Genomic DNA, 144179 nt, shown 5'->3' on the forward strand with positions numbered 1-144179 from the left:
GAGGAGATATAAAGGCAAAGAATTGAACCAAAATTAGAGATGGACGATTCAGAGTGGAATGAAATGGAAAACAATAACTCAGGTGAAGTAAAACAAGCAGGAGAACAGGGTTAGAGTAAAGCAAAATCAAGAAAAAGTATTCAAACGGAAGAAAATATGGGGAAAAAAGGAGACGTTTGTGTCTGAGCTTTTTTTAATAAAGCAATAACAGGCCGATGTGTCTGGACCATTGATCGCTGTTAAAAGCCCAGAACAGAACATAACAGGGCTGTTAACATTTGGTCTGCTGCAATATGGACCATACAAACAGCAGGTTAACTGTTTATTTGATATACAGCTCTTTATTATCAGCACTTTATCTTCCAAACATCACAACCTGACCTGAACATCAACAGTTTCAGACAGTTTTAGAGATTTATACAGCTTCACTCTGCTTCTCTGAAGCAAATCACATCTCAGGACACAGAAACATCTTTGGCTGACATATTATTGTTTGAACAATTCAGAAATGCAAAACAGACAAAAATGAACAGAAATCTAAAACAAAAAGGTTCCTCTACAGCAGATTGTTTTCCAGGTTCTGGGGGTTCAGTTTAGACAACAGGGACTAACTGACGAGGTCTACACTGCAGCCAAGCTCAGTTAGAAACCAGAGAGTAAAGCTAATGGGTTCAAGGAGCAGACGACAACAGATAGACTGCTGAAGAAATTCAAAGTTTAAACCAAATCAACAAAAAGTTTTGGCTAATTCTCCACCCTGTTTGCACAGGTCAGACCTCTTTTACAGTTTTTCCAACCAAGCAGAGTGTCTTCAACCGCTATCTGCTATTAAAGGGCGAAACAACACGGAATAAGCCAGATCCGACCAGTTCATCGGACTAACGGCATTAACATAAAACAGGCAGCGCCTCGCTACTGCAGCGCAGCACAGACTGCTGTCAGTCCTCTTTAGATTTGCTTCTCAAAGAAATGAACTATTGTTACTTTTTGGTCTAAGAGTGAATCCACAACAAGCAACAAACAGAGGGCGACATTAACCTGCAGCTCTACAGAAAGACCTACTGAAAAGATCAGATGAATCATAAAGCAAAACAATCCAAAGAGGTCATATAAGAAATAAAGCCATGACTGAATGTTTACCAGCATAAAGTAAAGGAAACTAACCCGACCCCCAGTTCAGCAAAATGCTGAGAAAACCTGTTTGGTTCCTTCTTTACCTGAGCATGTTTAGAAAGCAGCTATGCAGATAATTTAAAGGCAAAGACATTGGTTTGATTTGGCAGGACAGCAGATAAAGGCAGCATACAGATGAACTAGTCCTCATTTCTTCCTTCAGATTAAGCACTGCTTCCTTCTGTGGCAGAAGTTTTTTCATGGAAGTAGTTAAAGGCACATGGACACACTGACTGATCCGCCTGCTGTGAGAATTAGAGACGAAACCATAAGCTGCAGTTAAATCAAGATCTACAACTTTTTGGTCGATATGAAGAAACTACTTACAGCTACAGGCCTAAAGAAAATGAAAAATACCATCGGCCTTTCAAATGGGGGCAGAAGGCTGCTTCATAAAAACCTCTATTAATTCACACCATTAAAATAAATCGAATAAAAATGGAGGAAGAATCTGCCATAAATCCACAATAAAATGACTAATTCTTGTTCTGAAAGCAGCTGTTAAAAAACGCCTAGAAACCAACAAACAGGTGAAGTTTAGCATAAACTAACTGAATGTGTAAAATATCGGTCCGGTCTGTGTGTTTCTAAACAGCAGGAGGTTCCTTCAGCCTCTGGGGAAAACTGATGAGTGAAAAAACGTAGGAAAGGCACAGTGTCTGAAAGTAGCTCTGCTGGGTCCAAAAAAATTATCTTTAGAGCAGTTTTCCCTCCACAATCCAAGGAGGAGGATGGCATCATCTCCTGCGAGCGGCGGGGCTACTCGCTGAAGCTGAAGTTCAGGCCGATCCCGGAGCTGTCTGTGGTTGGTGACGAAGGGCCCGCGCTGGAAACGGCGCTGGAAGGGATGCTGCCATCTTCTCCGAAAAGACAAAGCAAAAACAAAGAGGTTTTTTTTTTTATCAACAGAGATGTACTCTTAAAAATAAAAAACACAGATGGCTAATGAGGAAGGATGACGGTAAAAGTAAGCCCCTATCAATCCTCACAACACTCTAAAATAGTTTAAGGATCAAATGTATGAAAAAATGTCTGTAAACGAGCTGCTTCCATGGAACTGATTTTACCTGTTTCAACAAACCCAGACGCTCACAGGCGTTGTACAGTAGCAGCCATTCAAAATGACCCTTCCCTGTCCAACGGCAGCCGAATGGCAGCCAACTCACAGCCACTGGAGTCACCCCCTGCTCTTCCTGGGCATGCATGGTTTTTTTACTCTGACTCCACCCTTTCACTGTATTACAGGGTCTGACCAGGAGAAGATGCTTCTCTTTAGAGCTTAACGTCCACAAATCATGACAGAAAGAATGTTTTAGTACAAAGATTCATGTTCAAAAGAAGAAATCTTAGGGGACCAGCCAAAAACCCATCAAGGAAAGACCCGCCCTCTCCACTTAAAAAAATAAAGTACATGCACAACCCTGTACCCGCTTCCAGGAGGGAACGCCTATTAAACATGTGCGAGGGCGTGGAGCCCATTTCTCCTCATGCACGAGCCCATTTCTCCTCAACCACGCTCTGTTTAAAAGTTGCTGTTTGCATCACTCATACAAGCTTACTTTCCAAAATAAGATTAGAATTTTTTCCACCATTACTTTTTCCACCTTACTAGAAGACTCACTTCTAGTAAGTGAAAATGTGGACGAGCACATTGGACGGCCTTACATAAACATATCACCAGAACGATTGACAATTAGGAGGACCACTTATTTAGATGATCCACCCGGTAAAGAACATCCTGGACTATACCTTTAATAGCCTCCTGCTTTTGTGAGGTGACATCAGTGAAAATGACTGGGATAAAAGTGTGATAGCCTAACATGTTTTTTTTTTTTTATGCCAAATTAGATCCAAATGCTCCTGAACAGGCAGAAACTTCCTGATCTAGATTCATATCTCCATTGTTATTTCACAGCATTCAGAAATTTAGCATGTTTTTCCAGGCATGTCATTATGCAACGACTGAATGTTGATTCATACACACACAGGCAAATATCCCCCACCTAAAAACATTTAATGGCCTAAGGGTAAAAAAAAAAAAGAAATTAGCTCCATCATTCAAGTCCATCACTAAGGAACATGTTTCAACCACTGTACTCTCAAAAGAAGAAACCAAATTAAACAGGTTTTTATTTTTTCCAGAATGATGGAAATGTTTGAGCGAGACATTGGCCGTGTCGCCCAGCCCCACATGAAGGCTGGAGGGCAGCTGGGTGAGGACAGCTACCACAATCGCATCTCATTATCAACACGCTCAGACCCAAAACTGATGGAGATACAGAGGAGGAACCACGTCATTATAGAAACTAAAACACCTCCTCCTCCATCCAGCCATCTTTGTTCTACTGTTTTAATGTCTGCTTTGCTTTTTCTACATGCATCATTTCTACTTTTTAATGTGGTGAAAATCACATCCGTGTTGTATTTGTTCATGATACCTAAAGTGAACATTTTATGCTTTACATCGGGGGTCTTCAACGTTTTCCAGGACAAGGACCCTAAAACTGATGAAGCGGGGACCCCCTCATTTGAAATATATATTATGAAATAGTGTTCTATCAAACTGGTCCTATTGTCACTCTATTACAGATGGAGTAATGTAACTAAAGTAATTTCTCCCTAGGATTATTCAAGTATTTCTGATTCCTGGTTGATGGGACAGGTGTTGTGAATGAAACGGTGCCCAGCTTGAAAGAGCTCCTGTGTGTCGCATTTATGACTGAAAGACATCTTCTGCTCCATTTATCTGTTTATTACAGTCTGTTGGATTGATGTTAATGTGGATTTAAAGACATTTCAATTAGTGGAAAAAACTGCAGGGGGGGGGGAATATAAAAAAAAGTCTAATCAACCAAAACTTTCGTGACCCCCATGCAGTACCTCTGTGGAACCCCTACGGGTCGCTGACCCCCTGTTGAAGACTTTAGCTTTACATCATTCCCTGTTACTAAAACACACTATACCATGACTTACACTGGTCCTTTAATGCAACATTAACCGTGACAGGAACTCCAGTCATATTCCTTTATAACTGCTCGATTAGATGCACAGAAATGAAAGCAGAGTAAAAACCTTTCTCAGAGATTGAAAGATGAACATGTCCCTTAAACTAAGCAGGAGGAAAAAGTGAGTCAGACGTAAAAGGGATGGACTCCTTGAATCTTTTTGTTTCTGATGAAACTGAGCTCAGATTGTTGGGCTGCAGACTGAGCGCTCCAGCAGCAGAGTTTGGTTTTCTTTTCTTACATAAAAGAATCAAAGTTTCCATAAACGGGATCTAACTGCAGTAAATGTAAATCTAAATAAGTCATTTTTTTCTTTAAATACGTTTATTTTTTTCTTGAATTAAGCAGGTAAGTGAAACTATTTGATTAAGAATAAGACAATATACATTTGAAATAAGAAAAACAACTGCTTTGCTCTTAAGTCCATAATATCTAATAATTTTAATGTGTGAAAATACTCATTCCATTGATCGTCTTATTTTCCTACTAAAATTAAAGGTGAATACACCTATTTAACTTATGTTTAGATTGTTTTTGCAGAGGGCATTTCTGAAACTGTAGGTCTGGGCTTTGACTAGGCCGTTCTGAAGCCTCCTGTTAGCTCACAACCTGTTAGCTTTGAAGACTTCTGCAGCTTCTAATAGCCTTGCTTCTCTCTTCTCAGCTCCATCCATCCGTCCCTCATATTAACAAATCTGAGCCGCTTTGCCGTCTAATCTGAACCACAGGGTCCCCACAGGATGATGCAGCCACCACCGTGTTTCAAAGGGAAGGTTCAGAAAGGATGAAGGGTTTTCTATGAGGCCAAGAGGGTTCTCCAAAGGGCTTTAAACTTGCTTCTTAAAGCTTTTATCCAACAGTGGTTTTGTTCTTCAAATGTCCCATAAGGTGGAGCAAAAAAACAGAACCTTTCCGTCGAAAGATTCTCCCACGTTTATCAGTTCAGACGACCAAATCTTTGCAGAGGCAGCAAAACTCCTTCAATCTCCAGAAGGACTAAAGTCTTTGAGTTGCTTGGCGCTTAGGAGAAGCTTTAATAACCAACCCTGCTTGCTGTCCTCCATTGATTGTTTATAATGAATAATTAAAGGTCTTAACAGAACCTCTCAGTTTATGCAGAAGGAGCCATTAGGACGCAGCTTCCAGCAGTGGATTTTATTTGGAAGCATCAGAGTTAATGTGGCCAAATACATTTTTAGACTTAATTTGTGAAGAAAAAGTTAAAAACATAACCACTCTGTTACTGCCTCATACTCTGCATTTATTCCACATAGAAGCTTCTCTAACCTCCTAAACACTCTGCTGTTTGGATATCTATTGAACTTCTGGTGCAATATTAAAAAAATGATGATATTTCTAAGACTTACGCCACAGAGGCTGGCCGGGGGGCTGGAGAGAGGCCTCTGATCCAGAGGAGGACAGAGGCGGCTGAGGGCTGCAGAGACACGTCTGACTCTGAGAGTCGAACAAACCAGAAAGTGCTGGAGAGGAAACAGAAAATCAGGCTGAAGTTGCTTTTTATGTTTCTGGATCTTGTGTTTAGGCCATTTGGTTTCACCTGTTGAGAACAACTGCAGATACATTTAAAGAGTGACTAAATGCCAAATCAACTTTGTCTTTTCTTTTGAGATAAACTATAGAATTTATGTATGATCAGGCAGGAATGTAGGGAATTTGGTTTTATAATCTTTGCAATCAAAGAACCTGCTTTGTGAAAGGAAATTAGAAACACATGCAATCCAGAAGTTAAGGGTTTTAATAAAAATGTGTTTTTCCTCCTCACTCCAGAGGAAAACCCGCCCCCAGAAGTGAGGAGAATCTGATCTGGAAGATCTTTTTAATTTCTGGGATATATTTTTTCAATTATTATTTACAAAATATGTTCTTTGCTTGCAGCAATAAAGGAAGACTGAGTTGATTTTAACATCATGATGTTAACTTGTTTAATTCAACATTATTTGACCAGAAGCCATCTTAGTGCTGTTCTCTGTGAGGTAAAACATGGCCGCTGACTTTTCCTGTTGGCTAAACAAAAGATGCGTAACAGCATGTAAACGCAGCATGGAAACATGCGTGCTACACATAGGGTCACATTACTGCTGCCGCGATTACTCGACGTCTGCATGTTTTTTCTAACTGTTAGTTAAATAAGGAATAGGGGCCTATTGATGCGTATATATTTTTATATTAACACGATTATATGAGAATTTATTAGTTTTACAGTACTTTTACGTAAATGGTTTTGTATTATTTTTGTAAAATGAACGACATTCTCAAATGTTATTGCACTTTAACCTTTTCTTTTATTGTTATTTTCTCTAGATGTGAATGCAGGCCGTATACAATGGCCATATTATGAGCGACAAGTTTCGCCCAGTTCATACTAAGGTTCTAATTTCAGATGCATATAAGCTTCTGCTTGGCAAGGCGTGCAGGTGGCGCAGCGGTTGGCGCGCACGACCCATGTACGGAGGCCTTAGTTTATTCCTCTCTCATACCTACTTTCCTGTCAGGCTACTGTCGAAAAAAACGAGCCACTAGTGCCGCAAAAATTCAACAAAAAAAGCTTCTGCTTGGTAAGGAAGAAATTGGAAAACAACATCCATCTCAAAGTTCCCAAATAGCTGGCAGAGGGGAGGCCTCTAAACAAAACCATAAGTTATTTATTTCTGTATGAGATTTGGTCAAGACACTGACTTTTAGGCGATGAAAACATGGGAGATATGCCTGGTAATTTCATAGCTAATGAGAAAGACCAGATGTCCTAATTTGTGCGTCCCTCATTTCTTCTTTTCAGTCCCGTCGTCCCACAAACCAGTTTCCTGCATCTGACCGGGTCAAGCAGGTTTCTACAGCATAAGGTAAGTTAAATTCAAGACTTTTTAATGCCTTGTGAAATAAAAAGTAAAGACCAACTTCACAATAAACAAGAAAAACTGTGTTGCGACATATTTACCCGAATGTTTATTTTAACTTTAGCCATTACTTTCTGGCCCAGTAGAAACGTTTGATATTTAATTTATTTATTTATTTATTTTTTTTAATTTTATTTATTTATCTACTTATTTATTTATTTATTTTTTTTATTATTATTATTTTTTTGGATGGACAGGACGGGGGGGGGGGGTGGTGGAGTCGGCTCCGTGCCCGGCTGGCTGGTGGGTCCTGCTGCCGGTCCCGTGCCCCCGGGCTATGGTGGTGAAACTGGTGGGGCCCCCTTCTCTGGGGGGGCTCTCGGGGAACGGGGGTGCCTATTGGAGTCAGCGGGGGAGCTGGCTCCCTGGGAGTGCAGCAGGCACCCCAGTCCTTTGCTCCCCATCCCCGAAATCCTCCCTCTGCCTGCTCCATCACTCGGCCACACATGTAGGTTTTTGGGGAGGGGGTCGTTACTGGAGGGCCACACCTTCTGATGACGTCCCCCACCCCAATTTTATTTTGCATTTTAGACACTTCCATCTACATCATTTTCACAACACACATCTATGTAGGGCATTTTCGGGGGGTGGGGGTCAGGGCCACCGGGGGGGGGGCTTATTTTATGGGCCTCACCACGGTCGGCCTCCTCCATCCCCTCTCGCATCTAGACATTGAGGGTTGAGGGTTGTCGAAGGGGGAGGGTGTGCTGGCACCGTCTATCTCCTGGAGGGGGGGTGGAGTGTGCCGGACACCCCCTCTTGGTACTCCCAGTTTTAATTGCATCTGAGAGCAACACGCAACAACACCACATTCGAGCGGGCGCAGTGAGGATCGGGGTCTTCTCACACCCCTGTTCTCCGGCTGCCGCCTGGAGTCTGGGGCCTGGAGGAAGAGCGGGCCACCTGGTCCGTGGTTTTGGCTGGGGCTGGCTGCGGGGCCTAGGTGGCCTGCTGGTGGCGGGGCTGTCACCTCTGCTCTCCCCAAAGAAGGTTGGATGGAGGGGCATGAAGTGCCTGGTTGAAGGTTTTTTTTTTTTTTTTTTTTTTTTTTTTCTTTTCGGGGGGGGGGGGGGGCGGTTCTGGTTGGGTGGCCGGCGCGGGATGGGTGGGCCCCGGTCCCGGGGGGGGCTCTTGCGGGGGGTGGTCCGGTCCGTGTGCGGGGTGGGGGGCCGGGCTTGAAGCAGGAAAGAGATGGGTTGGTGTGGCGGTGTCGCCGCTCCCCTCCCCTCACATCCGGATTTTAGGTTCACTTATGGGGTCATCCGATAGTCCCGGGACCGACCACCGGTGTCACCGGGTTTTTGGTCCTGGTATTATTGGATGTGAGTGTTATGTGTGAATGTGTGTCTGCGTTGTTATTTTCTTTATTTATTATTATTATTATTTTATTCAATTTTTTTTTTTTTTTTTTTTTTTTTTTTTTTTTCCTGTGGTACGAGTGGGGGCACTAGGGAGGGAAGGCATGATTGAGATGGTGTGTTTTTTTTTTTTTTTTTTTTTTTTCTTTCCCAGGTTGGGGTCTCAACCGCACCCTCTCCCAAATACATCTCAAGTCTCCGCTAAGTGCGGAGCCCATTCCCCCCGTCCTGCTCTCCCTCCGCTGGCTGGCGTCGGGGCTCACCGGTGCACTGGTGGAGCTGGGGGTGGATGCCCGGGGGACTGCTGGCTCATTCCTGGCGGCCTCTCCGCTGGCCCCGGCCGGCCGGGGCTTTGCTGGGGCTCCTGTCTGGGGGTGGGGTGCCCTTGGGGCCTCGGATCCCTGGGGCCTGGGACTGGATCCGCTTCGGGGTGGGGCTGGGTGTTGTTCGGGGATTTTCGGGGTCGGTGCCGGTGCCTTCGCTACGATGCCGGTTCCTGGGCGGTGTTTCTTTCCTGTGCCGGTTCTGTGGTATCGGTTCGGGGAGGGGGGGAGCTGCGCGGCATGGTGGGGTGCGGGTCTTGGGTCCTGTTTTGGGCTCCGGTTTTTCCGCTCGCACTTCTCCTCTTGCCTATTTATTTTAATTGTAATTATTAATTAATTTATTTATTTACCTATTTATTTGTTATTTTTTATTTTATTTTTATTTATTTTATTTTTTTCTCTTCCTCGGTGGGGGGGAGCGTTTGCGGGCGGGTCGGTGTCTGGTGTCCGCTGTCGCATTGTGGGGGCCCCTTTTTTTTTTTTTTTTTTTTTTCTCTTTTTTTCTTTGGGGGGTTTGGCATGTCTGTTTTCTCGGGGGGCAGGCGGGCCTGCTGGGTGGGGGTCCTGCTGGCGGCGCGCCGCTGGTGTGTGGGGGTCCGGGCGGCTCCGGCGGGGGTAGTGTTGGGGGGCCGGTCTGGGCGGGCTGGCTGCGCTGGCTGGGTATTCGGGTGGGTTTTCCCTCCTGGAGGCATGGCGGGGCTGCTCTGTTCCCACTGATCGCGGCGGGTGGGGCTGCGGGGCGGGTGTGGGCCTGGGGTGGCTATGACCGGCGCGTGGTGGGGGGCCGGGGCGGCGGAGCTGCTCTGGCCGCGTGTCGGGGCCTGGTGCGGGCTGCGGGGGGGGGTGGCGGACGTGGCTGGGCTGCTTTGGCATCGTCCGGTGGGGGGGCGGCGCGGTTCGCTCCGCTCTGGCTTTGTGCTGCCCCTCGGGCTGCTGGGGGGGGGGTGGTTGCGCCGGCTCTGCTCCTCTTGCGGTTTTGCGCCGGGCGGCTTTTCTGCTCTCGGGCTGATTCTGTGCGCGATGTGTTTCGTTGCGCGCTGTTGGCATCGGTCTTGGTGGGGTGGGGCTGCGCTTTTGGCCGGGGGGGCGTTTTGGGGGGGGTCCCGCGGCGCTCGTGGCCGGTTCGCGGCGGATGCGCATGGGCCCCGGCCGGGGGCGGGGCCGTCTTAGTGTTTTCCTGGGTGGTGCGGTCGCGGTGGGTGTTGCGGCCGGTCGCCGGGGCTTGGTGCGGGGGGGCGGGGCGTGTTTCGGTGCTCTGTGGGGCTGGGGCGTTTCAGTCGGCGCCGTGGGGGGGCTGGTGTTCGGCGCCCGGCCCTACTTCGGGGTGGCCGGCTGCCGGCGGGGCCCGCGGACTCGTCCCCGCGGCTCCCCGGGGCGCCGGCATGGCGGTGGCTGGGGGGCTTCCTCGTGGCTGTCTCTCCTCCTGCCTTGGTGGGGTCTGATTTCCGGGGCTGGCCCCGCCTTGGTGCCTTCGCTTCTTGGGTCCCCTTGGGCGCTTAGGGCTTTGGGTCTCCCGGCGCTGGACTCAGTGCTCTGGGGGGTGTGCCTCTCCGGCTCTCCACAACCACTATTGAGCATTTTTTTCTATGGTTAAAACTTTACATGCACAAGTTCACCCTCACAAACAACTACAGGTGCTAGGCTTCAGGTACTTAGAGATTCACTTCCAAACAGAAACCCCACATTCATATCTTCAGGTAACACAGAGTACATGTCAGACTTAATAATATTACTTTAGTGATAGTTTCAAGGTGTTTGCTTTATTGTATATCTCGTACCATGTTTTTTGGTTGTGCTGTTCTTTTTTCTTTTTTTTTTTTTTTTTCTCCATCTCATTACAGGTGTTGAAGCAGACTGAAAATGTTTTGTCATTGTCTCCTTCCTATCTCCTCTTTCTTTCATCTTTTGTCCTGTTTTTTTCTTTTTCTTTTTCCTTCTTCTTCTGTTTTTCTGCTCTACTTACATTGCAGTGTCCATATGAACTGTAAAACTCCCTGCATAATTATAATAAAGCAATTTATATACATGAAACAAGTGGAGCGGTATGGCAATTGCGATACCGCTACACTTGTGAAAGTAAAATCTGTTGGGCTCCTTTTGGCATCAAGACAATTATTCTTATTGCCACCTTGCCAGACAGGACACTGTAAAAAAAAAAAAAAAAGTTTGATATCTTTAAAAACATTCCATATAGGAAGAAAGCTAAAAACACCATAACAGATTTATTTTTTTAACAACTAGTGAACTAGTCCAGAAGCAAAGGTGGAACAGATTGAGGAAACACCTGCTGCTTCTCTGTAACCTGATTTTGACGCTTCGCATGTGTGACTCCACTGCCTTCATTGCCATCATGTCTCAAACTTTCCCTGGTTCTGTTTTTAGCCATGCAGAAAACTGTTGGCCAGATAGACTGTTTTCATTGAGTTTCCATTCTCCCATGTACAAAACAGACATCGCTCTGCAACCACAGCAAGGCAGACAGTGCTACAACCGTAGTTTCCTCAAAACGAGTCTTGTATCGCGCTGGGAGAATTACATTGGAGCCTATGGGGAGCTCACTGCTCCAAAAATGCACAGGAAGAGCGAGCTCTGCAAGTTGCAAAATAATCAGAGAGAAATATTTAAAAGCGTCACCAAGGAGAGGTCGATTATTATCACATGTATTGGATTTGAAAATAATACTTTCCTGAGGAATTTCCAAAAGCCTAAACGACAAATGGCACCTCTATTTTATGATTAGAATACTTATAAAATGAGCAATGATTACACTATAGATCATTGTACTGCCTCCAAACTTGTAGGGTACACAGATAATCTCATCTGGATCATACTACAACTCTTACTTTGGGGAAATGTGCTAAACTCAATTTTTTTTTTTTTTTTTTTTTTTTTTAGATTTTTCATTGTTATTATAAGCACATAAAAGCCAATAATTACTTATGACTTAGACAGATTTATTTTGTCATTTTGTATACACAAGTGTAAACAAAAAGAAATTTCGTTTAGAACAGCTCTAGACAATTTCATATTTTAAAGTTCAGCCTTGAAAACAGTAATAAATACATAAAAAAAATAGTTATATAAACATATGACTGTATATTTACAGTTCTTACATTCTTTTTTTTTCTTACTTTGGGAAGATATGCCAAACTGTATTTTTGGAGATTTATTCATTGTTATTATAGGCATATAATAGCCAATAATTACACTATAGATCATTGTAGTGCCACAAAACTTGTAGCACACATAGATAACCTCATCTAGTTCATACTGCAACTCTTACTTTCGGAATATGTGCTAAACTCTTTTTTTGTTGTTGATTTTTTTAATTGTTATTATAAGCAGGCCAGATGTGCAATCTCTGCAACAGGAACCACAGCACTGAGCGTTGTGAGAAATCTTCAATAATTGTTGTTGATAGCAGATGTGTCTAGTAGTTCCCATTGATTTTGCTTGTAAAGCGGGGAGAATGGCGCTAGGCTTACCGCACCGTGATGTCACTGCTGGAAGATGGCAGGGGTTACTATATTTGGGCAAAAATGGCCGCTCACAGACTCAAGAGATCGCAACTAAAATTATTGTTTTTATTTTATTACTGATTAACACTAAATTTATTAAATCACTGCAAATGTATTTGTTTTAGGTATCCATTGATTATTCCTTGCTGAACGGATTTTTGGCTGATGCTCATTTTTGTGAGTCTAACCGATCCTTTAAATGCGCAGAAGATATTTTTGGGATGATTCGAAACATCTTCTCACAGCAATGAGAGAAGAGGTTTCTTCCCATGACTGCTATGCACCTTGCTAATGCAAAGTCTTGGCAGTGTAGCGGAATGTCAGACTGATCGCTGATTCTCTGGGATTGAATGACAGGTGGCGTCACGTTGGCTGTGAGCATAGTGAGTATAATCAACAGTTTTTATTACCCTTTAGTCAGCTTGGCTTTCTTAGTCATACATTCATCTTTACTTTGCCTCATCCTGAGCACACCTCAGCTTAACCCCAGTCAGTTATCCCTACTTTTAGACCCGTCCTTTGTGTGTCCTGCCCACTTTTATCGATTTAGTTCCACTTCACAAGCAACTCTTTTAGGGCAAACAGATTTGTATCATAGAGGAAACAGAAACTCATCTGAAAAGCATCAGATTCTGAGTTTAACAGACAGCAAGATATAGACCCATCAATTCAAGGTCAGTCATCAAATTGATCCAGAGACCAGCGGGCCTCGCTAAACTGTTCTCACCTTAATACCTCCATTGTGCACACCTACCTTTCATTGTTTTGGCCTGGGCCTCTGCACTGCTCTCACACACCTTGCTGAGAAACTCCTCCACCTGCTTCAGGGAGAGAGAGTTGTGCAGAGTCTCCAGTGGGTAGATAGAGGGCACCATTGAGCAGCCTTCAAATCCTGCAGGTCAGACAAGAGAGAAAAAAAGAAAACTTTCACTGTACCGGTTCACTGGCTGTTGGTGGGGACAACGGCCTTCATGGTGGAAGTTGGTTCCATGCAAAACCACAACAGAAGAGTTAAAAGAACTACGGCAAGAAAAGGCAGCCTTTTAGGTTTGTTAAACACACACGGTTACAGGTTAACGATTGGTGGCGGTTAATTAGAGCCACTCTCTCATTGGTTAAAAGGTAAACAACACCATCAAGGGCGGATTTCTCTTTATGTATGTAGGAAAGTGTAAAAAACAAACGATTATAGTACATAGTGGTAACTGAAGGAATGTTAAAGGTCCCAAAATATTCAGAAAAGGAAGGCAGTCCACTGTCAGTGTCAAAGCCTTGAACCTGTGCTCTGGTTTCCAAACAGCAAACCTTTCTAGTTTGCCAAAAAGGAAAATAAATAGACAAGACTTTGAAAAAATTTGATTCATTCAAGATCTAAAAGAAGAGTGCACAAAAAGTAATCACGCAGAGTAAAATATTTTTAGTTTCAGTCATGTACCTCTCCTGTTTGACTGAGTTACAGAAAAAATAAAGCCATACTTGGAGTAGATTACATTAGTGCTGTATTGAACACTGAACTCTGGATGTGATTTAGTACCAGACAGCAGGAACCGTCTGTTTACAGCCATCTTTCAATCAGCACAAACTAGAGCAAAATGCCAATAAGTCTGACAGAGCTGCAACACGACGTCCGGATGCCCGGGCAATCCCTTCACACCTTCAATGCTTGGCACCAACCTTTACAGCGACAGGAAAAGGGTTCGAATACCTTTTATTCAGCAAAGTGAAACTAATCAAATCAAAAGCTTTCCCCAACAGGTTTTTATGTACAACTAAGAGCAATTAAAAAGAAAAAAAAAATATTTCAAATGTTTATTCATATCACCAGAATGAAGTGGCATTAGCTCTGCCTTAATCTACCTGGTAAAAAACAAATCAGCCCCCAAAATAATGAAGTTAATCCATCCTGATTCACTCATTGTATATCTAATTATTTCCATAAATTACACAGATAAAATGTAAGTAAAAAAAAAAAAATTTAATTTCAAATTTAGACTTTTTTTTTATTTTTAAGGCTTATCTGGGCGAGCTCACCTAGATGTAATCAAATCCTTGATCAAAACCCCAATATATTGGAAAATATAACTGGGGGGGGTAGCAGGGGTTAGGGCTGAAACAATTAATCGGACTATTAGATTACTGAAAAATTCTTCAACTAATTTAATAATCCATTAATGCTTAACTTGAGTATGGAGACTGTAAAACATGCCTTTAACTGACAGAGCAAACCAGTTGGAGCAGTAATTATATCAAAATACTAAAATAAACATTTTGTATTAAGTTTTTAAAAAACTTTTCTTCTGTTAATATTCTCTATCCAGAACTCCTCAAGAGGAAAAGTTTTAATTTCACCTGGTTTAAAAATCTTCATTATCTATCCCATAATTAATTGATTAATCAAAGAAAAAGAATCAACAAATTAATTGATTGGAAAAATAATGCTTAGTTGCAGCCCTATATTAGATGTGCAGCCATAAAGCATTTATATGAGTAGAGTAGGCTATGGGTGAGCTTTAAATAAAACTGCTCATTTGTGTATTTATTATACATGTTAACTGTTGGTAGAATTCTGGTTTCATCATCCATGCACCGTCTAAATGTAGCTCTGGAGCTCAGCAGAAACTATTTCCTCTGCAAAGAAAGTGAGTGATGTAGAACAGGTTCACTGAAGCAGCAAAGGGAGCCCATGAAAGAAAAGATCCCCATGTTTACCACCCTGACAGCTGGCCAGCAAATCCAGGTGGACCTGAGGGTGGTGGCCTCAGTCTTACAGGCCTAACTGGTACCGTTATGCTGAAAGATCTCAGTGCCAACATACAAACAAGCCTGAAACTAAAGAAGCTGGAAGTAAGTCAAGGAAGGGGTGGATTCTCAAACAGCGGGTGCATGAAGGTAGTATTAGTCCTCCGTTTATGGATCCACTTCATCTCTTATGTTAGGCAGTCAAATTTACTTTAGAGATTAAAACAGCAGCAGAGGCCCAATAAAGAACAAGATTAAAGAGCTTAAAGACAATGAAATGACATTTATTTCCTTCTCCATCATTACCCACATGTAGAGAAAAAACACTTAGTGGAAAAGGTGAAGACCCTTCTTTGTGGATAGCATTTAAATTTGTATGTTTGAGTTTAGCTGAAGGAAAATTTATTCGACTGAAGCTCTTTTTTAAAAATTGAATTCCTGTCTTTCTTGCGATGGTTTATCTATGACAACCATCAAATTTCAATTCATACCTCCAAGATAACATATGTGGAGATTGTCAATACTGTCCGCTGATTGTTTATTAGAGTACAGACATTCAGGTCTGTCTAATTTAACTAAAACTGAACAAAACCCCATAATTCAGCTGTTTGTTGGTGCTTATTTTCCAAACCACACCACAATTTAGAACTACTGTTGGGATGCTATGATCAGCATATCTTGTTATTTGATTAGCAGATGATTATTGCATACTATAAAATTAATACTGTCTCACATCTGCTGTTGTTTGGGATTAATAAATGCCCTTTTTGTTTTAAATAAAAATAAGTGCCCTTGACTACTATTGGATGTTTGTAATTACCATTGATACAGATAGACGATACAGAATGATAAAAAAAAAAAAAAAGACAGGAAACCAAGCCATGAAAATGAAAGTAGGAAACTACAGCTGATGCAAAGCTTGGAGTGCATGGACAGCAAATATCCTGCTCCTGTACCAGTTCAAAGGCACAAGACGTGGAAAACGTGCGCAGAGGCTACAGGGGCTAACCGTGGAGGCACTCTGAGAGCTCCTGACCACACAACAGTTGGGTCCTGAGGAGGCGGAGGTGGTGGGGGCAGTGGTGCAGGTGATAGGAGAAGGACCTATCCAGGGCAACAGGGTCAAACCCTTGTAGCGCCAACTCAGCGAGTTCATCTGAGGGAGGAGAGGCAGAGGACAGAGAGGAGGAAGATGACAGCACAGTGGAGCTGGAGGAGGAAGAGGAGGAGTGATAGGAGCTGGAACACAAACAACTGAAAGCACTGAAATGTTATAAAGAAACCAAGATAAACATGAAAAACCATTTAGCTGCAGTCTTTGAGTTTGTTCTATAACATGTCTTTAATATGTTGACTTGCACAAACGCAGGATTCAGGGAATGTTGATGTAGACTGCAGTACATAAGGATTCTGTTTTGTTTTAATGTCACATTTTAATATTTACATATATATAATGTGTGTGTGTTGTGAATATAGAAATCAGTTAGTAAATCTAAACATTGTGGTCTTCATTATTCCATAAAACCAAGTCACATGTAAACCTTTTAAGATCCGGTATACACAGACTAGGAACCAACTTTCTGGGGAAGTATTAGATAGTTCCAACTACTAAAATTAAGGGGAAAAAAGCCATTGGTCAATGAAGAAAAAAAGAGAAAATGTCATATTATAAAAATTAAGGAGAAAGAGTCAACATGGCCTGGGGGGTGATAAAATTATGATGAAAGCATATAGGTCACAGATAGAACGGAAAGCTGTCTCTAATGTACAGGATTTTGCAGAACTTGAAAACGGACAACACAGTATATGCAAAAGAAAAATGGGAGAGGGAGGCGAACATAGTGATGACAGGGGAGGATTGGGAGGCAATCGATAAATATTAGTGAAAATGTTGGAGGGAATATTGATGGAAGATTACACTAAGGTATTTAGCGAGCCCTGTACAGAGAAAGCATGGAGATAATAAAAGTTGGAAATCTTGTGGGTAAACGAAAGTGAATCACTTCCACGTTTCCTGAATGCTCCCGTATAACCCAGTACTGGGCAGAATTAAAAATGATAATTGATAGAAACTAAAATACCAACCAGTTTTGAAATTATGTATCTCGGGAGAATTGAGACTCTCAATTTAATAAGAAGAGACAATTATGAATAACTTTAAATTATGTTGTTGGCTAGTAAGAAAGGAATAACCAGAAGATGTCAAAATTATTTGGTGCTAAAAGTGGATGGATGGATTGATGTAATGCTAGCCATTTAAGACATGGAAAAGATATAATAAACGGCATCTATTAGACAGGAAATTGATAAATTCAACAATATCTGGAAAAAATGGTTTGAGTATATAAAGCAAAATAAAACTGATTTTGTTTAGGGGCTTGTTGTGAAGGCTGAATGTTTATTTAATGTAGAAGGCACAAGAATGAGGAAAGGACATTTACAATATAAGGAATGTCGCTAAGAGTTATACCACATCCCCGTTACAATTTTACTTAAATTATTTTATATTCTGTTTGTTGCAATTTTTTAAAGTTCAAAACTAATATCTTATTAGTAGCAACCTAGTGGTTAGGGCACAGAACCTGGAAACCTGAGGTTGTGAGTTTGAGCGCCGCTACCACAGACTGCCACTCTGGGTTTTTGAGCAAAGACCCTTAACCCCACACTGCTCCTCGGGTGCCCCACAATGGCAGCCCACTGCTCCCCAAGGGGATGGGTTAAATGCAGAGGGGCAGTAAAGGAGAACCTGTTGTGACAATCATAAAGTATTGGCTTTGCATTACCTCGTTACTCTGTAAAATTTGTGAAATACACAATAAAATAGAAAAAAAAAAAAAAGAAATGATAGTTTGACATTGTCCAACAGGCACTACTTTACTAAATTATTTATAAATTAAATCTGAAATCAACACATATAGAATATAAGGTTCTGGAAGCAGAACACAAATCAAAGCGTATGCAGACGATAGTTCCATGTTATGTAAGGACTTTATGTGCTGAACTAGAAGTCAAATGAAAATGACCTGGAGAGGAATCAAAACTCCTTGAAATTACAGCTTTATTATAGCTTCTCATATTTAATATATTTCATTGGGATTTATTGTGATGGACTAACAGAAAGTTAATGTTTAACTTAAGTTTATGTTAAATATTAGCTTTTTAAAAGCTGCTTAAATAAAAATTTGTTAAAGTGTGGCGACACATTTACTAAGGTATTTACCTATAATATCTTTCACTGAAATCCGGAGGGGTTCATTGAAAGTTTATAACATAACTGACAACATACGAATACTTAGCAAACTGACTGATGAGACTAAAAAACAGAGAAACAGCAATGAGGCCTGTAGTAACACTGGAGGAGCTGCAGAGATTTGTTTTGACTTTCACATAAAGAGGGAATAGTGATAAACTGTCCTCTCCTGTACTGTCCCTCATTGTTTTCTGAGGGTCAAAGCGTATAATAAAAGATAACTCCCCCAAACTCACCAAAATGACTGAAATTTGATAACGATAATGAATAAAATTGTACAAAAATGGACAAATGAAAGTCAGACTTTACTTTTTAACCAAGCTTCAACAGAATGATTGAAATAATTAACTCATTAAACAGCCCTGGACAAATATCATGGTCCCCCTAGAATAGTCTAAAAATGTGTCGACTTACTAACATCACAAGTTTATGTAATCTTGAAATCAGTCTGGGGGCCTACATAAAGGGCTACAGGTAGTCACTGAGCTGTTTGGTGACATGGCGTGTACCACACTCAACATGGACCAGAAGACGTGAAGGAAAGAGTTGTCTCAGGAGATTGTAAAAACAATTATAGACCAGCATGTTGAAGGTTAAGACTATCAGACCATCTCCAAGCAGCATGATGTTAGTGTGACTACAGCTGCACATATTCAGAAATTTAAGATCCATGGGGCTGTATGATGATGTGACTATTGAGCTTTTTTGAAAGAAGCTGAAACAGGAAAACTTAGCCTCTAAACCTAAGACTACTGGGGCAGTTTGCTAATGATGAGTGAACCAGAATACCTGCTTAGAAGAGCAGAGGTCTGATTGACAGTTAGAGGAATTGATTGGTTGCTGCTTCAAGAGGTTGTGCAATAAAATATTAAGTTAAGGGAACCATTATTTTAGCCCAGGCCGATTTCATTAGTTTATTTTCTAAAAAATTCTGTTGAAGCCTGGTGGAAAAGCAATGTTGGAGTTTTATTTGTTGTTTTATTCTAAATTAATTTTTTATTTTGTTGTCCGAATTAAGTTATTTAATGTCTATTGTGGTTAGTAATGCATTGGTCAGGATTTTTGGAGCCTATCAATGATCACAGCATCAAATCTATGAATTCTTCAACTGCTGTCTCGTGTTCATTAACATTGTATATTAAGATATCCAAATTATAGGAGATGAAAAAGTATCATGATTTGAGACAAAATTCAATCAAAATGGAAAAAAGAGGAAATATTGTTAAAGGATGAAGAGGGAATGCAAAAGAGGTTTTTAGGTGGCTTTAAAAAAAAGCCATTTAAATTTAGCCCTAGAGGGACTGTTTTGTGATCCTACCTCCACACCAACAAGCAGTTGCCTTCTCTCCCAGCTCTGCCACACTGTCTTCCCCTGTCATTCTTCCACCCCCAGCAATTATCCTCTATAGGAAGCATTGTTTAGCCATAGCCTCTCCTGGCTAATTCTCCCTCGCGGGCTTCTCAAAAGTACTGCTGTCCTACCCCCCCTGGACCCCTCATCTCAGTTATGGTGCACTCTCTCCCGGTGTTCTCACACCGATTCCCAACTGTTTCTGTCTGAGCTCAGAATGCTGCCTCTCCTCCCTTCTTTTTTGGGATGATTCATCCCCCTGTTTTGGGCACTCTGACAAAAACAAACATGGAAAAAGCGTAGGACAAAGATGCGTGTAGATTAGAAAAAAATTCATTAACAACACAACAAACTACTCTTAAAATCGGTGGCCGGTCACCAGTGGTGGTTGATCACATGGAAATTTGACAATTACCGAGCTGGGGCGATTGACCGGTGCAAGTCTAGCTGTGGGTTTTTTTCTATTAAAGGAGGGGTAATCACAATTTGTCCATGTGTTTATGACTCATTCGAATCCAAGAATCCAGGGTAAATTCAAGTCAAAAAACCAATACCTTTAAACCATTCAGATCCATTTTTAACACAATAAATACCCACTAACACCAATCCAATGCTGCAAAAGGCACACAACACCTTAAATGAGAAGAGAATGGGAAGTACATGTTACTAAACAGAAACCAGTGTAACAAGTGGCAGGATAATTCACCAGAGAAAGGGCCCAGTCAATCAGCAGTTAGGGTACATCATTTTCCAACAACTAATTAAATGAGCTTTTATTTTAATTAAACTTCTTCAAGAGAAAAGCCAAAGCCTTTTAGATAATGGCAGAATAAAACCGAGTGAGTCAAACAAGCCTGCTGGGTAGGGAGTGGCGTGAAAATAGGATTCCCGAATAATCTGCGATTTAAAGTGATTAAAATCGAAGGTACAGTATACAGCTACAATATGCCAAAGCTTTACTCACCTCTACATGTAGAATGGTAGAAAAGCAGAATTCTGATTAATGTGAATGATAATTGAATGTCCAGTAGTATTAAAATCTAATGTTTATAATATGCCCATTAATCTTAAAATCTGTCAAATAAAAAATAATAAAATAAAAAACACAAGACAGATATATCGGGGTAAAAGTAAGCAATCATGTCCTGTTCCAGCAGAATACACATGCTTGATCCCAATAGACATGCCCTATTCAGAACTCAAATGAAAAGCATGCTAGATTTTCCCAAAAATCTCATCTACTTCTATACAACACAAATGTTTTGTACACATAGATGAATATGAAACACCAGCTTTTCAATGGTACAAACCAAATTTAAACATCAAAGTTTAAGTCAGTACAAGTTATGATGTGCACACTGATTATCTACATATGGAAATATATCCAAGGAAGGAGATATATTCTAGAAAAAAAAAAAAAAAAATTGTGAGGAAACGGCAGAATCAGGGAGGTAAATTAACCTTTCACAGGCAGAGCAGGTGGTGTTAGCGATGCAGGCTGAAAACAACACAAGACTCATCAAACACCGAGGCTGTGCGGTGAAAGAGAAACTCGGATGGAAATTCTTTCATTTGATGTCATTAACGCAGTCAAATCTCCACATCCCAAAAAGGTGTTTTCTTCCCCACAAAAGGGTCATGCAAGATGAACTAGAGGATTTTCGAAAAGTATACTTGAATAAAAGCGGACATACCATTGGTCGGATGCCTGGCAAACGACACAGAAAATCTCTTTACTGCCGGCATAGAGAGCAGTTCTGAGGAGATAAGAAAGGTAACTGGGATTACTGGAGCTCTGGGTATCTGCCTGTCTGCTTTTGTGGATTTTAAAGAAATCAAAATTGAAAAGAGAGGGGGAGAGGAACACAGTTTTCAACTTACACACATTTCCAACCACTGAGTAAAATGTGGCTAACCACTGAAAGGATGAAGAGATGAATAAACCAGATCTTTTAATAGATTTTGATGTCTTTTCTTTGGATGAGCTAACACAGTCATCAAACTTTGTGGCAGTACCATCATCGCAGATATCAGATTTATAGTCCCCATACTGCAGATATATTAGAATCTGAGCTTAAATGTCACTCAAACCCGTTTGCACCGGGACAAATTACACCTTTCAAAAGACCAAATATTACCCGTCACATATCGGACTCAATAACGATTTAAAAGAACTATTTTCATTCATTTTTAAAAGAACTATTCACATAATTCTATTACATTAAATTGCATTTACAACATTCACCACTGTTCAGCGCCATTTCCCTTTTTCTTCTCAGCACGGAGCAGCCGGCTTACTTGGACTCGCAATGAATCATGGGATACCCAATGCTACGTAGGATACAGCGGACCTGTCCTTCAAAACGGGGGAAAAATTGACTGCGGTCTGCACGGCCTACCACGCTACAACGTAATCGGCTGATGAATCTGGCCTTCAGAGCGTGCAGCCGCTGAATTTGACCTCAAGCAATAGTGTGGGTTTAGTTTGTTGGTTTCAGAGAATGGTTGGTTTACATTCTCTTAAGAGGTGTTCTGTGGGGTTATTGTCAGTACTAGTTCCTTTACCAGTAGCAGAAGGAGATCAAATCAGCATGAGCTAAATCTGTTACTAGAGAAGTGGGAGGCTAATGGCTAATTAGCATCAGCTAACTTTAGCTATCAAAGTCAATACAAAATGAGAAGTTCCCTCTGATGTTATTTACCAGGGTGTCTGAGTCCTATTACTTTAATATGCATGGTTGAATGGTTGCTGTGACTAGAACAGCGCTTTATAAAGTCAGTCTACTTATATTTAACTATGCAAAATTAGTGAATATCACTAATTATCATTTCACTGGAGACAATTTCTACATTTCATGCAGTTTTTTCAAATAGGGCAACATCCTTCATCTTAAATGGATTCATTATTAGGTGTAGCAATTAGGCTATTAGAACAAATTGTATTTTCAATGTAAACACACACTGTAAGCTGTTTAGGGGCAAGTTTAAACGCTGTGCACTGGGTCTGACTGCGGGCTCAGGTCGCTGGCAAAAAATGCCATAGAAATCAAAAAAGTCTCCATCAGGATTCTGAATATGAGAAGAATGCAACAGGGAAAAGGAAACGGACACAGAACACGCCCACTGCGTCTGTGGAGGACACGTTTGAATACATTAGAACATTTCCCAGTCATTCTGCAAAGGTAAAAGGCATCAGAAAAAAATGTCAGAGGTAAATATTTTTATTTTTAAATATTTTTTATACTTTTATGATTGCATAGTGTGAGTTTCAAAAACAGAGTTTTTGAATAGGGTCAGTTCACATTGCAGCCATAAAAAATAGGATTATTTTAATATTTGACAAAATAACTTATTTTTGTTTTCAACCTTTATTAACTTTTCGGATTTGGTTTCATCCATGAATTTTTATTTCATTGCATCCCTAGTATGGATTAAAGATGGGAGACTTAACAGCAAACGAAAGTTACTACCGTAACTACGGTTCTATGAATCCCAGATGACCGCCAGAGGCGGTGCTTGAAGCACCGCCTCTGGCGGTCAGTAGGGATGAAATAGAACAAGCAATATTTTGACAACAAAAGAAAGAGATTATGTTAGACAGGCCTCACTGTCACACATAAGGTTTGTCCCGACTGCTGCAGCTCCTTTAAAAAAAAGCATGAAATCATCCCGTCTCCTTAAGGGGCGACGTCTTTCAGACCATTCCATCTTCTTCGTTTAATATAACCTGCACTGAGTCGGTCCACATACTCACCCGTCTCTCAGCCAACAGCATCTTATTCTGACTGGCAGTGCCGAGAAGTTTTGCTAAAAGAGCGACACCTAGTGGACATAATGAGCAGTTCAGTTTTGTTGTGTTTAGTTCCCTGCATTTGGACAAGAAGCCTGCTCTGCTGCAGAGCCCTCCTCTGTGTTTACAAACCAACCCAAGGTCGTTGGGTCTTTTATAAAACCTTATGTCATATCTATATATACATACTGTATATAAAACTTACCATATAATAGTTAACCTGTGAGGGGTTAAAATTAGGTGATTAATAAATCTTGGTGAGTCAGAGCCTTTACCAGTGGCAGTATAGGGGAAGAGGGAAAAAATCATGCTGGATTATTTCTCAGTTAAATTATCGTCTCTTCTAGTATGGATTACTATGAAATGTGCAGCAAAGCAGCAAATAATGAAAACACCACCCAGAGTTTGAGCTTTCAGCTTTCAGTAGGGATTATCAAATTCCACCAAAAGGAAGGCAGCATGCACACATAGAGAAACATTTGGATGGCAAGCAGACAGAGGCGTGATCATAATGATTAAGGTAAAGTTTCAACATTTACCACACAGCTGATCATTCTGCTGTTGCACCAGTGCCACCATTCTGGACACAAGTTACTTTAATAAGGAGATTAAATATTTTAAAATGGATATTCTGGGAAAGAATGGAGAAGAGGTTTTGGGTTTGAGAAAATGAAAGAATTGCCAATAGGTCCAAGAGAACAGCGTAAGCAAAAAAAAAAAAGATTTTTGAAGACGGGTGGGGATGAACACCTGTCCCGTGGAAGAGAACAGAGAGCGCTGTGAACATACCAAACATGCCAATCTTGCACGGCAGACTGCCGGGGGACAGAGGTGGTTTTCGGTGGTGGTGATGGTGGTGGGTGCGGACGTAATCCCGCAAGTTGGGGGCGCTAGAGGACACCCCAAGCGCTGAGGCACTGAAGAGGCCAGAGCAGAGCGAGCCTGTGTGAGGACGAGTCGGGGGATGAAGGGAGGAGGGATGGGTGGGAGTGGAAGTATGACGGATGAGTCATTTTATTTTGCACACCATGCAGTTATTCTTCCAAATGTTTTGCCCTTTTGTGGAGAGTTTGTTTACACTGTAAACATGCCTTAAAAAAACTATTCACAGCCGCTAAGGTTACAACCACAAACATTGATGCATTTCAGGGATTTTATGTTACAGACCAACAGGCTGTTTGTGAAATGCAAGAAAAAGGATATCCAATATGCCTTTTAAACACCCAAAATCTCAAAAGTGTGGTGTAAGCCTCAGCCTGTATGCAAGCTAAACCTGGGTTTATCTTTAGAAGCCTCTTTAGGTCAGCTAGCCTCATTCAACTTGCTCTCTGCTTAAACCACCTCCTGTTCTCGCTGCAGGAAAACAAAAACCCCTCAGCATTATGCTGCCATCACCGCATCACACCAAAGGGATGGTGTTTTGAAGGTCATAACATGTGTTATATGTTGCACCATCACCTGACCATAGCGCCATCTTCTACAGGTTTCCTCAAGAAAATCTAAGGTGCTTGAGCAGAAATAAGCTTATCTACTTTGCTGGTTTATTGAGGACATTTCACCTGTCAACCAAAAGACTCCCTCGGTTCTTATGGAGTCAGAATTTTGCCAAAAGTGCACTTGCATAAAAAATACTCCAATTTAAAACACACGCAGGTAGACTACTGACTATGTGGATTTTGAATATCTTTTTGCTAGAATGAGTCCATGCTCCTCTGTGCTTGTTTCTTAGCCACCTGTAGTTTCTCCTCTCCTCTCCTGTGGACTTTGAGGGAGGAACCAACCTGAGACACTAAACTGCCTGTGATTGGTTACTTTCAGAAAAATCTCACCTCATGAGACTTTGTTCCGTCAGATGATCAACCCATAGTCAATACCTGTTTATCCCTTAAGATTATCCCTTTACTTTTGTATGAAAAATCTATTTAATTAATTTGTGGTGTTTTTTTTTTTTTTTTTAACTCTTTAAAGCCCGATCCAAGAATAAAGCAAAAAAAGAAAAGTACTTTTTTTTTTGGTTTGAAGTCCTTATTTGGCCTTTTAACAAAATATGTAAAAAGAAAAAACAGAAATACATTTTTGATATTAATAATTTATTACTATGCGATAAGTCAAGGTTATTTTTTGTGTAGTCTTCTGCCCTCTGTTATCAGGTATATCTGATTGTGTACAATAGGATTTTGAGCAAAGTTTTTACCATTAAATTATGCAAAAGGTGTCAGACGCAAAACATTTCAGAAACCGTATGTATCAAATATGATACATTTGGCATTACAGGGTTAAGCGTGTGGCGATCTGACCTTACATTTTTCTTTTGTACATGACTAAAGGGATGCACGGCCATCGAGGTAATTTAGAGTCTATCTTTTTTACAAACCTAAAGGTATAGATGCAAATCTGATGTCTTGTGCATGCGTATTGGTATGCTGGCCTGACAGAACACCGGCACTGATTTCTCCTGCATCGCAGGAAGTGACGTTAGCAAAGCATCTTCAGTCTAATAGCTGTTCTCTTAGAGTTAAAATGTGATTAAATGAGGTCATCATTGAATAACTTAGTTCAACGCTATCATGGAGGTGTGTGACAGCAGCAGCAATAAGCTCTAAAATAATTTATGTTAAATTTGGAACTTGGTACGAGCTAAGTTAACGTTAGCTCCACTTTTTTATTGAGGAAAGTGAGGCTTAAATTGACTTATATTTATATAGAATTTATTTATATTAATATATTTGAACACAGACATTTTCCATTTCTAATCAGCTTACAGATACTGTTGTGTTTATAAGCTGTCAGTGGATGACAGAGACGTCATAATTCAATCAGCTATCAGCCTGAAAATGCTTCGCTAACATTTCTAATTTCCTAAGAAGGAAAAATGGTCAGAGGTTTTAAGTAACAAAGAACAAACACTTTCTTTCCATACTTATGTAGAAATATCTGCTGCAGTAAAAGTTGTCTAAAAAAGTTGTTTTTTAGACAACTCTTTACGTCTACTCCTTACATTTTTTAGCAATTATGTCTACTTTCTACTGCCTACATTAAAAAAAAAGATTAATTAGTTTTGTTTCAATTAGGCTCGTTTTCATTATGGCCTCTTAAAAAAGAAAAAAACAAAACACCTTTAATCCAAATAGTTAATTTATTTGTGGTTGGACTCTGTGTTGCCCCAACCTCTTGTTCACCACATACCAAATTTTTTTCAAGATGATGCAAATTTAAATTTGACCCTGTACTGTTACCATTAGTTATAAAACTAAGAAAATTAAGTCTAATGAAGTTATCATCCAGAATTGTAGAACAATTTTCCTTTAATAGGGTAGAGCAGTAAAGCTTCAGGATTAATTTTACCTTTATATATCAAGTAGTTATAAAAATGCTACTTTTACACTATTACTTGTGTAAAAAGCTTAATTCAATTCAGTTTATTTCTGTAGCACCAATTCATAACACATCATCTCAAGGCTCTTTCCAGTTCATCAGATCATCCAGTCAGATTGATTCAAAGTTTTCTATCTAAGAAAAACCAGTTGATTGCATCGACTCATTGACTCTTCAGCAATCCCTCACACTAAGCATGCTTGTAGCGACAGTGGAGAGGAAAAACTCCCTTTTAACAGGAAGAAACCTCCAGCAGAACCAGGCTCAGTGTGAGCGGCCATCTGCTGAGGCCGACTGGGGTTCAAGGAGACAGAAGCAGACATAGAAAAGGCAACCAAGTTGATGCTCTGACTTCTAAAAATGTATTTTTAAACAGTAGGATTTATACTTCGACTTAAGTAATAAACATTAATACTTTTGACACCTCTGGAAACCATAGAGGTGGGATTTCCTGAACAGCAGGCCAATCACAGGCAATGTACTTTCTCAGGTTGGTTTCTCCTTCAAAGTGACAAAAGTCGACATGATCCACAGAAACAGGACCAAAGGGGAGGAAAGAAACTACAGGAAGATTACAAAACATGATAACGCAGTGCATAGGACTGAGCAAAGGCCTCATGCTGTTCAATCTGTATGCAGAGAAGTTCATGGCTATGTTTACACTGCAGGTCTTGATGTACCATTACAACTTTTTGTTAGATCTGATTTTTTGTGTGGGTGTTAACATGGGAAACTGTTCCCCTGAAGTGATCCACATGAGAAGAAAAACAACAATCCACATCAAACAACTCTAAGTAGAAGTGACCTGAATGTGCAGAAGATCAATAACAAGATGTGCTAGAAGTCAGGGACTATGGATGGATGTAAAGCTGTTGAGCAGTGGGAGTAGCTGGATGATACAGCAGACATAAAAAGGTTTCTTATGGATCGCCGCTGAATCCTCCACATTGAGAGGAGCCAGTTGAGGTGGATCTCATGCATCTGGTTAGGATGCCTCCTGGACGTCTCCCTGGTGAGGTGTTCCAGGCACGTCTCACCGGGAGGAGGTCCAGGGGGAGACCCAGGACACACTGGAGGGACTATGTGTCTCGGCTGGTAAGGGAGTGCCATGGGATTCCCCCGGAGGAGCTGGCCCAAGTGGCTGTGGAGAGGGACGTCTGGGCCTCCCTTCTGAAGCTGCTACCCCTGCGACCCGACCCCGGATAAGCTGAAGAAGATGGATAGCCGCCCAAATACTTACTAACCCCAAAATTTCGTTGTCCATCCACTGTAAACCTACATCTACGCTGTCCTGCATGTTTGCTGTAATTATTTTTGTCCCCTGCTCTGTGAGAACAGAGTGACATCATCGTCATAGTAATTCAGATAAGGCTCACTAGGCCGTGCAGACCGCAGTCAGATTCTAAAAGATCCAACCTGTATTGGATTTAAAACCACATACAAATATAGCCCAGATCGGATTGGGAAAAAGTCTGATTCTTTATGATAACAAAAAGTGGATTTGGGCCTCATTGATCTGCAGTGTGATTTTTAAATAAAACTGCTGGTATAAGTGTGTATTACAAATTACTCTTTGGCAGAATTCTTACTTCATATGGTTGAAAGTATCTATCTTGTCATTAAAGACACTAATGGCCGATTAGCAGCAGTGAGTCATAAGCAGTGAGATTTAAATATAACTGGAATAGCAATCACTGCTGCGGACTAGAAGCAGAGAGACTAATTCTGCCGTCTCAAACCACCCATCTTCCCTGGCAAAAATGTACTTTGTCATGCATCACTCATGTTTTATGAAGTTTTGGGCAAGACTTTTGTTCTGTTAATGCCTTTCAAGTGTATTTTCTTCTGCAAAAGCAGCAAGTAACATCCACCTATAATTTTTGCTTTGTGTACATTAATGTTATGTCTATTTTTTATTATTTGTGTTAATAACAATACATAACATGGAGATGAAAGCAACCTGGGATGTTTTCCTTCAGCAGGGAGAGGAATGCTAAGGGGACGACTGACTGAGCTAAAGGCAGGTGAAAATATTTGTTCTAGCAATGTGTGCCACACTTTTCAGATTCTTTGTAAATCATGAATGCATAGATCCATTCATATCTTAGGGACATTAATACCTCATTTACACTACCCTTGAAAAACCGATCCATGCCGAGACCGGTCCGAGCTCGGATCAGTTAACCAGGTCTAGCTCGGTTCTGACGACCGTTTACACATCACGCTATCTCGGTTCCTCGACTCCTCGCCTCCTAGTGACGATCTGCGGTATTACGGCCAGTATTGAAGGAGGAAATCAAGCAGTTGGTGGCGGTAATGCACCAAAAGTTGTTTGCCAACCGCCATAAAACACAAGAAGAAGAAGACAAAGAAGGAGGGAATCAAGCAAATCAAAATGTTGCGTGGAGAAGATTTTGATTGTTGTTTATGGTTGTTCTTCTTCTTCTGTTTTGTGTTGGTTGGCAAGCAACTTCCAGAGGGGCATTACCGCCAACTACTGGAATGGAGTGCGAATCAGGATGTGCAGCCAGACGGAGATGACGCGTTCTGCTCATGCGCTCTTGTTATCAGAGAACCGAGCCAGGGAAAAACTGAGCCGAGCCCACCTCTGGAACTGGTCTGCAGTTAGCTCGATTCGGTTGTGTCTAGCTAGGTTCAGTTCAGTTTGCTTTCCATTTACACACGATAAGTTATCTCAGTTACTGAGCTCGGACCGGTCTCGGCACAGTTTTTCAAGGGTAGTGTAAATGGGGTAAGAGTCTTAACTGAAGGGACTCACACATGCAAGGGTGTGGGGAGGGGGGTAAGCTCCATGCAGAAAACCAGTTCTCACCACGTCCCCACCAAGCTGGACTGTTACAGAAAGTCCCTCAAAACGATGTGCTTAAATGAGGATACATGGTCAAAAAAATTATTTAAAACTTAATTTGAAAAACAAAACATCTACATCTTTATTGAGCATTGCTAGAACGTTTCATCTGGTTGTCTGAAGGTTCACAGAACAATGATGGATTCAATAAGAGCAGACATTGCTCTAACTTCAATGGTTTTACTGTGTTGTGCTCATGATCAGAGATCTTCTTCATTCTACTTTATTGAGACGTCTCGTTTTTATCTAATGTGTTCAAAAGAGAACAAATGAGCAGATTTAGGCTAAAAGCAACAGTAGGATACAAGAAACCAAACCGCCTCTTTACTGCAAAAAAGAAATTACTGTATTTCATTTTGGTTTTTTATTTATTACAGCGTGCAAGTAAAAAACATGCTGATAGAATATGATTGTTTAGATTTAAAATAGGAAAAAATAATAACTCCTTTACCATATTCAAAGTGCATAATTATTTTATTTTAAGGTAATATAAACCGATTCCATCTTATCTAAATCATTTTATTTATTTGCTCAAATTAAGGGCAAATTTAAGATTTCCAAGAAATGTTTACTTTAGATCAGTTTTTGCAGTGTTTTTTTGTTGTTGTTCATCTTTATACAGACCAAAGAAGATTTTTTTTTAATGATAGAAAGCCATTAATAACACTTGTTAGAGTTAAAGGGGACGCCAGCTTATGCTCATCTTTCTGAAAGTATTCATACCCCTTTCTGTTTTCCACATTATCTTGTTACTACAAACCTAATTTTATTGGGATCTTATGTGAAAACTGTGATGTCTGAATGTCTAAGGTAAGCAGCAGAGCATGAAAGGATAAACAATTAATGTGTTTAAAAAAAATAAGCAGTTTTCAGGACAACTTTTCTAAATACTAATATGAAATATGTATCATTAAAAACTCTTGGAACAACATTTTTCTTCCCTACTTTAGGTTAGTCTAAAGAAACCAAAAAAGTGCATTAAAGTTTTTTTGGGGGGGTAAATACTTTTGGCAGACCTTATGAAAGAACATGTGAACCTCCTGATAGAAGTGTGAACACTAGTGGAAGCTCTGGGTCACTTCTGTCTGGGTTTCATTATTTTAGCATAAAAACTGATCCAAAAATAAGGGAAATTGATTTAAGCCGTTCATCCTTAGAATAAGATAATTAGACATGATGCACTTTAATATAAGATAAATGAGTTGTTTATTTTTTAATCAAATCCTTTCAGTTCACTGTCTAAGTGTCAAATCATGGGAAAATTCACTTATTTCAAGAAAAATCTACTTTAAATGTCTGTGCTGTTCCTAATTTGTTTAAGTGATCCATCTAACATCTCTTACCATGTTCAGATGCTGTTGATTTTGTTGCTGGTGAAGATTCTCACTCGTCCAGGTCATAGTCCTTCCAAAATAAATAAAAATCCACTGGACTTCCAGGATGGGAAGCGGAACGTCATCAAACTTTGAAACAAAGTCCAGTGGATTGTTTTTTTGTTTTTGTTTAACATTCTTTGAATGACTATGACATGGATGACTGAGAATCTTTACCAGTAAATCTCAAAGCAAGGTAAAAAGCAAACCTTGGGCTAAAGTTAAAGCTGTAAGACTTGAGTAAAAGAACAATTTTTGCAGATTAAATATCTAAACTGTCAATAAAATACTTGTTGGCATAATGTTTCCTTACACTAGCAAATATTAAAGATTATGTTACAGATTTCAAATATGTGTTTGTGTTGAGCCTCATTGCTGTTAGAGACTGAGTGGGATTATTCTGTCCTGGTGACATTGAGCAGCCAGGCTGTTAAGGAGGGTAAAATTCCTATTGAGGCACACATGACAGAAATCGTTTCTGTGCTTCTGATGTCACATTCCTGCCTTTATGGTTTTCTCCATGCTGCTGGTTTTGGACTACAGACTCATGCAAATGAGTGTCGGCCTTTTTTATCCCATTACAAGTTAATTTCCTGTGGGAAAAGTGACTGCGGAAAATAAAGCGTTCTTTGATTGTGGAGTTGATCCAGACAGAGCCGTGTTAGGTCTACTGCTCACTGACGGCTAACTGTTGGCGGAGAAAGAGGATGGCCAAGTCCTCTGATGCAGATTATTTAGTAAAATATGTTTATAAGGTGATGGGGGGATTATTTAATCTATTTTAAAATTACAGTTTGTTAAATCACCCTATCATTCATTCTCAGCATTTAGACCCTTTCAGTTCACACCTGCCATTGGCTTCTGCTGCTCTACCTGATCTTTAAAACATTTCTGCTATTCTGTTGTATTTGGATTTTAAAGATAAAACACCAAAGGCTCAAATTCTCTTATTTTGTTAAGGTGATAGTCAGGAAGACCCACAAAAAATGGTGAAATCAGAAAAAAAAGACATCTTAACTGGAGAATCTGAGGACATCAGACATTTCTCCAAATCATTAGAGACCAGATGAAAAGTGGGAAGCTGTGAGGAGGCCAGTCAGCAACACTGAATGACCTTTAAAGGTTCCCAATAAGCAGCTGGTCTGTTGCGTCACAATCATCTCCTTTATTTTGTATTAATCCCGGTTAAACAGTAGGGTGGAGACTATACATTTTAAGACGATTTTAGCAACAATTCAAATAGAAATGCTTGGAAAAACAATGATTTTAGGAAGTTTTGGCCTGAGATCATGATCAGAAACATGAGCTGGAGGCTCACCTGAACAGAACTGAACTGGGTTTGGAGAACTTTGATGAGGTAGATGCTGTTGCAGCCGAATCAACAGACCATCTTTTTCATTTAAGTATGCACAGGCAGTTGGGGTCTTTCCTGAGGTTTTCATGTAGTTTATATTAATAAATCTATTAATTAAACCACTGGTAAAGCGCTGCCTTCAGAGCCAAGAAAGGTTTATCCAAAGTCTGATGTTTCCGAGCTGATAGCGGACTTTAGGTTTGCCTTTTCAGAGCTGGTTGTTTTGCCAATTTATTATAGGAATTATGAAAACAGAATTTTAGGCTTAAGAGTCTTTTTCTTTTCAAACATAGGAAAGTTAATCATAAAATAATAAAGGAGGAAATAACAGAGAAACGGTAAAAGAGGATGGATTTGCCAGGTTACATGTTCATTTATCCTGCTAAGCTTTTAGCTCAAACTAAAAATAGTGAGACTTTTTTTTACAATTATTTCTAAAATGTTATATCAGAAGAGCTTTATGATGTGGAAGGATACATTTCCTAAGTTTTTACAGGCGGTTGGGGTCTTTCCTGGCAGCATTTCTGAGGTTTTCATGTAGTTTATATCGATAAATCTATTAATTGAAACTGAGAAAGTCTCAGTGAAATAGATTTTGGCATATCATCCATCTGTAACACGCTGGTATTCACCACTGAACCTTCTGTGAAGCAGGGAAACACCTTAATTTAAACCTTTGATCAGAATCTGCAGCAGCCAGAGAGAGTTAAAGCTATGAGTGAAACAATGATAGATAAAACCTCCATCTGTTTCGCCGCTGTGTGAAAACCAAATCCTGCTTCTGGCTGTGAACGCGACGCAAATTCCCAGCTGACCTCTTGCCTGAATAGTTTGGAGTCTGATCCTGCTTGGCTGCTGCTAAGCTGAGCCGAGCTGGAAGCTATGCAGCCGTCGGAAACAGGAGGGGTGGTGATGGAAAGAGGAGGGGAGGGATCGGCCCTCAAGAGAGACATGAGGGAGGGACTGAAAGGGGATACAGTGCAAGGGTGAAATAAATAATTATTAAAAAAAACAAGCTTGTGATGAAGAGCGGTGCGGTGATGACAGCCTGAAATAGATGTGCTCTGAGGACGGGGTGGCATGATGACAAACACACACGCACACCCACACCAGTGAGGGACGCAAACGGCCCACGACAAAAAAAAGAACAGTTAGAAGCTGACCTAGGCCTCCAGCTGGTTTGATCTCAGGAGACTGGCGCGAACATGACTGGAAGAGTCGATGGGATGTGGGGCCTTTGGAGGAAGCGTTGGGGAAGGACTCAGAGAGGACCTAAGAGAGGCGGTTAAAAAGGAGGCGATTAGATCAACACATCAGGTGAACAACATGGCTGCTGCTAAGAGTCCCACTACAGCGCAGTACCTCCATGGAGCCTGCCTTGCGGTTACGGATCATAGGGGACTTTCTCTGCAAGTTGATGAGTTCTGTGACAGGAAGCGCATCGTCCGTCTGATCCTGGGAGAGATCCTCCAAGCTGCCCTGGTTGGGCTTTTTGTCTTCATTCTGATCGTTCAAAGAACAGGAAGCAATTTTCACCGACCCCCAACGACCCACTAAGGAAACTTTAACCGGATCAGAACCGTCACACACCTCTGATGATGCAGGCCGGAAACCGAAACCAAGGGGCACATTCTCCTCGTCTTCACACCCTTTCACTCCTGGGCTGAAGTGAAGTTCCACGTGGAAACGCTCCTCAGAGGAGGGGTCCTTATCACCGCAGGCGCATGAAAGACAGAAGGCATGCCGTTAGGGATGCAGAAAGCCGCTAACCGGGACATGAAGAAGACGCCTGCAGACCAACCTTGTTGTTGTCTTCGTACAGCATGATGACGATCTGCGTCATGTAGTTGAGTTCAGTCACAGCGCTCAGGTAGTCCATGGCCTGCTTCCACTGCTGGTCCTTCACCTCCTGGTTTTGGTTTTTAATTAGAGAAATGATATCTAAACGGTTCTAAGCTCACTGTATAGAATTCTGATTTCAATTCAGTTTTCTTTCACAAATAATTATAAAAACAAAGGCATTTTTTTAACAAACAAGCAGAGAAAAACATAAGAAACAGCAAAAAAAAAAAAAAAAAAAAACCTGCTATACAAAACAGCCTGACTATGCTCAGCCCTAATTATAATCACCAGTAATAGATTAATAGAAACAAAAACAAAAAATCCATGTTTGGTCTGGAGATAATCTTTAATACCCCCGCCCGTCTGCCATTTCCTCTTTCTTTAAAGCCGTAGGGAAATGGCCATCGCAACGGTTCATTTACAAATTCTCCCAGGTGGTGCCTAACTTTACACGAGTTAATAAAGTGAATCTGATTGGTCGTTTATCATGACGGCGGGATTGTTGTGGCGGAAGGTTCACAAGCAAGTTTGGTTGTGGCCCGTGTCTCAGAAGCATCTTGCTAACCAGTTAGCAACTTAGTGCTAGTAGGTTCCCAATGGGAAATTCCATTGGGACCAAGTAGCACTAAATTGGTGACTTAGAAACGACACTGTCAAGGAACGCTATGGACAGAGGAAACATGCAAGAGGAGGAGAGTTTAGTGTCGGAGCTCGTGGATGAGTCTCCTCCGTCATCCATTTTTTATTGAGAGGAGGAAAGAGGGGATGAAGATGTTGTGGAAGAGGACGCCAGGGCGGCAGAACCTTGGTTTGGTGTAGAAGGCTTCCAGCCGTACATGTTTGAGGAAATGATTCTTATTTCTTATTTCAGCCGTTGCGTATATTAGCAGCGACATATGAATCAAGATAGTATGACCAAAAACATTTGATTGACAGATGACTGTTGATATATGATTGGCTGAATTTAGGTGTTTAGGCTGACCTAAGATAACGAAAAAAAACCCCACAGATTTTAAGACAGGATTATTTTTAAAATAGAAATTTTCAAAATTTTGGGACAATATAGTCTGATAAAAAGTACATTTATATCCATGTTTAAGCCAGAATGATTTCATATTTAAACATGACTTCCCAATGACTTTAAATAACGGCTTTCCTTCCCAATCTTTACTAAAAAGGAGGCAAACAGAAACTAAGCAGCAAATCTCTGCAGCTCCTCCAGAGTCACAGACCTCAGGAAGCATCTGTTAAATACTCAAAAGCTCAATACACATTTTAGAATTTTGACTCATCCTTCATTTTCTATCCCACTCTAAAATGTTAGTTTATCACAGGGCATTTTAGAACTAATACACTGAATCTGTGGCTGTGTCAAGATAAAAAGAGGCAAAGCTCTAATTCCACACAGACTGATGTTTCATTTTTCTTTTTCTTGAACAATCAATACTAAGTCATAGTAAAAGGTCCTGACCTCCCTAATCTAGAATAAAATAAAACTACAAGTAACCCACAAATTCCCAGTTTATTCTTAGAAAACCGATGTGTCTTCTCTGTATTCTCAACCCATCGAGGATTCATGGAAATCACGTTGGCTCTGTGCTGAAACAATCAATCGGATTAATCGATTCATCGATTAATAAAATCGTCAACTAATTTAGTAATTGATTAATCGTTAACTGGACTATAGAGACTCTGAAATATGCCTTCAGTTGACAGAGCGACCCACTTACAGTAGCAGTTATACCACAATTGTGAGAAAATATAGATAAAAATATAAAAAATAAAAAGATAAAAATGTATTTCGTCTGTCGATATTTTCTATCCAGAAGTCCTCAAATGGAAAAGCTTTATTTTCACTTGGTTTAATTTCACAAAAAGTCTTCTTTAAGGAAACTTTTGCTATCTGATTATTAATCAATTAATAAAAAAAATAATCAACAGATGAATCGATTTGCAAAACAATCATTAGTTGCAGCTCTAGTTGGCTCATTCTTATCTTCCACCTTTATGGAGTGAATTTTTTTCCATAATTTTTGTAAAGAACATGTTTTATAAATGGAAATGGACAATTCAGAAAGGAAATTATAAAAAATATCTTATTTAAAAAATGGAAAGACTTTGAGATTAACTTTGTTGTTATATTGACATCTATAAAATGTTAAAAAAAAATAGCATTAACTTTTGAAATAAGATGATTTAACATCTTATATGAATCGCAGTGAAAAATCCCTGTGATTCATATTATTTTCAAAAGAAGCTGCACACAGACGTATTTAGATCAAAATAAACCATGACTAAAAAACGGTGCAGCAGTTTTCACCAGAATCTCATTCAGCCTACTGTCCGTTAGGGACTCGAGCTTAAGGCGGTAATTATTGTTCAGGCCCAGACAGTTCAACATTTGCAAAAACAAACCAAAACAACAAAGTGAAGAGTTTAAAAACAATAAACTAATGGGTTCTGCACTCACGTCCAGGAGTCCTCCATAGCGGAACATGCTGAGCAGAGAGTGGACGTGGCTCTCGCTTGTAAAGTAGAGACGGGTGCGAACGTGACGACCAGGAGACATCACCCCCCGGGAGTACCTGAACACCGGGGAGGAAACCGAAGGAGAGGAAGAGCTGATTAGTTACTGTGGTTTAGAGGAAAAGTCTGCTCATATTCAGAATTCAAACTTCTGAAAGTACTTTAAGTATGAAATTATTACAAACTGTTCAATAAATGATTAGTGTTTTTAATTCAGAGTAATTTTCATGTGAATGTGCTTTACTCGAGGCATCCATGTTTGTCAAAGAACACTACTGCCACCTACTGGTTTGTGACGTCACGGTGCGGTATCGGCTGTTGATCAAGTCCCAGTGCTGTATCTGGTGTTTGTCACAACGCGCTATTATCCAAGTCATCTTGAAAACATTCTTCTTCCAAATGTTGGCTACATATTACGTGTTTTTTCTCTGGCCAGAAGTTTGATGGCAAATCCTCCCTCTTCAAGTTGGCAATCCAACGATAAACCCGTCCGTGGAGGATCAGGAATCAGAAAGGGGAAATAACTCTTTTTCCACTTTTACCCGATGTATTCCAACATCCAGCTGCCATGCATGTGGGCATTGTCAGTTTCACTATAGCTCTGGTGAATTTCAATGGTGAAGTCCTCTGGAAATCTTCAATAATTGTTGTTGATTGCAGATGTGTCTAGTAGTTACCATTGATTTTGCTAGTAAAGCGGGGAGAATGGCGCTAGGCTTACCGCACCGTGACGTCACTGCTGGAAGATGGCAGCAGGGAGGGGCTACTATATTTGGGTATATTTTTATATTTTTTGGGTATATTTTTAGGTATACGTCATGATCCATTAATTATTCCTAGCTGAGCCGACTTTTACTATATTTATGTATAAATAACACGCCAAAACCCTTCCTCATCTTTACCGTTTACAGGCTGCATGCATGTCTTGAATTTCTTGTTTTCAAGCCACTTTTGTTGAAATTTGCATTTTCCCCATTCTCTAACTTTTTATCCGCCTCAAGCTTCTTTTCCGAACATACGGCTTTACGATCAATCGGAAGCAGTTCGGTGCAAATTATATCTGATAAAATATATCTGACAAAATTGTTTTTATAAATGTTTTTTCTTTTTATAAAGCATTTTAAATGCCACGATAATCACATTTAATGAATTTTAATACCAATTAAGACTTAATTACAAAAATTATAATTGAATGAGTATTAATGACCCATGGAAACCCTGTGAAGTGATGATGGGGACTGTTCGTTGCCAGCAGCCTCTGACAAATACAGTCATAGGATTTATTTCCCATGTCATAGAAACTCTTTTTACCTTCACAAAAAGTATGAAAGAAATATGAAACGGTTTACAAGTATAATAACCCCATAATGTAACGTGAGGCTATATTGAGCACAGTTTCCTCGGGGTGATATTCTCACAGAGGGTGCAGCTTGTTCACAGCCTCGTCTTCATGGGTTCTCTGCAGGTCCAGGTAGATTTTCTTCATCAGAGGAACACAGTACGCCTGGGCAATGTCCAGCTTCTCTGCTTTACTGATGCCGTACTCCTGAGAGGGAAAGTCACAAACGACCACAAAGATGCAAATATACATATTCTGTTGTGTTGGTTGTTTTTTATCTAATAGAAGAAAAAAAAAAACGTTTTGGACAAAACCCAACAGGAAATTGACGTACCTGTGGGATGACTATGTCGGCCAGGGCGCGGGAGAGTCTGAAGAGCTCCAGCGTGTCCTCCAGCCCGACGGAGGCGTTGTGTTGGGAGTCGTACTTGATGCAGTCGTAGATGTCAGGGATCTTACTGATGTCGTAGCGTCCATTCTTCATGCGGAAGTCCCTCTCCAGTTTGGACCAGCGCTGCAACATCAACTCCAACGTCTCGCTGTGGTATAGCTGTAAATCTGAAGGAAAAGGTTCTTTACTGTAACGCAGAATAGTTTCTTACAGAAAAAAAAGTATTCATTTTTTAAGGACACTCTTAAAACAAGATGGTTTCATGTCTTATCCTTTCAAATGTCAATAAAAAATGACAAAGATCACATTTTAAACTCTGCTCCCGGTGTTTGATTTGTGTAATTTATCATCATCAGGAAAAGTGTAAAACTTAGTGAACACTCAAAGTTAGCAATTTCTAGGTTGCAAAACACTAGTGTCTAGAAGGTGTAAAATCATCTAATGCGAAAATTTAGTCAAAATAAGTTAAATTAGCTGTTAATTTCACTGACACTATTTCTTAAATTTAGCTTCTAGTGTAAAGTTGGACAGTTAGATATGAACAGGCTTTGCTTATTATTAATCTGCTGTAGTTGGAACAAAAGAAAACTTTTACAAAACTTCAAGTCTAGTTGCCTAAACTGAACCTTTAAGCTCAACTATGAGCTGGATGACTGAGAATCTTCACAGTTTTGTGTTCATTGTTTGTTTCCTGCTTCTCTCTTCCTTCTACTACGTTTTTTACCCACATGACAGCGCTACCAAGCACAGCACAAGTATTACAGCGCTTATTAAAGCTTTGTTGGCTTCGGGCGGTTTCATCTTTCCAATTAAGCTTGTGTGGAGACTTTATTAGACTTGGTGTGAATGTAGCATAAGGGCAGCCTTCTGATGTGCTTACCTGCAGATTTGGGGTCCTCCAGTCTCTTCCGAATCTGCGAAGTGAGGCTCTGAATGAGCGCATAGACCTTGTCGCAGGTTTTGACTGGATTCTCTATCACCTTCATGGAATTCACCAGTGAGGGACTGCCAGTTGGGGCCAACTGGACCACAACAGAAACATAGAATCATTAAAAAAAATGGGGCTATCTCAATTTTCTCAACCATTATTGGACAAATACCTTCTGATAGTCCTCTTGTGTAAACTCATGGTCACTCTGCATGATCTCATGCAGCCTGGCCTTCACCTTCTGCTGGCAGTCGGTCAGCGAGTCGCTGTCACTGTCCAGGAGTCCATTCATATTGGCACTCTTCACCATCTGCACCAGGATTGGTGTCAGTTCCCCCTCCAGAGCCAGCAGGCCCTGGACCAAAAACAAAGACGAATAAAGAGCAGAGGGTTAGGTTTGCATAGACAAATTATTTACCATTAACTCTCTGAACAGCTGAGGCTGAAGAGTCTGGCTTTAGAGCTCATCATAGCACTGAAACAGCTCTGGTGAAAGTCACTAATGATATTCTCATGGCCTCAGATAATGGACTTTTATCTGTGCTCATCCTGTTGGATCTCAGTGCTGCATTCGATACAGCTGACCATAGTATTATTTTAGAAAGACTTGAATACTTTGTAGGAATTAAAGGAACAGCACTAGACTGGTTTAGATCTGATCTATCTGATCGAATTCAGTTTGTTCACGTTAAAAAACAATTCTTCCTCATGCTCAAAGGTTACCTGGAGCATCAGGAAGGTTTACAAGCTCCTGAAAGCAAACAAAACAGAAGTTATAGTCTTTGGACCAGAGTCTTTGAAAAAGAAGCTGATTAGCCAGTCACTTCATTTGGATGGGATTAAACTGTTTTCAGATAATAAAGTAAAAGATCTTGGTGTTGTTTTTGATCAGGACCTGTCATTTAAATCCCATATCATAGAGGTTTCTAGAATTTCCTTCCTTCATCTGAGGAATATTGCAAAAATGAGAAATCTCCTGTCCAGGGGTGATGCTGAGAAACTAGTCCATGCATTTGTTACTTCAAGGCTGGACTATTGTAATTCTTTACTATCAGGAAGTCCACAAACTGTAGTTAAAAGCCTTCAGCTGATCCAAAATGCTGCAGCCAGAGTTCTGATGAAAATGAAAAAGAGAGATCATATCTCTCCTATCCTGGCTTCTCTTCATTGGCTTCCTGTTAAATCAAGAATAGAATTTAAAATCCTCCTTCTCACATATAAAGCCTTAAATGGCCAAGCTCCATCTGATATTAGAGATCTGATTGTTCCTTATGTTCCTAACAGAGCACTTCACTCTCAATCTGCAGGTTTACTAGTGGTTCCTAGAATTTCTAAAGTAGAATGTGAGGCAGATATTTTAGTTATCAGGCTCCTCTCCTGTGGAACCAACTACCAGTTTTAGTCCGTGAGGCAGACATCCTGTCTACTTTTAAGGCTAGGCTTAAAACTTTCCTTTTTGATAAAGCTTATAGTTAGGGTGGCTCAGGTTATCCTGAGCTATCTCTATAGTTATGCTGCTATAGGCTTAGACTGCTGGAGGACATAGGGACCCCTTTTTCATCATTCTGCTTCATTCTCCCTCTATTCTACCACTCTACAGAATCTGTTACTTCAATCTCTAACGTTCTGCTCTCTCTGCTTTTTCTCATAGTAGCTTTGCTTCGTCTGTTCCTGTTTGGCTGTGTCTCCACCCTTTGAGTCAATGAGTCAATGCAATCAACTGGTTTTTCTTAGATAGAAAACTTTGAATCAATCTGACTGGATGATCTGGTTGAATTGTAAAGTGCCTTGAGATGACGTGTTGTGAATTGGTGCTATATGAATAAACTGAATTGAATTGAGTAGAAAATGTTGGCTTTAAATGGCTTAATTCAGCCTCCAAGAAACAGAGTTAAATCAATTTTTAGAAATGGCTAATTTAGAATTAAGGAAAGCGGAAAAACTATTGGATGGAAATAAAAGTGTGGAAGAACAGACGGGTCACTATTGAGGCTGAAGTCTTTCTGACCGATAGCAGGTGAAACTGAGCAGAACCAAACCGTTTGCCACTACTCTGTTTTTGTACATTTCAGTTTTTAGCAGATCTGCTGATAGCCATCAGGTCCACGAGGCCCTTTAGTGGCTTCCAGTGTTATTCTCTCAGAAATTTGATTTAAAGTAGAAAAATTGCTTAAATATTTAACCATTTTAGCATATGTTGCATTTCTTGACTCTCTGTTTTGTTAGTTATAGAAGATGGAGGATAATCTTAGACAAGAGTATAAGAGTGTTACCAAGAGGCTTAGACATGTCTGTGCATTCCTTCAACATCTTGTCTGTAATTTCTTAAAGATTTGTAATGAAAATGTCTTCATCTTTGTAGCAATCAGAGATTGTGGCCTAATTATGCTCAGATATTTGACCACTCATCTATGCAGAAATAAACATTATTGAAAGTAATTGGTTTACAAGCCTTTGCTTTTCCATTACATTCTAGAAGCTTAATGTAGAACCTTTGGTTAGTGAACATAATGTATTTTCCTTCATAACCATCTACCTTTGCAAAAGCCGCAGCAGTCATCTGGACCCTGCCTTCGTCTGAGGCATAAATCTTTAGATCATGGCGGTAGGTGCTGTGCAGCCTCAGCAAGCCACAGCCAGGAAACCCTGCAAAGTCACCTGAAAGAATGTGCACAAATTAGACCACTACCTGTCTTGTTCGCAGCATTCAGACGTAAAGTAAGACATTTTTCAAAAGGGAGGGCTTAATCAGGAAAGAAATTTTGGAAGGCGAGAAAAAACGATGAAGTGTTGATTTCACCGTAAAATACCAAAGATTTCCCCAATAATATTAAACATTCGACAACTGAGCGGGTAGAGCATCACTTTCAGTTCAAATACAAAATTCTTTAACTAATTCCAATATTTCTAACAAAGCTTATTTTATCTAAAGAGAAATTGTGAGGTTTGAACCCCACACAAAAATGAAATGAAAGTGACTAAACACTGAGTACTCGCTCTCATCTGCACATTACATCAATAGTTTTACATTCATTCTTGTGCTAAGAAAACTTATCATGCATAACGTAAATCAATTTACTACAGTGCTTTGCCAAAATCTCATCATCTCTGACTTTATTTCATTTTGTTAGATAGTCCAATATAGCTTCATAACTGTAACATGGAAGGAAAATGACACCTTTACTTTGAAGAGCTTGATAGAATAGTTAAAACCAGTGCTATCAAATGCCTTTAGAAGTCACCATAAGGCCTGTGAGGTAAGATAGGACCAAATTGTATTTTGGGCTTAAGATGTCAAAGGACTGCATGAATAAGTCTAAGCCACTGGTGTGTTGGGCCCAAAACAGAGCAGATTAAACACACACTAGCCTGTCAATGTAATGGGGTATAGCAAAGCCAGGCCTTATAGTTTCTTTGTGGTTGGGTTAATCTTGCCAGTTCTTGGTCAGGCCAAATCCAAATGAGTGATGCAAGCCCTCTGCCAGCAGAGGGATCCATAAGGGACTGGTGCTAAGAGAATCATTCAGCATTCATTGGAAGCCTCACAAACATGATTACCAGAGACATAACCTGGCTATGGGGAGAAGGATTGTCACCTCAATGCACGGTCTGGGCTCTGGAACCCAGATCCTTCAGGGAGGCTAGACTCTCTTTTACCCTGGAGTTGCTTGTAAGTTGAGGTGGCAAGGGTTGGTCAGCTTGTGTATAATCTTTAGGATGGGTGCTTCAGAAGTACTGTCACTGACCCATTATAGGAGCTACAGTTTTTTTTTTCTCAGTAAATATATTTGTAGAGATGCTACTGACATGAAATTTTCATCAGATTTCAGTAACAACCCATGCAATCCATACATACAAAAAACTCAAATCATAGATGTCCAGGAATTAAGTTATGTGCAATAAAGTGGAAAAGCACAGGGCAAGAGTATTGAACATGTGAAGAAAGGGAGGTGCAAACAGGTATGGAAAGCCAAAAAACCTGCCGATGTTACCGACACCTGGTAGAAATTTCATGTGAAAAGCACCTCTACCAATATATTTACTGAGAAAAATAACCTGTAGCTCCTATAACGGGTCAGAGACAGTAATTCTGAGGCACCCTCCTAGAAAAATATATTTCCTGAGAAAAATGGTGGTGTGTTCAATAGTTGTGTCACTCGCTGTATCTAGCCTCTGTATAAGGAAAGCAAAAGTCTGCTCTGCATTGTAAGCGCCAAGTCAGACCTGTTTCCAGTCCGTGCTGGACCCTGGCAGGGTTCCTCTCTGCCACCGGTCATGCAAATAACTTTCATGGATGGTATTTCTAGATGCAGCCAAAGGGTCGACGGGTGTTTGGTTTGAGGACAAACAGATTTGGCTGGGCACTCCCTTTGTGTCAGCTCAGGTGACTCTGGCATCTGTTTCAGATTACACCTGGTCATCTCCTTTTGTAGATGTTTCAGGCACGTCCCACCAGAAGGAGGCCAAGGGGACAGCCTAGGACAAGCTGGAGGGACTTTTTCCTCTAGACTGGACATGAAATACCTCAGGCTTTTGTCATGGGGGGTAGATAGAGGTGGTGTTTGGGGAGAGGGATACTGGACATCTCCCCGGACAGATGCCTGCCCTCCTGTCCCATACAAGCAGAAGAAGAAGAGCACCGATACAAATCATCTTGTTCACTCAGACGTGACCTACTACTGTAAAGACAATAGTTATTATGGCGTATATGGTACACTCCATAAAACTGGTTTTTATACTAGTCTTCATACAACTTTGTAGAAAAGAAGGCCAAAGCAGTCCCCTTTTTCAATTTGCCACAAGACATTTGGGGGAAAAGATGCAAAAGAAGAGGTTCTCATTAGTAGAGACTAAAATTTTAACTGGTGGCTGAATTTATCTTCATCACAATAAGACTGTAGGCAATATTGTTCGAAAAACTTGCCTGGACTGCAGTTATTATTTAACTTCAGGCTCTTTATGGCTCTAGTAGATTTGGCAACTCTCGTTTGCAGCAGCATAAACAATAGAAACCATGTTACACAAGGCAGTAAATGTTTAACTACAATAAAGTACTTTCAAATCCAAAAAAACAGATGTCAGGGCACAGGCACGTTTTCAACAATAGCTGTAATGGAAATTACTATTATCTGTGGACATTGGACCAAAGCAGAAAGGGCATTTACACATCCCTTGTACTACTTTAAATGTGTTATCGGTGTTTGAGATAAAATATTTCACCCTCTCTCTCAGTCACCTTGGACAGCAATTCCCTTCATTCTATCTTCACTGCCTTATGTATCGCCAAAAAAATATATCCTCATGAACTGTGAAAATAAAAACAGTGCAAATATTAACCAGTACAGAGAAATTCGGTAAAATTATATTAATCTAGAGATAGCTGTTGCATCATTACTAAATCAATCTCTCTGGACACCTTTGATTGGCCACATTTCCTACTAGGAGTTTTCTGGCCTGTGGCTCGACCCCGTGTGGCACTGGGGCTGATTGGACGCATGTCTGGACTGTCTAGGTCTGGGGCTTCCCAAAGAGGGTCGCTTGTGTTAGATGTGGGCCGGGTCGCTCCTGCTAGAGGGGCCATTGGGAGGCCCAGGTTAGGACTTCTGGAGGCTGGGTGAATGGTTTTCTGGGATCTGCATCGGCGCACATGGGTTACTGGCCTGGCGGTTGTGTCATGTCGGGGTTGATCTGGGGTGGACCTGGGGTCCATGAGGTGGCCTGCCCTAGGTTGGGATCCCTGCTTTGGGTTGGGGGTTAGGTTCAAGACCAATGTGCCACCTGTTTTTTGTGGACTGGCGCCTGCTATAGTGCCTAGCCTGCTCTGGGGTCCTTCGGAGCCCCAGCTGACATTGATGTTCCTTTCTACATCCTTTCTACATCATCCTGGTGCTTTCCCCTAGAGGGTACACACTGTCAGTAAGGGGGTGGAGGGACACTGGAGAAGGGTGCTGTGCTAGACTAGTACACACTAGACATAGGCTCTTAGGGAAGAGATCATCACCAGGGTGGGTCCTCCCATGCTGGTGGTGGCCTATTCCCCAATTTTAATGAATATCCTAGTCAGCATCATTTATAACAGTTGCGAGACATGCATAGGTAGGGCATAAGGTTGGGCATACTTTGGGTAGGGGAGGTGGGTCAGCCTTTCTTGCTTTGCTTTCAAAGCTCACCTGTGGTTGCTGGAATACATTTAGACACTAAAGGCTGATTTATATTCAGAAACCAGAGCGTCTGCGTGTGTGTCCAAGTGAACGCAAATGTGCCCCCTGCCCCTTACGCAGACACTCTGGTGAACCTTTCCAAAATTGTAGGTGACCGAAGACAGTGCCGCAGACAGGAGGCATCCGAGTGGTCAAATCTACATCCGCTCTACACTATGCGCATTTCCTGTATGGTACTTCACTGGCTTGTTTTGATTGTATAACCGCCATTGTGGAAAACGACTCTTAAAGATGGACCATCTAGAAGAGCGAGGTGCGCAATAAGGCTGGGACCATTTCCAACTGGATCCTCGCTCTTTTTCATCCTCATGTCCCTCCGACCCCTTGACTCCTAGGCTCTCATCCCGGTGCACCAATGGTGTGACCGGCCGCCAGCGTAGCCCATTGGCTCGCTACCATGGTCCCTTGGCCTACTGGTTAGGGCCCCTCAAGGACTGGGCCCCATTGGGATTTGGTCCCTCAGGGGTTGAGCTCCGCATGCTCTCCTCTGCCCTTCCCTGGTGTATGCGGTCATTCCTATGTCTTCCCTCCTTGTGTGCCAGTGATCTAGGGTTCCTCTGAACATCTGGAGCCAGGATCACCTCTTTAAAGGTCCTCGGCCCTGTAGGGTGAGTCCGGCGCCACCCGCACCAGCTATTAAGCATATTTTCCCTCAGAATAAGCTTTGTAAATCCTTCATACAGGAGCATACCTACGCATACATGTCTGTTGTTTCCTTTTGCGGTTATGTTTTTATGTTTTCTTTCCCTTTTCATCTCATAGGTATGGAAGCAGACTTCTACTACTTTAGTAGTTACTTTATACCTTCTGTGTTCTCTATTTTTTTTGATTGGTTTTATTTTCTCCCTTTTTAGGCATTTTTTTACTGTCTCCCTTTAGTTCTTATACCCTTCGTCTTCATCGACAAAACACTTTGACTGGCAAAAAATAAAAAACAAAACAGGAACCCTACCCACCAATCCTCAAATTTGGGTGATGGCATCATGCATTGGGTGTGTCCTTCTTTGGACGGAACAGAAAAGCTGGTCAAAGTTTATGGGAAAATGGAGTTAAATTCCTAGAAGCCCTGGAGAAGAAAACTGCTTCAGTCCTCAAGAGACCTGATACTGGGCTTCACATCCAGGGGAATGACAGCCATAACAAGAAGAGCTCATTTCAGATGTTATGGAGCAATGCACAGCTAGGTGTTGGAATAATGTAGTCAGAGTCCCGACTTGAATGAAGAACAGAATCTGAAGCTATCAAGAAAATTTTTAAAGCAGTGCATCATTTTCCTTTCACTTTACACTTATGTACTATCTGGTTTACTATACAGAATACTTACTAATGGCATTAAAGTGAATGCAACACAAAATATGGAAGGGTTTAAGGGGAACAAGCACTGTTGTAAGGCACTGGACCTCTAAAACCACATTTATGCTTCATATATTTTACTGTCTTTTAGAGCTAGTGGCTTAGATTACTCCATGAAGATCGTTTTTAAATTCCCTATTGGATTTCGAACATGTTAGTGACTTGTCCTATCCTTGAATGCAGGGCTGAATGTAGACAAGCCCTCAGAAAAGCTAAACTGGGAAAAAACTGTAGGTAGAAGGCCTTAAGAGCACATTCACAATGGCACAAACAATCCACAGCAACCTTGATATTAAACAAACAGGAGTCGTCAAGTTGCCAAGTAAGATTAAACAAAAAAAAAAAAAATCACAATGAGGTAAGAAGGAATCAGAGCATGTTAGAGGACGGAGGGACGGACGCTCTTAGTGTGACAGCCAGGAAACCCTGGTCTTACCAAATTCAACAGGGGACTCGCAGCCACGGGATCGGTGATTACTGGCTAATAGTGTAAACATAGCAACAACAGGTAAGAAGAGAAGGGCAGAGTTAATGGACAGGACGTTATGGTGAACAGAAAAAGTATGAGAACAGTAGCTGGGATAAAGTGTTTCCTTTCTTTTCAGGGGAAAAAGGAAGCAACAAAAGAAGAGTTTGCATCTACATTTTGCCTACTTTTAGGTTGTCTTAGTAGCACTGGCAGTGTTCTGCATGCACTGTCAAAAAGCATTAGTAGCCTGAGCAAAAAATGAGCTAGACTGTCCAGTTAAAGGTTCCTGAAGTAATAAGAGCCAAAATAAAACCTTCATTCAAAGGAACGCCTCTTCAAACCGTCATAAGCTGTAGGTAACATGAAGAGGCTGGCGACAAGCGGCTCAGATCTCCTGGTAATTAAGAACAACTCTCATGTTTGCATCAGAACGTAAACATGCTCATCCACAAAATTTCTGTCTGTCTGTCTATCAAGCTACTCATCTATAAATAAATCTAAACTGAAAATGAAGTATAGCTACACAGAATAGTCCTTTATTTAATTTTTCCCAGGATTGTGTTTCTACCTCAAAGCTGCAATAAAGAGATTTTTTGTTATATAAATTGGCAAAAAAAAACTTTCATAAACTTAGTTTAGAAAGCATAATAAATAATAAATGCAAAATAAACTTGTGCGCACACTCACACACACAACTTGCTGCTGTCAATGAGGAGTAGGATGCAAAAAAAGCTGAATGAATTGTATGTATAGATTATACAACATTGTTTATCCACTGTTAAACATGCAATGTTAAAGAACAATGTTGCTGCTGTTTAGAGATTCTGACAAAATCCGTTGCAAATATTGAAGAATGAAACATGTTAAAAATAATTTTGCTTTTTTTTAATGTTAAGACAACCAAGTGTGTAATGCATGTGTTCGGAGAAATAACACTTCCGGTAAAACGTGATATTTAGAGGCACATGTAGCACACAGACCTAAACTTCTTAAGAAGAGAGACATTCTGGGGCAACAGCTCAATCTTTGTGCTACCTTGTCCTCCGGGGTACATGCAGCGAAAGGCCCTGCCCAGCTCCTCAGCCTGGACCCGGCCAGCAGGTGTCAGTTCCCCGCCCCACTTCAGCACCAGCTGCAGAGATGGACCGTCCTTCTTACAGTCTGAAAAGAACAGCATTAAGCTTCATTTTAAAAACTGATCCATGTAACCAATGAGCATTAAATGACACTTCTTAACAGCCTAAGACAAGTTATGTACACACAGAGTGTATACAAAATGACATTTTGTTTATACAGCGGTCTGACAATGAATTAGCAGCAGTGATCAAATGTACACAGTGTGGGAGAAACATGGTGCAAAAAGGCATTGATGTGGAAGGTTCAGAGCACTGCAAAAATAAATAGATGTGGTGCAGAATGCAGTAAAATAAATTAAAGTTGAGTTCTATTTTGAAGATTCACCATGTAGTACAAGTAGGATGTTATCAGTGTGACGCAGAGTCTGGATTTATGAAATGATTTAGAGTTTTTCAACAGTCTGATAGCAGTGGGGAAAAGCTGTTACATAACCTGCTGGACCTGCATCGGACGCTGTGAAGCCTCTTCACAGAGGGCAGCAGGGAGAACAGTCCATGGTGGGGGGGTGAGGGGTCATTGATGATGTTACGGGCTCGGGACTCGCAGCGCTGAGATGAAATGTCTTTAATGGAGGGAAGAGGAGCCCCCATGATCCTCTCTGCTGTTCTCACCTTCTTCCAGTCTGAGGCGCTGCAGCCTCCACACCACACAGTGAGACAGCTGGTCAGAACGCTCTCTGTGGTGCTTCTGGAGAAGGTGGGGAACGGGTGGGCCCGCTTCTGGGCCCTTTTGACCAGTGAGGTGGTGTTTCCAGTCCAGGTGAGAGTGTCTGTGATGTGAACCCACAGGAATTTGGTGCTGTTGACCACCTCTACAGCTGAGTTGTTGATCAGCAGTGGAGGCCGGTTCTTACTGAAATTGACGATGATCTCCTTCATCTTCTCCATGTTCAGGATCAGGCTGTTATCTCTGCTCCACCAGCTGCTCCACCTCCTCTCTGTAGTTCTGGTCGTTGTCATCACTAATGAGGCCCACCACCGTGGTGTCGTCTGCAAACTTCACCATGTGATTGGTGGTGAACCTGGGGACGTAGTCATGTGTCATCAGGATGAACAGCAGGGGGCTCAGGAAGCAGCCCTGAGGGGAGCCTGTGCTTAGACTGATGACATCAGAGGTGTTCTGTCCGACCCGGACTGACTGAGGTCTGTTAGTGAGGAAGTCTAGCAGCCAATAGCAGAGGGGTGTATTGAATCCCAGCTGTCCCAGTTTGCCCATCAGATGCTGTGGGATGATGGTGTTGAAAGCTGAACTGAAGTCCAGGAACAGCATCCTCAAGGGGGTGTTCTTCTCCTCCAGGTGTGCCAGGCTCAGGTGGAGAGCTGCAGAGATGGCGTCCTCAGTGGTCGGTTCATAAAACTGCCTTGATGAAGTGATATTGTTTCTGAGTGAATCATATTTCAACAGGCTGGGAGAGATCAAAGCTGGACTACTTTAAATAAGCCAAAAGTCTTTCTTTGTCAAGTAATGATCTATTTTGCCATTAATTTACAGTTTGGTGTTAACTTTAATGACGACCTTAACCTCTTAACATCAACCTCATTTTGGGTAATCCTCACCTATTTTGCTCACCCAAATGGAAAAGCCAATAACTTAGGAACTGTAAGCCCAAATTACATGTGCAATACATTATTTGTATTGCACACCCTCTAGTTTCCTAATATATTAATTAAAATCAGGTGACTAGAACACAGACCAACCTGCATCAGTTCAAACATGACTCAAAGTTGTTTGTTTTTTATTCTCGGAAATGATAGGTCTTTTTTGAACAGCAGTTCTAAAGACATTCTTGAGAAAAGGTAGGTTTTATTGTATTATATTTGTACTACATCATGTCAACCACAAATGCAGGAAATGTCAGACCTCTAGCTATAGCAGTTCCAGAGCTGTGGGGTTTGGAACATTTGGTGTCAGCTTGGAGCTGCGTGCAATGGCTCCATCTGCTGGTAAAAATTATACCGGTGGAATTTTATGCATTCTGAGATATTACCCCCACTTAAACTCCACCAGGTCGCCGGTTTTAAGAGGTTAATGGCCATAGAAGAGGCTATTTGGTAGGAGTGGATCTAGAGGTAGTGGAATATGTAGAGGTTCTGCAGGAACATATCCCATGCCTGGTTCACATGGAAAGCAAGCAGGCTGATTTTCACCCAATTTAGGTGGTGTTGGGTTTCCTGTTTGACATCTCAATGTTCGTGCATGGCAACTGTTTGTGCGTGAAGTGTTGTTGTCCAGGTGGAAGGTCCAGGACACGTTGGAGGAACCATGTCTCTGAGCTGGCCTGATGTCTCCTCTGGGTTCCCCCAGAGCAGATGGAGGAAGTGTGTGTGGATCGGGAAGTCTGGGCCTCTTTGCTTAGACTGCTGCCTCTGCGACCCAGCGCCGGATAAGCGGAAGAAAATTAATGAATGAATTAATCTGCTTAGGCAGACCTTCTTTCAGTGTTGTAATGCAAATGTCATCCAGAAGAGGGAGCTGTTCTTCCTACACAATGATTGTAGTTGAAAAAGAAGTGGAGGCTAACCACAACAGACACAAATGATTCAGACAATCCTATTTTTGACTTTATTGGGCTTAAACCCTTCACTTTTGATCAAGCTTATAGAGTGGCACAGCTATCTCTAGCGAACACCACAATGCAAGTCAAAGACTCCCCGTAATCAGCTGGGTTTCCTTTAATATAAAACTTCCAACCAATCTTATTTGATGATCTGATTAATTCGTCTCAGTATGTGAAATGATGTGTGCTTTAAATGAACTGAAGTAGAATTAAATTGGACAGCCAACAGAAACCCAACAGTAAATGTAGCTTTTGCTAATTTCTACCTTCTTCCTCGCTGGAGGCTTTCGGCTGGCCGTTCCGGAGGTAGGTCAGCTGGACCTTCCTGTTGATACCAGAGAAATGGCCATACCTGAAAAAAAACAGCAAACAGCCAAAAAGGTTTGAACAAAGACTTGGCAAAGATCTGAATCTGTCTCATCTGTTTTCATGTACCACACTAAACACACATCTAGGCTCCAATCCAAGGTTCTTACAACACAAGCTTAAAACCATCAAAAGAACAAAGCAACAGCCTTCAGATGTGACGTACAGATAATCCACATCATGGCTAATACCAGTATTAAAGCTAAACTCCAGACATGACCTTAGTGGGAAAAATCAATGTAAGCTGGTATTAATGAACGCTGCATTCTGCAGGGCTGACTAAGGACGACTTGCTGTTCGCTAAGAGGTCAGGTAAGTGAGCAGGGATCTGAGAAAGCCATTTTATTTTCTAAGCCATAGAGATAAATGCGTTTTAAATGCGAGCCACTACATCAACTAAGTATTTAATCTGCACCACCTTTGCTCAGAATTTTGCTTTGAAATTTCTTTGCAGTTCAGCTTCAGATTTTGTGAAGAGGGTGTTTGAGAAAATAGTGAAAAAAGGAAATGACGCTAATGATGTGCTGGTAGAAGTGTGTCAAACGAGGTCAGCCAGCGTGAACCTGCCTTCTTTATGCATCAGTTCACTTGTCTCCACTCATTCTGATAAAGACCTTCAGTCACCAACACAACTGGAACAAAGGTGACTGACAAGAGGTTTATATTTCTTAGTGAAACAGTCCAGTGATCTGGATTAAGATATTTCACAAGCATCCTCTTTTTTTTCTCTATTCAAATGAAATTCTGTTTAGGTATGGTTTGCACTGCAAAGTCTGCTAAAGCTCTTTAAAAGACTCAACAACTTATTACCGTAATTAACTCCTGAAGCCACCTTTGGGAATGAGATAATTCCATGAAAGGTCCATAAATCTGATAGATCACCACAGAGGTGGGTGTTATACCCAACAATTGTACTAACAAAAACGTAACTATTTCAGCACATTTTTACGTATTTGGTAAAAAAAAAAAAAAAAGTTTACTTAAATACTGAGACGCTCATAACATCTGATACTCAAAATGAATTCATAAAAACAAAACAAAATGTAAAATGATGGGTGAATTCTGGTCATTTTAAGACTATAATGAAATGATTACAATTGCAGACAGAGGAAACACTTTTCCAAACTAATTTTTAAACATAAAACTTATAACCCCAGTTCTTCCAGAATCAATATTTACTTTTTAGTGTATATTAGCTTGACCACCAATAAGCTCGTGTACGAAAACGTAATGTAAATTACATTAAATGTTTGTCTTTTTCTGGAGCCCTTTTTATACAACATTTTTTCTTATTTAGTGAAGTTATTCATGATGGCTGGAGTAGCAAAACATTTTACTCAAGTAAAGGTAAAGATATTTTATATAGATATTACAGAAGTAAAAGTAAAAAGTATTGTGCAATAAAACTACTCCTAACAGTATATTTTTATCAAAAGTTACTCAAGTAAAAGTAGCTGAGTAAACACTACTAGTTACTACCTACCTCTGCCTTGGATGTCCTTTAATCCAACCCGTCCATCCAGAATACTTCCGGCTCGCCTCCACTGTGGCTACCAATCCTATTCATTCAACTTTCTGCCTCACTCACCAACACATCTATTTCTGCCTCAGTTATGCTGCACTTTTTGGCATCGTCTTTGCTACCGTTGTCATTGGTAACCAATAAATTAAATGGAACAGTTCGCTCATTTAAATAGACATTGGCCATTTCTCAGTATGCGTACTGGTGCGTTCTCATGGGCTAGTGTACTCGAAAAACATCATCAGCCTCAGTCCTAGTACTGTTCCAATTCACAAGAACAGGAAGACAGAGAGCGAAAAAAGTCCACGGATGCTGTTCTTGCCCCTCCCTCTTTACGATTGACAGCTGTCCCAGCATGCACTGCAGCAGCAGCTTCAATTGGAGCGCTCACAGAGCTCAGAGTTTCAAGTTAAAAGTTCTCTTTTCTGTCGCTGTTGTTCTATATAAATATGTTTTAAGATCATTTTAGGCCAGAACATTATACTTTTAAGCGTCACTATACGGCCTATTTACTGATTTAGTGTGTAATTTTAAAGAAAAGTTTCTGAGAGGACCACAGCAACCAGTGGAGCTCCGAGGCTAACAGCAGCCAGGTGAACGTTAGCCCATCTGCAGCAGCCCTGTCTCTGGATATCCGTCTGTGAGTACCACTGGCTCTGATGGCGATTTTAATTGTCTTATTTGGCAAACTGTTAAATTGATTGGTGTTTATCTGACTGTGTTCATTAATATTCCCCCACTAGATGAAAAAAGTAAGATTTTTTTTTACATCTAGAGACCATTAATAACACTAGGAATACTCTAATCTTTATATTGGAGAAACCAAACAACCTCTCCACAGACTCATGGCCAAGAAGCCAACACAAGAAGAGCCTCCATGGGAGAAGACTCTGCGGTACATCTACACCTTATGGACAAAGGACATTCTTTAGAGGACCAGAATGTTCACATTTTGGACAAAGAAAATAGGTGGTATACGAGGGGCGTGTTGGAAGCAATTTATATTAAGAAAGAAATAATAACTTTAAGCAGAGGGGAGGTTGACAAAAACTACAATGCAGCGATAGAGTTGATTCCTTTCCACCATCATCGCACCCAACCCCTGTACAGGAGAGCGAAGACCTTGCCTATTCAGCCAGGCCAACTATTCCCTTTAACGACCTCCTTTCAGAGACAAAGACAGGTATGGGGCATTGCAGGCTAACAAAAGAAGCCAAACGACCCCCATTCCAAAAGGGTGGACCTGTTCGTCTGTTTCAATTTGCATGTTTTCAAAACAAAAACAAGGCTTTGTTGGGCTACTGTATAAAACCTCGAACTAAACGCTATTCCTGACATTTTGAACTGAGAAAGCTTCCTGAACGGGAAGCGAAACATCTTCAAACTTGGAAACTAAGTCCAGTGGATTGTTTTTCATTTTCTTTTTTTGGAATAGGAGGTGAAATGCAGCTCCAGACGAGCTGAGCTTGTGGTGACGTCACAAGTATGCTTCTGTTCCAACAGACCCATATTTATGCTGCATCTTCCCGTTCACACTTTCCTGTGTTATTTTCAAGAACATACTTGGCCAGGACATGAGTCCGTACTCGCGTTCTTGTGAATTGAGAAACAGCCGATGACAGTGATGCTGCGTTTTGCATGCAGCATTCATGGCTAACAGTTGGGTTTGTGCGTAACCAAGGTTCTATTAATCAGGATCCTAAATAATGTTTTATAAATGAAGCTACAGGACCTTTAAGGAAAAGTGTGGCATTAAGGAAATCATAATGTATTACTGTGAACTGTTGGAGGGCTTAAAAATTTATAGAAGATGGTCGTAATCTAAAACAACTCACTGAAGAAACTCCTTTAATGTGACTCACAGCAACATCTTATTTCTTTGGCATTAATGTTGAACTGAAAGTCCCTGCAATGGAAAAGAGACTAATGGGACAATAAAAGCGGAATGGGGGCCGATGATAGACAGGGGGAAGACAACTTTAGGAGATTTAGAGTCCGGCTGATGTGTGATGAGGGCAGCATGCACATTAAGGAGTGAACCACACTGATCTGCACACGCAGAAACACAGTGAAACCATCGTTTGACTGTGTATGAGTCAATCATTAAAAGACTAAAATAAATGGGAGTTTAGAGAAAATTATACATGAAGTGTACAAAACATTAGCAATGCTCGCTACTTTCATCATAATATTCTATGAATAAGCTTTAAAAAATGTGAAAAATCCTTTTTATGGGTGGAATCTGAACATTTACAGCTTTTTGGCCAAACTTGTCTCTGGTAAAGGAACTTTAAAATGTTCCTAATGCTTTGTACACTCAGATTATATTAACTAAAAGGAGAGGAGGGAGGCAAAACCTCATCCTTAAAGAAGGGAGAGGGTGCGTACTGATTCTCATTCAAGCTGGATTCCCTTGTGGAGAAAGAGAAGGACGGATGGGAAGGCCGGAGGAGAAAGGGACAAAGGGGGAGGAGAAGAAAAACAAAACAGACAGTTAAAGTCAAGATGACAGGATGGGGTTTCCATGGTGTTTGGTGGTGAGAGTGAAAAGGATGAAGAGTTGAAAGGTGATCCACAGATGAGCAATCTGCCAACCAACAAAGTTCCCAGAAGCGTGATAAAGGTATGGTGTGTGTTTGGCTCACATTTCCAGCACCGTCTTGAGTTGCTCCAGCTTGGATTTCTTCTCCTCGATCTCACAGTCGTTGTGCTGGCCCAGTTCAACCAGCAGCAGGCGGGCGATATCCAGCACTTCCTGGAATCACAGTGGCTCTTATCCGTAACTAAAGACTTATCTTTGACTTCTCTGTCCAGAACAAACAATCCCTCTGCGCAGGATTAGATAGTGTAGTCTCATGTGGAAACACAGAGAAACATTTACTCTGAAAATAAACATCAGAAACTCTGAGGAAAAGGATATTAAGAATGTTATAAACCTGAACGACTGGATTCATTTTAACTGTCGTCTCTCCTGAGTGGAACAATAAGACATTTTATAAAGTTAAAATAAAACTGGGGGAAAATTATACCTTCCAATATATGCAGTAGCTCTAAAAATGTACTTTGGTAAATGTTTCTATAATAAGAAAAAACTGATTTTTATTAATCATTTACTGAAGAAAAAGGCTGTTAATTAAAATGAAATCAATTAGCCAGAATAAGGCTGTACCAAGAGTTTTGTAATTTGCATTTTTTGGCTGAAGGCATTATTCAGTGAGAGGAAAAAATGTATTGAATTAATCGTGACTAATTTAGTAATTGGCAGGAGAGACTGAGAAGGTGAAGATACGTGTCAATAGGAAAAGAAAAAGTGAGCTGAAGATTTTTGGTATGATTTTAAATGCGAGCGAATACATCAACTAATACATCCTAATTAAAGGTGTTGTAGAAGATCTTGGAAAATTTGTTCCAGCAAGCTATATTTTTGGACATAAACAACATTGCCTTCAGTCCACCCTTCGCAACCACGCCTTCAAAACACATGAACGCGCACACTGTCTGCAGCGTGTCTAGAGCAGCAGGAGCAGCCAGTCACTGATCTCAGAGCTGGCAGGGAGACAAGCAGCACTGATGATGCAGAGCGCTGTGATCACTACTCTGAAACAGTTAATTAACGTCTTCATTAACTTAAAATGCTGAAATCTGCCAGCAAAACATGTTCGCTTTTATTATCCTGGTGCCTGCAGCTTGGATTATGTACATGAAAACCGCCTTCCAGCCGCTGCGGCAAACCGCGAGGAGGCGACGGGGCCATAGGCTGCTGTTGAATGGGATTCCCAGTGACAGCGCACGGCCGGTATGTGGGGGTCTTAGCGGCTCCCACAGAGATAATCTTTGAAGGCACGATGGTAACCTGGATGAACTGACTGCACTGACAATGTTTTCAGGTGGACTTTCTCACTTCAAAATAAATTCAAACTACTTTTTACCCACTGCTCCCAGCAAATATAGCGGCCATTGTTACAAGCAAAGAAAGGATAGGGTAGCTCCGCCCAACGCGCATCAGACCCACTATTCCACCACGCAACTAGAGCAGCTAATATACTCCAGCCACGCATCAGAACTAAAGCATCAAAAATAAAGCAGCATCTTTTTTGTTGCTTTAGGTGTGAACGTAGCATAACAGTGGCTAGCTTCCAGCCATGGCGTCCTGCACGAGCATTGGGGTCGATTTGTTCATGTGTCAGGGTACGCCCACAGGTGGGACAAGCTGACAACCACGAATGATGTGTCAGGAACCAATAGTGTACAGCGGACTGTCTTTTGTGATTGGTCGGAGTTATTCATTGATTTTTCACTGTAGCAGGGACCATTTATTTTAGTTTCACTTCCAGACCTTCTGTTTCACTGCTTCCTAAGTGGCTGCGGAGAGATTTTCAAGCCACATGGTAAAAATGCGTCAGAAAAGATCTCCTACTGCGCCTTTAAGGAATATTATTTCATCCGCATCACCATTGCTCACAGTGTGAACCTGCCTTCTTCATGCATCAGTTTACATGTCCTCACTTTCTTCATTTACTGAAGAAACAGGCTGTTAATCAAAATGAAATCAATTAGCCTGAATAAGTCTGTCCTCGGAGTTTAAGATTTTGTATTAAGGCATAATTTAGTGAGAGGAAATAATTCATTGGATTAATCGTGATTAATTGATTATTGAAATAATCGTCAATTAATTTAGTAACTGATTAATTGTTAAGTGGAGTATAGAGGCTGTAAAACGTGTCTGAAGCTCACAGAGCGATACACCTTGAGGAGCAGTTATACTAACATTGTGAAAAAGAAATATACAATATTTTGCATTTAAGATAAAAAAAAAAAAATCTTTTCCATCCAGAAATTCTCTTGTGGAAAAGTTTTAGTTTTACACGATTTGTTTAATAAATTATTATTATTTTAAATAAAGGCAAACTTCTGCTATTCAATTAAAAAAATAATTGAAAGATTAATTGTTTTGCTAATTAATGAGCAAAATGAGACTGAGGCCCAATACCAAACCGCCCCTAAACGTTAACCCTCCGTATACGCATTCCTGCGGAGGGTACACCTCCTTAAGTGCCTTCACTAACCACATAGTGGGTAGGGGGAGTGGACCGTTAAGCCTTTAATAGCAAGTCTGCATCAGTTGAGTTTAAATGTTTGATTTTATGTTAGCTTGCGCCGCAGAGCTAAAGGCAAGCACACGCAGCAACACTGTGTTGCCATAGAAACGACTGCTCTCCTTTTCTGTTGAAGGGAAAAAAGTCGTCCCATTCTTGTTTATACTCCCCCCACCTTCAACCAAGGCATTTTCCACAGCTGTGAGTGAGACTTCAATAGGAGTGATACCTGATAGTGAAGTGTTAGTGCTTAGGGGGCAGTTTGGGATTCAGCCTGAAACAGATCTGGTAGTTGCAAGAAGTCAGTTAGCAATTTCCACCAGTATGCTCCACATGCATCAGCAATCTCCTACATTCTTCACTTCTAAACTAAGATCTGGGGCAACCCAAAACACCCAGGACCGGTGTAGGTACAAGATCGGCTCGGGGCCCTGCCCCTTCTCATGACGTCAATATATGGCAAATCCACCCGGTACAAACTGTATTAAACCCTTTTCTTAAGGATCGAACCTCTTTTGGAGTCTCAACATATTATTACTTATATTGGCTATTATTTTATATTTCATTGGCGATCTAAAGTAGGCAAAAGTAGAAAACAATCACTGACAGTCTTAAAGGAAAGTACTGCGTTCTAAGACAGACGGAGCTCTGCCATTTAATAAGGTGACAAAAAAAGTCTCTGCTTTTTTATTATTTTTTATTAAGATCTGAGGGCAGAGGAGGACAAATGGAGCATCTTAAAAAATAAGTTTTGCAGAGATTATAGACAAACCAGTTATTTTAATTGTAGAAAACGAATGGTCGTTCTTGAAACGAATGTAAAAGTAGTGTAGTTGAATATGGCTAACTGTCTGATAGGGATGGGAATCGAAAACCGGTTCCTGTTCAGAACCAGTTCTGTGTGTTCCAATTCCATGGCACCATTTGGCAGCTTGCTTAACGGTTCTCTTAACGGTTCCAGGCAGCACCAGAGCCTAGCGCTGGGCAGCATGACCTACATCACATTTTCTACGTAAGTTACGTCACGTTTTTTTATGCAAGTTACACACAAGGTATTCAGTAAGCAAGTACGACGTGACCAGGCATAAGTCTAGAAAAGCAATACAAAAAAAATGGCGCCCCATCGGGTAAAGCGATCGAAGGTTTGGATATAAAGTGGCAATAACATCCGCGGGAGGAAATGCATCCAACATGCAGAAACACCTGCGCACACAACATGGCATACATTTCAACTAATGCTATGTTTCTGATGCTTCCAGACAGAAGCTAAAGTTACGACCAGCATTGAAGGCAACTCTGGTGGTTAGTAGCTAGTTTTATATCACTGGCTGTGCTTAATGTGGTTCCTAGTAAATCAGATGCCATTTCTGGAAATAAACCAGTTTCCTACCTCTCTTTGGAGTTATTAAACATGCTACGAAGTTACTCCGCAGTTCAGGGAGCGAGAAAAAGATGACGCTTGTTTATTTAAATCAGGGGGAGACCCCCTTGTATCTGAAGTATTTTCGCTTCAAGACCCAGAAATACAGACAAATCATTGGTTACAAGTCAAACGGTTTTTCGGTTGGCTCTCTTTACACACGTGATTTTTGCTACTCTTCTGCCGCGTGAGATGCAAGGCTCGCAGGCTCACATGCTGCCCTGAACGCAGGCTCGCAGGCTCACAGACAGCCTCTCTCTGCTGCGACAGTTCAGCACAACTTGCTTCACATACAGCCACATACATTACCGCCATCTACTTCAGTGGAGTGTGGATCGGGATGCTACGTATGTATTTTCCCACTGAAAAATAAAAATAAATATTAACAATATTTACATAAATAAACTTATATCCTTTCTATCAATTTCGTTTTTTTTCAAGATTGTTTATCAAATTACAAAAATAATCAGGAGTAGATTTTTTCCCCAAAATTACTTGTATATTTAACTGTAATTTATGTTCTTGCAACCAACTTAATAATTCCCTTCTCTCCATAAAATATTTATAACAAAACATGCTCCACCATCTCCCCTTGATAACAAAAACCACAACCTCCTGTTCCCATTCTAAATAAGTTTCCATTTAACCCCGTGTTTTCGAAACTTAATCTAGATATAAACCTCTTTTCTATTCCTTTCCGTTCTCCTCATTGCACCAATTTTCCTTTGAATACTATAAAGCCACCTTCCAGTTCTATGCTCTTCCCACAGCTTCTGCCCTCTTTCCGTAACCTTTTGTTTGATAATAGATTAAATTTTTTCTGACTGAATGGTATCAATATATCATCATTGTCACGTCAACTCCTGCAGCGGAGGAAAACAAAGGTAGAGGCTGTCTGTGAGCCTGCGAGCCTGCGGTCAGGGCAGCATGTGAGCCTGCGAGCCTGCGCAAGGGGTTACAAATTACAAAAATACACATACAAATCCTTCTACGCATTTGTGCATCTCACCCGGCAGAAGAGTAGCAAAAATCACGTGTGTAAAGAGAGCCAACCGAAAAACCGCTTGACTTGTAACCAATGATTTGTCTGTATTTCTGGGTCTTGAAGCGAAAATACTTCAGACACAAGTGTCTCTGTGTGTGCTTACAGATTGATCTACACATTTGCAAGTCTCAGTACACATTTGTGGATCTGAATACAGATTTGTGGATTTTTTACACATTTGCAAATCCCAGTACACATTTGCAGATCTGAATACAGATTTGTGGATTTTTTACACATTTGCAAATCTCAGTACACATTTGCAGATCTGAATACAGATTTGTGGATTTTTTACACATTTCCAAAACGGATTACACACAAGTAGTTTTACACATTTGCAGATTGTTGTACAGACACACAAATCTCCTCACACATTTACAGATTTATTTACACATTTTCAAATCCCACTGCACACACACAAATCGAGATACAGACACACAACTCTCCACACACATTTGCAAATATTAAAGCTACCATTTTGGCCCCATACCACGTATCACTTTACTTGGATTTATCACTTTACTTGGTTTGAGTTTTACATATACATACATATATATATATATATATATATATATATATATATATATATATATATATATATATATATATATATATTTATATATAAATATAAAAATATAAAAAAATGTAACTAGAGCGTGTAACAAAAGTAATTTCCCTCTGGGATTAGTAATTGATGCTGGAGATCGGCCTGTTTTCCAGTGTAGTCCTGTTTCTCTGACTGTGACTAACTGGATGTGCTCTCATCATTCTCTGGCATGGGAGCTGGCTTGGAGCTCGTCTGCCTGGCTGTGTGTTTCCTGGACGGGGCTGCCTTTTACAGCTGCTTTTTGTGTCTCTGCTTCTGTCTCCTTGAACCCCAGTCGGCCTCAGCAGATGGCCGCTCACACTGAGCCTGGTTCTGCTGGAGGTTTCTTCCTGTTCAAAGGGAGTTTTTCCTCTCCACTGTCGCTACAAGCATGTTTAGTGTGAGGGACTGTATTAGAGTCAATGAGTCAATGCAATCAACTGGTTTTTCTTAGATAGAAAACTTTGAATCAATTTGACTGTATGCTCTGGTTGAACTGTAAAGTGCCTTGAGATGACATGTGATGTGAATTTGGCGCTATATAAATAAACTGAATTGAATTGAATTAAATTATTTCTTATTCTGATTCTGATGAGTTTATTTCCCCAAATTGTACAGTAATGCTTTTTCATTAAACGGATGCCTTCTCCATTGGATTTAGATGACTGTGAGCAGACGGGTAGTCTGGCTGGATCAGAGGCTGGCAGCTCCCGTTCACTGCCTTCTGTTTTCACCGCGGCAGGTCATTAGACAAGCCAACACTAAAGATGCTCCGAACTCGACACACGCATGCTGCGTGATGTTATTATTGTTGTCTGGGCAACCACAATGTTTTTCATCATGTGGAAACATTCAGCCAATCAAGTAGCGTAACGTCACTGGCATGATGCAGGACCCGAGCAGATCTGGTACCTACATCGCTGTAGGTACCAGATCTGCTCAGGGTCCTTGGGAAAAGGGGCCCTGAGCAGGCACCACTTGGGAAAAACTCTACTGCACCCAAAAGAAAGAGAAAACATTCCAGAAAAGCTTTGCTCACCTGCAGCTGTTTGGGCTTTTTTAGCTTTAGCTTGCCCTTCTTGTATCCTCCGTACTTCTTGAACAGCTCAAAGAAACTGTTAGAGGCAGACCAAAGAAAAATAATGGGATCAAGGATTAAAGACTGATATCGATCCATAGCTTCTACATGAGCAGCATAGAAAACTATCATCTGGACAATTTTGTATTTACTAAAATCCTTTAAATGCTAGTTAGCAACAGAAAATGAAAGCAGATCATCACTTTTCTGTGGGCAAACCGACTACATCCGGCCTTTAATCTATATCTGCGTTTTGTGTCATTAGCTAAATTACAGAGCAGATTCTGACCAGACATCCATCAACTAACTGAAAACAGCTGAACTAAGGTGGAAAGAAGCAAACTTACAGCGGGTGGCGGACCTCCATTTTCATCTTTTGCTTTGGTGTCCGATCTCCATGACGAATAATGGCAATAACGCAGCGCAGCTCCATCCTTCACACGACGCAGAAAGAAAACGTCAGTCTCCATACACATAACAACAGCACCAGTGAAAATATAGTAGTTATTCCACCAAGGAATAGCTGGCAGTATGTTATCTGCTACTCAACATGCGCCAATACTGTAGAAATCTTTGTTGCAAAGCTGCCTTTAGATTCAAAGGAGCCAGCACCATCAGTAAATACTCAATAATCTGTCACTATTGTTCATATCTGGAGCCGTTCACCAAACGAACGTCCAATCAGCGTTGGCTTTGAGGCGGGTTGAGCAACGAGATGCGCGACAGTTCAGTCTAAAGAACATGGCGGCTTCAGCCGATGAAACTAGCGTTAGCGTGGCTATCGAGCAAGTTTTATCGGAATTACAGAGTATTTCTTCACTGAAAGAAGAGCAAATCACTGCTCTGGAGGCTTTTCTCAGAGGAAAAGATGTTTTTGCTCTTCTCCCGACTGGTTTCGGCAAGAGTAGCCTGGCTTGTGTTTGTGTTTTCGTCGTCGCTCTGTTAGTACGTCATATGCTTCGTTGATCTGATTGGTTTATTTGGCCCGTCTATCACCAACATAGGCCAATCAACTAACCAGTATTTTCGCCCCTTCCCAAATTACTTCAACGGAAGGTTTCCAGATGGATATGCGGAGCAAATCCATCTGTCGGAGTCAGGTTAGCTCATGCTAGGTTCAGGCCACAATTAGCAGAGGCAGCAAGTTTACATGCAAAGTCAATGGTTGACGTGCAACAAGGCGCAGCAAGAGGTCCTGAAGCACGTTTTGAGAAGAAGGAGCAGAGCCTCCTGAGCTACTGGGCATCTGAGGCTCATGACACGCTTCAGAAGCAGCAGCTGCTGGAGATAGAAAAATTGAACTTTTGCTGCTGGATGCACCACATCAACAAATCAGAGAAGCTGATCTGGGAGCTGGCAGGGAGTCAGACGCAGCACTGCTGATGCAGAGCGGTATGATCACTCCTCTGAAACAGTTCATTAACGCCTAAATTAACTTAAAATGTAGAAACCTGCCGGCAGAATAGTTTTGCTTTTATTATTCTTGTGCCTGCAGTTTGGATTAGGTGCATGAAAACCACCTTCCAGCTGCCGCGAACAGTAGTGGAAAACCACAATGAGGTGATCGGGCCAGAGGCTGCTGTTGAACAGGATTCCCAGATGAAGTTTTCAGGTGGACTTTCTCACTTTAAAACATATTAAAACTGCAGACAAGGAAAGGATAGGGTGGCGCCGTCCAACGCGCATCAAACCTACTTTACGTCCGCGCAGCTAGAGCAGCAAAGATGCTTCAGCCGCGCATCAGAACTAAACTTATACAAGCATAAAAAATGAAGCGTGTTTTTGCTACCTCTGCTGCATGCAGTCCGAATGTAGCATAATTTTTTCCTTGCTGCAGTCGTATTAAAAACCATCAGAAAAGTTTTAATTTTCACCGTAAAAACAGTTCTTTAAGTGAAACAGTTTTTTTTTTTGGGCCAATTGGCCATTGTATTCCAATTACTCAGGTCCATAAAACATTTTACGATCTGGTTCTATCTTTGATAGAAATAAATAAATCTGAAGGTTCCAGGTTCTGCATGTAAACATAGTTAGAAAATCCAGCTTCAGAGGTTTGTTGGAGGACAATTATGAACATAGAACAAGTTCAATACAGTTAGGTCATAAAATTCTTTCCTTTTGAAAATCTTAAGCAATGCTCTAAGAATACGGGGTAATAGCCAACTGATAAGGCTGAGTGTGTTTCAGGGTGCTGAAGTTTTCAGAAATGATCCCCTTGACCAGCTGGTGGGACATGTCGGGCCTTTTATACATACATGGTTCCTGAGGTGGTTGGGACGATGGGGATGTCTTCAGCCTCCATGGGGATGGACCAGGGGATGTGCAGTTGAGGGGCTAGCTCTCTCATCACCATGTTCCTGTTGGATGTCAAATTTATTCACACAGCAAATCTTAACAATCGACATCCAGAATCAAAACATCACAAACAAAATACTGTGGTAAAAACAAATAAAAGCACAACGGAGACAAGATTTCTAAGAACTATCAAGCGATGCAACTTTCTGCTTCCTCTTATTATGCAGCGTTATGTTTTAAGTTCCCAACTACTATGAGTCATAAATGAGTTGGACATCACCCACCCCAGGACTTTGGCACAGTCATCGTAGTACTTCATGGAGTTCTTCACGAAACTGAAGCCGTTAACGTCGCAGACGTAGGAATGGCCGTTGGCTCGCAGCAGATCGAATCCGCACACGGTTTGCTTTAAAACAGGATGACATCAACTGTTCATTTCTCACACATCTTTATAGTGTGAACGAGTAAATGCTCAACAAAAAGCACGACGGCGGGATCATTTGAAACAAAGACGGGGTAGAAAACCCCCCGGAAGGATCTAGAGCAGAGGTCTGCTAAACTTATTCTGCACCGCCACCATAACATTCAATTTGGAAAGAGCCATAATAAAAATTCAATAAAAAGCAAAAAAAAAATCGATCTAAGATTTGATATTTTTAGAATCTAATATTTAACCTTTTACAACAGAAGAAGCTGAAAGATGAAGAACGACAACAGATCACCTAAAAATACAACACATGTTAAAGTAAAATAAGAAGAAATAAAATAAGTCTTAAAACTCTGGTAATATGCTGTTAAAGATAATGCATGATATCCAAGATGCCTCAATAGGTAAATTATTGGGTTTGGTCAGAGCCACAGTGAAGGGAGCAAAGAGCCACAGGTCTAGACAGAGGAAGAAAAAAAACCAGCTGGTAAGGGTGCTATGTGAATGTGAGACCTGGTTCTCTTGTAGAAATCTTATCCTATCCTATAATTAAGATCTGAGTAACCAAATTGTTTCAGAGCTTTCAACAAAACTGCTGCATCAACACAGAATGATAAAGCACCACAGGTGGAACATTAGAGGGTTCCTTAGGTTCCAAAGCCTGTTCCTCAGGGACCCCTGTACTTCATGTTTTAGGTGTTTACTAGTTTTATTACACCAGAAAAGAAGAAATTATCAACAGTTTTCTGCCGCAATTACAGTAGTAGCCATTCAAAATGTCCCCACTATCCTTGGTTTGCCCTTGGCTGCTCCCCTACAATTCCTTTTTAAACATCTATCTTTGTACTAAAATATTCTTTCTGTCATGATTTGTGGACATTAAGATCTAAAGAGAAGCTTCATCTCCTGGTCAGACCCCGTAATTCACTTAAAGGGTGGAGTAAAAAAATTTGCAAGAGGGTGTCACTCTATTGTAGGGCCCTATAAAATCAGTTTTATTTTTTCCCAAATTCCGTTTTTTTCTGTTTTAATTTTTGAAAATTCAGTTTTTTTACCCTTTACTGTTATTTCAGTCGTAAAAAGAATGTGATTTTAATGTTAATGATTAAAATGTACACAAATAAAATAGGAATGACCTTAAATTTATTGAGGTAAAAAAAAACACATTTACTCAGTACTTTTACTGCATGATGCAACATAACACAGCACTCTAAGTACTAACAAAATATTAATGGTTATGAACCAATGGTTATAAATAAAAGTGCTCCATTAGCTTTTTCAAGTAAAAAAATAAAATAGGACCTCTCTACTTCTCCTTGTTCTTCACACAGATTTTGGATGACCAGTGGTCAGTGCATGCTTCCAATCAATGGAATGTTGACAAAACAATAGTTCACCTGACACGTAAAAGTCACGAGGGAACTGCTCGGCTCTGTACTCAGGGCTTAGCCTCGTGTTTCTCAACTTTTTCGCCGAAAGCGGAGCTGTGGAGAGCCGCTTCGCCATTTTTTCAATGTTTTGATGGGGGAGGGGGAGCGGAAATGACGGAGCGGGAGGGGTTGTGTTGCCCAGATTTGCGTCCCCTGGTGTGCATTTCCCCCCGACATACGTTCTTCTCCCACACAAAAACAGAATTTCATTTCAAATGTAGAAATTCCACATTTACACTAGATTCTGCGTTAATTTGCCAATTCCGCGATTCCGTCCGCGATTCCGTGATCACGGAAATTATAGGGCCCTACTATTGGCTGGAAGTTGGAGGGGATATTGCTGGGAGTTGCAGGGAAGCGGGCTGTCATTCGGCTGAGAAGGGCCATTTTGAGTGGTTGCTACTGTAATAACAGAAGAGGCCTAACTTGGCTCAGGTGTGTTGGAACAGAGATGTATCTAAAACATGCAGGGTAGGGGTCCCTGAGGACCAGGGGGGAAACATCTTTCTTAAGATGTAAAAAAAAAAAGAAAAAATCAAAGGCTCGCAGGCCGAAAACGGACCGTCATAATAAACCATCCAAAGTAGAGGCGCATGTTCTTTGAAAGTAAACAAAGTGGCTAAAAGAGTAAAATAAATGGGAGCAAAATTAGCTCAGGATCATTTAATCCCATTATTCTAGTTACTTCATATAGATTTTATATGAAAGGAAACCGAGCTGAGGGCAGACAGGAAGTCCTGAAACAAAGGGTAATATCCAGGTACCTTGAAGGCGAGGCAGACCTTGCGGGCCACCAGCTTCTCCATGGCGGTCAGCATGACGGGGTAACGGATCTCCTTCCCCTCGCTGTCTCTCTCCACCTTACCATCCAAAGCTGGAGACTTCCTGGCCTCAGCGTGGGCGTAGTCTGGGCCCACTGTGTAAACCTGAGATCAACGGGTAAGCCATGCAGGTAGAGAACCATTTTAACCAGCTTACAAATGGGTATTTATACACAGATCCACTGTCATCTGATATTGTAAAATAAAGAAAAGGGAAGGGTAACGTCCTCAGCACCTTAACGTCGGTGCCATCTGTCGGCATGAACTCCTCATAAATATAGGATCCGGTTTTTCGCACACTGCTTTCTGGAGAGTAGACACTGCTGCGACTCCCGATCTACAACCAAAACATGGCTTTAAACACAGAGAAAATCACAGGGAGTTTCCTACAAGTTACATGACTGAACAAAACAAAACACCAAGGCCTCATTAAAAAAAAATCCACGATGGTTCTGGTTAAAGGGAAGTCTGTTTTAGGCGGAACTATCAACTAGCTTTCAAGGTGGGATTTTATCCAGAGAAGCAAAGCTGTTTATTCCAGTCCAGTTTATTAGAAGTAATTGGGCATAAAAATAAAGATAAAAACTAAAAAAAAATTGATTTCAGGATTTAATCACAGAACTATTCTCATATAATTATGACTACTTGTAATATTCCTATATCATTAAGGTGATAATCCTGGGTTTTGTCAATAAAGTGCTACGTAATTTGACTTTAAATCATGAAATTAAAAGCTGTGATTAAAAGAGTCAGAATGCTGAGATTAAAAGTCATGAGATTAAGTCAGAACTAGATAGCTTTTTTTTGCTTTTTTTTCCCCTCAAAGAAGTTGCCTAAATCTTGTAATCAAGGTTAAATAGTTTGGAAGTGTTCATTGGTTTTCATTTTATTTAAAATAATAACGTAAAAATAATCCCAGATAAGTATTACATTATGTTGCACGTAATGTGGGAATTTTCAGAACAGCGAAAAAAGCACCAAAAGTAACCTGGACCTCATATTAATGCACTATAATAAAGACAGTAACAAAAGCTGAGAATCACTTTCTCTTAGAAACCCAGTTATTTTAAATTAGTTTTGTAAACTCATTAGTTTCAGTTAGCTTTTTATCTTTAGTTGTATTTTTGTTTCGTTTAAGAAAATGATTTTTTTATTCTACTTTTCGGCAGGTTTTAGGTGACCATAATAATCTTGCTCATAATCTAGTAAACTGGTGCTTATCTTAAGGATGATAATCCACCAGATGTAAACGTAGTGTTTAGTATATCATTGCTGTTCTAGACAAAAATGCGTTTCATTATAGTTTGCCCAGCTCTAAATAAAGAAGGTGCCTTCAGACGGAGCGTGGTGGCGTTAGTGAGGGTGGTGGATTCACATAGTAACTGTCTGCAAACTGTGCAAGGAAGCAGCGAGCGGCGAATCCCACACAGTGACGGCGGTCCCTGCTCCGCCCCCACCTCGTGATACTAGCCAGCGGCGCCACTAAAGAGAGAGCAACTGTGATCTCTGAGGTTGAAAAAGCTTATCTTTTCTATGAAATAGTATCGCTGCATCTAATCTGGGACAGGTTTTTGTAGATTAAAGAAGTGCACCAGAGGCAAAGCTTATTTCAGTTTAAATATAGAGAAAATGATGTTAAAAGGTAGAAATAAGGAAGAATCTGTAGAGCGGATTTAAAAAAAGGCCATTTTAATTGGCACTGCTCCTGCTTCTTCCTTACTTCCAGCAGACACCCCGGTCTGTGGCTGCGTATCCCCAGCATCGCGGCTTTCTGCACGGCCAGATTTACAAGGAGGCACCACTGAATCCGACCGTCATCCTCTGTGAGCTCTTTTTTTTTTTTTTTTTTTTTTATGCGCTTCAGGGCTTTAACAAAAATTAATGTTAGCCCCGGTAACAAAAGTTGATCATAGAGAAAAATTTGACATTATTCCAGGATGTTAGGTTTCAACTGTGCTTTCATTGTGAAATGCTGACAGACAGCAAGATCTTGACAGAAAATGCGATGGGGTTGCCAGGGTAACGGCAGGTCCAACGCAGACGGTCTGGGAGGCTGTCGATTAACTAGATATTAAACAATCATTCCAGACACTAAATAAGATCAACATGCCAACGGTTATATTCAATACCAGCAAACCAATGACATGTGATGGTTTGCAGTAACTTTATATCAGGAAAAAAGCACAGCACTAACATCTGCAAGGACTGCAACGTCATTAACTGTGATAAAATATGATCTTAAATCATTTTTTATTAAATCAATCTTAAAATACAAATCAGCAAAAATGACAGTTTTACCTAAGCAGCTGAAACAGTAGATAATTTTTATTAAATTTGACTATTATTATAAATATTCCGTATATTCGCTCTAGTTTTTTCACGTGGGCGGAGCGTCAGCTGAAATTCCAACTATTTGATGACGCGGTCCAGGTTGTAAACGCATCTGAAGTGCAGAGCGGTGAACTCCCTGCGGGGCTTGTGCAAATCACCACGACCACTGCGGTCAGTCTGTACGCAGCATAACAGCGATGCTGTCGCCTGGTTCCCCTGAAAGCAGCTACCTTTCTGAACAGCCTCTGGCTGCCTCCACCAGCAGACGTTGGGTAGTAGATGTAGACGTTGTGGTCTTCCGCGCACACAGGTTTCTCCACAAAGGGTTTAGGAAACACCTCTCCGTTCACCTCCACGTGGTCCTCCCCCTCCACCAGGCTGCACTCTGCAAACGGCAGGTTGAAGAGTTAAAAGTCACGCCGTCAGGAAATCTTTCCAAATGCCCTCACCTCCAAACAGGAAGGAAATCCAGAAGATTTTTTTCAAATATTGTAACAAACTGATTATAAACGGCTGCAATGCAAGCATTTCTGAAAATACCAAATTAGTTAAAGATTTTTTTTAAATGTATTTTGAGTGTTCTACTTTCTTAAGGATAACTGGGATAATTGTCACCTGCAGGATTGTCAGGGTCCCGGTTTAAAACGGCGTAACGAGGCAGGTCGATGCCTTCCTCCTGAAGGATCCGATACACTTCCCTCCTGTCATCAAATGACAGCGCCAGGGCGTTACAAGACAAGAAAGTTCATCATTTTCCAGATAAAAAATATAAAAAGACATTAAAACCTTTACAGGTAAGAATCTGGTAAAAGAATAAAAAGAAAAAAATATGCATGAATGAGTATGGAACAATTAAAGTCTTTTTTTTTTTAGACATTAATTTTAACCCTTTATAGGGCATGATCACCTGCATACCCCTTAAAAAAATGGAGTCCCCCCCCCGTCCCTCAGTGAGGTCTAGAAGCACAAGATCTATATCCAACCATTTAGCAAAGATCCTGCTACATGCCTGCACAGCTTATTTTGGCATTTGACCAATTAGATGAGCCCTTGAATGATATATTACCTACTGGAAATTAAGTTGGAAAAAAAAGTTAACAAGTCAAGAAGAAGAAGAAGTCAAAAAAAGCTAATTAAAAAGTTAAAAAGTAAATTAAAAAAGTTAATAAGCCTCGTTAACAATTATAAAAATGTAAGTGGCAGTTTTAGCAGGAATGCCTCTAAGATTATGTTGGAACAAAAAAATTGTGTTTTTCATGAATTTCTTATAGAAGCACTTTGGTTCTTTTTCTTAATATATTCGGGCAAGTTGGCGTTTCTTGTTATTACATTGACATTCATTTTTGGAATCAAAACATCCATATTTTTGAATGTTACAAAGGTTACAAAGGTCTTGTCCTGAATTCCAATAACACTTTTGGCTTGAAATTTTGATTTTCAAAGTATTTGACTGAGGGCCCTATAATGGAATGAAACAATACATTTTATAAAGACAATTCAACCTAAAAAAAATTCAGTTTCAAATGCGTTGCCCTGGTGGCGTCTCGTTCCAAAACAATCGGCACTAGATGGATTCTAGCTGCTTCCATCAGATTACGCTCATTTGATCACCTGAGCCAGCAGTGCTTTGGGCAAAGGTGACCATTACAAAACAGCTACTAATAGACGACCATTACAGTGTTATCATCTCTTTTATCCAATCTAACTAAAGACATAAACTTCACTACCAGCTATCTGTTAATAAACTCATCATCCGATTGGTTCAAAGCTACCTACTCCATCTGTAGCAACGCCTCAGTTCAGCCTCACACAGCTCCATCCTGCTCTTCCTGTTGGTCCAGAATCCATTCATCTCCATGTTTGGATCTTAGCCAGAAGTAAACATTTTGAGCTGATCCAAATTTATCTTCTATATATGTTTATTAGCTATTTTAATCTGTGCCCCTCTAGAGGTTCTGTCGAAGTATTATTTTTGAAAATTACTAGTTTTGCCTGAAAAAGTTTGAAAAAGACCAAATTTCTTCCATAAAGAGATATATTCCTGTATTTCAGTTACTAATGCAAATAAGAAGATGAATCTTATGGTAAAATGTAATTCTTTCCTTGAAATAATTTCTTATTGAGCTTTACTAATGTCAAAAAAAAACGGGGCATTGGGTAAAAGAGTAAATAACTGGATTATTTCAAACAATTGTTTTGTCCAATCATAGTCCGGCATGGTACAGACTTGGGTCTTTAAAAAAAAAAAGGTCAATATATCTCCTGTAATCTGGAGAGATCACTTTCCTAAAAACAAAAACAAAAAAAATTCATTGGATCAAAAGGATTTTTTGTTTTTGGCTTACCGGTCTTGAATGAAATATTGCATGTTGAGGTCATTGATGAGCATTGGATTCCTTAGCTTCACATATTCCACAGCTTTGTCAAGAGGAAAACCTGAAAACCCCAAAATATTTGGATTTTACTTCAACTTGAATTAGAACACTAAATTTTACCTGAAAAACAGAGATTTAAGATTTTAGCTACTGACTGCATAGAATCTACCATGCCATGTTTTTACAGCTTAATGAGAACCAGTAACCAGTAATAGTGCTGCATAAAGACAAACACTTATTTGCTTGTTTATGTGGTTTTATGAGTTAAAGTTTGTGTTGGACAAAACCTTAGCTTCCCTCTTTCCTGGAAAAAATAAATCCTAACAGTGAAGTTCCCTTATCTCTCTAAAAAAAACAACACCCAATGTTTAAAATAGGGTGGAAAACACTGCATGTGACAAACTGCAACGTGAGTTATTGTTTATTACCGCAGCCTGGTTGGGTGTTATGCCCCAAGCTAAGCTAATAAACGTGTTTATCTTAGATAAACACATTTATTAGAGCAATCAGGTCAAGGCAACAGTTGTGTAAAATAAAAATAGGATAAAACTGGAAACTGGGTTAGCTGTTTTCCGAGCACAAAAGCTGAAGACCTGCTTTTAGTCAGGATGCTACTCTGAATAGGAGAGTGAGACTTTGGGCAGATAACAGTAAGGCTGAGTTACAGCAAAGTTGCTAGTAGTAGAAGCAGCTGTAGGAGGAGTTGATATTATTGGAATGCCACGCAACGGCTCAGTTGTTAAATGAAGCTATTACACATTTTTTCATATCAATGTGGCCTTATGTGGCGGTTAGCCCCTGGTTCTGCAGGGATGTAATGGAAGCTCAAGTTGTTTTAATAATTTCAATTCAATTCATTCTATTTCTTTAGCGCCAATTCACAACACGTCATCTGAAGGCACTTTCCAGTTCACCAGATCATCCAGTCAGATTGACTCAAAGTTTTCTATCTAAGTAAAACCAGCTGATGCATCGATCCATTAACTGGAAGGATATCCCTCACACTAAGCATGCTTGTAGCGACAGTGGAGAGGAAAATCTCCCTTTGAACAGGAAGAAACCTCCAGCAGTACCAGGCTCAGTGTGAGCAGTCAACTGCTGATGATGACTGGGGTTCAAGGAGACAGAAGCAGAGATACAGAAAGAATCAGAGATACAAAAGCCAACTTTAAAAATGGCTTTCAGGTCGTCTGCATGGTTGGATCTGATTTCTCACAGTTTCTTTTTTCTCCATGCCTCACAGATTCACTAACAGGTTCAGGTCAGGCCATTTAGTTGGCAGACTGACAAAGCCACAGCTCGGTCATTAACCAAGCTAATGACATCTTTAGCACCGTGGGCAGGTGCCAAGTCCTACTGGAAAAAGAACTGCCCGTAAAACATTTTTATTTCCATCCACTCCACTTTATAAAGATGTATCTGGACACAACCAGCCTCCATAGCAATGAGCTCAGTGGAGCGAGTCCTTTTTCTGGGCATCTGTCCTTCATTTTGAGGCTTACAAACTTAGCGTTTTAGGGTAACATGAGGGTCTAATTTGAGTTTGCAATATTATGTTATTTCAATAATTTTTTTGCAGGCAAAGAATTTGGGTTTAAATTAAAAATTGATCTGAATTACTTAAAAAAAAAAGCCTTGAAATATTTCACTCTATATGTAATGAATCTTTAAGAGTTTAACTTTTCTGAAATAAGTGAAAGAAAACAGATTATTCTCACCCAGAAATTATAAATTTTCAGATGTTGCTGTACCATCTCAACATTCAAGGGATACCATTCCTCCTGTAGAAAAGATCCCATAAAAAAAACCCTGACAATTCGCCGTATTTCTTAAGTTTGACCTGCATAACGTGGATATTTCAGGGTCAAGGGACGAAAGGAAACGCTGATGCAAAATTCTCCATATATCTATTCTCCCAGGAATACACAGAGTCCACTGTTTACATTTAGTCCACATAATCCTAACATAAGAGGCTGAGGACGCTAAAACTGTCAGCTCCTAATAAATGTGTCCTTGTATTCAAATAATAGTAAACTCCTGTTTCTTAGCGACTGCTCTCTCTCTCGAATGAGGTGGGAAATCACGTCCGAAAATAAGGAATATAGAGAAAACAGACTTTTATTGCTTTTTTTATTAGGATCGTGAATCGCTCCATTACATACTGACATCTGGAAACAGGTTTCTAGGTTGAGTTGCCCTGAATATTATGCTGCAGGATGTAAACCACTTTACTGGAAACCAGAAGGGAAACGGGGAGATCTAACACCAACTTTACCTTTGGAATGGAAGGAGATGAGGCAGTCACAGAGGGGCCATTTCTCCACAGGTTCCTCCAGAACCACCTCCTCAGGAAAGATGACGACATCGATGTAGTCAAACTTACACAGTCTCTCCAGGATCTGAGTCATGGGCTTTGATTTGGACTTTCTCATCATTGCACATATGCCCACCACGATCTGTCGCTCTGATGGCTGGCAGACGACATGAGAGAAGGAAAGGAGGACAAACCCGACCAGCTTTGTTACAAAGTTCAATCAGAAAGTGTTCATTATTTATGGCTTTCAGAGGCAATCAAAAACGGATAAATAAGACTTAGATAAATTTTGTTTTGTACAGCTTTTCAGAAATTAAATGATAAATTCCTTTCCTTAAAGTGCAGCAGTGATCCTATGTAAAAAGTGTAGGAAAAAAAATGGTTGATAACCATTTATTCAAGGCATTGTGTGTGATGGTAAAAAATAGAAAAAATAAAACATATTTGTTTTAAAACTATCTTTAAGTTGTTTAATTCATTTTTGAAATGTATTTATGAGTATTAACCTAACATAACTGTAATGGTCGATGACTGTTAAAGTGAAACGGTCGCTATATCAAGGCTGACCACTAGATGGCAGTGACTGGAACACAAATATTTAACAATGTAAACGAAAAAAACTTTGGCTCTACTTTATATGTGAACTTTTGAAAGAATTACAGCACAAAAAATGTTTTCATTCTAGAGGACAATGTAATTCTAATCCCACCCAGATTACACATTTCATTTAATCCGACTATGTCGCTTCAACTGCTGTTGTAATTCCCCCGCTTTGGGAAAATAAAGGATTGCGTTGAGTTCCAAGCTTTATAGAGCCGCTCAATAAACCCTGACCAGGCTGGTCAGCCAGGCAGACAATGACCCCAATGGCTGCCTTTTCTAAGGCATAGGCCAGTATCGGGTGTTGCAGGCTACAAAAGACCCCAACTCTCCCCATTCCTGTGGGGCGGACCTGTTCTTCTGCTTCTATTTACATGTTTTCTAAGCCATTACAAGGCTTAGTGGGGCTACTCTATAAAGCTTGAATCTCAACGTTAATCCAGACATTTTGAATTGATAAAGCTTCCTGAATGGGATGCAAAATGTTTTCAAACTTGGAAAACAAAGTCCAGTGGATCGTTTTTTCAACTTTTTTGGAATGATTATTCTGCATTGATCTAAATATAGAGAGAGGTTGGCTGGGGTGGAAAATCCTATGCAGAAAATGTGACACTGATTTAGTTTCTTCTCATCCGGGAGGGAGGTTTTAATCTATTCTGCGACTTTCTTTTAAGATTAGCAAACTCCTCTGTCTCACCACTCCTGCAGCATGGAGATTAGTCCATTATCAGATCATTAAATATGCCATTTTTCTTCTGATAGGCCTGAAAATGTGACCATCTAAGCCTAACTGAGTAAAAGATCCACATGTTCACTGATCCAGCCTCTTTGATTATGATGGGATTCTTCTCCTCTCATTTCAAACTATCCAAGTGATTAAACAGAAAGACAATTGATGTTTATGAGTGATCTAAAGGATAAACAGGTATGCATCACTGCTCTGCACCAAACGCAGCTTTTAAATCTAGCTTCCATTACTTTATTCTCCTGTTACAATTCCTCTCCGTTTGGTTTTAGATAAATCTTGACCCATTATGTTTAATGACATTTCATTGCCAACTATGTGCTGTTCTTTTCAGCATGTTTAAAGCACAACATGAAAAAATAACTAAATAACAGCCTTAAATCCCATTTTTTTCCTATTACGTCCACATTTTACTTACCGACTCGATTTCATCGTCCTCCATGTCCTCCTGTCGAAACATCTCGTTCTTCATACCAGCCTCCATTTGGCCCATGTTTTTCTCATCCTCTTTACAGCCAATCACAAAGCGGGGCACGCTTCTCCCACCGACCCCGGTGCCTTACAGGGCTTGGACATCGTAAACCAGCTGAAACATGGCATGCTCAAAACATAAACTGGAGCTGTGAGAGAAAAAAAGACAAGAACAGAAACTTGTTAGGCAACCAGTTCAGCTGATCAGACATCTTAGACACCACTGGGTTGCTACACTTTTTATTTGTGAATTTTGATTGATTACTCAGGGAACAGAATTGTGGATTTAAAAAAAAAAATTACATTAGTCAACAGTAAGAAGTGTAGTCAAAAATATCAATACAGAGACGCACTGAATGATACTGAAATGCTCAATCCAACTACAATATTAACTTGGCATGGTGCCCAGCCCAAGGACAAGTGTGTTTTGCATATTCTTTACAATCCTAAATTTTGAGATTTCTGGATTATATACATTAAAAAGCCTTGGTTATTTTGCACACGTATATAATAGGGATGGAACGGTTTATGAAAACCATCCAAACCGTTCGGTTCGGTTCGCGTGTGTTGCGTTCGGTTCATGCACTGCTCCTTTTTCTCATAGGCGAAGCGTTTACACCCCAGAGCAGAAGGTGGCGCTACTGCGACCAAAGCCAACCACCAGTAGTAAACAAGAAGAAGAAGAAGCGAAGCAGCGTAGCCGGGTGTAGCAGAAAAAAATCAGTTGTGGAGAATTGTGTGGGTATGGCGAGTGGGAAAGAACAGGAGTTGGAAGACGCGCCAGCAGCACTTTATAGGTCTGCTGTATGGGACCACTTTGCATTTAGAGTGACCTACGATGACGGCGGAAAGAAAGTTGTAGATAAAAGTGCAACAGAGTGCAAGCATTGTGCAACACGTTGTTTATTCAATTCAATTCAATTCAGTTTATTTATATAGCGCCAAATTCACAACACATGTCATCTCAAGGCACTTTACAGTTCACCAGATCATACAGTCAAATTGATACAAAGTTTTCTATCTAAGGAAAACCAGTTGATTGCATTGACTCAAATACAATCCCTCACACTAAGCATGCTTGTAGCGACAGTGGAGAGGAAAAACTCCCTTTTAACAGGAAGAAACCTCCAGCAGAACCAGGCTCAGTGTGAGCGGCCATCTGCCGAGGCCGACTGGGGTTCAAGGAGACAGAAGCAGAGATACAAAAAGCAGCTGAAAAGGCGGCCCCGTCCAGGAAACACACAGCCAGGCAGACAAGCTCCAAGGCAGCTCCCATGCCAGAGGACGAAGAGAGCACATCCACTCAGTCACGGTCAGAGAAACAGGACTACACTGGAAAACAGGCCGATCTCCAACATCGTTTATGCTAACAGCAACATGACCAACATGTCATGCTAACCCCAAAAATCCCTCATACTCCATCGCGCTCCGCCCCGCTGCGCTCCAGACCGCCTGGGCAAAGCAAAGCCTACAGCCTCCACTGTGAGTCCCTTTGAGATCGTAGAGAGCATGCGCCAGATGATTAAATTCAAAGCAGCAAAACATCCAGAAATGATCCAGGGTTTCTGCGAATCATTAAAAAATAATAACAATTCATTAATTTTTTGGGATTTTAATCAATTTCATAAATTTTTATTTTTTCATTTATTTTTATAAAAAAAAATTTTCTGTGTAACAATAAACATATACCGAACCGAACCGAAAACCGTGACCACGAAACCGTGAACCAAACCGTGGATTTTGTGAATCATTCCACCCCTTATATATAACTAGCAACTGTTAATCCATGTTGAGAGCAAAGGTAGTTTTTAAACTTTTAATTCTTCATTTTTTGATCCCCATGGTATCAATAATTATATAGAGTATTTAATATTTTCTGGGTATCAAAATTGAGTTTGAAATTTTAGTATAGCGACAACCCTTATCAACACCTTTGTTGATATATGTTGGAGCTCGGCCTGTTTTAAAATGTAGTCCTGTTTCTCTGACTGTGACTGGCTGGATGTGCTCTCTTCGTCCTCTGGCATGGGAGCTGGCTCGGTGCTCGTCTGCCTGGCTGTGTGTTTCCTGGATGGTTAGTGTGAGGGATTGCTGAAGAGTCAACGACTGGATGATCTGGTGAACTGTAAACCGCCTTGAGATGAAATGTGTTGTAAATTGGCGCTATAGAAATAAACTGAATTGAACCATAACAGCTAACATATTTAACACAAACGAAAAAGTGTAAAATAATTCAGAAGAAAAGACATGTAGACCCATAAACATAGGAACACACAGAAATAGGAAGTGATCCAAAAGAGCAACTAAAAAAAGAAACTGAAACACTTCACGGACAATATTGACTGGATTACACAAACTGATGTGCAACAGATTTTAAAATATGTCTCAGTCCAACATTATTTATCAAAAGTTTAAATGGAGGATTATTAACCCTAAACAAGGAGGAACATTTCCCAGGATGTGGAGGGTATACGTGGTGACTGCTTACCTGCTATTCAGCACAAACCAATTCTAACCTTCATCTCGTCACCGAGAGCAAGCCAAAGTGACATAAAGAAACTTCAGAACACAAGCGTCCACTGAAACGGCCGACAGTCAGAGGAACTTGGCTAAAATCCTTTCCACTGACAAACAGTGAGTGGAGGGGCCACTTTACAGGAGCCGTTACAGATCCTGGCAGCTAAAGAAACAGACACAATCACTCCATGTTCTGAACTTTCTGCCAGGACATACCTCATCTGGGGCTCACATGCCACTCCGCCTAACCTTGATACCCAGAAATAACTGTCCTCTGTAGAGCAGGAACTAGGAGGCGGAGCCTCATCTGGGGGTGTGTCGGGTCCCCGAACGTAACTCATCACTGCTGAGCCGCCAGGCGATGACAGGTGGCACTAAAGTACAGCTCCTCGGGTCACCAAACACTAACAGATAAACTCCTAAACTGCATACCTCAGCTTGATGTGAACATGGAGGGCTGTGCAAACTCTGGCTTAGCTAAACCAAGCAGGGGAGAGAGTTCAGACATGAAACAAACCGCACACCTTCACCAGCATATTCTCTACATAGAAGAAAGAGCAACACAAGCAACAAATAGAGCAGCTGCTGTTTAAAACAGTCTCAGCTTTCATTCACTGGCTCCTCATCACCACTCTTTGCAAACAGTTAGGTATACCTTACACATGTAACGAGTAGTTCTACTAATGTGATATGAAAAGCCTTTGCTGTCACTCCAGAGAAAGAGACACTGACAAACCGATGCTTGATGGAAAACCCTTCGAGATACAAACCTCATTTGTAGGACTTTCTACACCAGTTAAGAACATTGAACACCACAGACGTTACCACCATCCAGATACTGAGACATTTTGGCTAATGAGTCTGCAGACTACAAGGTCCTTAAGTTTAATAATAAAAACGACAAATGCTGGTGAAGATTCTCAGTCATCCAGGTCTTAGACATTCCAAAAAAGGTAAACAAAAAAAACAATCCACTGAGACGTTTAGCATCCATCCAGCAAGCTTTTTTAATTCAAAATGCCTGAATTAAGGCTGAGGTCAAAGTTTTATAGAGTGGACCAAAAAATCAAAGCCTTATTTTTTTGGTCCACTCTATAAAACTTCAACAGCTTCGCCAGCTGGTTATGTCATAGCGCCCATTGGCTGACGAATCTGGCATTCAGAGGACGCCACCGCTGAATTAGCCTGAGAAATCTTTTTTAGCAGAGGGACTTTAGTTCCATTGTTGTTGCACACTGCAAAAATGATCTCAAAATTAGCAAAAATATCTTAAATTAAGGGTATTTACCCTTAATTTGAGCAGGTAAATGAGATGATTTGCCAATGGAATAAATACTTTTACTCTTAAAATAAGGTATCTAGATAGTATGCACTTGAAATAAGACAATGCAATTGTTTTTTCTCATTTAAGTGTAAATTGTCTTGTTCCATTGGCAAAGTGTTTCACTTAAATCCTTAATTCAAGAAAAAATGCACTTATTTTAAGAAAAAAATACTTATTTAGATTTCATTTTTTTGCAGAGCAGAAAAAGAAGTTTCAAATAGTTTCTTTTAAACTTGTTTTTCCATTTTTTGGCAGATTTTTCTCATTTTAAAATGCTATTTTTTTATTATTCTTTTTGTGATAGTTTTATGAATTTCCAATTGTGTTTTATAGATTGCGTTCTTTTCCCTCCAAATCCAAACGATGTTGCTAACATTCATGCAGAAAATTAGAAATGCTTTGCTCTTTACTCCAGAGGAAAGCCCCGCCCTTAAAAGGAAAGAGAATATATAAAACACAATTTGAAAAGAGTGAAATACGTAAAACTGAAAAAATATAAAAAAAAAAAGAAAAAAAGGATAAAATCTGAAAAAATAGCTAATTTATTTAAAACCTTATTAAATCGTTTTTCAAAGTATGATTTCCGGATTGCATTTTTTTTTTAATTCCTACTAACAGAACATATTATTTGTTGCAAGAATTGACTTTTTTAGACCTCTTTTTCTTTTACAAACCAAGATTGACGTGACATTCACTAAGAGACTGCGCCACCCACACAAGTTTAGCACACCCCACTTTTGACAGAAAAATATTCCACTTAATGTCTCACTGCACGAAAAATAAGAGCAAGCATGGTAAAAAAAAAAACAAACACACAAAAAAAAGAAAAATTGGAGGCAGCCAAAATGTTTTATGAACTTTTCACTCATCAAAGTAACAAACTTTGGTAAATTTCTTAAATGGGAATCAAATATTCTTCAAAAATGTCTAAATAAGTTTATTTCTGGACGCTCTGCTCGCCAATTCATGTTCTCAAGCTTATTTTTTCCTCCTGATGAAATGTTGGTCTTATGATCTGTGGTATTGTACTGCTGCAAAATGAACGCCTGATCAACCAGGCGCATACCAGAGGGTATTAGACATGGCTGCAGCCATTTACGTTCAGGGTCAGGGAAACAGCCCCAGACCAACACACTTCCTCCTAAAGGTTTAGTAAGAAAAAACTAAACATTTCAAATTTGATTCAGTCCATCATAATCTATCCAGTCATTTGATTGAGCAAAGTTTGTTTCCTGGCCCAGGCGAGACTCTGTCTTATTCTGGCCACTTAGTTACGGCTTTCTTGCTGCAGCTCATCTTCTCACACCTGCAGCCGAAAGTCAAAATGAAGAACCTTGCTTGCCTGTGAGAATGAAACACTTTTCCTCCGATACATTTGTGGCTTTGGGTCTGCCAGACCTCTTCCTGTCACAGTTTCCAACAGCTCCTGAGGGCCTTTTGTCAGCAATCACTGGAACCGTGACTCTCTTTGCAAGGAAAGACCTGCATGTTTGAGTGTTACGGTGATCCGCCTCTCTTCTATTGTGACTATTTTCACCATATCTGCAGTTCTTTCTACACTACACAATAAACATGGCATTCACAAGGGTATGCTGCAACAATGATTCCAACACTTCTTATATGCAGAAAGAGGTGTAAGAAATCAAAAGAACTTGGAACAACTGGAGGAATTCATAACTGTGGAGATACAGGTCCGATCTGTTCATGGCAATCGGCAAAAACCATATCTCTCTTTCAGGATGACATTTCTTTCTGATCGGACCGAATTAGATTACAATCTTCAGTCTGAAAATTTTACCTGAAACATTTTAGAGCTGATAAGGTCCTTAATCTGATTATTTGTGTCCTTCTAAATGTAGCTAATTAGGCCTAAAACCATTTGCAGTTATTTTCCTGAAGGCAGAGACAATGAGATCAAAGATGGCCGACTAAACAGCATGTTGTGGACTTCTGCAATGGCATAAATATCTGTAAGCAGAGAGTTGCTTACGGGCCCAAAACCTCCTAGTGGCCCCATCACTGGCCATCTACACAATAGTAGACTAGGACGTCTCTTTGCAGATCTAATGGTGCGGAAAATTCTTCTTTAACCCACTTGATAGTGAAATGACTGACCGCACTGGACCTTATTTATTCAGCACACACGGCAGATTTCAACATGATGGTGAGCCATTTAAACACGACACCAATAGCAAAGCAGACAGTGGTACTTTTAATTACTATGCTAATAACTGTTCATTAGACAGTGGGTAAAAAATACACTCATATATGTTTCAACTGCAATAAAGATCTTAAAACAACGATGTATTTGAGTATTTTATTTTTTACACTACGACTTGGAATTATGGGTAACCCAGAGTGCAGATTAAAAACATAACCATTACGTACAATGTGTTAGCAACGATGGATACACAAAAGAGGATTCCAGAAAAGAAAAAGGTAAGAAGAGCTGCTGGAAGAATGGAAAAATCTTCCCAAAATAAACACGTTTGTTCAAAGAATAACGAATAGGGAGAGATGGACGTTGCTGCTACAGTGAGTCAAGATTGCGACCAGGAGATGAATGGAGATGATGTGATGTGTGATCGTATACTACTGAGAACTGCATATTTGTACTTTCTTGGCCGATTTATGGAACTGTCGCCGTATCCTGAACCTTTATCATGTGTTGTACTTCATATGGGGCCCACCCACATAATATTGCTTACGGGCCGAATGTTCTGTCATTAAGCCATTGGACTTTTAGGTGAGTTTACCTAAAGAATCAGAGTTAACAGTTCCCCAAAGTTCAGCGTTATCTTTATTCCCTCAAAACAGAAACAAGTAGCTTCCTTACACAGGTTCACTGTTTAAGCATCAAGTCCCCTATGAAAACTAAATATCAGAAAAACTAGTGCTGCCACAATTAGTTGACATAATAGATGATTAAAATTCGTTTTCAGATTATTTTTTTTTGTCAGCCTGTTATCGCATTTTTATTTTGGTCTGAGCAAACGACTCATCTGAGTTCATGTAACTCCGCTCCACAGCACTAGTTTTGCTGTTCGCAGATCGCTGTGGCGTCACCATCAGGCGGCCACTCCGCCAACCCCTAGTGTCGAGATATTTTTGGAAGTTAAGACTAGTTTACTAATCAAAAAAATTGGTTGAAAGATTAGTCATTAGAAAGTTTGTCATTTGTGGCAGCTCTCATAAACACAAATTAAACTGATATTACATTGCAAAATTTTTTTTTTAAAAAGGTCAATATTATAAAAACCAAAAAAAAAAAAAAAACGAATGAAATGCCTCGAAGGCTGCATGCTTTGAAGAATCAGAAGCCGTAGATCTCTAAATCTTTGCTTTTCATTTATCACCAGCTTGTCTCCAAACAATCCTCTAAGGCAATGCTAACTGTTCTTAAAGGAGAATTCCGGTTTTTAACACTTTTAGCCCATTTTCTGTGGTGTCCAGGATGAAATCGAATGATCGACACCAAAATTTTGACAATTGGTCCTGTCTCTGCTTTTTGGCTCATGCAGAATCCCCCCGCTGGCTGCTTCAGAATGGCTTCCATAGTGCATGTCCGATAATGTCCTTAAAACAACCTTAAACGTTCTTTTTTTAAAATATGCTACTCACCGGGTCGTCAGCGCTGTTCAATGACGTTCCAAAAGAAGTTTCGTGAAGAAAAACCGTTCCTGTCTTGTTTTATTTAGCATTTTGTAAATCCCAGAACTATTTTTTCCGATACATCACAACCGCTTATAAACTTCCGCTTCCCGTTCGAATCTGAAGCGTTGCACACTCCAGACCACTAGTTGGCGACAATGTCTCTATATACTCCTCCTCAGTATATTCCGGTTCAAAACGGTATCCTCTACCGTCAAACTCAAAGTCCAATATGTCCTCATCAAGAATCCACCTTTCGTATTCCATTTTCAGAGTTTTTTAAAGTGTTTAACAGAGACGTTAGCACCTCGACGTCGGAGTACACAGAGTGAAGCATAAACACTTGGGCCTTGCGAAAAGACTACAGCTAAGTGTAAACAGGCCCCATTTCCGTTTCCGGTGGCGGAGGGATATTGACTATTCCAACAGAACTCAATGTGATTTACAAAATGCAAAATAAAACACTACAGGAATGTTTTTTCTTCACGAAACTTTTTTTGGAACGTCATTGAACAGCGCTGACGAACCAGTAGCATATTTTAAAAAAAGAACGTTTAAGGTTGTTTTAAGGACATTATCGGACATGCACTATGGAAGCCATTCTGAAGCAGCCAGGGGGGGATTCTGCATGAGACAAAAAGCAAAGACAGGACCAATTGTCAAAATTTTGGTGTCGATCATTCGATTTCATCCTGGACACTACAGAAAATGGGCTAAAAGTGTTAAAAACCGGAATTCTCCTTTAATACTTCCTGGATTCCAGTTTGCAAAAATGCAATACTATTAAAACTTTTAAAGACAAAATGAATTCACAAAATAAATACAAATAATAGAAAACCTGACATGGCCCTGATTATTTCCGGCAGTAAGTTATAAAGCTAACTATACCTTTTACTAGTAGTGGGGTGCGTACCTTATAACCTTTAATTAAAACATCATGCAAAACATAAAGCTGTCCTTTACTAAGATTATGAAACATATTTTTTTTCTGTGTATCATTTCCCTTTAAAGTCGTAGAGAACCGAATGTTCCAAACGTTGCATTTCCGAATTCTCCCGAGTGGGGCACGACTTTACAAGAGTGAATAAAGTGAATCTGATTGGTCGTTTATCAAGGGGGCGGGATTGTTGTGGCAGAAGGTTCACAAGCAAGTTTGATTGTGGCCGGTTTGTGGGAAGCATCTTGCTAACCAGTTAGCAACTTAGTGCTAGTAGGTTCCCAATAGGAAATTCCATTGGGACCAAGTAGCACTAAATTGGTGACTTAGAAACAACACTGTCAAGGAATGCTATGGACAGAGGAAACATGCAAGAGGAGGAGAGTTTAGTGTCGGAGGTCGTGGATGAGTCTCCTCCGTCATCCATTTTTTATTTAGAGGAGGAAAGCGGGGACGAAGATGTTGTGGAAGAGGACGCCAGGGCGGCAGAAGCTTGGTTTGGTGTAGAAGGCTTACAGCCGTACATGTTTGAGCCCTTGCCTCGCAACGCTGCCAGTTCTGTTAGCTCTACGCCTGCTGAAGACACAGACGTCCATCCACGTGAACACTGGGACGGAACTCTATGGGAAAGGAAAGGATTCTGATTTCAACCGTTGTGCATATTAGAATCAAAATGCTATGACCAAAAATATTGATTGACAGATGACCTTTGATATATGATTGGTCGAATTTAGGTGTTCAGGCTGACGTATAACTAACTGGCCTGCAGAAGATAAAAAAAAAAAAAACAGATTTTAGGACAGGATTCTTTTTTAAATAGAACTTTTCTAAATTTTGTGACAATATAGTCTGATGAATAGGACATTTCCCTAAGACTTTAACAGAAGGAAACACTTCTTAACAGTAGCAGTGGATCAGTTCAGGACTGCCTGTTCTGCATTTTCTAGATAAGATCAGCTGTGTGAGCACAGCTTTGTTAAACAGAGCCCTCATAGCCATTACCAAAACAAACCAGAGACGCTTCATGGCTATGTATTTAAAACAGAGAACAGGATCATTATGAGGCCTCAGGTAGAAGAAAAGAAAAATCATAAATTAACTGATCAAACAGAAGTCTAATGGAGATGCAACAGCATCCTCACACCAGTTAGCTCGACTCACATCATAACAACTTTAAGATCCTTAATGAGACGGGGGAAAAAATGCGATAAAAGGAAGATGAAGGGATAAATCAGGTTTATTACCGCTCTTCTCTGCCAGGCAGATTGGTCCCGGAGAAAAACAAAACCCTTCTTAATCGCTCATGAATACATTAGGAGGCGTGATGGATGACATCTCTAGCTGCCACCTGCGGGTCTGTGGCCAGAGACGCTCCAATGTCTCTGTTAAAACATGACTCAGGCAGAAAGCTTTTAACCTTTGACCCCGTCTGCCACCGAGCTAATGGCTGGGAGGAGCCGCTAGCTGTTATCGCCCGACAGTCCAGGGCCATAAAATTTTGTGAATGGATGAAAGTAATTGGGGCTTAACCTCTAAGTCAGAATTAGAAACAAAAGCATAATCGTGAAAAAGGGTCAGTTTATATAAAAGAAAAAAATAATGACACAATTATTGTATGTTCCGATCATCAGAGGCTGTTATCAGCTAATTTATCTTTTTTTAAAAGGCAGTTAATAATTACATCCAGTAGAAAAGCATGTGGGCAAACTCCATGAAAATATCAGTGTAGAGCTAAAGATAACAGACTAGCTATCAGCTAAACAGACGCCTCCTCCCTATATAAACCCAACTGAGGAGAAATTAGCTCTGCTTTTAAATAAAACGATTAAAAGAAAGATCATAAATTAATCTCTGCTATGAAAATGGAGATTATAAATACCCAAGGGTAATTATAAAGACTTTTATCGCTGCTCTGGTCATGCCTCCCTATTTTACAATGAAATGACTGCATAAGGCTCCAAACATCAGCATAAAACACAAAGATTAAAGATTTACACACAAAGGCCACAGATTTTATGTGAAAACTATGTCAATAGCCATAAACCGTGAAAATAAGGAATTTATTGATTGATTCAAATGTTTGGGCCCTAAACTAAACAGCGGCTGTTCCAAACGTTGCATTTCCGAATTCTCCCGAGTGCGGCCCGACTTCACACCAGTGAATAAAGTGAATGTGATTGGTCGTTTATTAAGGGGGCGGGACTGAAGATTGGTCAGTCATGATCTGTGTGGATAGACATGATATTTGGGGGAAAAAATGGTCAATTGCAGATCCTGCTTTGCTCAAGCGCTGAAAAAGAACAGGAGAAAAACCTTCAAGCTTTTTCCACACAATCAATGTGTTAACGAGGGGGATTTTATAACGCACGGATCTAGTGGGCGCAGTTTGCACAAAACCGTGAGTTTTTTTCTCTCCAAGTCTTCCTCTCTTCATCTATAAAAATCTGTCAAGCTCTCTGCTAAACTGGCATCAGAAATCCCAGCAGAGGAGTCTGAATGAAACAGACTAGTGCTAGTACTTATCCTGTTTCAGGTTATAAGTGCTAAAAACCTAGAGCGTGCTTTGGAGGCGCAGTGGTTCGCGCGCATGACCCATGTATGGAGGCCTTAGTCCTCGACGCGGGCAAACCGGGTTGAGTCCGGCTTGTGGTCCTTTCCCCTCTCTCATACCCCCTATCCTCTCAGCCTGTCCATAAAAACGAGCCACTAGTGCCGTAAAAACTCAAAAGAAAAAAAAATAATAATAATAGCCATAAAACCTGACATTATCCAATGCAGTTAGCAACACTGCTCTTTGCATTGTGTGTTTTCAAATGGTTTGCTGCTGTCTGTTTGGACCTTTCTGAACATGTGCAGCAAATGGAATGATCCAATGGGGGGGGGGGGGGGGGGGGGGGGGGTGACACACTTAATATTTTAGCTAAACTAATTTTATGAACAACATAATTAATGTGCATAATAAGGAATAGTTATATTAACCATACATGGAAACAGAGTTTTATGGGGCACCCAGGAATTTGGGGCCCTAGGCACCTGGCTAGTTTAGCCTAATAGTAGTTATGTTGCAAATCTATTATTCTGTTATCTTTTTGATTAACCTATTAATAACTGGTTTAAGAAAAGTTCCTTTGCCAGCTCCCACGCCAGAGGACGAAGAGAGCACATCCAGTTAGTCACAGTTAGAGAAACAGGACTACACTGAAAAACAGGCCAAGCTCCAGCATCTATAACAAAGGTGTTGATGGCAGCAGCACAGCTTATATTTCTCTCCAGGATGGAGTCACAGACAAACAGGAACAGACCAGATGAAGCTACTATGAGAATAAGCAGAGAGATTCTGCAGAGTGGGAGAATAGAGATAGAATGAAGCAGAATGATGAAATAGGGGTCCCTATGTCCTCCAGCAGTCTAAGCCTATAGCAGCAGAACTATAGAGAGCTCAGGATAACCTGAGCCACTCTAACTATAAGCTTTATTAAAAAGGAAAGTTTCAAGCCTAGCCTTTAGCACTTTCAGTGGCCTCCTTCACCTTGGACCCCCTGCTCTCCCTATCATTCTCCCTTCAACATATCTCACGGTCTTTTCTTACCTCTCACCCCTCACTTTCCCCCCAGATAACTAGTAATACCTCCACTTTTACAGTTCTTTTTTTATCTATAACCTTTAACCATCAACAAAAAGTATTCCACTTACGACACCAATGTTTAGTTGTTTAGAAGATTTTTTACTAAATTAAACCAGGTTAATCTAAAACTCTTCCACTTGAGTTCTGGATAAAGCATATTGACAGAAGAAAATGTTTTGCTATTTTTTTATCTTAAATGCAAAACGTTTATAAATATACATTATACTATTATTACATTATATACTATATTATAATACTATAATTCCTGCTCTAAGTGGGTCGCTCTGTCAGATAAAGACATGTGTTACAGTCTCTACACTCCAGTCAACAATCAATTACTAAATAAGTTGACGATTATTTTAATAATCGATTAATCTAAATAATTGTTTCAGCCCTAATTAAAACACATTCTCAATGGAAACTAAGGTATTAGTGAACCTGAATTTGTAACATTTTGTATATTAGAAGTATTTTTAGACAGGCGTCGGCGCAGCCATCTATCTATAAGGAACATGATAACCAGTTAATCTATCACACCGGGATGCCAAACACAACAACTGCCTCTGGATACGAATAAGACTTAACATCTGTTTTTACAGGTTTTACAGAACTGAGAGGTGAAACTGATCACTGAGTGTCAAACAAATGATAACAATAATAATTAATATAAGTAGAAAAATCCCAAAAGGTGATCATAAAAACTTCAGGTAAAACAAACGGGAACGTTTGTCTTTGCTTCAATTATCCATCTGTTTCCTGTTTTTATAATCGATTGGTTATTTCTGACCAAACATTACAGCTTTCAGGTCAACACAGCTGCTTTCAGACGCAATGAATGAGCTGACAGTAATCAGAGCGGCCTGCTCACTTTCACTCACCTGATAGATGCACCATGCTGAAGAAAAACTAGCAGGCTTTTCCCTCCTGCGGCGTAAATAAAGCTCAGTTTCCTTCTGTGACCTGAAGTTACCATGTGAGGGAAGCACAAAGAGCCCTGAAGTAACAGACTCACCGGTAGAAGCCACCAGCGGTTAGGCTGCTCCTCACTTCCGGGTTCAGCTGCTGTCTCCGTTTTCTGTCTCTTTACTCTCTGTAAACTTTTAAGCTACTCGTTAGAGTTCAATCCGGCCACTACCGTCATTGTGAGGCGGCTACAGTCAGATAAAACTGCTTCCTCCCCCCTCCTTTCCTTTTCTTATTCTTCTTCTTCTTCTATTGAGTTTTCTGGCAGTTTGCATCCTGTGTGCATTACCGCCATCAACTGGACGGAGATGTAATTCAGAAATATAATGTCTGTATATCTTTATATCTTCATGAAACTAAATTCTATCTATACTTACACACACGCACATACACACACTAAATTCTCCCAGCTAATTCTGTATCTTTTAAATATTTAATAAGTGCTTTAATTATCTTATCTGATTGATGCTTCCCTAATAAATCTGCCATCTTTACTGAACTCCCCATTACCCTTTCCAGTTCTTTCCTCTCTTTTGTATATTTGCTACAATAGATCAACACATGTTCTACTCCTTCGATTTCTCCGCAATAACAACAATTACCCGTTGGATGTTTCCCTATTATTTTTAGACCTGCATTTAAACTAGTATGCCCAATCCTTAACCTGTTTATCCATATTTCCTCTCTTCTACTCATTATACTGTTATATCCTATGCTAATATCTTTATGTATTTTATATAAATGTCTTCCTTTTTTTTCTAAATTCCATCTCTTCTGCCATACCTTATTTATTTTATCTTTAATAATTACTTTTATTTCTGTTCTACTTAGCGGGACATCATATTCAATTTCTCCTACTTTAACTGCTTCTTTAGCTAACTTATCTACTTTTTCATTACCTAAGATTCCTTTGTGTGCTGGAACCCATGTGAATTGAATACTTATATTTTGTTGCCTTATACCATACATTAAATAACTGACTTCATCTAAAAGATCTTGACGGCTTTCAGATTTTCCACTTTTAAAACTAGTCAGGCAAGACATTGAATCTGAACAGATAACTACATTTCTAGGCTTCACCTCCAGCACCCATTGCAATGCTAAAATAATTGCCAACATCTCTGCTGAAAAAATTGATAAATTATCTGTTGTTCTTCTCTTGATAGAAATATTTTCTTTTGGAATATATACTGCTACTCCTGTTTTACAATTTTCCTCTTTTGATGCATCTGTATATATTTGTGTCATATTTTCATACCTTACTTCTAAATGCTGCTGAATAATTTGATACAAACCTCCACAAGACTCTTCTATTTTTTTAGTTTCTAAATTTACTATTGGCATTTCGAAAAACCATGGAGCAATTTTAGATGTACTTACAGTTTTACAGTATGTTATATTACTTATCCCAGAATACTCTGCATAAATATTTCCTTCCCATCCAAAACTCCTTATATTATGGCCATATTCCCAACATTCTCTGAATATCTGTTTAGTAGGGTGATTTTCCTCATGCCCTTGTAAATTTAACCAGTAATTTATTGACAGTTTCATCCTCCTTAAGTCCAGTGGCATTTCTCCAGTAATCACTTGAAGAGCAGGAACTGGAGATGTTCGGAAAGCACCACTACATATCCTAAGCGCTTTGGCTTGGATTCTATCTAAATCCTTTTCTTATTCCCCCAGTTCGAAGATTTTATTAAAACAGTATAAACACCGCCATCTAGCGATCACATGGCCGCATTACAGGATTGCGCTCTTTGTCTTTGTTTTTTTCTCAGAATTCAGACTTTAATCTCAGAATTCTGACTTTAATCTCAGAATCCTGACTTTTTTCCCATGTTAAACTGAAATAAAAATTAAAAATCTTTTTTCAGTGGCCCTAATCCTCTTCCGTACTAATAACAGTTGGCTCCAGTGAAAAAAAAAAGGCAACCTCTGGAAAAGCCTTTTTTTTTTTTTTTTATTAACAGTTTGCTGAATCACCACAGCCCTTTCCCTGGAATACAACAAGCAGCTCTCCATCACAATATTTGGAGGTAACGTGAACCTGAGCAAAGTGAGCAGACTGTTATTTCCCATGTAGAACAATCATCTCTGCATTTTTACTCCGAAATTATTATTATTATTATTTTGTCACTTGGACGACCACCCTGGACTTTTTTTGTCTGAGTTGTCTGTCTTTTTTTGCAAAAAACAAAAACAAGGTGCTGGAAGCATTCCTCAGGGAGTTTGGTCCATATTGACATGATGGCATCACACAGTTGCCGCAGATTTGTCGGCTGCACATCCATGATGCGAATCTCCCGTTCCACCACATCCCAAAGATGCTCTATTGGATTGAGATCTGGTAACTGTGGAGGCCATTTGAGTACAGTGAACTCATTGTCATGTTCAAGAAACCAGTCTGAGATGATTCCAGCTTTATGACATGGCGCATTATCCTGCTGAAAGTAGCCATCAGAAGTTGGGTACATTGTGGTCATAAAGGGATGGACATGGTCAGCAACAATACTCAGGTAGGCTGTGGCGTTGCAACCATCCTCAATTGGTACCAAGGGGCCCAAAGAGTGCCAAGAAAATATTCCCCACACCATGATACCACCAGCCTGAACCGTTGATACAAGGCAGGATGGATCCATGCTTTCATGTTGTAGACACCAAATTCTGACCCTACCATCCGAATGTCGCAGCAGAAATCGAGACTCATCAGACCAGGCAACGTTTTTCCAATGTTCTATTGTCCAATTTCGATGAGCTTGTGCAAATTGTAGCCTCAGTTTCCTGTTCTTAGCTGAAAGGAGTGGCACCCGGTGTGGTCTTCTGCTGCTGTAGCCCATCTGCCTCAAAGTTCGACGTACTGTGCGTTCAGAGATGCTCTTCTGCCCACCTTGGTTGTAACGGGTGGTTATTTGAGTCACTGTTGCCCTTCTATCAGCTCGAACCAGTCTAGCCATTCTCCTCTGACCTCTGGCATCAACAAGGCATTTCCGCCCACAGAACCGCCGCTCACTGGATGTTTTTTCTTTTTCGGACCATTATCTGTAAACCCTAGAGATGGTTGTGCGTGAAAATCCCAGTAGATCAGCAGTTTCTGAAATACTCAGACCAGCCCTTCTGGCACTAACAATCATGCCACGTTCAAAGTCATTCAAATCACCTTTCTTCCCCATACTGATGCTCGGTTTGAACTGCAGGAGATTGTCTTGACCATGTCTACATGCCTAAATGCACTGAGTTGCCGCCATGTGATTGGCTGCTTAGAAATTAAGTGTTAACGAGCAGTTGGACAGGTGTACCTAATAAAGTGGCCGGTGAGTGTATATATATATATATATATATATATATATATATATATCTATATATATATATATATATGTGTATGTACAAAGCTTAATAAATATACTCTGACAAAGTAAGCAGACTGAGGAGCGGTAGATATGAATGTTCGTTTTATACAGTGCCCTATTAGGTCGATATGCAATGGTACGCAATACAATCACTTTTAAATTTTACCCCTCATTGTACCAGGATTTCCTTTAAGCGAGCGGTTGAATTAGTTATTGTTGATTCATCACACTTCATATATTTTTATAACATGACCAATGTAAAAAGGGTTAACAAAAAAAAAAAGAAATCTAGGAAGACAAATTTGTGCAGGTACTTAAAAAAGAAGACAATATATTTTGATTAAGAATATTTAAAGCCGGGTTCGATTCCCAGCCCAGGGTCTTGCTGCATGGAGTTTACATGTTTTCTCTGTGTATGCATAGGTTTTCTGCGGGTACTCCGGCTTCCTCCCATAGTCCAAAAACATGACTGTTAGGTTAATTGGCTTCTCTAAGTTCTCCTTAGGTATGAGTGAGTGTGCATGAATGGTTGTTTGTCCTGTTTGTCTCTGTCTTTCCCTGCAATGGTCTGGCGACCTGTCCAGGGTGGACCCCACCTCTCGCCCGTAGAGAGCTGGAGGTAGGCACCAGAACCCCTCATCGCCCCAGCAGGGATAAGCCTGATGGAAAATGGATGGATGTAATAGATGGATGGATATTTAACGTAAAATTATGTCATGATCTAGAGAGGACCCTACTTTTCTGGAGACAAAAACCAGCCTCACCGCGACCCTGATGGATGAGGCAGGAGGAGATGGATGGAAAACTGCTTTTTATTTTTATTTTATCCCACCACTTTATTTTTATTTTACATAAAAATTCAAAAGTGTGTAATTTTTTCCCCCAGGCATGATTGACCTGATTAAAGTCTTACGACCTTAAAAGAAAATAGAAATTTTAAAACAGGGATTTTTTTTTTATAGAAATGTTCTAACTTTTGGGTCAATATGGTCTGATAAAGAGTAGATTTATACATGTTTACGCCAGAATGATTTAAAATTAAAATATGACTTTCCTACGACTTTAAGTGGAGAGGGCAGGTCTTTAAAAAAAACCCGAAAATCCTGCAGGGAGTGCAGTAACAAAGCAAATATTCTCTCTCTCTCTCTCTCTCTCTCTCTCTCTCTCTCTCTCTCTCTCTCTCTCTCTCTCTCTCTCTCTCTCTCTCTCTCTCTCTCTCTTTTTTTTCTTTCTTTCCCTCTTTCTTTCCCTCTTTCTTTCTTTCCCTCCCTCTCTCTTTCCCTCTTTCTTTCTTTCTTTCTTTCTTTCTTTCTTTCTTTCTTTCTTTCTTTCTTTCTTTCTTTCTTTCTTTCTTTCTTTCTTTCTTTCTTTCTTTCTTTCTTTCTTTCTTTCTTTCTTTCCCTCTTTCTTTCTTTCTTTCTTTCCCTCTCTCTTTCTTTCTGTCTTTCCCTCTCTCTTTCTTTCTTTCTTTCCCTCTCTCTTTCTCTCTTTCTTTCTTTCTTTCTTTCCCTCTTTCTTTCTTTCTTTCTTTCTTTCCCTCTCTCTTTCTTTCTTTCTTTCCCTCTCTCTTTCTTTCTGTCTTTCCCTCTCTCTTTCTTTCTTTCTTTCTTTCCCTCTCTCTTTCTCTCTCTCTTTCTTTCTTTCTTTCCCTCTCTCTTTCCCTCTCTCTTTCTTTCTTTCTTTCCCTCTTTCTTTCTTTCTTTCTTTCTTTCTTTCTTTCTTTCTTTCTTTCTTTCTTTCTTTCTTTCTTTCTTTCTTTCTTTCTTTCTTTCTTTCTTTCTTTCTTTCTTTCTTTCTTTCTTTCTTTCTTTCTTTCTTTCTTTCTTTCTTTCTTTCTTTCTCTCTTTCTTTCTTTCCCTCTCTCTTCCTTTCTTTCTTTCTTTCTTTCCCTCTCTCTTTCTTTCTTTCTTTCTTTCCCTCTCTCTTTCTCTCTCTCTTTCTTTCTTTCTTTCCCTCTCTCTTTCCCTCTCTCTTTCTTTCTTTCTTTCCCTCTTTCTTTCTTTCTTTCTTTCTTTCCCTCTCTCTTCCTTTCTTTCTTTCTTTCTCTCTCTCTCTCTCTCTCTCTGAGTGCATGCTGGGAGTTTGGTGGTGGAGAGTGTGGCTGAGAGCTTGTGAGTAATCTCAAACTTTTCTTTTTTTCTCTCTGACTGTTTACTGTGTGATTGTTTGTTAATTGTTTATTTTTGTATCACCCCAAGTTACTGTGTGTTTGGGTGCTTTGGGGGGCGGTAGGCCGTGTTTCTTGACAGGGATGGCGTCCTCGGTGGCGCCGTCCCTGTCTCTGAAGCATGGGGTGAGGATTGTGCCGCAGCCCAGCACTACGGTGGAGCAGGTGCTGCTGGCAGTAGGAGAACAGGTGGGACATGGAAACATCTCATATGCCTCACGCATGAATAAGGCAGTGGTTGTGTTTCTAAAAAATCTGGAACATGTAAGTCAGCTCATAGAAACCGGACTGGTCCTGGATGATGAGTTTTTTCAGGTTTCCCCGTTGGCAGTGCCTTCGGTCCGGATCACCGTATCTGGTGTCCCCCCGTTTATTTCCAATGAGGCTCTGGAGACAGAGCTGAAGCGTTTTGGAAGATTTGCGAGCGGTTTCCGGGTGGTGAATCTGGGCTGTAAGGACGCCAAACTGAAACATGTTCAATCTCTGCGGAGACAAGTGTTTATGTTCCTAGATTCTCCAACCCAAACGCTGGACGTTTCGTTCCGTGTCAAACATGAGCAGGGACACTACATGGTGTACGCCAGTTCTGGAAACATGAAGTGTTTTGAGTGTGGAGATGTGGGCCACAAGCGGGTGGCATGTCCCCACAGACAGAGTGTGGTGGGGCCCGCGGCGTGCGCTGCGGCGGGTCCCGCGGCGTGGGCTGCGGCGGGTCCCGCGGCGGGTCCCGCGGCGGGCGCTGCGGCGGGTCCCGCGGCGGGGGCTGCGGCGGGTCCCGCGGCGGGCGCTGCGGGAGAGGATAGCGGGGAGGGGAGCAGTGGACAGCGGGCGCTGCCCGAGGCTGCTCCTCGTAATAATACTGAGGGAGACTGCTCCGTGGTAGGAGCTGACAGTGGCTCCGTGGTCGGGACTGAGGGTGATGGTTCCCTCCAGTTGACAGACAGTGCTGTAGGTGAGGAAGAGGCTGTGGACAGGACAGGGCAGAGAGCGGATGACCTGGGGAGGTCAGAAAAGGACGCAGAGTGCAGTCCTGTGCAGGATGCAGAGCTTCTGCAGGTGAACCCTGATAGTGAGGCAGATGATCAGATGGAATCCACTCATGGCCATAATGATTCTGATTCTGATAGTTTCTCTATCGCAGACAGCTACTTTCAGAGTGTTGATTTGTATTCTCTGGAGGAAATCAATGGTTTTCTAGATGACACCTTTGGAAAAAAAGTTAATGTAAAAGATTATTTTCCTGATGTGGATAAATTTATTGAATCGGTCACTACTTTGCAGAGAGTTGTTGGTTATGATTTACTGGACAGCAAGAAACGTTTTCGTCTTAAGAAGCACGTCACAGGTCTAAGGAAAACTCTTAAAACAACAAAGGGTAAAATGTCAAAGAAAATGAAACTTTAACAAACAGTAACATGATTGTACAACACTGGGTGTTTCAATTCTGTTGGTTTTCCCTACTGGTCTGTCTCTATTCTCCTTACATGCAGGGTCTAAGAGTGGCCTCTTTAAACATAAATGGGGGTAGAGATGGAAAAAAAAGGGCTATATTAACAGATGTTATCACACAGAAAAGACTGGATGTAATTTTCCTACAAGAAACACACACTGATTGCACGAATGAAATAGATTGGGGCTTATGGTGGGGAGGGCAGCATGTCCTTAGCCATGGGACAAATCTAAGTGCTGGAGTTGCCATTCTGTTTTCTTCGAGGTTAAATGTAACTGTTATTTCCAGCACAGAGGTGGTGAAGGGCAGAATGCTTATGGTGAGAGCTGAAGTAGAGGGTTTCAGCTTCATTTTCATTAATTTATATGCACCAAACCAAGGCTCTGAGCGGGAAAAAACTTTTAAAATACTGAAGGAAGAACTAAATAATATTGGTACAGGAGAGTTTATTGTATTGGGTGGTGACTGGAACTGCTGCACTGATTTTACATTAGATAGGACCGGAGAGGAGCCACATGTTCAGTCCTCCTTGTTTCTGTCTCAAGTATTAACAAAAACCGATTTGGTTGATGTGTGGAGGATGAAACACCCTTCTGATAGGCAGTACACTTGGGTCAAAATATCAGATGGGAGAGTAAGTGCAGCTAGACTGGACAGGTTTTATCTACCTGCTTCTTTCACTACTAGAGTTCTTAGCTGTAGAATATTCCCAGTAGTTTTTACTGACCACCATCTAGTCTTAATGGAGCTGTTTCTCTCTCCCACTAGAAAACAAACATCTTTTTGGCGTTTTAATATTAAATTATTAAAGGATCTTACTTTTTGTGAAAAATTTAAATTGTTTTGGGCCTACTGGAGATCCCAGAAAGTTGATTTTCTTTCCCTGGCTCAGTGGTGGGAGGTAGGAAAAGCTCAGGTTAAAGTTTTTTGTCAGGAATATACAGTTGGTGTCACTACAAAAACCAAGAGGGTTGTGCAGGAGTTAGAGGACCAGATAAGGAACTTGGAAAATGCCCTTAAAGAGAATCAGCAAAATGATCTTTTACGATCAAAAAAGGGGGAGCTCAACTCTTTCCTGCAGGAGAGAGCAAAAGGAGCTTTAGTCCGAGCACACTTCACCAGACTACAGGACATTGATGCACCAACCACCTTCTTTTTTAACCTGGAGAAGTCAACTACTTCAAAAAAACAGATGGTGTGTCTCCGTCTCCCGGATGGGAAGGTGACCACAGACCCAACGGAGATGAGGAGGCATGCCGTGGATTTTTACACTGACTTGTTCAGGGCGGATGGCTGTGATGTGGATGCTGCTGCGGAGCTTCTTCAAGGACTTCCTCAGTTGGATCCAGGAGATCGGGAGGCTCTGGGTTTGGAAATAACTCTGGATGAACTGACTGCTGCTGTGTCTCAGATGACATCTGGAAAGGCTCCGGGAATAGATGGTCTGCCTTCAGACTTTTTTAAACATTTCTGGACCATCATGGGACAGGACCTTTTGGATGTTTTTAATGAGTGTCTTATGAAAAAGACACTTCCAGGTTCTTGTAGGCGTGCAGTTCTTTCTTTGCTCCCTAAGAAGGGAGATTTAGCCCTTTTAAAGAACTGGAGACCAGTAGCTCTTTTATGTACGGACTACAAGATTCTTTCAAAAGTATTATCAAACAGACTGAAAACTGTTATTGATTTTCTAATTGGTGCAGATCAATCATATTGTGTACCTGATAGGTCTATGTTTGATAATTTGTTTTTAATGAGAGATGTTTTTGATATTTGTAAAATTTATGACATTAATGTTGGTATCATATCCATAGACCAGGAGAAGGCCTTTGACCGAGTGGATCATGATTTTCTTTTTACTACCTTACAGGCTTTTGGTGTTGGGGAGGGTTTTCTGTCTTGGGTAAAGCTGTTGTATCGAGATGCCTGTTGTGTGGTGAAGGTGGGAGGTGGGTTGAGTGTTCCAGTGCCAGTTAGGAGAGGGATCAGACAAGGCTGCCCCATTTCAGGCCAGCTTTACAGTATTGCCATTGAGCCTCTCCTCTGTCGGTTGAGGAGTAGACTGCGAGGTCTCTCCCTGCCAGAGTTGGCTAACATGCCCCCTGTTATTGTATCAGCATATGCTGATGATGTAAACATATTTATTTGCAATAAGGGAGACGTTCAAGGGTTACAAGAAAGTTTGTCCTTGTATGGAAAAGCTTCCTCTGCTAAGGTGAACTGGGGAAAAAGTGAGGCTTGTTTAGTGGGGGAGTGGGCTGTGGGGAGCATTCCTTGTCTTCCTGGTAACCTTAAGTGGGGAAAAAGGGGTATAAAAAGTCTTGGAGTTTTTATTGGGAATGAGGATTTTCAGAGACAGAACTGGGAGGGAGTGCTGGAAAAGGTAGAAGCCAGGTTGTCTAAATGGAAATGGTTGCTACCTCACCTGTCCTATAGGGGAAGAGCTCTGATAGTGAATAACCTGGTTGCATCATCTCTGTGGCACAAGCTCATCGTGTTGGTGCCACCATCAGGCCTACTGAAAGAAGTGCAGCGGCTCCTGGTTGACTTTTTCTGGTCTGGTCAACACTGGCTGAGGGCATCGGTCTTGTATCTCCCTGTGGCAGAAGGAGGACAAGGACTTGTAGACATTCTGTCCAGAACCGCGGCTTTCAGACTGCAAACGGCACAGAGGCTGTTGTATGGTTGCAGTCGCTGCTGGTTATCCCCTGCTCGATTGCTACTTAGGTATGCTGGACGGCTTGGACTGGATAAGCAGTTATTTCTGCTAAGACCATCTGAAGTTGACCTGACAGGACTCACACCTTTCTACACGTCGGTGATTAATGCCTGGCAGACACTGAAGGTCACAAGGAATCAGGACTCTGGGCCAGGGATGTGGATCTATGAGGAACCACTGTTTCACAACAACTTCTTTAGAAACGCTACTTTTTCTTCTGCTACATTAAGAACAAAATTTGTTGAGGCCGGCATTACTAAACTGGGCCACCTCACCAAAACATCCCTGGAAACGCTCAGTGACATTACAAGCATCCAGTCTTACAGAGTGCTGAATAGGATTATGGAGGAAGTCTGGCAGTCCCTGTCTGAACCAATGAGAAGCTTTGCTAAGAATCACGCTGGCCAGTGGAAGGATGATGGTGTGTATAATTTTCCCTCTCTGAGTGTCTGTCCAGCTACTGAGGAGCAACAGGAGAAGAGTGGTTTTCTTCTCAGCATGAAAACACCAGAGCTGGGTATTTTCAGCTCCTGTGGGAAGAAGCAGCTGTACTACAACTGTGTGAAAGTGCTGAATTTTAACTCTCTGGTTGGAGTGAAGGAGTCAAAATGGTGTGAGATATTTGCCTCAGACGTTACCCCTAAAGGCAGGTGGAGGGTCCTGTATAAACCCCCTGTTGAGAAAAGGATGGCGGACCTTCAGTGGAGGATTATACATGGAGCAATAGCCACAAACAGACACAGAGCTCACCTGGATCCAGGCACTGGGGAGGGCTGTCCATTCTGCACTCACAGGGAAACATTAGATCACTTAGTGGTGGGTTGTCCTCGGCTAGTTGATCTTTTTAAAGTTTTGAAAGGATGGGTGGAAGCTTTGGGGGAGGTTTTCTCTCTTCCTCTGTTTGTTTTTGGACCCAGATACACAGTGAGGAGAAAACTGAAATTAGTTTTAATTAATTTTTTGTTTGGGGTGGCTAAACTAGCCATTTGGAGAACCAGGAAGAATCAGATGCTGGGTGAGGGTTGGACAGATGTGGTGCAGAGCCTGAAAGGTTTGGTTGCAGCTCGTCTGAGAGTGGAGCATGCTTTCTACACACTGACTAGTAATGTGGAGGCTTTTAGCGCTCTGTGGGGGACTAGACATGTTTTATGTTCAGTAGAGGAAGATGGCTCCCTGGTTCTTAATATTTAACATTTGTGTGTTTTTTTGTGTGATAATGGTTGTTTTTTTATTGTGATGATGGAAACAGACTATGTTTTCCTGATGTAAAGTAAATAAACAACGTCAAAGGTCTCTTTCTTCCTACAAGATGTCAAAACATGGTATCAAAGTTGTTAAAATTTTATGCAAATAAAACATGAAAAAAAAAACATTTTATTGAGTATTTTTTCTTTAGTCTATAGGCATGATTTTCTCACCTTTACTCATTTCTTTAATTCAATTCAGTTTATTCATATATCACCAAATCATAACATGTCATCTCAAGGTACTTTCCAGTTCACCAGATCATCCAGTCAAAATGATTCAAAGTTTTCTATCTAAGGAAAACCAGTTGATTGCATCGACTCATTGACTCTTCAGCAATCCCTCACACTAAGCATGCTTGTAGCGACAGTGGAGAGGAAAAACTCCCTTTTAACAGAAAGAAACCTCCAGCAGAACCAGGTTCAGAGTGAAAATGTTTTTCATGTTTTTATGGACTGCGTCAGACTAAAGACAATTTTTAGCCTTTTACCTTTTAACTTCTCTATTTTTTGGAGGAGTGTGTCAAAACAAGGGCAACAAGACAAAGGCCAGACTTTTGAACTTTTTAATCAGTGAAGCTAAACTGGCTATTTATTTGTCCCGTAGAGACAGACTGCAGGAGAGACCTCACCTTGACGCCGTGGCTCTGTGGAAGTGCAACCTTAAAGCCAGGATCAGGCTGGAGTTTCACTTCCACAGAGCCACACAGAACATTGAGGATTTTATTCAGTTGTGGGGTTTTAAAAACATTTTATGTACTGTGTCAGATGATGGAGAACTACATTTTAACAAGCTCCTCGTTTAATGATTTTTAACTGACACTTGTTTTACTATAATAGTGATTTTAACTGACACTTGTTTTACGTCAATTGTATATATGTTTGAATTGTGTAAATACAGCGCTGTTAAAAGTCAGAAAGTCAGAGTGAGCGGCCATCTGCTGAGGCCGACTGGGGTTCAAGGAGACAGAAGCAGAGACACAAAAAGCAGCTGTAAAAGGCGGCCCCGTCCAGGAAACACACAGCCAGGCAGACGAGCTCCAAGCCAGCTCCCATGCCAGAGGACAAAGAGAGCACATCCAGTTAGTCACAGTTAAAGAAACAGGACCACACTGGAAAACAGGCCGATCTCCAGCATCTATAAACAAAGGTGTTGATGGCAGCAGCATAGCTGATATTTCTCTCCAGGATGGAGTCACAGCCAAACAGGAACAGACCAGATGAAGCTACTATGAGAAAAAGCAGAGAGATTCTGCAGAGTGGGAGGATAGAGATAGAATGAAGCAGAATGATGAAATAGGGGTCCCTATGTCCTCCAGCAGTCTAAGCCTATAGCAGCAGAACTATAGAGAGCTCAGGATAACCTGAGCCACTCTAACTATAAGCTTTATCAAAAAGGAAAGTTTCAAGCCTAGCCTTTAGCACTTTCAGTGGCCTCCTTCACCTTGGACCCCCTGCTCTCCCTATCATTCTCCCTTCAACATATCTCATGGTCTTTTCTTACCTCTCACCCCTCACTTTCCCCCCAGATAACTAGTAATACCTAGTTGTGTAGTTGTGTAAAAATGTGGACAATTCTAATTCTGTTTAGCAAAATTATGCAATAATCACATTGTTTTTGTAACAAGACAAGGATTAAAAGGAATCAAACATCTTTACAATTTTATGTAAAGGAGATTAAGCCTTAGATTGAATCTTCTCATATCTTGAGAAGAGTTCCTGTTGTCACCACCAGCTTAAGCAAGTGTGTGTGAAGTTGAGGCGTGTGTGAGTAAGAGGGTTCAAGGATGTGTGAGTCAATCTTTGCATTAACACAGAAAATCCATCCATTCAATATATATATTTTAAACATAGATGGCTCAGCACTTCTCATATGCCTGAAACTTGTCAACCCCTAGAAAAAGCCTCAGTCTGCTTACAGATGATCCTTTATGAAGCCCTGTGTCAGCATTTTTCCAGCTTGTTTCCAGCGTGTGGCTTCTCATATTTGGATCATTTGAGCTGAGGAACACAGACAACTCTGTGCTGAGCTGCCCCGTCCACTCAGAGAGCTCTTTCACATGTAACCTGGACGCTTTAATACTTCTTTATATGAGATAGTCCGTACTAACAGACTAAATCAACTGAAGCTACTGCTTGCTAACCCTGGTTTGAAAACATTAAAAGCTGCATCTTTACTAAGCATGACTCTACAACTAAAGTTTACTCATTCTTATCTGCGCTTTTCAAAAAAAGAAAATTAAAAACAATCCACTGGACTTTGTTTCCAAGTTTGAAGACGTTTCGCTTCCCATCCAGGAAGCTTTTTCAGTTCAAAATGTCAGGAATAGCGCTGAGTTCCAGGTTTTATACAGTAGCCCAACAAAGCCTTGTTTTTGTTTTTAAAACATGCAATTTACACAGACAGAGGGGTCCACCCATTTGGAATGGGAGTCATTTGGCTTATTTTGTTAGGCAGCAATGCCCCATACCAATCTAAGTGTCTGAAAGGTTGCTCGTTAAAGGGGATTATTGGCCTAGCTAAATACAGTAGGTCCTCCACTGTCATGTACAGGGGGTGGGGTTGCACCCCCTATGCTTAAGGTTAGTATTTATTTCTTAACATAGATGGCTTCCTTCACGCCCCTCTCAGTCTACCTATTTTCTTTATCGAAAATTTTAACATTCTGGTTCTCCAAAGAATGTCCTTGGTCCATAAGGTTTAGATTTACAGCAAAGTCTTGTCCAGAGGAGGGCGCTCTTCTGTTTTGGGCCATGCGTCTGTGGAGAGGTTATTTGGTTTATCCAATATAAATATCAGAGCGTTCCTCACTGCATTAAACACCATACACCACTCCGCTCATATTCGGTCTGGGGGTTTTATCTTTAGGATGCACTAGTCTCTGTTTAAGGGTCTTGTTAAGTTTGAAAAGTACTGGGATTTTGTGTTTGGAGAAAATCCTCTTGAGTTTTTCAGAGACTCCAGCAACATAAGGGATTGTGTTACCCTATAAATCAGTGGATCAGCTATTCGATCATTTCCATTTTAACGTTGCTGACATCATTGATTGCATTGCTCCAGTTAAAGTGAAAGTTGTGTTTAGGAAGATATAATCTCCATGGAAAAATTCTCCAGCTGTGAGAAAGGTGGTGAAAAATGGACTCCGAGTTCAACATGAAATCTATGAAGAGACGCTTCAAAAATATAATTTACAACTAAAAGATGCAGAAGAAATTTTTTTCTCTGAGATTATCAACAAAAACACTAACAATGTTTACACCTTATTTGCCACAGTCGACAGGCTAATAAAACTTCCCACTGTATCTCTATGTGGCCAATAAACGCCAATCTAAGACAGGCCTGCAATGACTTTGTGAAGTCCTTTACTGAGAAAATACAAGGTGTTAGGTATCTGTTAAAATGCCCCAACTCTGCCATATAAACTGCAAAAGTGTGGAAAAAAAAGGTTCAGCAGCTAAGCTCCTCTTCCTGTCATTTTGATGTTTTTACCCACAGGTTTTATTAAGAAGGTTTAACATATACATTCAGAATCTGATTTGATTCAAATCATAAACACATCTTTTCTGTCAGGTGTTTTCCCCCAGACCTTAAAAACAGCAATTATCAAATTGCTGAAAAAGAGAATTGCTCCTTCAGAGCTTCAGGCCAGTGGCGGTTCTAGACCAAATGTACCAGGGGGGCCTGGAGGGGCCCATCGTGTTTTCATGGGGGCACAGAAAAACATGCAATAAAAAAACAGGGTAAGGAATTCAAATAAATTAAGATAGCTGCATGAAGTGACATTTATATTCAATTAGGTTTCATTAAAATTCTAAATGTCTTAATAGGTATTCCTAAATACATTTAGAATTTAGGAATTTTACTTTTTTTTTTTACTTAATTTAAGTTGAAATTACAGTTCTATAAAATCTGAATTAGAATTTAAGAAAAACTGTTCAAATTAGCTGTACAAAGTAGAGTATTTTTTTTTTTACATTTGTTTTGGAAAAAAACATTTAGCAGATGAAAACTGGGATCCTATCTCAATACCACTTATGCTATGCTTTTAAACAGTTAATAAACAGAATTTGTAAGAAAAAAATAAAATAGATCCAAAGGATCTATCAGTAACCATGTATGTTTCAGCGCATATCAACATTAGAATTTCTTTGAGAATTATGTCTTCAGTACAGGGGCCATAACAGGAGCCAGGACTTGATCTACAGGGGCCCTGGCCCCCGTTGGCCCCTGTCTAGAACCGCCCATGCTTCAGGCCCATCTCAAACCTCCCCTTCATCAGTAAAATTATTAAAAAAGTTGTGTCTTAATAATGACCAGCTGCTTTGATGTTTTCAAGTCAGGTTTCCATGCCAACCACAGAAAACAGAGACTGACCTGATTGAGGTGTTTAATGACATCTATATAAACTCAGACTCTGAAAGAACCACAGTGCTCATATTATTGGACCTCAGTGCAGCGTTTGATGCTGGTGATCAATTGATTTTATTAGGGTTGGCCTTTCTGGTTCAGCACTGGGCTGGTTTAAATCCTACCTGAGGCACAGGGACTTCTATTTGTCAGTAGGGAACTCTAAACCAGAGACCAGAAACATCACATGGGGGGCTCCTCAAGGCTCCATTCTGGGGCCCCTCCTATTCAATATCTACAGTAACTGCTCCCCTTAGCTCAGAGTATAGCAAACAACCAGATCAGTTAACATAACTATGCAGACGACACACAGCTTTTCATAACATGTCAGCAGGTGTCTATGAACCCATCAGAGAGTTGATTAAATGCTTAAAACAGATCAACGTGGGGATGCACCATATTTTCAATTAATTTTTTTTTCAATTATATAGCGCCAAATTCACAACACATGTCATCTCAAGGCACTTTACAGTTCAACCAGATCATCCAGTCAAATTGATTCAAAGTTTTCTATCTAAGGAAAACCAGTTGATTGCATCGACTCATTGACTCAAATACAATCCCTCACACTAAGCATGCTTGTAGCGACAGTGGAGAGGAAAAACTCCCTTTTAACAGGAAGAAACCTCCAGCAGAACCCGGCTCAGTGTGAGCGGCCATCTGCTGAGGCCGACTGGGGTTCAAGAAGACAGAAGCAGAGATACAAAAAGCAGCTGTAAAAGGCGACCCCGTCCAGGAAACACACAGCCAGGCAGACAAGCTCCAAGGCAGCTCCCATGCCAGAGGACGAAGAGAGCACATCCACTCAGTCACAGTCAGAGAAACAGGACCACACTGGAAAACAGGCCGATCTCCAACATCTATAAACAAGGGTGTTGATGGAAGCAGCACAGCTGATGTTTCTTTCCAGGATAGCGTCACAGCCAAACAGGAACAGACGAGGTAAAGCTACTCTGAGGAAAAGCAGAGAGAGCAGAAGGTTAGAGATTGAACTAACAGATTCTACAGAATAGGAGAATAGAGAGAGAATGAAGCAGAATGGTGAAAAGGGGGTCCCTATGTCCTCCAAAAGTCTAAGCCTATAGCAGCATAACTATAGAGATAGCTCAGGATAACCTGAGCCACTCTAACTATAAGCTTTATCAAAAAGCAACGTTTTAAGCCTAGCCTTAAAAGTAGACAGGGTGTCTGCCTCACAGATTAAAACTGGTAGTTGGTTCCACAGGAGAGGAGCCTGATAACTAAAAGATCTGCCTCCCATTCTAGTTTTAGAAATTCTAGGAACCACTAGTAAACCTGCAGATTGAGAGCGAACTGACAACTGAATAAAAACAATACAGAGGTAATAATCTTCGTACCAAAGATCCAGAGTTAGCTCACTGTCACGCTACAGGCAAGCATAGACTGAATGGTTAGGAGGGTTAGACTGAGTTTATTTGAAGTTTCTTGGTTTAGGCAGGTGGTGGTCATATCCATGGCACCAAACTGTGTTTAGGGGCTATCCCCGTTATCAGGTGTCAGGCAGGCAGGAGGTCCTAACCGGGAGTCCAAGGCTGCAGGCAAGGGAAGAGGTTCAGGTAGGCAGACGAACTGGACAAAGGAGAAGACAGGTGGGTTAATTCAATTCAATTCAGTTTATTTATATAGCGCCAAATTCACAACACATGTCATCTCAAGGCACTTTACAGTTCAACCAGATCATCCAGTCAAATTGATTCAAAGTTTTCTATCTAAGGAAAACCAGTTGATTGCATCGACTCGTTGACTCAAATACAATCCCTCACACTAAGCATGCTTGTAGCGACAGTGGAGAGGAAAAACTCCCTTTTAACAGGAAGAAACCTCCAGCAGAACCCGGCTCAGTGTGAGCGGCCATCTGCTGAGGCCGACTGGGGTTCAAGAAGACAGAAGCAGAGATACAAAAAGCAGCTGTAAAAGGCGACCCCGTCCAGGAAACACACAGCCAGGCAGACAAGCTCCAAGGCAGCTCCCATGCCAGAGGACGAAGAGAGCACATCCACTCAGTCACAGTCAGAGAAACAGGACCACACTGGAAAACAGGCCGATCTCCAACATCTATAAACAAGGGTGTTGATGGAAGCAGCACAGCTGATGTTTCTTTCCAGGATAGCGTCACAGCCAAACAGGAACAGACGAGGTAAAGCTACTCTGAGGAAAAGCAGAGAGAGCAGAAGGTTAGAGATTGAACTAACAGATTCTACAGAATAGGAGAATAGAGAGAGAATGAAGCAGAATGGTGAAAAGGGGGGTCCCTATGTCCTCCAAAAGTCTAAGCCTATAGCAGCATAACTATAGAGATAGCTCAGGATAACCTGAGCCACTCTAACTATAAGCTTTATCAAAAAGCAACGTTTTAAGCCTAGCCTTAAAAGTAGACAGGGTGTCTGCCTCACAGATTAAAACTGGTAGTTGGTTCCACAGGAGAGGAGCCTGATAACTAAAAGATCTGCCTCCCATTCTAGTTTTAGAAATTCTAGGAACCACTAGTAAACCTGAAGATTGAGAGCGAACTGACAACTGAATAAAAACAATACAGAGGTAATAATCTTCGTACCAAAGATCCAGAGTTAGCTCACTGTCACGCTACAGGCAAGCATAGACTGAATGGTTAGGAGGGTTAGACTGAGTTTATTTGAAGTTTCTTGGTTTAGGCAGGTGGTGGTCATAACCATGGCACCAAACTGTGTTTAGGGGCTATCCCCGTTATCAGGTGTCAGGCAGGCAGGAGGTCCTAACCGGGAGTCCAAGGCTGCAGGCAAGGGAAGAGGTTCAGGTAGGCAGACGAACTGGACAAAGGAGAAGACAGGTGGGTTAATTCAATTCAATTCAGTTTATTTATATAGCGCCAAATTCACAACACATGTCATCTCAAGGCACTTTACAGTTCAACCAGATCATACAGTCAAATTGATACAAAGTTTTCTGTCTAAGGAAAACCAGTTGATTGCATTGAGTCATTGACTCAAATACAATCCTTCACACTAAGCATGCTTGTAGCGACAGTGGAGAGGAAAAACTCCCTTTTAACAGGAAGAAACCTCCAGCAGAACCAGGCTCAGTGTGAGCGGCCATCTGCCGAGGCCGACTGGGGTTCAAGGAGACAGAAGCAGAGATACAAAAAGCAGCTGTAAAAGGCGGCCCCGTCCAGGAAACACACAGCCAGATCACAGGTTAGAATAGAAGAATCTGACACCAAGCAGGTTGAGTCTCCCTCCTAATATGGCTCCGGCTGCTGATCCTGGGGATGACTTGCAGGTCTGAGGGTCACAGCAGCTAATGTGACACCCACAGCTTTAGCTACTACAGCTAAAAACTAACACAATCTTGGTGTCATGATGGAATCAGACATGAACAGTCAGAGGCTCATAAAGGCAGATACCAAGTCAGCCTTCTATCACATGAAGAACATCTATAGGATTAAAGGCCTCAGGACCTTGGCCGGCACTTGGCCGGTACTTGGCTAGTCCCCTACAATTCCTTTTTAAACATCTAAAATATTTTTTCTGTCATGATTTGTGGACGTTAAGATCTAAAGAGAAGTGTTATCTCCTGGTCAGATCCTGTAATTCAGTGAAAGGGTGGAGTTATTGTAAAAATATATCAGAACACAAGTGGCTGGAGGTTGGAGGCAATTTTGTTGCCATTCGCTGGCTGGCTTTTGACTGGGAAGGGCCATTTTGAATGGCTGTTATTGTAGACAACTTCTATTTCATTTTGTACAGCTTTCAGACTGTAAATGTAGCCCAATTAGGGAAAAAATAACTTTCCAGCAGAAAGACTCCATTAAAATGGCCCTCAAGTGTCAAACAATACCTGCTGCTATACAAAAGGAAAGCTATAGTTGCTCTGTATTTGAATCTATAAAAACTAGTTACAGAAATGAACCTAGAAGCAGAACAAACATGATTTATTGGGGTGCCAGCCTTCCTCAAATATATCCCCACGCAAAAGCTGACTGACATGAATGATGGTAAGTAAACCTCATGTTCCTGTTTCATCTACATAAAGCAGAGGAAAAACACCCAACGCTCAGAACAAGCCTGAAATGGCAACCAATCAGCTGTTCTCGGCTTCCTCCTCTCCTTTTGAAGACGTCGAGGCAGGGTGTGTGTCAGTGTGTCGACGCACACAGCCTGTATTTACAACTCTGAATAGTTCCTGGGTGGGAGATGAGTGGGAGGCACACCTTTCCACAACCTCAGGGCCAACATTAGCCTGTTTGAGTTTAAGCTGCACACAGACACAGTGGGCACTGTATGCACGCAGAAATGGGCGCCCACCTGCATCTAAAAAGATGCTAAAACAAACAAACCCGGTGACTCCTTCCACCCAAACACAATCATGCCCCTAACGTCTTTGATTTTCTCTGCATAATTTAAAACGTCCTTAATTTTATTTGCTTCATAGTGCAAGAGGTTTGGGAGTTAAAAGTACAAGAACGAAGCCACATTTTCCTTCCCAAGGTTTGCTTCTTATTTGTATTCTTCAAAGGAAAACAAAGTGCTTCTATTTAAAGTTTTCTAATAAACTTGCAAATGTATTCTATGTTTGTTAGTAACGTTTTGAGAAACGATGTCATCAAGACCAAAGAACACAGCAGACGAGTCACAGGAAAAGGTGTGAAGAAGTTTTAAGCAACGTGCAGAGCTTATGTAATTGTTGAATCTCTGTTATAATCATTATGTGAGATGGAAAAGATACGATAGTAATGGTGAGAGGTGAGATCTGCCAACAGGACATTTGTTTGATGCTTACTCCAAAATTCTAGCCTTTGCGGCAAAAGTAGAAAAATCATTAAGAAATGGAAAATATAACGGATCCTGTTTGCAGTTTGCTTGATTCTGGTGAGAGACAAAGTAATACAGGAGTTCCGTTCAGATTAACTACAACAGAACATTAGGAGCAACATACACCGATTTGTGAATCCTGAGGAGTTATGTGTAATAAGCTATCTAATACAAAGTTTTCAGTAGAACTTTATTGCCTACCTGGAATGGGTGACAATAGTTAAATAAACTTTTGGCTCTCAAAATGGTATCGGTGCCCTATTTGTTGGTACTCGCTGATACGGATACCACCATTATAGTGCTGGATCAGGGCCCCGCCCGATGCTGTGCAACACTACTCTAAACATCCAGCCAGAGAGGCAGTGGATCATTGATACCAGGATTCTACAACCTGCGGCTCTAAAGCCAAAAGTTGCGCTTTAGACCCTCTGCAATTACTCTTAAAATCTGCTCAAAATGGTAATCTGGTCTAATGAAGTATTCAATCAAAAAAACAGTCCTAGCAGCCTTAGTGGGTTTTTTTTATGTTTGATTGAATTTTCACAACAGGATGGGATTAAAGTCAACTCGTAATCAAAGCTGTTTCTGACATTTTGAATTGATAAAGCTTCCTGGATGTGAAGCGAAACATCTTCAAACTTCCAGTGGATTGCTTTTTTTTTAACTTTTTTTGGGATGAGATTAAATGAACAGGAAATATGTTTTTCGACTTGTTTTCCTAGACATTAGCTTGGAAATTATGTTTTTTTTGTGTGTTTTTCTTTTTTCCCAGCTTTTATTGTCATTACACTGAAATAAGTACAGAGCAACGAAATTAGCTCTCTGCATTCAGAACCTCTGGATTCCAAATGAGATGCCCAAACCGCTCGGCCACCACTCCCCCGGTAAAATAATCAAATAATATCCCATTAAAGAACCCCCAAGCTCACTTTGTGTTTTTCCTTATTTAGAAGCTAAAAATGCAGATAAAATGGCAGCAAATTTCTTATATTAGATATTTAACAACAATAACAATATTATTATTGTTATATAATATTATCAATATTTAGCAACACTTTAAAACTCAATGTTACCAAACGGTCTCCATTCAGTCTGGAGAAATCTTAAAAATCTTTGCCAAAACAACGTCAGACTCCATTATTTTCTCTGGTTCCCTCCCTGATCTGGCCAGTGATGACATGTTTAGCCGCATGTCGTCATTCAACCGCTGGTTGTCTAGGTGGTGTCCTGAAAACAACGTGGGCTACATTAATAATTGGCAATCCTTTTGGGGAAAGCCTGGTCTGATTCGGAGAGACGGCATTTATCCCACTTTGCATTCGAGTCAATGAGTCGATGCAATCAACCGGTTTTCCTTAGATAGAAAACTTTGAATCATTTTGACTATGATCTGGTGAACTGTAAAGTGTCTTGAGATGACATGTGTTGTGAATTGCCGCTATATAAATAAACTGAATTGACTTAAAAAGAAAAATTTGCATAATTCTTTTGTTACCGGATGTAGAAAGCTGGAACAGCCGTATGACAGTTTGCTTTTGAGGAGGAGGAGCACCAAAGTACATCAAACAGTAAAGATTTTCGTTATTATATAAAATCCCAACAAATCATTTAAAGAAAGGAGGTAAAGGTCAGGGGCCTTGAATATTTCAGATTCTACACAAATCTAATGGATCATCTGAAAACCAAATAAACCTAAATTCTAAATCCACAACGCATATAAAAACTTTTCTGCAGAGTCCTTTTTTTTGTACTACTGGCTAAAAAGCAGGGTAAGTTTGCATGACCTCACTAACTGGCTGAGCAATATCTCCCCCACCTCCTTTCTTTCACTCCCTCCCTCTGTGTCCAGCATCTAAATGTGTGGGAGTGGGATAGAGCTTCTTTCTGTACTCCTACACAGGCAGGAGTAAGAGGCCCCTGGAGTCACCGGCACCGGGAGCAAGGCAGCATACACGGTACGTTTACCATCCACCTGACTGGACAATACAGCAAGGAATATTCAGAGGAGGTAGTGGAAGATGCTTTTAATGGCTCTTCACTTCTGCCTAGGTAGATTGGTGTAGGTTTTGATCGTTTTTCTAAACTTTTGGAGGATAATTTTGAAGTTATTTTTACTACTTTGTAATTTTGTACTTTGTTAATAAGTAATTTTATAAATAGTACAAACCGTTGGTTTGTAAAGATTTTGGGGTACATTGTTTATTTGGTCTCAGTTTATGCCAAGAGTAAAATATAATCATTTATAGCTGAGTTTGTCACTTTGTTTGTGAATGTTTTCTATTTCATGCATCACCTCATTGTCAGTATAGGCTACAGCACAGCCCGAAATGATTCATACGTTTGGCAGATTTAGGTTCAAAGCGATCATTTCATTTTACTGTCATATTGACTCAATTTTCCTGGTTGGCTGCGCCGCAGTCCTGAACTGAAAATGACTAAGAAGCTGTTCAGGAAGCTAAAGATTAGGGTGATGGCACAGAAGCCTTCCAACCTTCAACCCTTGAAGCTCCAAAGTTAATGAAACATTTGTGGGAAGAAAAAAAAGCCAAAAGTTGATATATTTTTAATTTCTTTGTGCAATCTTAGTCTTTAACAAAAAAACTAAGCTTTATAGATGTATATTTAAATAAAAATTGCCTGCTTCCTCTATTAACTGCAGTAAAAAACAAAATAATTTATTATATTGCATGTATTATTAGGAGTACAAAGTAAAACATCCAAATAATATATTTTTTCTAACCATAACCTATTTTGCATGGATATATTATGCCCTTATTAACTGTCACATTCATAGCTCATTATTAAAAAAACACCTTGGTTGAATAGAACTGATTTTTATTAATGTGATGGGAGTATGAATCATGTTGGGCCTAAATGCATGTGGCTGTTGTGCCCCTGGCACCACATTATGAAGCTGTCAGTGCCTGCAGTCACCTTTTCCCAATTTTCCTATTTTTGTTCCACACATGGCCTGTTTTTCCCACAGTTTATAAAAAGTGTGTTTCCCAGCAGAATTTAACTGCAGTATGAATATATGACCATGTGATTTACAGGGACACAGAAAAGGATTGTTTTAAATAAAATGCGTGAAAGTTCTCATAGTTTTTCGATATTCCATCAAACCCCAGTTGGTGATTTTGGGACTGCTGGAAAACTGGCAGAGGGATGTCCCGTTGCCATGGTTACTTTAAACAAGAGGAGCACATGCTCTGAATTGTAATTCACAGACTTGAGCAGACAGAGATGGGTTAAAGGGGACATTTTTTCCTCAGAGTCCAGTCTGATGCTTTAGCTTGTAAGGCGAATCCTCTGGGTTTGTCTTACACACTGAGGGAGAAACGTCCCTGATCTTTGACTGAAGAGGGTTCTCTTATGATCCAACACACCCACAGGTTAGTGTGAGTAGGAGTGTTTGCATCCCGCCCATCCCACCGTACAACAGTCTGTGTGTGCTCCTGAAACACAGCCTGTACAGTATGTGTCAGTAGCTCCGCATGTGCGCAAACACTTCCAGGAGTTTTCTTAACCAGAGGCATCAGACGTGAGTTCCTTCACATCCCCGCAGCCATCTATGAGTAACACTCTGTGTTTCCTTATGCGTACGCCTATCAATGTCCGCTCTGTTCTGCTGCTGTAGGATGAAGGAGGGTGAGAGGAGAGTGGGTGGACAGGGGTGGAGGTGGGGTGGGTCTCTGGATGCCCGCCTTGTGTTTACCTTGGCAGGGTCACACCATTCAGAGGCCCCACCCCCAGCTTGCTTCAGGAACAGACCAGAGCCTTATTGGCCTCCAGGTCGGTTGGGAACAGAACATACCACCGTGGCGGACCTGGGGAGCAGCAGCCACCCCAGTGACTGAATGGGCACAGTGTGGAGGGGCGAGATGATTGGCTTGACCTGACCTGGGGAAACTCGCTAACAGATGCTGGAGCATTTCACATAGTGGGCTCAGTTTAAATGATGCGTTTAAGAGCAACAGGAGATTTTGTAAATGAGCAGCTACTAGAAGCTGAAGAGGCCCATTCAGGCAAATTCTATTTTATGTAAAAAAAAAGTATCTAAGGTATTAATACCCATTACCCATTATTAGACCAAAATGTAACCCACAAAAAGAGTGCTGCTGATTTGCATCAAGCTGCATCAGTTAAAATACAAACATTTTAGTCACCTGTGTCTGTTTTAATGTTTTCCCTGAGGTTTCTTTGAGACGCTGGTGAACAAAGGCCAACATGAGGAACAAAGTAAACCACAAGACGTGTTAGGAATTAGTAAGGTCGTTCTATAAATGGCTAAACTGTTGTGTGAGAAAATTAACACTGAGCATCACCATGAAAACACCATCCCCATTGTAATACAAAGTGGCGCCAGTGTCATGCTGCGGACATACTTTGCTTCAGCTGAAACAGGGAAGCTGATCTATTTAAATAGAATAGGTTAGATCAGTTGATATCTGAACTATTCTCATTATGGAGGCCCAAATATGACATGAAATACAGTACAAATATGTGACTGTCCAATGAAATAAATGAATGTACCATGAAATATGTTGATATTACATTTTGGATGGTAAATTTTATTTATATTGATAGGAATAATACAGTTAATAACTTTAACAATCTAAATTGTACTATCAAACATTTATATGTACATCTAAATAGTTAGAAGTACATTTAGAAATGCATAATAACAAATAAATGTATTTAGAAATGAAAATAATAAATACATTCTATATTTTTGTTCATACATTTGTACATTAAATGTATTTTTTTGGGGTGGCATTAGTCTGTGGCAATATTAATTTTGGAGTCAAGGAATTAAATTGGTAGGAACCCTTGGTTTAAATCAAAGCACTTCATCATGGGGTCATCAGCTACTGTAGCACAAATTAAGTTGTTCTCTGAGATACATTTTCTTTTTCATTACCAAATGATCAGACATAGTAACATCTGCGATTTTGCTTAAACTGGAGACGATATTTCTACCTGATAACCGGTTATATCTTCGTGGTCAGGAACCGAGCTCTGCGAGGCGGTACCTGCACACCCTCTCCATCAATCTAGGAGTCCCAGAATGAAAAATGTAATCGATCCCTGTTTTAGATCAAATTATTTAAAAAGCTCCAATCATACAGGCTTTAAAGGGTTTTAGGTAGGGCTAGCTGTAGCAGTGTGCAAGACAGTTCCCCTGTAGACCTGTATTACTGCAGACACCCTGGTATTGTATACCCAATTTTATATATATATGACAGATGCTGCCAACCTCATCAGATCTGTGTGGTCAAAAAGTGACAATAGAAAGATTTTGACTTTGAAAACACATTGTAATCTATTATCGACTCACTTCGGCACTGAAAGCTCTCTTTCTCTCCCAGCAGAAAGGGTGTGCTTAAGGAGTGTCACTTTAATAGATTGATCAAATGTAAATTGCGTCTTTAGATTGCAAGTATCCGAACAGCGTTATGAATGTTAGAAAAGTATTCCGTGATTATTCCGTTACTGAGAAGAAATGTCTGTTACTAATTCCAATATTTCCCAACACTGGATAGATCGCAGAGATTTTTTTCTCGTTGGAAATGTAAATCATTTTCTTAGTTTGACTTTTTGTCTCAATTAGCTGAATCAGAATGAGAAACAAGTTTATTGCCAGGTAGGTTTCCACTTAGGAGGAATTTGACTTGGTGTTGATGGTGCAGACATATTGGATAAGCATACAGAATACAGGATCTATAGTAATATACAATATAAAACATACAATATTCTATATACAATATATACTATATAGCTATGTACTATATACACAGTAGGCTGTGCATTAATGTAATGCAGGAGGTCTGGAGAGGCTACATTGGTGTAGCTTCTAGGTCCTCAACCGGGGACGAGAGAGGCAGTGTCAGTGTCACGGGGGTCTCTGGGCATTGTTGATAAGGCTGGTAGCGGATGGGAAGAAACTGTTCTTGCGGCGTGAGGTTATGGTCCTGATTTACCGCAGCCTCCTGCCAGAGGGAAGTGTCTGATAGTTGGTGGCTGGGGTGCAAGGGATCAGCCACCATGTTATACACCATCTTCCCTGCGTGCCTCAGAGTCCTGGAGGCGTACAGATCCTGGAGAGATGGAAGATTGCAGCCAATCACCTTCTCTGCAGACCGGATGACACGCTGCAGTCTGCCCTTGTCCTTGGCAGTGGCACCAGCGTACCAGATGGTCATGGAGGAGCTGAGGATGGACTCAATGATGGAGGAGTAGAACTGCACCATCATTGTCCTTGGCAATTTTAATTTTATCAGCTGCTGTGGGAAGTACATCCTCTGCGGGCGCTCTTGGTAAGGGAGTTGATGTACAGCTCCCAGAATACTCTAATTTCAAGGAAAATTTGCTTACCTACATTTTTATAGAGCAGACTCCCCTCATTGAATCTCAAGTAATGTAGTGAGCATAGTTGCACAGAAGATGATTTTGCAAAGTTTTTTGGGATAAAAATTCATGCCACACTTTTTGGTTTTTGTTTGTGAAAGCTTTTGAAACCAAACATTTTCCTTCCGCTTTTATTTTTTGAAATATTTGTGTTGGTCTATCATATTAAACCTCAATAAAAATCTTGGGTTAAAAAGCTTATGGGTTATGATGTCCTATTTTAAAACACTGTGAGGTCCTTAAAGTGGGAGAAAGCTAAACCTCATAGAGAGAGAATCAGAAATTCCAAAAATGTGTCATGGATATATTAACAGTCACATAGCTGTTAAAAGTGAGTAAGAGAGAGAATATTCCGGGTGGATCTCTTTAAACGTCTACCTTGAGTAAAGTGGTATTAAGTGTCAGGGACGGGGGAGGTCTGTATAGGATCCAAGTGCCGAAACGGAGGCTGAGGTGGTTTCTTACAAATTGAATATTTAGAGTGGTGGCAGAAGCATAAATCCAGAAATAACCAAGGAGTATAAATGTCAAAAAGAACAATGAATGGAGTAATCAACTGATTGTGAGCAGGTGTGGACAGAAGTAACTAGAAGGGAACTATGGGGAGAGTACCACAAGTTAATTTAACTGGAAAATAACTTAGATTACACTAAATGGTAAACTAATAACTTAGAAAACAACGAATTGAATAAATTAAAGTGTAATTGAAAAGTAAAAAATTTAGAAATTGAACAGAACCAAAAATCCAGATTGACAGATCAGGATATTTAGAGCTTCCTGCCGGTAACAAATATTGTTCCTTAGTTTTCTGGTGCTGAATTCATTGAATTTTAGGAATGATTGTGCCCCAGATACACAAACACTCTTATTCATGCTAATCATCTTGTGTTTGAAAATATATAAGACTGCATGAATAAGTCTTGACTGGTCACCTTCTTGGCTCTCCTACGGAATGTTAGCTTCAGGTTTAAACATGTCTCTTTTGTGGCTGTCAATGAACTGGGAACCTTCTGGTGCCTAACTTGGACCTTATGAATGCAGCACAATGATGGTTCAGTTGAGATCTTCAACGGTTTTGGGTGTGCTGCAAGCCAGAGCTGTGGAAAGTGGAGAGAAAAAAAGCTGTGCGGTAAGCAGGCATTGGCAGATGTAAGGATGTGATACAGAGGGTTACTGAGAAGCCAACTGGCTGCTAGAATGTCAGATTTTTGCAACACCTCCAGTAAAAACTCAACAAGGAGAATGATAAATTGAAGGCTGCGTTGTGGCACAAAAAGTACATAAACGGGGATATTTTAAAGTCACTAATGCGTTTAAAAAGGAAAATAAACACAAAAAATATCCTAATTCAAAGACCAGAAGTTCACCAATGTTACAGCTTCTAACCGACAGAATAGTTTTGGAATAGACAATCATAATAATTGAACATCATTCATTTCAACAATGGAGAAATTCACTTCTGCCTCTCAGCCCATCCCCTTGAGGAGCAGTGGGCTGCCACTGTCCAGTGCCTGAGGAGCAATCAGGGGTTAAGGGCCTTGCTCAGGGACCCAGAGCGCAGGCCATGGGAATAAATCGGGTACTTTCAACCTTCTCAGAGCACAAGCCCACGGCTCTAACCACTACGCCATAACCTCCTCAATCAGGACCCCTCTCTTATTTGAGTTCAATATGTTTTTAAAAACAGCAGCCAGCTGGCTTCTCAGATGTAAGGATATGATACAGCTTCTCTGTATCATTTCCTTACATCTGCCAATGCCTGCTTACTGCAAAGCTTTTTTTCTCTCTTCTTTCCACATCTCTGCTTCTGTCTCCTTGAACCCCAGTCGGTCTCAGCAGATGGCCGCTCACACTGAGTCTGGTTCTGCTGGAGGTTTCTTCCTGTTAAAAGGGAGTTTTCCTCTCCACTGTCGCTACAAGCATGCTTAGTGTGAGGGATTGTATTTGAGTCAATGAGTCGATGCAATCGACTGGTTTAGAAAACTTTAAATCAATTTGAGTGGATGATCTGGTCAATGGTAAATTGCCTTAAGTTGAAATGTGTTTTGAATTGGCGCTATAGAAACAAACTGAATAAAATTTCATGCTGTATAAGTAATAAAAACAACATCAACTGAAGCATTTGTTTTTTTCTATTTCACCTTGTATTTTTTCTATCTTTATATATATATATATATATATATATATATATATATATATATATATATATATATATATATATATATATATATATATATATATATATATATATATATATATATATATATATATATGTCTCTAAGCTCAAATTCTCTAAAGGATCTCAGGACCAGTTCATGGGTTTATGAACACAACTTTTGTAATCGTAAAGGTTTCTTGAACCATAGATGGTTAACTGTCTCTGTAAAGGGCCTTGAAATTATATGTTGCGAATTGGCCCTATAGAAATAAATTGAATTGAATTAAACATTTAAATACGGTTCACAAAAAAATAATACAACAGATTGGAGACCCCGTAAAAATGCTAACTACCTTTACCACATATTTATTTATACATATAAAATCTATATTAACATAAAATCTACATCTATATGAAACAACCCTTTTTTATATAAAAAAAATTGTTGTTTAATTTATCATTTAACCTTTGTTTTTATTAATTTAATCAGAATTTAAAGTGCTTAGTTGTACATTTTACAATTAATTTGGACATCTATTACTTAAATTATGTTTTAGATATGACTTTTATAATAAATGGTACATACACATAATTCATTCTACCTTTACTTATTTCATGGGGCATTTACCTTCATGTTTTTTATAATATATTCTGGCCCTATGAGTACCAACATCACAGTTATTATTAAAACCATCTTGGGACACTCTACTTGGTGTTTGGGACCTCTAGGGGGTCCTGACCTCGACTTTGGAAAAACCTGCTTTAAATTATCCCTTAAAACTGTTCGATTTCATGTGTTTAGTTTTCCTAATCAGCTTAGAAATCAAGGAGAAAATTAGTTAAGCTGGTATTGCCTTATCTTTTTCATGATTTTATCTTATTCAAATTTATGAATGAAATTTAATAAAATCTTTAATATGTACAACTTTTACATCATACAATGAATGCATTATATATTGCACATATTCAGCTTGAATTAATTGTATTGAAAGTACCTGTAAAGGTATTAAAAATCTGCAGTATATATGGTTGTGTTAAAGCAGTGATCACCATGTTGGATATTTCTTCTCTCGTAGAATCAGCATTTATTAACCGCAAATATAGAAGTTGTTTACGATTTTTCTTTCCCAATATTTTTGAAACTCTTAAATCCCTTACCGGAGTGCAAAGGGTTAAAGGTTCTCTGAGCAGGGTGTGAGAGGTCAGCAGTGGTGTCAAAAGTAAACACATTTGTTACTTAAGTAGAAGTATAGATACTGCAGTTTAAAAACACTCTGGTAAAAGTTGAAGTATCATCTTGGCCTCTTTACTCAAGTAAAAGTGAAAAAGTATGTGTTCCAAAAACTACTTGAAGTATAAAAGTATAAAGTAACCTTTAAGAAAAACAGCCAGATGAATATTAATTGAAAGCTCAATTTTAGAATGAGGGAGGTCTTGTTGGTCTCCGTCTCCCGATACGTTCTCGCCTGTGTCCGACTTTTCAGACATTTCAACATCTTTTTCTGAATCCGACATTGTAGCATGGCATAGACAATTCACGTTTGCATTGAAGAACACCTGCTTGCTTCTGATGATTTCCTTTAGCTAACCAATGAGTGTTTGCGTTATATGACTCATCCAATTACACTAGTTTTCACTAGATGTTGATGGAGCCAATGATCTGCATTGGATGGCGCACATGACGTGAAATAAATATTTATAAACATTAAATCAGGGGTAACCAATTAAAAATCAGCGGGGTCCAAATAAAGAAAATCATCAACCAGTAAACGTCCAAAGACTTTGTTAATGATCTGTTACTTAAACAGAATTGAACACTGAAATAAAATTAGGTATTTATGCATCCATGTCATAAATTAAATTTTGAAAAAAATCAAGAAATAAATTAATATACAAATTGACGAAAATTGCATCCCTTGCTTTCTCAGAGGAGTTGACACTTGTATGACTGCATTCCTGTATATCCATCAGTAGTCAAAGGACAAGGGTCAGCAAATGCAAATTCTGCCTGTAAAACAATGATCTGAAGCCTCATTTGGAGCTTTTAAACAGGCTTTTGAAAAACTTTGATAATTTTCTGCTGTAATATTATAGATATTTTGGAATAAAAAGATAGCAGATGTGATTAATCAAAAAATAACAGAAATACAATTATAGAGCATTCAGTAGTGTAAGAAAACCCACACTGTTTCTGAATAAATATATTATTGCTAAGTTCTGTTTCGTTTATGCCTCTTTCCTTGTAGGTGTGAAATGTCCCATGCTCCTTAATGCACCACAGCTATCTAACTCTCGTGAATGCATCAGATTGGTCTGTGAACGCTGTGCTGTGTAGATGTGCGTTTGATTTTCCGCTTAAGACAAAGCTTTGCCGTTTGAAACCTCACATCGGCTATCACTGTTTATTGTTGTGTGTGAATAACAAGAGACTAAAACAAATAAATCAGCCGTACCTCGGACTAAATCTTTGGATTTAATGTTTTAATAACACCTGTACTGGGGATGCATATCTTGGCAGGCATGAACTTTTCGGCATAACATCAGACCGTGGTCCGCTAATCTGTGACCTCTGCATTATACCGAAGCCAAGAGTAACGAGTAATGTGTGTTTAAAAAATGTAAGGAATAGAAAATACAGATACTTGTGTGAATATGTAATGAGTAGAAGTCAGAAGTAGGAGGAAAAATAAGTAATGGAGTAAAGTATAGATACCTAAAAAAATGTACTTAAGTACAGTAACGAAGTATTTGTACTTCGTTACTTGACACCTCTGGAGGTCAGTCAGATTTGTCTTATGTCTGGAGAAACAGCGAAGCCTGTCAAACCTCCACCCCACAGTGGAGGTTTGAAAGGGTGGAGGTTTGACAGGACCCGAATGCAGATGCAAAAGCTTGAGATGGTTATTTGAAGGTTTAGTAACAAAAGTTCAACGGAAGCAAAAAGGGAGCTAGGGAAAAAAGGAAATATCTAAGAACTCAAATACAATCAAAAATACCTAGAACACAAGAATGGAAATAACACCAATTAAAACTCGGAGATAAACGTGAACAAAACCATGACACCCGTAATGTGTCAGCTTAATTTGAGGTCACAGGCAACGTGGGTGCCCAGATACCTGATGGAGAATTTCTCTATGCAGTACCCGTTAAGATGTTGTGGAGTACAGTATTTTTTTCTGATTCCTGTAGTATATCATCTTCTCTTTAATTTTGCTGTCATTCAGCCTTAAGTTGTTAGGCAGGGACTAATGCATTTATTCCTACTACCTGTGCCCCGTTTCACCTTGATCAAAACCAGCCCCCACCACTGTCATGTTATCTGCAAACCTGACATGGATAAAAGATGGGTGAGATAAGGGCCAGTAATATGTTTAGATGGAGGATGGAAAGGGGCCTAGAACAAACCTTTATCCAGCCACAGGTGAGGGAATCCAAGATGGTGAATCTTTTAGGCTATATGGTCACACTACATTTGAAAAGAATCACCGCCTGTTATTCAACTTATGAAGACAATCACCCATTCTTGGGCTATACTCTCACAAACAGGTATGCACAGCCTGGTCAAATCCATCCGTTATAGAGTCTAAGAGGAAGACAAGTTTCATGTTCCACTGATGGCAGTGTTTTGGGGTAAAATGTTGGGATCAACCAAAGAACAAAAGTCTAAGATCTAAAAGAAATATTGTCAGAAAACAGTAGGAAGCATCTTTATTTACAGTGAAACTGGCATACAAGCTGATCAGAGAGGAGGAAGAGCATGTCCCCTCTTCTAATCTGATGAAACAAAAATTAAACTAAAAGACTTCAGAATTTCAGGAGAGACTTTGAATGGGAGAGGCAGGATCATAGTCTGCAGTAGAGACTGGTACTTTTCATAAACTACATGGTGTGATAGGAACAGAAAATTATGTGAAAATACTGAAATAATACAGTATATCAGGACATCAGCCAGCACATAAAACTTTGGCCACATGTGGGTTTTCTAAAAGCCCAATGCACTCAAAGCATACTGTCCTATCATTTAAAAAGTATGAGCTTGTTCCTGAATGTGTACACCCATCTACTCCTCCTATTATGTTGTGTAGTTATAAAGTGCCTTCACCACAACAAAGTCTTGAACTCCCATTTTACATGACCCTTGCCACCAAAGAGAAAATCAACCAAATACAAAGGAAATGCACATAAATTAATATATTTTAAGAAAGAGATAAAAATACTTCTCCTTTGGACACTTAGAAGATATTTCTTTTGTCATCCAAAATGGCCTAAAAAAAGAAAGGTTTAGTCTGATTTCATATTTATGTACCTCAGGAGATGTTATGTAATCTCTTTATAAAGTCTACATGTTTTCCTACATTCAGAAATACAAAAGGGACATTCATCTTGTGCCATAATCCTTCAATAGACATTTGAAGCCTGGTTTCAAGTTTCCAAATGTAGCCTAATGCAATATCCAAATGCATAGTAAGATCTAAGCTGACTGAAAGGGGAATGGAAAAAAAACAGTGGCTTATGCAGAGGGAAAGTTTTCAAAGAAATAACCTTAATATTTTACTTTTCATTGGATGAATTATCATATTTTGTAAGATGGATGTTTTAAGGGCAACGCTTTCAAGTTTTTAAATCATTACACTTGTTTCTGCAGCAATAAACTAGTGAAAGAAAATAACAAACAGGTTAGATAACTGGGAACCCTGAGCATGTTTTTTCTTTTCCTTTTGTAAAAAACAGACAGTCATTGTGCAGTTTTATTTTTGCCAGGTAAAATGACAACCCTACTTCTGTTGTGCATTTCTCTGCCCATCATCTTGGCCACAACAGCACTGGAAGAGCCTGACGGTAAGAAGCCATGTTGTTACATGAGAAAATACAAATAAAATAAAAAGAGCAATATGCATGTATATAGAACAGATTAAGTATTTGTTTTACTGCTCTAAGAAGCTTGATAAGAAAAGATTTTAAAGTTTTGATTGAAATAAGTATAGTTAGCATTTCTCTATTAGACAGAGTTAACAGTAGCAAATAGTGCCATTGCTTTGTCAATAGGTGTCCAAATGTATAACACATAAGACAAAGTAATCCATTTAAAAGTAACTGTTGGGCCACTTCTCCGAGAAAAGATGCAAAAGTAATTGGTCTGTGAAATGTTTAGATACAAAACAATGGATATTTTTGAAGGAATATAGATATTGTAGTTATTGTAAATCACAAAGACTTTTTTCCTTCATAATATGTCTCACTAAATACTAATCACTGCAAAAAAATGTGTCATCAATTTAACCTGCAGCTATACATGTCAGCATCCCTGTTGAGTCGCCTCTCCGTCCCCTGCTGGGAAGCAAGGTACAGGTGCCATGCTACTTCCACCAAAACACAGTGGATGACCCAGGAGCACCCACCTCTGCCCCTTTAGCCCACCGAATCAAATGGACCTATATCACCAAGGAGAAAACTGCTCAAATTCTGGTAGCAACAAAGGGAAAGATCTCTGTGGCTACAGAATATCTGGACAGGGTGACTCTGGTCAGCTACCCGCAGGTTCCTAGTGATGCTACCATTGAAATAACAGAACTGAGTTCTAAAGACTCTGGAACCTACCGCTGTGAGGTGACCATGGGCATCGAGGGTAGCTCTGACAATGTGGACATCCAGGTTCAGGGTATGCTTCAAATTCCCTCAGCTTTGTTTAGAGTGTTTAGCTATGGCTGAAGAAGAACTGAGACATAAGAAACCATATGTCATGGGAAGTTTTACCAGAGCTTTTGACATCGACTCACACTGCACTTTCTTTTACAGGCATTGTATTTCACTATCGTGCCATCTCCACCCGGTACACCCTAACGTTCGATAGAGCCAAAGAAGCCTGTGTCATGAATGGAGCCACCATTGCTACTCCTGCGCAACTTCAAGCTGCTTATGACGATGGATACCACCAGTGTGATGCTGGATGGCTTTCAGATCAAACCGTGAGGTACAGTAAAACGTCCGTATGACTGTTACCAGAGTATGAGAGACTCTGGTAACAGAGTACATATCTGTATGCACTCAACAAGGTGACCCAAATCACTTTTTTCTTCTCTAGGTACCCCATTCACGAGCCTCGAGAACCTTGCTTTGGAGATAAGCATAACTTTCCTGGAGTGAGGACCTATGGCATTAGAGACGTTAACGAAACTTATGACGTGTACTGCTTTGCTGAGAAGATGTCAGGTATTCTCACTAAACAAGGACACAATATTTTTTTACCTTTTGAGTGAAAAGATGAGGTATTGTTTTCATTGTTTTCTTCAACGGTCTCCCTCCCCAGGCAGAGTTTTCTACTCCATGTCCATTGACAAGTTTAGTTTCCATGAAGCTAAAGACCAGTGTGTCAAACTGGGTGCCAGGCTAGCCACTACTGGAGAGCTTTACCTCGCCTGGAAGGATGGCATGGATGTGTGTAACGCTGGATGGCTAGCAGACAGAAGTGTACGCTACCCAATCAACATCCCCAGACCTCAATGTGGAGGGGGACTTGTAGGAGTGAGAACTGTCTACTTGTACCCCAACCAAACTGGATACCCCTACCCAGACTCACGCTATGATGCAATCTGCTTCCAAGGTTACCATTTAATATAATGAGACGTATAGATTAATATCTTGTTGTGTACTAAAGATAACATCTTGACTCCTCAGAGAGTGACGATGAAGGTGCTGTGCCTGGGAGGACCACACCCTTACCTGACATCAGTTTTATACCCACTGATCAGGCCTACCTAACCACAACATCACCTGTGATCCCAGAGATCAAGTCCGGAGGGGTAGTAACTCTCCCCCCAGTGACACTGCCAGGTGAAGATGTGGAGATGGGTCCCAAAGGTAAATTTTCCGTATAGTTGATAACCTACAACCTTTGAAGCACTGTCTTTTTTCAAGGTATTCACTGGAAAGAAAATAAATAGAAGTGCTCAGGACATAAGCTCCAGCCAATGTCGTAGTTCAACAGAAACCTTTATGGGGTGGATTTATAAGTCTTTCAATTCAAATATTTGGATCTACAGTATATGATGAAATATTGCCTTTGACACTAAAGAGTATTAATTCCCTTCACTACAATGCAGCCTCTCTTTATGTGGGTGCTGTCCATTCCATGACGTTGTTACATAAAAACACCTATGAAGATCAGGTTCTGCTTGAGAAAGGTTGTACAAAGACTCAGACCTCCCACTGGCAAAAGTCACATTTCCACACCTTAGATATAAACTGAAAATGACCAGTTGCTGTAACTATGCAGATTACTGTAGGTGCTTCTCCTTAACTTTTAGCAGAAATTATCACAGAGTGCCCCATGTCGAGTTAAATGTATGCACTAATGACATGTAAAATTGTCCTTCTTTTGTCTGTCATAGGTGTGGTTTTCCACTACAGACCAATCACTGGTCGTTATACTCTAACTTTTTTGGAAGCTCAGCAGGCTTGCCAGAGCATTGGAGCCATCATTGCCAGCCCCCAGCAGCTGTTTGCAGCCTTTGAAAGAGGCCTTCACCAATGTGACGCTGGATGGTTACGTGACCAAACTGTGCGGTGAGTTGGACGACTACTACACCAGCTCAAAATAGCGATCTACTAAACTGATACCCATTTAATAGGACTCATATATATTATTAACTGTAACGTCTTGAGTGGGATCATTACCTGTAATGATTTTAATCTTCATCGTTTTTAATCTTAAAACAGAGCCTTTTCACAGTGCATGCTTTTCTTGCTCAGGTATCCAATCGTGTCCCCCAGAGAGAACTGTGCTGGTAACCTGCCAAACCTTCCAGGAGTGAGATCCTACGGCCAGAGACCAGCCAGCGAACGCTACGATGTCTATTGTTATGTGGGCAGTTTGGAAGGTGAACCTCCACAACTGCTGGAGAAATCAATGCACTAGCATTATAGCTATCATGCAATAAGATGTACTCAGAAGAAATCCTGATATAAGCTAATCACAGAGTAAATATGACATAATCAAAGATGAACAATAAGTGCTTCACCAGAAAACCTCTTATTTACGTTTTTCCGTTGCCCCTTAAAGTTAGAATTTAACTTCAAAGAAAAACATGAAACCTCACTTAGTAATGCAGTTTTATTAATGTTTTTCAAAGTGAAATTTTCTAGAGACACCAGATCAAAAGGTAAATATAAGACACAGGCAAGATTAAAAACAGTGGTAGAAAAACAAAGATCGAGGATCCTTAAAGTCGTAGGGAAGTCATATATAAATATCAAATCATTCTGGCATAAACATGTATATAAATGTACTCTTCTTCAGACGATATTGTCCTAAGTTAGAAAATTTCTATTTAAAAAAAAGTCCTGTCTTAAAATCTGTGGGTTTTTTTGTTATCTTATGCAGGCCAGTTAGTTATACATCAGCCTGAACACCTAAATTTGACCAATCATATATCAACAGTTATCTGTCAATCACATTTTTTTTGGTCATAGCATCTTGATTCATATATCACGGCTTATATACTCAATGGCTGAAATAAGAAATAAGAATAATTTTCTTTCCCATTGAGCTCCGTCCCAGTGTTCACGGGGATGGACGTCTGTGTCTTCGGGCAGGCGTAGAGCTAACAGAACTGGCAGCGTTGCGAGGCAAGCCTTCTACACCAAACCAAGATTCTGCCGCCCTGGCGTCCTCTTCCACATCTTCATCCCCGCCTTCCTCCTCTAAATAAAAAATGTATGATGGAGGAGACTCATCCACGACCTCCGACACTAAACTCTCCTCCTCTTGCATGTTTCCGCTGTCCATAGCGTTCCTTGACAGTGTTGTTTTCAAGTCACCTATTTAGTGCTACTTGGTGGAATTTCTCATTGGGAAACTTCTAGTGCTAAGTTGCTAACTGGTTAGCAAGATGCTTCTGAGACACCGGCCACAACCAAACTTGCGTGCGAACCTTCTGCCCCAACAATCCCGCCCCCTTGATAAACGACCAATCACATTCACTTTATTCACTCGTGTAAAGTCGGGCACCGCTGGGGAGAATTCGGAAATGTTTGGAACAGCCATTTCCCTATGACTTTAACAATGTAAAATTGTTTATATGTTGAATGTAGTGTTTTGCAGTGGTTGCATACAATGCTGATTATGCTGAAACGGGGGTTGGGGGGTTGGGGGGGCTTTGAGAAAAGGAACTGCTTATGAGTGAGTTTGTTTTAGATGTATTCCTCTGGAATCATGGGCTTTTGCAGAATAAACTGAAACCAGATCCAGTAGGCAGAGTAGGGTAATGCTATTTGAGATAAACATGCAAACCTACTTACTTGTTAACTAACCTTTTACAAAGTAAAAATGTATTTACTTTTTACTGTCAAACACTGTAGCTATATATTCAATAGAGACGTTTGAGAAATATTTATTTTTTTATCTTTTTAAGGGTAATTTTAATTATGTTTATAACATAAGTTAGCTTAACACAATATATATTTTGTGGGTAAGAAAAACTTCTACACTTAAGGGCCACTGGTGGGTTACTCTCAGCAGGACAGGTGTTACAACGAAAGGTTTAAATATAGTTATTGTCAAAAGTTAGAAAACCAACACAAAAATTATTAACAGTGAGAAAATAATTGTCTATTCCTGAACCCCCTTTGAATGTCCTCATGCATGATTCTACCTGCCAGGTGAGGTCTTCTTCACCACCGACTATGACAGCTTCGCTTACGATGAAGCTGTGGAGCATTGTCAGAAGCTGAACAGCACCCTGGCCACGCCGGGGCAGCTGTACGCCGCCTGGAAACGAGGACTGGACAAATGCCGCCCAGGCTGGCTCAAGGATCGTAGCGTCCGTTACCCCATCACAACCCCCAAATCTTACTGTGGAGGTGGCCAGGCCGGGGTGCACACCATCTACACCTTCCCCAACCAGACGGGATTTCCTGATGAGCACTCACGCTACGATGCCTACTGCTTCAAAGGTTAGAATGGGTAGGGTGGGGTTTTTAGTTTGGAGAAAAGAATGGACTGTCTTTAAATGACTTGATTAAAAAAAGAGTGAATAATACAAATGGATAGATATCTGGTGGCTTTTTAAAAATGTTTGTTTATCCATTTCAGACATGTTTAAGTCAGATTTTTTATATTATTTCAAAAAGATAAATGACATGTTTATACAAAAATATCAATACAATTGTTTTTTCTGTAGCAAAAATCGAAAACCAGACATTATGGGGAAAATTGAAATTTAGTTTTTAGTTTTCAGCTAAAAAAATATATTTTGATAGCCGTTGCTGTGTCATAGTTATGTTGTGAGATTAATGAAAGGCACACTGTGTACCTTTTGGCCACTAGGGGCGTTTAGCTCCCCAGTGGCCACAATCATTGCAGCACTGTTGCAACAACCAGTCAACAAACAGTCAGCCGCTCAGCCTCCCGTGTCTTTTGATTGGGGACCATAATAGGCATCTAGATTCAGTTTTGAGGGTGGGGAAACGCTGCTGCTCTCTGGAGAGTAGCCCTTCAGGCAGGTCGGAAAGCGTCGTGTGGCGAGGAGGACTGACAGCAGAGCTCCAGTGACCCGCCACTAGGTTGGACGGGGTCTCTAGGTTAGCTTTTGTATGTAGGCTGCTAGCTTTCTATGCCCATATTCAGCTTCTACTAAACATAGAAAATAATAAGAAAGATATATGACTATATAGTAGGAGCAAAGTGTTAACTTACTAGTCTAATTTATATCGTTTATAGCCAATACATGCATAGTCCCTGTGCACATGTAAATAAAAATGTATATCCTGTATAGCACTTCTGGATAGAGGTGCAAACTACATTTCATTGCTTTACACTTCATTGTCATTACATTGTAATAACAATAAAGTTAAATTTATTCTATTCTATTCTATTTTAGAAATGCGGATTTACATTCAGCTTCTTGCTTCAGCCTGCCCCAATGAACAAACTCTTTGCCAAGATCGACTCTTGATTTTCACATGCACAATCCCTTTCACATTTTCCCTTTTTGGCCCCCTCAGAAGGTTTAAACTTGTTTCTTGCCTCAGCCATGACCAGTAGTTGAGCAGGTGGAAAAATAGTAGAGCCTTAGCTCCATGACTATATAAGAGCTTTTGGCTGTAAAGCGATACGTTCTTCCATGACCTGGCCAATGTTGGTGTGTCTTCTCACATTCTTACATATATGGCATTTCAAGAGGAGAGCCCCGCTCGTAACATTGATAGTGTCAAGTGCTGTACATTGGACTGAGGAGTCATTCAAAATAACTCATGTGCTTCAACTCTTTAGGTAACAAAGTAAACAGTGTGGCTTTAATTTTTCATATTAATGCTGTGTAGATTTTTGCCTGATAGAGCAACTTTGGTGGTTGCTTGTAGATTAGGGTGACAGAAGGAGGCCTTCAAAGCTCTATGACCAGTCTGTGCAACCAAAGACAAACACATGCATACAAATACAACATTTATAAGAAAGGTTTGATTGCTACCATGCCAACAAAAGTTCATCAGCCGAGAATAGGTAAAATTCAATTTCAATTCAATTCAGTTTATTTATATAGCGCCAAATTCACAACACATGTCATCTCAAGGCACTTTACAGTTCAACCAGATCATACAGTCAAATCAGATATAACAAAGTTTTTTGTTAAATATAAATTTTTCTACAAACCTAATCGTCCTTCCATTGGATCTGTCAGTCTTCAAAAATGGGATTTGAAAAAGATACATGTAAAAAAAAAATTTAATCTCAAAAAAGTTTTTTTAATGAAATAAAAAATGTTCATAAAAACTATTTTGCTATTCAAACTGATTCAATCATTGCAGGCTGGGTGGTTCTTGGTGTGTGTGAGTGTGTGGGTGTGTGTCAAGGGGGTTGATTGTGTTTTAAGAATTGCATTCTTTTTCAAGCCTGTTTAACCAATTTCACTCTCTAAACGCACAGGCAGTAGGAAAATTGGTTGAACTGTTACAGATTTTAAATTACTTTCAAAACCTTTCATTTGATTAAGTCTCACCATGGGCTTATCTAGAAAGACCACTGAATGCATCCAAAGCAGTGGCGAGAGTTATTTTTGGAGATTTGCTGCAGACAGTTTAAAAAAAAGAAGCTTCAAAGGAGAAGAAAAACATGCACAGATATTTTCAGATGGAAGGTCAAAGATTCTTGGTTATTGATGTAACGAGTCAGTGGATGGACTAAAACACCTTTTAGTTTCAAGAGTTTCCCTAGATTCCATTTCTAACGATCTACAAATCTCAAATGAAATCATAATTTTTATTTAATCATATGACACTAGTGTAAGAAGTTATATAGTGGGTTACATTAAAAATGAACAGACAGACTGAGGAACGGAGATTTTACCTACACACAAATGTGAACATTAAAAAGTTATATTAAAAATACAGTAAATCCTCCTGATAAAAGCACACCATAAGCGACAGGATCCATTGGGGAGAGAGAGAGTGGTTAGTGACTGAGATGAGTTTAAAGATTTCAAGAAAACTCACAAGAGCCATTTTCTTTCTCGGAATTCTGTTAAAGGCATGAATCTTTTGCTTTGGTTCCTTAGTAGGAGCTGACAGCAGGGTCACCGCAGGTCAAGAGAAGGCAAGACAGACTAGCTCTCTTTGAAAGCAGAAACCACTTACAGATGGGCAAACAGATCTGGGAATGAGGCTTGAATATGTGTTTAGAGAATGGAAGCAGGGTCAGAACTGTGGTGGCAGGTGGACGCAAACAAATACAAGGGGCTGAGGGTTGAAGCACGTATTTGGCAATCAAAAACAGGGCCGTGGTCCAGAATAACAGAAAGTAAGCGAGAAAATCCAGGAGGGGCAAGATGAGATGGGGAAATCCAGACACAAAACAAGACGTGGTCAGGCAGGAAAGGCAAGGCAAGAACGCTGGATAATCTACCCAAATTAAGGCTTTCAAACATCTGGCACTGACTGGATCACCTGTAAAGGCTTATAAAGCCAGAGGAAAAGGTTAGCTGACTTGCACTGATTGGGAGTGGACACACGTGGGATTAATGAGCTCTCACCATGAGCAGAGCACAATGTAAATACCAGTGATCAGTCAGGTTAGAATCATGATAGTTCAGGATAAACAGCTGAAAGGGTAATATACATTATTAGTCAACATGAGCCAAAAACACTTCAGTGCTAAAGTGCAACTTAGTTTCTTAAGCAAAGTGCTGAGGCATATATATTCAACTGTATGAAGAATAAATGATGGTACAAAGGATAGCCTGGGTAAGCATACTGCCCTGAGAAGAAGAAAAAACTAAATATGTTTAAAACCTAAATGGACGTTTAAATATGTCACAGCAAAGACTGCAAATCTATAACAAATAACACAGAAAAGACAATCTCAATATTTTGTTATTGACTAAAATTGACAAGTATTCATCATTCATCATTAATAGTAAATCCGATTTACTTATTTATGTCTTATTCAGCTCACATTCCTGTTGTGGATTCAGTTAAAGATAGGATCGAGAAGAAAATCATCATAACAATTGATTCTGCTCCACCCGGTAAGAAAAAAAAGCAGCAATTACTCATATTTCATTACCTTTTCTCATTTATCCTGATGATGACTAAACCTAAATTTTGTTAACACAAATTTTTGTGTTGAAAGCTTTTACGTAGCTTTTTTTTCCTGTTTTTTTTTTAGACCAAACGGATATGGATGGATACAATGAAACTGCTTTGAATACCACCGGAGATGTGTTTGACAACGAGACGATAAGTACAAGTCAAGTTTTTCCTTTAGGTGAGCCTGTTGCAAATGACTAAGCAACACAAATTTGAATCGTATGAATGTTTATATAAGACTTTTTGACGCCTCTTCATGCAGTGGAATAAATTGAACTCTTCTTTTTAGGAGAGGTCTTTGAAAAAAAAACAAAATTTTCGGTCTTTTTAAAGAGTGAAAAAGTATATCCTTATTCAAGCTGCAATGGAAATTTCGGAGCATCAAAGCTCATTATCACATCTCCTTTGTGCATTTACAGACAAATCCCCTCCCCCACGAGTTCCAGTTGATGGGTCAGGTTCTGGTTCAGCTGAGCCTTCGGGCAGCGGAGGGCCCTCTGGAGAATCTTCTACATCCACCACCAACGGTGACACATCTGGGTCAGGACAGGACATCACCTTCAGCGGGCACTTTGATTCATCTTCTGGCGAGCCGTCTGCATCTGGAAGCCCAGAGGAGGGGAGGGGCAGTACAAATTTCTTCACCTCTGGAGATTTTGGTAGCACATCTGGAACTGAATCTGGATCTGGCAGCTTTACACCAGGATCAGGTTCCAGCAGTGGAAGTGGGGACATCAGTGGTAGTGGAAGTGGTGATGAGACCGTGGTGACCTTTGTGAATGGAAAGATGGTCGATTTGTCCAAAACCATAAAAAATGACACAAAGCAGGAGGTTAACCAGGGAGGAATCGATACTAGTGGGGAATCAAGTACTTCTGGATCAGGAGATATGTCTGCTTCTGGTTCTGGTGGGTTCTCTGGTATTTCACTCATTGATTACAGTGGAATTGACCTGACACCTCAGCCATCTGGAGACCAAGAGGTGTCCAGATCTGGATCGGGGTACTACAGTGGTTTTTCCAGTGGTTTTCCCAGTGGTTTTCCTAGTGGTTTTCCCATTGACTTTTCCAGTGGCTTTTCCAGCGGTTTTCCATCCGGTGTTTCAGGAAGCGGCTCTTCTTCTGGAGACCCTCTTCTAAAGTATAAAGTAGACATCTTGATTGAACAAAAACTTGTCTTTACTGAAGAGGGCCGGGGTAAGGTGGAGATAAGCGGGGAAGGCAGCGGGTCAACAATCCTTCCTGAAATCAGTGGAGGATCAACACCAATGTCCGGAAGCGGAGCGGCTCCTACAAAGGCTTATATAGAATATGTTCCCACTTTTGACCAATCGGGATCTGGAGATTCTGATGAAGAGACTGACATTCCGGTTTATTCAGTCATCCCTGACTCAGTCTTTGCTAGGCCAACCACACCTCCTGAAGTTTCATTAGTGACTCCGATGGGTTTGAAGAATCCTATAGTCAATCAAGGTATGTATTTAGGGTATTATGGTTCGGACAAAAGTCACTCTCTCAGAATGTCTGTCAGCCCATGCATGAAGCAGTTGCAAAACTACAGTCCCTTTCACAAAAAATTGCTGCTCCAAAATGCACAAAGTAGTGTTGTTGCAGATTCTTCCTCCAAGAGGCTATATGACTTTAATAACCATCACTTTTCCCAAAATCTTAGTAAAAAAATCCTAATTCTGTCAAAAGTGCACACACGTAATAGTACATAAATAGCACACAGATGTAAAATCCTCTCTACTTACATTTTAAGCATTTGATGCATACATACATATTTAACAGGCTTTTTATGCACGTGTACAGTAAGTTGTCTCTTACTTGCATGTCTACTGTTTTCTTTAGTTGTGGTTACTAACTTTAGAAATGCATCTTCAGACTAATAGCTGTTCTCTAAAGAGTTTAATTCAGACTTCATATCCAACGGCCATCTGTGTCATCAACTGATAATTGTAGAAACATAATGCTGGACAAAAGATGACTGGTCAACTGGAGATCAAAGGTCAAATGAAAAAAAGAAAAACTGTTCAACCATAAATGAGAGTTCATTCAAGCCTCACTTTCCTAAATATAACAATATAACAGTGAAGCTAGCGTAAGCCTAGCTTAGACCGAGTTACAAATCTGACACTTTGAGCGAACAGCCTAAAGATGCTTTGCTAACATTTCTAGCCGCAGATACAAAGAAAAAAAGTACTGCTTTGTCAAAGGCAGTTCGAGTTTTTGATTAGTTCCTCTTTTAAAGTGAAAAGGGTTGGCATGAGCCACAGAAACAAATTCACATGCATCTAGGATATAAAAGTATAACCTGACTCCGCCAGATGGATTTGCTCCGCATATCCATCTGGAAACCTTCCGTTGAAGTAATTGAGGAAGGGGCGAAAAAACTGGTTAGCTGATTAGCCTATGTTGGTGATAGACGGGCCAAATAAACCAATCAGATCAACGAAGCATATGACGTACTAACAGAGCGACGACGAAAACACAACCACAAGCCAGGCTACTCTTGCCGAAACCAGTCGGGAGAAGAGCAAAAATATCTTTTCCTCTGAGAAAAGCCTCCAGAGCAGTGTTTTGCTCTTCTTTCAGTGAAGAAATACTCTGTAATTCCGATAAAACTTGCTCGATAGCCATACTAACGCTAGTTTCATCGGCTGAAGCCGCCGTGTTCTTTAGACTGAACTGTCGCGCTTCTCGTTGCGTCACACCTCAACCCGCCTCAAAACCAATGCTGATTGGACGTTCATTTGGTGAATGGCTCCAAATTTTCCTTAACGGAGTGTCTTCAGACTGATCTGCGAGTGAAACCTTGAAAGCTCGCGAGATCAGGATGGTCTCACGAGGCTAATAAAAGTAAGAGAGCAGGGGGGTTTTAACGGATGCCAAGAACATGTTGGGGGCCTTCATAGTGTTTAATCCCTATGAATAAAAGGTTGAAATCGTACGTGGATAGTAGGATACTTTTGTTTAAAAAAAACAAAATTGTGACAAGGACAAGAAAATTTATGACAAGGTTTGCACTTTTGGCAGAGTTATGACTTATATCATATATATTAAGTCCGTATTTGCACAGTATCTCCTTTCTTGTAAGTGTTTTTTATGCACAATTACATATAAACATTTTGTGTTTTTACATTTGCCTCACTCAGTTACTTTCCTTTTTTGTTTGTTTTTTGTCCTTCAGTTTGTTAATAAGACATGTTTTTCTTATAATGTAAATTTGCCCTAACTACAGTCCTTCTTTTTTCTTAATTTTTGTATTCTTTATCTTTCTGTATTCTTATTTCTTCTCTATTACAATTTCCATTCCACATTCTATTCCATTCAAACAAACTGTAGTACGACAGCAGCTGATGAAATAATTTGTCACCTTATATAATCAGACATAGTGTTTACAGTAACGCTTTTCCAAAATGTGTTTGGCGACAGAGGGCTGTCCTGACGGCTGGATAGAGTTTGCTGGCAGCTGTTATCTCCACTCCACTGACAGACTCACCTGGTCTGAAGCCGAGCAGTACTGTAAGGACTTCAGAGGCCACCTGGTCAGCATTGGTTCACAGGAGGAGCAGCAGTTTGTCAACTGTGAGTAGTTTAAAGCAGATTCTTAGCTAAACCTTCATATATGATCCCTGAAAGCCAGGCAATGGGAAAGATTTTGCAGAGGTTGCACATATAAATGAAAGCTAATGACAATGAGGCATCATTTACAGCCCCTTACAAAAGCATTCAAAACAAACCTTGTGTTTAAAAAAAATTCTCCATCACTTTTTTCACATTTAAAAGACTAACTTGAATGTGTTTGTTCAGATTTAATATCATAGCCCGACACAAAGTATAACTGTGGATTGACAGTAAAGGATTCTGAAATAGTTTACCCGAAAAAGTCCAAAATGTGTCTCTGTTTGTGTTTAGCCACTTTTACTCTAAAACAGACATATTGATATATCTCAGTATAAATCCAAGGAAACCATCAGATATTTTTTACAGAAAATGTTAAACCTCAATGCCAAGGAACACAGCAGAAAGGTCAGTCATAAAGATTTAAGAACCTCAGAGGTTATAAAAAAACAATATCCCAATCCATGGACATTTTAGTTAGAACTGCTTTGTCCACCCAAAAATAAAAATAGCATTGTAAAACGGCAAACCTACCAAAAGGCTTTTGGATACTGTGAAGGAGCTGCAGAGTTTCAAAGCATATTAGTCAGATGTGTGGTAATTTGAAGACACCAAAAAAGATGCAGGATGGTGGTACTTGTGGAGCCACTGATACATTGATCCACTGATATAGGGGACCCTGCAAAGACCATGCTTCTCTGGTAAGAGGACAGCAAAAATTAAAGTTTTAGCTTATAAGCAAACAGACAGTCATCTGGGTGGTTCAGGGTCGAATTTTAGGTCTGCAGCCTATTTTCCTTAATTTGCTTCGGGTCGGAAGTTCCGGCGATGTTCTGCAGATGTGAGGTCAAGTGCATCAATGTTAAATTTGACTGACCTAACAAACATTGAAGCATTATATTCTAGATTTGTGGATACTCAGAAGCGACTGGCATCCAGCTCGACCGAGATCCCAATGGTAACTCCACATAAGGGGAAAAAAGTAAAAAAAATAATAATAATGCCTCTTTAATGGATTGGTGCCAGAGAATTCAATTCACTTTATTTATCTAGCGCCAATTCACAACACATGTTATTTCAAGGCACTTTACAGTTCACCAGATCATACAGTCAAATAGATTAAAAGTTTTCTATCTAAGGAAACAGGTTGATTGCATTGACTCATTGGCTCGAAAGTAGTCCCTCCTACTAAGCATGCATGTAGCAACAGTGGAAAAGAAGAGAGCACACCCAGCCAGTCACAGTCAGAGAAACAGGACTACACTGAAAAACAGGCAGATCTCCAACATTTATAAACAAAGGTGTTGATGTCACAGCCAAACAGGAACAAGAACCCCAGTGAAGCAGTTGAGATCAAAAATGGTTAGAAATGGTCCAATCAAGGTTCAAATCTTAATCCAATTCATATGTTTTGGCAGAAATTAGATACTTTTATGTTTTCAATTAGTCTCAATCGGGTCAGGAAAGTTTGTTTCTAAATTGTACTTATTGTAACTCAAGCAAAAGATGGTGCTAAAAAGCCATGCCTGCCACACTTTTAGACTTTAAGTTATGAATATTATCATTCTACTACATGGTGAGTAATATTTGCACTGAATTGTACCAACTTGCTGTTTTCCAGCCAATGGTGAGAACTACCAGTGGATCGGACTTAATGACAAAGATGTGCAGAATGTTTTCCAGTGGACAGACGGGAGTCCTCTGGTGAGTTGGACTCAGCTGCTCACTGTTGTCATTGGCGGCTGGTTAGTTTGACTTTTGTAAATGTTGATAAAACTGCAGCTGTTTATCCGATGTTTTGATCAGACTTTTGAGAACTGGAGGCCCAACCAGCCAGATAACTACTTTGGTTCTGGTGAGGATTGTGTGGTGATGATCTGGCATGAAGGCGGCGAGTGGAATGATGTGCCCTGCAATTACCACCTTCCTTACACCTGCAAGATTGGACCAGGTATGCAGACTAGTCACAAAATCACTCATCCTCTAAACAGGCTGAGGCTTGAAAGTTCAAGAGTAACTTCTTTTTATGTACATCAATGAAAGATTGTGTTGATTTAATGCATTTTATTGCTAATATCTAGATGTTTAATTCTCCGTCTGAGCTGGTACTACCAAACTGTTCTCTGTTAAAAATTTCCCATGTCTTTTATGTTTACTGCCATAGCTTAATCTCACACTGCCATGTTACATTTTAAAGAAAAAGTCTGGTTAGCAAGGAATAATCAATGGATCATTATTTATACCTAAAACTAATACGTTTGCGGTGATTTCATCAATTTAGCGTTAATCAGTAAAATAATAAAAATTATTTTCGTCAGGATCACTGAGTCTGGGAGCGGCCATTTTTGCCTAGATATAGTAACCCCTCCCTCCTGCCATCTTCCAGCAGTGACGTCACGGTGCGGTAAACCTAGCGCCATTCTCCCCGCTTTACAAGCTTAATCAATGGGAACTACTAGACACATCTGCAATCAACAACAATTATTGAAGATTTCCAGAGGACTTCACCATTGAAATTCACTAGAGCTATAGTGAAACTGACAATGCCCACGTGCATGGCAGCTGGATGCTGGAATACATCGGGTAAAAATGAAAGAAAAATTAGTTATTTAACCTTTCTGATTCCTGATCCTCCACGAACGGGTTGGTCGTTGGATTGCCAACTTGAAGAGGGAGGATTTGCCATCGAACTTCAGGCCAGAGAAAAAACCCGTAATATGTAGCCAACATTTGGAAGAAGAATGTTTTCAGGATGACTTGGATAATAGCGCGTTGTGACAAACACCAGATACAGCACTGGGACTTGATCAACAGCCGATACCGCACTGTGACGTCACAAACCAGTAGGTGGTAGTAGTGTTCTTTGACAAACATGGATGCCTCCAGTAAAGCACATTCAAATGAAAATTACTCTGAATTAAAACACATATTATTTATTGAACAGTATGTAATAATTTCATACTTAAATTACTGTCAGAAATTAGAATTCTAAATGTGACCAGACGTTTCCTTTAACAAGCATCTTCTCACTAATCTAAACAGTGGTGCACCTCATGGCAACAAATTCATTTTAAATTTACTAATGATCCAGAACATGTGCAAGTTTTAGCTACAGGTGTAGCAAAAACTTGAGGTGTTCAAGTCACATTTCGGGGCAAAATTTGCTGTTTGGTGGAGGTCTGTGCTCTCAGAATGGTTTTCTAGGCTGTGATGTTATTTTTTTTCTATCTTTTGTCAGTCACGTGTGGAGAACCACCAGAGGTTGAACATGGCAGCCCGATGGGCAGCAGCAGAGAGAGCTACCCCATTAACTCTATAACCCGCTATCAGTGTGACCCAGGCTTCACACAGCGCCACCTGTCAGTCATACACTGTCTGGCAAACGGACAGTGGGAAGAGCCACTGGTGCAGTGCATAGAAGGTGAGTTTTAAAGGAGGAAATGTCATGAAATGGAAAGGATGGATCCAGTATTCGAGGTAAGACAGTCAGTAGGAAAGTTCAAAACGTTTATTAAAACAAAACAGAACAGAAACAGACTGCTGTGGAGCTGTGGACTTGCAGCGACTGCGGGGAAAAGGGTGCGGAGCACCGCCCAATCACTGATTCTCTCTGGTGGGAGAAACACAGGCAAGAGTCCATGATCATCTGATTGGAGATGATTATCATGTGAGTCACTTACCTGGTTTAACTGTTCAGTCCATTATCTGCATGGAAGGCAGGATCCATCTGATGGACTGCCGAACGGGTTTCAACTCAGAGTCCTCCAAGGTGTCCCCAACCAATGTAGCAAACACAGGGGACCAACCCAGTTCTGAGATCCAGTAGTCCTCAGCTCGATTAGGAGTTCCGATCCACACAGGAACAGACAGAAATAGGGTTTGAGGAATCCACAGAGCGCTCAGGACGGTTCACAGATTCAGAGAGTCAAGAAGCGTGGCCAGACAGACACGCATAAATGCAGATAGGCTGGCTCAGATGCAGAGGGGCAGTGGTTGAGGGAACAGAGACAAGATGTGGTACCAAGATTTCTGCAAGTCTTTAAACTGGTCTCCTCTTAGGAACCAGGCTCACGGGAATAAAACTGACCTTCCCAGCGTTCCGAGCCAAAACCCTGAGCGCTCCACTTAAAAAGGGCAGAACATGATCAGAAGACGAGACAAACACTAAACCTCTCAACCCACTGGCACCCAGGAACAAAGACATGAACTTTAGAAATAAACCAAACAACAAACAAAAAGCAAACAATGATCTGGCCTCGATGGCTGGGCTGGACCAAATATAAAGGAACAGACACAGGTGTATGACATGAGTCATAATTACTGAATGGACAAAGTTAGAAAGATGAGTGAAATTAATAATTTAGGCCAGCTATCAGCACAGATCATGACAGAAAGTCTTCAAATTAGTGTTTTAAACTTAAATTTTTATCTGTAAACACAGAAATTACAAAATAACACTTCAGCAGTAATCCCTGCAGGCCACACATGGGAAACACAAGCTGTTTCAAACATGCAGCTGTCCATTTTTGTTGTTTCATGCCTTTATATATATATATATAGCGTCAAGCTCACTGTGACACACTTCTGCAGGAGTATAACCAGCCACACAATCGTTCTAATCTGAAAGACAAATGTGATTACAAGTAGGTCTGGTGTAACCTGACTCCGCCAGATGGATTTGCTCAGCATATCCATCTGGAAACCTTCCGTTGAAGTAATTTTGGGAAGGGGCAAAAATACTGGTTAGCTGATTGGCCTATGTTGGTGATAGACGGGCCAAATAAACCAATCAGATCAACGAAGCATATGACGTACTAACAGAGCGACGACGAAGAGGAGCCAATTGATAGATCAAACTCTTGCCGAAACCAGTCGGGAGAAGAGCAAAAACATCTTTTCCTCTAAGAAAAGCCTCCAGAGCAGTGTTTTGCTCTTCTTTCAGTGAAGAAATACTCTGTAATTCCGATAAAACTTGCTCGATAGCCACGCTAACGCTAGTTTCATCGGCTGAAGCCGCCATGTTCTTTAGACTGAACTGTCGCGCTTCTCGTTGCGTCACACCTCAACCCGCCTCAAAGCCAACGCTGATTGGACGTTCGTTTGGAGAAGGGCTCCAAATTTTCTTTAACGGAGTCCCAAGACTGATCTGCGAGTGAAACCTTAAAAGCTCGCGAGATCAGGATGGTCTCACGAGGCTAGGTCTGGTGGTAACCAGGCGGCATTAGAATGACAGAATTTCGTTGGCCTTCATTGTTCTGAATTTCCCTTGAAATATATGATACTGGTAGCCCACTTCCACTTAGCCTGCCTCAAATAAAATGCTGCTGTGATGGCAGAACAGTTTCCATTGATTCTTTTTAAAACTTCATTTCGCAAGTCAGTTTGGCCAAGATTTCCATTCTGTGTCTTTTTTTTCTTCATATTGCCGCACAGAAAAATCGCAGCTGCTGGAAGATGTCTGAATAATGTTCTGTATACCGTTATGGTAACTGTACTTTTTCAGTAAATGAACCTAGTATTTTATAGGTTCAAAGACACAAAAAATCTTGTTTTTTTTTTCATTCCACTGGTAGTCTGTTTTCATCAAATAGAAATAGAGGCCTGCCTCTATTTCTGGCCTTCTTCCAATAAAGACCAGGACCAAGATTTACCTGAGTGAAATAAAGGCCCCTTGCCTATATTAGAGGATTTATAGTATATAGATATATATATATATATAGATATATATAATTTCATCAGCATGCGTACCTTTTCTCTCCCCAGCCGGAGCCAACAGCAACAGGCTACACAAAAGGTTCCTGAGGAGACGGAGTAAAGATGTCAGCAGCCAACAGGAACAGAGGGCGCAGCTCTGAGTGACACTGAAAGGACATGCAACAGAGAGCCACAAAGGAACCTCCTTCTAAAGAAGCATGGACACGAATACAAATGCCAGACCAAAAAGATAGCATGCCCTACCCTGTATATAAACTCATGAAAGCACATCTAGACAATAATAAAAAAAAAACCTGACTGATGTTCCTGATCTTTGAATGTCATCCTGCTTCCTCTGAAGGTAAAGTCCTCAAATACAAATCTTATTTATGATTCAGCATCCTGGAGTTAATCTGTTGGCACTGTTTACTAGAGGCTGCAGGGTCACATGCATAGAGCTCAGGAAGGGTGAATTCAGTTCAATCCTTCCTTTTATTAAATTTACCTTTTTTTCTAGATCTGTGTTCCTTAAAAGTGCTGTAGTTTCTTAGATTCCTCCTTTTTAGAGCCACACAGTGGATATCAGTCTTTTTGGTTGTGACATAGATAACTGATACAGCATTTTATCTCAACGCGACCGTAAGTATGATATCCACGGTGCCACCAGGGCAACATAGTATTAGAAACCTGATTCAGCCACCCTGGATTGAAATAATCGGCACGTATGCACTTTGGAGACTTCTCTCATGTCTGTGCTAATCATTTGAATCCAGTGCACCTTAAATATATTTCTGTAACTTCTTTTTCTTTTTTCAACCTATCAAAAGAGATGGGAGGGAAACAGTGCCATGCATCTTAAACCCCTGAAACAACAAACTTCAATGTATTTCAAATGACTTTTTGTGACAGACTAACAAAGCAATGTAGAGCTGTAAAAGAGAAGAGGTCACATTTTTGCTCAAATCAGTACAATAAAAATAAATTAAAGTATTCAAATATTCAGTTCTTTCACATTTTCATCCATCCTTATATCAACTCTGATCAGACTCAACAAGCATCACTAAATAGATTATGATTATGTCAAGGTAAAGCATGCTGTTCATTTGTACATAGCTCCCTTAATTATGATACTATACATAAAACCTAAAGCAACTAATTACCGTCACAAGTCACCTGTTTGATAAAATGCGTCGGTATGAATCGGGCTGTTCTTTCAAAGCCTTAAGGGCTGGTTATACACCTGCAGCAGTTTGGTGCGCATATTTTTGCCCAATAGTGAAGCGTGGTCTGCGCTATGTTATTCCATGCCAAAACGCAAGAGGGACAATCACGAACTAGCTAGGATTGTGGGTGGGGGGGACATATCTGAGTTAACTGCCACACACACAGACAACCTGCTTTCTGATCATAAACCAGGAAACCCAGATCTAAAAAGGGAGAGAGAATACAGCAGAACCATAACCTGAGATTCAATATTCCCATTCAAAGACATGGTGGTGGCAGCATTAGACCGTGGGCTTTATTTCTTCTTTAAAAACAAGAAATCTGGTCAGGGTTGATTACTATGAAAGGGTATAAAAGACAATGCTGGAGTAGAGGTTCACTTTTCAGCAGACTCACAACCATAAATAGGTAGCATGAGCCTAAACGGATTGGTTTTAAAGCCAAGACTTAAAAGCAAAGTTAACAGACTCTCTGTGTCCCAAGCCACTGAGTACATTTGCAAAGCTGGCAAAAACATAGCAAAGAGGCAATGCAAAAGCAAAACCTGGCTTCTATAAAGTATCGGTTGAGGAGGACTGATTACAAACACATGCCACACTTTACTTTTTCTATTATTTCAAAATCAGGCATAGCATTAATTAATTAGAACGTAACTTAAATACATTGAAGTTTGTGAGTGTGACAAAAAGTAAAACGTTTTAGGGGTGTGAATATTTTTGCAAGGTGCTGAATACCCCCCTGAGCTACACCTTAGGGGTATTTTAATCAATCTAGAAGGTGAGCATCTACGGTAGTTTTGCACACTTGATCCTTATTTATCACTCCCCAGTGCAAAATTGTGCCTTATTTTCCATCTCCACTGATATGAGAACAGTGTTTCACTGTAAATATCCTATCTGTAATTTTCTGAACAGCAGGATCTGTCCATAACTTGCACAGTGCAGGCAGTTTCACTCTAAAATGAAAATCCTGCTCCGATTAAAATAACTTGCTTCAATTGGTAACAAGAATTTGAATGAGCCCAACTTAAATTTTTAGTTTTCAATTTATAAACTTAAAAAAATTAGTTGGATCAACTCGATTCAATTACTTGTTACCAGTTGAAGCAATTCATTTCAGTTGGAGCAGCATTTTCTTTTGGGAGTGTTTAACTTTTTTTTTTTTCCACTTATGAGTTTGCTGAGTGTTTGCGCTCTTAGAGCCGACTGCACCGAGGAGGACACGTAGAGCATGTTTTCATTGAAGCCTGTTTGCTGGGGAGGGTTCATGCTGTATTTAGAGTATCGTCATACTTCATTGCAAAGATGCTTCTTGATCCATCGTGAAGCTGGAAGTAGTTCAGATATAAGTGGTTTTGGGGGAGGGGGCAGTTTGGTGAGGCTTTTAGGGTCAATGTTTGGCTTGCTTTTCAAAGAAAACTGATGGGTTGATCTCAAAAACCTCTGTGTCTTGAAATAAGGAAAGGTCAAGTGTCTATATTGACAGGTTTGGAAAATGTTGACATTTTATCAAGGGTGGAGTGGGTAATATTTCTGGAATTGGACTGACAAAGTTAGAAGTTCAAGAATAAATGTGGTTCTGTATCACTGTTTTACCGTTTACTGAATGCAACAAACACAGCAAACTAAACACAGATACCTGCTGTTGGGACCTGTTCCAGATTCTGACTCCTGATGTGACCAGACAGCACATTTCAACGAATAAAACATCGTCCTAATTTGTCTCAGTGGTCTCATTCTTCAGTTTTTTTCCTTTTTGGATTTTCAGTTTGGTGCATCTAAAATGATGAGAGACACATGCACTAATTTATTTATTTTGTCATTTCCTGGAAAAGGGTTTCCTTGAAGTCACAACATTTTAGGTAAACTGAAGCACAGCCCTGGCTTTGAGTTTGTTTTTGCCTTCCTGTCTGACTAAACCGTGGAAAAACACGTGATAAATGGCCCCTTCATCAGCAGCTACAGTGGCTACCTTCACTGCAGCAGAGGCCTGGGACAAACCCACTCTATGTGTTGGTGGTTTGGTCTCTTTTGGGGAGCTGAGATGCCGGTATGAGGTCATGTGTGTTAGCTTTACAACAGCTCACATTGTTTATTCATCTGGCTCGTTATAGAAGGAAATCTGAATGGAAAGGACCAACAGTGGTGTCAAAAGTTCCCACATTTATTACTTAAGTAGAAGTATAGATACTGCAGTTTAAAAACACTCTGGTAAAAGTTGAAGTATCAACTTGACCTCTTTACTCAAATAAAAGTGAAA

General features: G+C 40.4%; 2 protein-coding genes across 20 annotated transcripts; one reads left to right on the forward strand and one right to left on the reverse strand.

Annotated features, from left to right (window-relative positions):
- Positions 1-314: 314 nt before the first annotated feature.
- Positions 315-89305, reverse strand: ppip5k1b (diphosphoinositol pentakisphosphate kinase 1b). Of its 19 annotated transcripts, XM_038301283.1 has the most exons (34): positions 89142-89305; positions 89008-89053; positions 76023-76224; positions 74221-74416; positions 71916-72006; positions 70186-70271; positions 69801-69955; positions 67475-67576; positions 67183-67344; positions 64846-64967; positions 64522-64623; positions 62614-62700; positions 62228-62303; positions 55690-55799; positions 55433-55456; positions 51423-51508; positions 48498-48623; positions 47430-47474; positions 41956-42077; positions 39592-39774; positions 39372-39513; positions 38435-38658; positions 38180-38307; positions 36706-36820; positions 34195-34302; positions 33984-34100; positions 33756-33896; positions 33557-33665; positions 24212-24364; positions 21327-21389; positions 16041-16187; positions 13047-13184; positions 5546-5659; positions 315-2033 (listed from the first exon to the last, which is right to left on the reverse strand). In XM_038301283.1, the coding sequence occupies exons 3-34, from the start codon at positions 76095-76097 to the stop codon at positions 1933-1935; spliced, it is 3750 nt and encodes a 1249-aa protein (XP_038157211.1). In that variant the 5' UTR covers positions 76098-76224; positions 89008-89053; positions 89142-89305; the 3' UTR covers positions 315-1932. The 19 variants fall into 19 exon arrangements, with proteins under 19 accessions (XP_038157211.1, XP_038157212.1, XP_038157206.1 ...); XM_038301284.1 differs by lacking the exon at positions 89008-89053 and having other exon boundaries at positions 315-2030; XM_038301278.1 differs by lacking the exon at positions 89008-89053.
- A 21739-nt stretch (positions 89306-111044) lies between these two features.
- On the forward strand, positions 111045-142593 carry acanb (aggrecan b). The gene is made up of 18 exons (XM_038301302.1): positions 111045-111190; positions 122563-122640; positions 123089-123460; positions 123598-123772; positions 123884-124011; positions 124109-124402; positions 124477-124659; positions 125190-125364; positions 125551-125678; positions 127459-127752; positions 131241-131318; positions 131459-131557; positions 131799-132851; positions 134814-134966; positions 136624-136706; positions 136809-136953; positions 138241-138423; positions 140766-142593. The coding sequence occupies exons 2-18, from the start codon at positions 122568-122570 to the stop codon at positions 140855-140857; spliced, it is 3708 nt and encodes a 1235-aa protein (XP_038157230.1). The 5' UTR covers positions 111045-111190; positions 122563-122567; the 3' UTR covers positions 140858-142593.
- The last annotated feature ends 1586 nt before the right edge of the window (positions 142594-144179 follow it).

Source organism: Cyprinodon tularosa, unplaced genomic scaffold, assembly GCF_016077235.1.
Source record: "Cyprinodon tularosa strain WSP-4 unplaced genomic scaffold, ASM1607723v1 ctg465, whole genome shotgun sequence".
Classification (NCBI taxonomy): domain Eukaryota; kingdom Metazoa; phylum Chordata; class Actinopteri; order Cyprinodontiformes; family Cyprinodontidae; genus Cyprinodon; species Cyprinodon tularosa.

Coding starts and splice junctions, on each gene's coding strand:
- ppip5k1b (XM_038301278.1), bottom strand. CDS start 76,097: ATGGGCCAAATGGAGGCTGGTATGAAGAACGAGATGTTTCGACAGGAG. Junction 55,800..62,227: donor AAAAGCCCAAACAGCTGCAG/GTGAGCAAAGCT, acceptor CTGTGATTCCAG/GAAGTGCTGGATATCGCCCG. Junction 13,185..16,040: donor GCTCTCAGAGTGCCTCCACG/GTTAGCCCCTGT, acceptor TCTGACCTGCAG/GATTTGAAGGCTGCTCAATG.
- acanb (XM_038301302.1), top strand. CDS start 122,568: ATGACAACCCTACTTCTGTTGTGCATTTCTCTGCCCATCATCTTGGCC. Junction 122,641..123,088: donor AGCACTGGAAGAGCCTGACG/GTAAGAAGCCAT, acceptor TTTAACCTGCAG/CTATACATGTCAGCATCCCT. Junction 136,954..138,240: donor CACCTGCAAGATTGGACCAG/GTATGCAGACTA, acceptor ATCTTTTGTCAG/TCACGTGTGGAGAACCACCA.